Source organism: Podarcis muralis, chromosome 16 (genome assembly GCF_964188315.1).
Source record: "Podarcis muralis chromosome 16, rPodMur119.hap1.1, whole genome shotgun sequence".
Classification (NCBI taxonomy): domain Eukaryota; kingdom Metazoa; phylum Chordata; class Lepidosauria; order Squamata; family Lacertidae; genus Podarcis; species Podarcis muralis.
Window position 1 is genome coordinate 24,627,924 of NC_135670.1, and position 141,931 is coordinate 24,769,854.

Below are 141,931 nucleotides of genomic sequence, written 5' to 3' on the forward strand. Positions count from 1 at the left end.
GACAGCAACACAAGAAAGGGCCTTTTCTGTAGTGGCACCCAGTTTAGTGATGGGCAAGCCCCTTGAACCAGGCCTTTGGCTGATTGACATCCAGTGCCCTTTTAAAATGTGTGTGCAGGGGGCATTATTGAGTTGGTTTTGTTTTGATTGCAGTGGTACCTCTGGTCATGTACTTAATTCATTCTGGAGCTCCGTTCTTAACCTGAAACTGTTCTTAACCTGAAGCACCACTTTAGCTAATGGGGCCTCCCGCTGCTGCCGCGCCGCCAGTGCACGATTTCTGTTCTCATCCTAAAGGAAAGTTCTTAACCCGAGGTACTATTTCTGGGTTAGCGGAGTCTGTAACCTGAAGCGTATGTAACCTGAGGTACCACTGTATGTATTTTGTGGTTTATATATTGGAATTTTATGCTGTAGACTGCCCTTGAGACCTAGCTGCCATGGATAGCTTTCTGTTCCATGTATTTCTCTAAGCCCCTTGTACAGTGGTACCTCGGGTTACATACGCTTCAGGTTACAGACTCCGCTAACCCAGAAATAGTGCTTCAGGTTAAGAACTTTGCTTCAGGATGAGAACAGAAATTGCTTAGCGGTGGCAGCAGGAGTCCCCATTAGCTAAAGTGGCGCTTCAGGTTAAGAACAGTTTCAGGTTAAGTACGGACCTCCGGAACGAATTAAGTACTTAACCTGAGGTACCACTGTAAAGGGTAAACGCGGGTGGCGCTGTGGGTAAAACCTCAGCGCCTAGGACTTGCCGATCTATGGTCGGAGGTTCGAATCCCCGTGGCGGGCTGAGCTCCCATCGTTCGGTCCCAGCTCCTGCCCACCTAGCAGTTCGAAAGCACCCTTAAGTGCAAGTAGATAAATAGGTACCGCTTTATAGCGGGAAGGTAAACGGCGTTTCCGTGTGCTGCGCTGGTGCTGGCTCGCCAGAGCAGCTTCGTCACGCTGGCCACGTGACCCGGAAGTGTCTTCGGACGGCGCCGGCTCACGGCCTCTAGAGCGAGATGAGCGCACAACCCTAGAGTCGGTCACGAGTGGCCCGTATGGGCAGGGGTACCTTTACCTTTTTTTACCACTGTAAAGCCATCTAAGTGGGCGGCCGTCGCTGTCTCCCGTGGCAGTGAGTTCCATAGTGTAAGTACGTGCTGCCTGTAAATATCTGCCCTCATTCTCCCAACATTCACTTTCATGGGAAGCTCGCGAGTTATAGTGTTGTGAGAGCGTGAGAAAAATCTTCATTTTCTCCATGCCACGCATCATTTCTTAACATGCACTTTTATCTCCCTGAATAGCGATTCCCACCATCGTGTCCCTATTTACTCCAGCCTGTTCTCTAGCTTAAAAAGTCCCAGGTGTCGAAATCTTTCCTCTTGCAGGAACCGCTCCGTCCCTTTTATCTTCTCCCTCTCTCTTGCCCTTTGCTGCAAGATCAAAACAATGACCAGATCGTCAAGGTCTCTAATCGGTTTCGTTTTCTCCTTTGCCTGCCCAGGAAAAGGAAAGCGAACTCTTCCCGGAGACGCTTCGCTCCGTTTTGCTTTCCTCAGAAGCGCCCCCTGCCGGTGAAATCGCGAAAGCGAGTCGGCTATAAAAGGCCAGTCGAGCAGCCGCTGCTGCCAGACCGCGTCAGCTGAGCATCCGACGGCAGCTGTTGGTTTCGGTGTCCCGATCGCTGACTTCAGGCGTTGCTACGACCCAGACGGCAAAAGTGCAGGATGGTAAGGAAAAGGTCCGCTAGCGGAGTGTGGGTGCCTGAATGAGTGTAGCCAGGATTTCTGGGGTTGGGGGGGAGGGCAGGAGACCCGTCTGTCATCATCCTCTTTCTGGCTCTGTCTAGCAGATTCAGAATGAAATATCTCAACAGTTGTTTTAAATTACTTTCTTTTGACCCCAAGTGATCAGGAAAATCTGTCAAAATCTTCGTAATAACAACAACAACAACAACAACAATAATAATAATAATAATAATAATTTAGACCCTGTCCATCTGCCTAGGTTTCCCCAGCCACTCTGGGCAGCTCCCAGCAGAATATTAAAAACACAATAAAACATCAAACATTAAAAACTAAACAGGGTTGCCTTCAGATGTCTCCTAACCTAACCTGCCCCCCCAACATCCATAGGTGTGTGTGAGGAAGAGGAGGAAATGGGGCTGCCAACTGACCCCCCCCAAAATGGGCTTATACTGCTCTTGTAGCTTTAAGAGCAGCTTAACTTTTAGATCTTCATCCCAAGAAAGAATTAGTTTTATTTATTTCTATTGCTCTGAGTAGGCCCATGGACAATAATGGAGCCTAATTTTAATTTTATTGGATTTCTATCCCACCTTTTTTCTCTAAAGAGTGGCAGTCATGGTTCTCCCCCCTCCTTATTTAACCCCCACAACAACCCTCTGAGGTATGTAAGGCTGAGAGAAGGCAGTGACTGCTCTCCTCGGCTGAGTGGAGATTTGAACCCTGGTCTCCTAGTCCACTGCTCTAACCATTAAACCACCAATGGTTCTTTGTGTGGAATGGATAGGAATGAGAATGGGTTGCATGAACAATGTGTGTGTGTGTGTGTAAGAGAGAGAGATTTGATTTTTACATTATGCTGCCTCGCAGTGCTCTCTGATTTTATTGATACTGACATCACTTATGAACAAAGATACTGTTTAGGCCAGTGTTTCCCAAACTGGGGTCTCCAGCTGTTTTTGAACTACAATTCCCAACATCCCTGACGACTGGTCCTGCTAGCTAGGAATGATGGGAGTTGTAGTCCAAAAAAGCTGGATACTCTGGTTTGGGAAATAATAATAATAATAATAATAATAATAATAATAATAATAATAATAATATCATCATCATCATCATCATCATCAATTTAATATTTATACCCCGCCCATCTGGCTGGGTTTCCCCAGCCGCTTGGGGCAGCTACTAACAAGATATTAAAAACCTAGTAAAACCTGCGATCCACAGGGCAAGTGCCACTAACAACAACAACAACAACAACAACAACAGTAATTTATTATTATTATTATTATTATTATTATGAGGGTTTCCTCAGCAACTCTGGGCAGCTACTAACAAGATATTGAAAACATAGTAAAACATCAAAGATTAAAAACTTCCCTATACTGGGCTGCCTTCAGATGTCTTCTAAAAGTCAGATAGTTGTTTATTTCCTTGACATCTGATGGGAGGGCGTTCCACAGGGCAGGTGCCACTACCAAGAAGACCCTCTGCCTGGTTCCCTGCAACCTTACCTCTCGCAGTGAGGGAACTGCCAGAAGGCCCTCGGATCTGGGGCTGAATGATGGGGGTTGAGATGCTTTCAGGACCGGTGTTATGTGGTCTCGGCGGCCACTTCAAGTCACCAGTCTAGCTGCCGCATTCTGGATTAGTTGTAGTTTCCGGATCACCTTCAAAGGTAGCCCCACGTAGCGTGCTTTGCGGTTAGAAACACTGGTTTAGGCTAAGCGAAACACCTGAGAGCAGGCTCACATGCTCCTTTGGCAACAGATAACCCTGATCTTCCGGGTCCTTGTCTGACATTAACCACTACACCACACTCTCTGCTTCCTTCCCAGGCCCTGTGGTTGAATGTAAAACTCCTGTCAGGAGAGCAATACTCCCTGGACACGCATGTCAGCAAAACTGTCTGGGATTTCAAAATCCAAGTAGCCCAGAAGACAGGGTTGTCCCCATATCAGCAGAAGCTGGCCTGCCAGTCCAACGGCAACATCAACCTTCAAGACAGCGACCAGCTCTCCAAATTCGGGCTGAAATCCGGGGACACCATACTGTTGGTGGTCAAGAGCGAGGAGTCCATCCCCATCTTCCTGCATAATGCCAGGGGCCAAACCAAAAGCTACCTCGTCATGCCTTCGGATTTGGTGAACCAGTTCAAAGCTCGAATTCGGCAGCAGGAGAACATCCAGGCTGATCAGTTCTGGCTGACGTATGAAGGGAAACCCCTGGAGGATGGCTACAAGCTGTCTCACTACAACATCGCTCCCCACGGCACCGTCTACTTGAACTTCCGCCTCCGAGGGGGCTGCAATTTGAGGGGTGGGCCAGCTTAGCAGACCTTGGGACCCCCCAGGCTGTTTCCTCTCTGCTTTTTCTGACTCGCTTCTAAGTTAGATCACACTCTGTCCCCATCTTCAGCATGCCACCAGCCTTATGGTCTATGTCAGGGGTCAGCAACTTTTTTCAGCCATGGGCTGGTCCATCGTCCCTCTGACCATGTGGTGGGCTGAACTATATTTTTTTTGTGGGGGGGGGGGATATGAACGAATTCCTATGCCCCACAAATAACCCAGAGATGCATTTTAAATAAAAGCACACATTCCACTCATGTAAAAACACGCTGATTCCTGGACCATCCGTGGGCCGGATTGAGAAGGCGATTGGGCCGCATCCGGCCCCCGGGCCTTGGGTACCTACCCCTGCTCTATGTATTTGCAGCAGTACTGAGCATTTTTGGAAACTTGTTGAGTCACCTGTTGCACAGGGAGCTTCCGCCAGTGCAACTGCTGAGTTGAATTCCTCCATTGCTCAACATGAAAAACCAGCTAGCGCAGGTACAGAGAGCCTTGCCAATAGACCTCAGTATTATAGAAATGTTGCAGCAGGTATTCCATCCGGCTGCAGACATCGCACATGGCTGTAGCCATTCTGCTCTGTAGCCATTCTCCTTGCCCTGAATTCTTTACATTCAGGCTGGCTATTGTCAGAAATTATAACTTCCAACAACCAGTTGCCTGGGCTTGCTTGTTTTCCTCTTCCCTCACCATCCCTTTTTCCTTTTGTTGTTTTATGTAAGCTGCTCTGGGAGCCTTTTTTGGGGGGTGGGAAGAGTGGGGCGAAAATGCTTAAAATAAATAGCAAGTGTTGACTGGCTTTTTAATTATTATTTTGCCCCTCCTTGGCTTCGATTCCGTATTGTACTCAAGAGCTTTTTTGTACTTGCTTTTACACTGCTTTCAAAAATAAATACAAGAAAACACAAAAATGACTTGTCTGATTGCTGCTCTTCCTGCTGACAAAGATTTTTGTGTGGTTTGCACAGCTGTCAAATGCGGCAACGTCATTGGTCCCAGTGAGTCATTTTAGGGCATTGGGGTGATCACATTGTGAAATTATGGGTGTGGTAGCTGACATGGGATGGGTATATACATTTAAAGAGCATTCCCCCATCTCCATAGACCCATGAGAACCGTAGTTTGTCAAGAGTGCTGGGAATTGTAGTTCTGTGAGGGGAAAACTACAGTTCCCAAGATTCATGGGGGGGGGGAGTTGGAGATGTGCATTGTCAATATGGTGCTTGATGCCCGGGTCTGATGGTAGCCTGAAACAACTGGAGGCCACCAGGTTGGCAAAGACTGTTAGTTGTGCTTCTGCTACGGAGACCCGGGTTCGAATCCTCATTCAGCCACAGAGCTTACTGGGCTTGAGCGCCACATTAGGCAAAATGTTCTTGCACTGAAGGGGGTTGGACTAGATGGCCCTCGTGGTCTCTTCCAACTCTACAATTCTATGATTCTAAGATGGAGAAGGGAGCGGGACAGATCTCTCAACGATTTTGCCACCTTGGTGACTCAGGATTAGCAAGAGTCGAGAGCACTGTGGTTATCAGCCCAGCTGCTGTTTTCTGAGAACCAGACAGGAAGAGGACTTCCCTTTGTGTCTGCCACCTTGTCAAGGAAGCAGCCAGCTTGTCATCAACCTTCTGAGAAAAATACAAAACAAAACAAAGCCACAGAGACTTGCAAACTACCCAGCTGAAAATGAACTTATAATGTCTGGTTTCAATAGATTTTTCAAATGCTTAACTCAGTCTTTTAGATAAGTTCATGAAGATACCAACAAAAGGTAAGTTTGGTGTTATTCACAATACCGAGAGGTGCTAGTGGAGTTGTAGATGGATGTTAATAAAGTTGTAGACAGTGAAGTTGTAGGCAACAGGGTGCCGACGTTTTGCACCTGTTTCGCCCTGGCAGTCAAGTAATCAAGAGGCTGCTGTTCGCCCCCTGTTGGACATGCCTGGTATAAATCTTCAATCCAATCGTAGAAGGGAGCCACATTTTTATTTTTCCAATTCATCAGTATCGGTCTTTTTGCTGTGGTAAGGGCACAGAGAGTCCACTTGTGTTGTCCTTCCATAAGTTCCAATAAGTAAGGTCCCCTGCTGCCCACTTGCCTCTCTGCACCCCACTGGGTATGTAATTCAAGAGGACATTTTGCTCTGTAAACGTAAGGTTGTTCCGTACAGTTCTGTTGATAGTTTCAGTTAAAAGGTAAAGATAAAGGTACCCCTGACCGTAAGGTCCAGTCTCAGACAACTCTGGGGTTGTGCGCTCATCTCACTCTATAGACCGAGGGAGCCGGCGTTTGTCCACAGACAGCTTCCGGGTCATGTGGCCAGCTTGACTAAGCCGCTTCTGGCGAACCACAGCAGTGCACAGAAACGCCATTTACCATCCCACCGGAGTGGTACCTACTTATCTACTTGCACTTTGACATGCTTTTGAACTGCTAGGTTGGCAGAAGCAGGGACCGAGCAGCGGGAGCTCATCCCATCACGGGGATTCAAACCGCTGACCTTCTGATTGGCAAGCCCTAGGCTCTGGGGAGTTACCTTCTGCCAAAATTCTTTCAGTATGGGACAATGAAAAAACATATGTTTTAGAGAAGCGTTATCCCTGTTGCATCTCCAAGAGCTAGATACCTTGATAGCCCTTTTTTTAAACAAACATAGTGGGGTCCAGTATGTTCTAAATATTATTTTTTGTTGACACTCCTCTACTCGAGAGATGGATGAGCGAAGCTCAGGTGCTGGCTCAGAGGTGCACTGTTGCTCTCTGGCCACAGAGGGCGCCACGGCCACAGGGATGAGCGTCTATTGTCTTGTTCCAAGGGAGCCTCCAGGCAGATGTGATTTGGTCCTTGCAAAAGGAGCAAGCAGGGAGGAGAAGGTCTCCCTGGTGTGGACCAGAATGTGGAAGCTGAGGATGGGGTGGTTCTTGCTGGGACACCGTGAGCAGAGCCTAATGGAGTGAAACACTATACGGTTGCAGCAGGGAGAGCTAGATCCACATCATCACCATCATCACCACACCTCCTCAGAAGACCTCAGGGGGTTTGTGTGCTGCTGTTTGCCTGGAGTCTGCCCCCATCCCCCCCCCCCACGCTTCCAACCCTGGGGGGAAATACATGATGGGGTGCCTGGATTATTTCTGGGAGTTCTGGAACTACGAGACTCCCAAAGTGATTGTGGTGAAGAACAGGAACCTTGGGGTCATCTATAGACTTGTTCAGCTCCTCATCCTGGTCTATTTCATCTGGTAAGTCTGGGCTGTCTGTGGGAAGTGGTGCAATCCGGTGATTATTTTTTTTTTGAGACCCAGAACTGAGCATTTGGATAGAGCTCAGTTGGTGCCGACAGTGCTCCCCCCCCAAAAAAAAATATGTTTAGGAGTACTCCTCTCATTTTGACTCCAGAAAATCACAATTTTATGGTTCAAATTGGGGAAAATAAATACAATAAATGGAAAAAAGTGCAAAGATTCACAAAATGATTGGGGTATGCGTACCTATGCGCCCCCCCCCCCGAAAAAAAGCACTGAGTGCCATAACACCAAGGTTGCAGGTTTGATCCCAGCCGCATATTTTTGTATTGCAGACAATTTGGCTAGAAGATTCTCAGGGTCCTTTTCAACTCTACAGTTCTAGGATCAGAACTGAATGGGGTGGCCAGTGATGGGAAAATATATTTTCTGTTAACTTTATTGTAAATGTGGGAAGTGAGCCCTGCTGCATTTTGGGGGGGGGGGAGGGGCGGTGACTTTTGCTTGTCTTGCTTAGTGGGCTCCTATATGTGCTTTTCAACTTGTTCATTGATTATCCAGAATTAGGGGTGAGCGTTTGCTGATGATACTAAATCATTCAAGGCTGTTAGAAGAAAGAGAGATTGCTGAGAGCACCAAAAGGACCAAACTGAGCAAATGGGCAGTAAAATGGCAAATACAATTCAGTGTCATCAAATGTAAAGTCAGGGCAAAAAAATATATATCTTAATTTCATATAGACACTCATGGGATCTGAAGTGGCAGCGACGGACCGGGGACGAGAGTTTGGGATTGTACCAGACATCTTGGGGAATATGTCAACCTAGTGTGTGGTTTTGCTGTGAAAAGGGGAAAGTCCATGCTACAGATAATTCGGAAAGGAATCGAAAATAAAACTGTCAGTATCATAGTGCTATTTTTCTAGAAATAGAGGTGCCGGAACTCACCATGAATGCCTCTCTTGTTCTCTTATACAGTGGTACCTTGGGTTACAGACGCTTCAGGTTACAGACTCCGCTAATCCAGAAATAGTACCTCGGGTTAAGAACTTTGCTTCAGGATAAGAACAGAAATTGCGCAGTGGCAGCGCAGCGGCAGCGGGAGGCCCCATTAGCTAAAGTGGTGCTTCAGGTTAAGAACAGTTCCAGGTTAAGAACAGACATCCAGAACAAATTAAGTTCTTAACCGGAGGTACCACTGTAATGGCAACGGCGCCCTCCTGAGAAGTGTTGGAATGGGATAAAAAAGCCCCTTTGATACAAATTGATGGTGCGTGACCACATTTAGAGTACAGTTCTGGTCACCACACCTCGGGAAGGATATTGTAGAATTGGAAAAGTAGAATCAAAGAGATCAAGGGGATGATGGACGAGGAGAGGTTGTAGCGTTTGGGACTTTTTAGTTTAGAGAGCAGGTGAGTAAGTGGCCACATGGTAGAAGTTTTTAAAAATTATGCATGGCATAATCTTCTTCTTCATCATCATCATCATCATCATCATCATATTATTATTATTATTATTATTATTATTATTATTATTATTATTATTAGAACCCCGCCCATCTGGCGGGGTTTCCCCAGCCACTCTGGATGGCTCCCAACCGAATATTAAAAACATCAAACACTAAAAACTTCCCTAAACTTGGCTGCCTTCAGATGTCTTCTAAAAGTCAGACAGTTGTTTATTTCCTTGACATCTGATGGAGAGGTTGGATAGAGAGAATCTTTCCTCCCTCTCTCTTAACACCAAAACTAGTGGACACATCTCCTTTGTTGGAAGATTCTGGAGAGATAAAATGAAGTGCTTCACACAATGCATAGTTCAACTTTGGAACTCACTGCCACAGGAGGCAGTGATGGCTACCAACTGGAATGGCTTGGAAAGAGGGAGAAGAGGGCTATCAATGGCTGTTAGCCATGAGGGCTACGCTCTGTCTCCACAGCTGGAGGCAGCAGTACTTCTGAATCGCAGTTGCTGGAAACCACAGGTGGGGAAAATGTTGCTCTTATGGTCAGGTCCTGCTTGTGGGGTCTCCCCCAGGCATCTCGGTGGTCACTGTGAGAGCAGGAGGCTGGACTAGGTGGGCCAGTGACCTGACCCACCAGGCTGTCCTTATGTTGTTAATACAAGGTTTTAGTCTCTAAGGTGTTATAGGAAAAAACTGCTCCTTTTCCCTTATGGGGTATCCAGGAGCCCGTATAGAGTCCTTAAGTGGGTTCCCTATCGGTAGGAGAAAATAACAGAGGCCAACCAGAGAATATTGAGAAGCAAAGCGGCTAGTAAGCCTGATCTTTATTAAACTGTTGAAACAGGGTCCCTACTCACCACACACAGGAGGGAGAGAGAACCTCGAACAATGGTGTGCAAGCCCTTATACAGTGGTACCTCGGATTACATACACTTCAGGTTACAGACGCTTCAGGTTACAGACTCCGCTAACCCAGAAATAGTACCTCGGGTTAAGAACTTTGCTTCAGGATGAGAACAGAAATCGGGGGCGGCAGCGCGGCGGCAGCGGGAGGCGCCATTAGCTAAAGTTGTCTTCAGGTTAAGAACAGTTTCAGGTTAAGAACAGACCTCCAGAACAAATTAAGTACGTAACCAGAGGTACCACTGTATAGACTTTTGAAATTGCCCAAGACCACCCCAAAAAACATCATACATACATCATAGAAGGAGCCGGTCTACAGCAGAAATACATCACAAGAGGCAGTCTACAGCAGAAATCCTGTCCAGGATACCTGACAATGGTCACTGATTGCTTTACCTGGGCAGCCTGGCCATTCTTGTGTGATGGTAAATACTTTAGTTCCTGAATCCAGGTCACAGGCTCACCGTATTCATACACAAATGCGCCCTTAAGACAGGTAAGCAAAAGACAGTGGAGAGGCTTTCCCATTTCCTTCCTCCTTGCAGAGAAATATTGGAGGTCAATTTGGGAGAGTCAAAATGGCTTCAGGATTGCTCTCCTGTACTATTTCAGACACGTGGTTTATATAATGTATGTGTTTGCCTTGTACATTTATGAACGTTTATTTTATATTTGGGACCTTAGAATTCTTATAACAAAGGTGCTACAAGACTCTGCTGGTTTCTCAACAGGTACGTGTTTATCATCCAGAAGGGCTACCAGGAGAGCGAGTCGGGCCCAGAAAGCTCCGTCATCACTAAAGTGAAGGGTGTCAGCCGCTCTCAGCACAAGGTCTGGGATGTGGAGGAATATGTGAAGCCTCCAGAGGTGAGCACGCGAGAGCGCCCTCTGCAGACAGGGCGAGGAACACACACCTGAACTCAGCGGCGGAAGAAGCACAGGGATGTCGCTTCCGGATTACGGGAGGCAAAAGGAGACAAATGGGTGTCCTGCTGTCAGGGGTGCCAACTTGAATAGAATATTTGGGGGGGGGGCTGCATAATCAATCACATGACATGACACAGGCGTACCATTTGCATGGCAATGCCCAGTAACTTGGGGTGGCCCAGCACCCTCACCTATTATATTGGGGTATGTGTGTGAAGGGACTCCAAGGAGTTGGCTCCTAGGCCTCCAGGTGGTTCTGGACTACAACTCCCATGATTCCTGATGTGGCCACAGGCCCTGCTGGCTGGGACTGATGCATGCTGGGAAACCCAGCCTCTGCAGGGCACCACAATCGTTCTTCCCGATGATAAGGTCTCCAACAATGTCATGTCATAAAAACCTGTGTGGGACTGTGGCGATCACACAGGGTCCCCGGACGTTTCACCGTCTATTTATCCCTGTGCCACCACTTTATTTCTTGCTGCCACCACCCAGGCCCTACCTCGGACAATACTGAGTCCAGCCAGGGTTAAATTGGAACATAAACTTCTGTTTATTTATTGCAGTTTAACAAGTGTGTGGTTTCATAAACGGTATCGGTCCATTACAATTATGGGGTGCCTATCCAGACCTATAACTTCCGCTACCTGCTCTCACTCACTAAACCGCCTCTCAGATATTTACTTGTCTTCCCAGCTCCTAATTGTTCCTGACTCAGCTTATTTCACTACACTAACTCAACCTACCCACAGACTATCTCAATTCACTCCCACTCCAACCAACCACCCAATTCCCAACAAACTCTCCCTTCGCCCCTCCCAGAGCTGGTTTTATAGTCCCTCTGACTCCACCCCCTGGGTTCTGATTGGGTAACCTGTTTAACTATTTCACCTCCAGCACTCTCATATGTTAACGTCACAGGGACATCGTGTAGAGCCTTTGGGGTAAAAAGAGGGCAAATGCTCTGCCTCCAGAACCATTCTTTTTTTGGGGGGAGGGGAACTCCATAACCCTTTTTTTGGGGGGGGGGGAGACTCAATTATGTTTATTGGATAACTCAAACAGGGAGAGTGCTGTGTACTCAGGTCCTGCTTGCAGGCTTTCCACTGAGGCAGAGCCGGCCAAACCATGAGGCAAGTTGAGGTGATTGCCTCAGGTGGCAGAATCCACAGGGGCAACAAATCCTAACTGTATCTTTATTCCCCCTTTGTAGATCATCACTCACCTCTTCTTACCTGGTGGGAAAGGGACACCCATTTTGTGGTTTGCCTCAGGTTCCAAAATGTCTTGAGCTGGCCCAACACTGAAGTATCTGTTTGGTCACTGTGAGAACTGCATGATGGGCTAGAGGGACCCCTTCCCCCTTTTAGCCTGATCCAGCAGCCAGGTTTTCTTCTCATGTTCTTAAAGTGCCCAGGATTCTCACGAGGCTGATTGGTTGGATGCTTTGCCCACAAACACCTTTGGTGAAGCATCATGCATACATCACAGAGACATCATAGATATGTCACAAACAGGGAAGGGTCATCTGGCAGAAACTGGTTCATCAGGTTTGCCTCTAACCCTCCCTTGCTCTCCACCTTACACCCATCCAGTGATACAATGGAAATATTTACAAGTTCCTGGTTTTCCAGGCCAGGTAATCGCACTTCTTTGTCCAGACTGGGAGCTAATCCATTCCTGGACGGTTTGCTATTTTCCATGGGATGACTACCTGTCTGGCACCCATTTGCCAGGATGCCAGTAATTCTCTCTTGTGCTGGGGCTGCGGCGTACATGATCCCAGGTTTCAGGGGTTAGGGCTGTCTTTACTCATTTCCCAAGTTTCCCCTTGGTAGCCATTCCTTTCCCTGAGTCAAATGAAATTAGAATGGTGTGGTGTCGTGCGTTATGTGGTGCTTTGAGGAGACATTGTGTGTGTGAACAAAGAGGGCGGGTTGCACACTGTGTGCTGGAGGGGCAACCCCCCCCCCATCATTATAAAAATTTGTGTAACACCTCTAACTCTCCGTCTCGTCTGCAGGGAGGCAGTGTTTTCAGCATCATCACCCACGTCCAAGTCACCCCCTCACAGACTCAGGACACCTGCCCCGAGGTAGGAATTGGCCGTGCCAAATATTTCACATCCCTGATTGGCTATCCACTTCCCGATTCCTTTATCTCAAATGTTTGCCCGTTCATCAAAAGAGGCACTACGAACCATCCTGTCGAGGCAGATGTTTTGCCCCACGAACTGTGGATCTTGCTGTGCTTCTAACTGTGGGAATGTTCAGGGAGGCAGGAGAGGATATATTGTTTATTAATATCCTTCCTAACTTGTGCTAGCAAATTCCTTTACTTAGCAGAGTTTTACATTCCCCTTTTAAAAGCACAGTGGATAACTGGTTGCAGGCTTGTGTAAGCCTCTCGCTGTTAGGTTCCTGGTAAGTTCCCTTATATCCCTCTTAAAAGAATAAACACACCACAATCTTGTGTAAAAGTATATAAAAGTTGTTTACTCACATCAGTTCACAGTTGGATCCTTGAAGGCAGACTTAGTTACAAAGCATATACATGTGGATCTATCCCATATGGGGATAATCCCAGTGCTAGCTGGAAGCCAGCAGAGCATCTCTAGCTAAAAAGCTGCTCCAACGATGGAGGAAGTCAAAGAGAGAGTGTGTGCAGTGTGCCCTGCCCTTTCGTTACCTGGACAGGTAAGGTCACGCCCACCTCTAGTCACATGCAAAGGAAGTATGTCCCAGCCAGGAGGAAACAGGAAGTTTTCGACTGGGTGGACCAAACATTCCCCTGCATGTCCACTCTAGGAAAACAAGAAATGTTGTACTTGACTGCTACTTATGTATCATATCCCACACTAACTACTCTCTCTTGTCCGCCTTTTGCAGAATGTGAGGGCTCTGTGCCGCTCCGACAGGGACTGCCATGCAGGAGAGATGGATATGCTGGGGAATGGTGAGCAATGGGGTTGTCTCATGACAGGAACCGGCGTGACTCAGGATCTAAGTGAGCGAGTTGTGAAATCCCTGGCTTGGCTCTCTCCTGGGTTTTTAGCCATTTATTTCTTTTCTTGCATCTGTACTCTGCTTTTCACCTGTTCTGGAACCTTGGGTTATTCTCAGGTGTGCATGCAATTCCCAGGTGGCCACCCATCTAGGCACTGAGCAGTTTTAGACATTCAGCAAGGTGGTGCCTCTCCAGACCATGCCTTGGAGCCCACAGCTACAAACCTCCCAATCTTCTGCCTTCCAGATGTTCTTGAACTACAACTCCTACCAACTCCAGCCAGCACCATCATTTGTGACTAGAACTCCTATTAGCCCCAGTCAGCACAGCCATTTGGGACTACAACTCCCATCGGCTCCGGTCTCTGCAGCTGCATGACACTACGGCTGATGGGAGCACAGCTGCCCTGGCTGGGCTGCTGGGAGTTGTAGTTCAAAACATCCAGCATTTACCAGGTTGGGGAAGGCTTTCTAGTGCAGACGCCATTCCCCCAGATGCCATCCCTCCTGGCAATATTGAGGTGACAACACCCCATCAGGCTCAAAAAATGGGGTTGTGGGGTGGCCAGCTTTCACCTGTGCCCCTGTTCTTTCATTCCTTATAGGAGAGAAGACAGGGCGCTGTATCTCCTATAACTACAGCATGAAAACCTGTGAGATCAGAGCTTGGTGCCCAGTGGAGGACGCAGCATCTGTCAGGTAAGGAGGGACATGGAGATAAACAGAGATGATGATGATGATAATAATAATAATAATAATAATAATAATAATAATAATAATAATAATAATTTATTATATATACTCCGCCCATCTGGCTGGGTTTCCCCAGCCACTCTGGGCAGCTCCTGACAGAATTAAAAGCGCAATAAAACATCAAACATTTAAAACTTCCCTAAACGGGGCTGCCTTCAGCAGGGCGGAGGAAGGGCTGTGTGATAGGTGCGGGTCACCCCGGGTGTCACCCCTGAGGGGGGTGACAAAATGCCAGGCGGCTCTCACCTCAGGGCCTGCAGTGCACCCGAGCCACGCCTCTCTTCTGGGAGAGACGCAGTGGCTTAGGTGCGCACAGGCTCTGCGCTGCCCAAATGGTCTGCCTGCTGCCTCCCCCCAGCTGTAGGGCGGTTGAGTGGGAGGAGGCAGGCAGACTCCAGAGGCCCTACAATGTGGGTGGCTCGGCCTGCCCTGGGTGCGCCGCCCCAGGTGCCTGAGCAGCTTCCTCCGCTGCTGGCCTTCAGATGTTTTCTGAAAGTCAAATAGTTGTTTATTTCCTTGACATCTGATGGGAGGGTGGGCACCACTACCAGGAAGGTCCTCTGCCTGGTTCCCTGTAACTTCACTTCTTGCAGTGAGGGAACCGCCCGAAGGCCCTCAGAGGTGGACCTCAGTGGCTGAAAAATGGGGGTGGAGACGCTCCTTCAGTTATACAGGGCCGAGGCTATTTAGGGCTGTAAAGGTCAGCACCAACACTTTGAATTGTGCTCGGAAATGTACTGGGAGCTAATGTAGGTATTTCAGAAACAGTGGTACAGTGGTACCTTGGGTTACAGACGCTTCAGGTTACAGACGCTTCAGGTTACAGACTCCTCTAACCCAGAAATAGTACCTCGTGTTAAGAACTTTGCTTCAGGATGAGAACAGAAATCGCGCTGCGGCAGCGGGAGGCCCCATTAGCTAAAGTGGTACCTCAGGTTAAGAACAGTTTCAGGTTAAGAACAGACCTCCAGAACGAATTAAGTTCTTAACCCGAGGTACCACTGTATATGTGTATGCTTGTGTATGTGTTTGTGTGTGTGATCTTTTCTACCCTGACTTTAACAGCAGACATCTTTGCTTCCTAGTGAGAACTTGTCAAAGATGGCCCCAGAGTTCACCATCCTCATCAAGAACAACATCCATTTCCCTCGCTTCCGGTTTACCAAGTAAGAGCACCAGCGCATCCAGGTAGGGTTGGTCACCTGACCCAAGTCCTAGGCCCTTGAAGGGAAGTTCCCAAACTGGGTCCTGAAATCTTGACCTGCCCAGTGACTGCGATGCATGCAGGATGATGTCTGAGGGCGGATTTGCCCTTGTGTGTCAACTTGGCTTTTTCTGATGCAATTTTGCTGTGCCAGAAAAAGGCCAGCAGCACACAGGAGGAGAGTTTTTGCTCCTGATCCTTGTTCCGTCTTCTCTCCAGAGGGAACGTCAAGGACAACGACGACAGCTACCTGAAGAGCTGCACCTTCAACGAAACCACAGGCCTCTACTGCCCCATCTTCAAGCTGGGCTTCATTGTGGAGCAGGCGGGAGAGAACTTCACCCAGCTGGCTGAAAAGGTAAAGGTCGTGTAGGGATGTAGGAAGCTGCTTTGTACAAAGTCAGGTCCATCATGTTGCTTTTGTCAGGTTTTGGCTCAGATCAGGAGCGCCTGAGTGGAAACGTTCTTAACAGGGCTTGCGTCGGGCAGCAGATTTAAACATTGCTAAAGGCAAGCCCCATTGCAAGGGTTGAAAACCATCAGCAAACATCGTCCCTGAATGTTGGTCATGCTGGATGAGGCTGATGGAACTCCAATGACCTCTGGAGGGCAGCAGGTTTGAAAGGATGACTTAGAACAGGGGTCAGCAAACTTTTTTTAGCAGGGGGCCGGTCCACTGACCCTCAGACCTTGTGGGGGGCCAGACTATATTTTGGAAAAGAAAAAAATATGAATGAATTCCTATGCCCCACAAATAACCCAGAGATGCATTTTTAAATAAAAGCACACATTCTACTCATGTAAAAACACGCTGATTCCTGGACCATCCATGGGCCGGATTGAGAAGGCGATTGGGCCGGATCCGCCCCCCAGGCCTTAGTTTGCCTACCCATGACTTAGAACTTCTGTCTGGGTGCAGGGGAGAGAAATTCAATTCAATTCTATTCAATTCAATTCAAATTTAAGAAGCACCTAACTAATTCACACTTCCCCAAGCAATACTCAAACCGAAACACCCGTCCTTTGAAATTTGCATACCTGCAGATTTCCCCCAAATAATGGGTGCAAAAAATTGCAAATGGTAGCTTAAATAATGCACAGAATGCAAAATGTATATATATTAGGAGGGGGGGATCACATTAAAACGCTGGTGGATTTTCAGAAATCACAAACTCGTTTGGAAACACGGAGAACTGAACTGAAGTTTGGAAAAATTCTCAGAGAGAAACAGAAATTGACGGATTTGCCCGTCGTCGTATCTTCCGGCAACTTGGCAAGTTTGCCCCCTTCGGAAGCTCCAGCCTGATGCTTCCTTCTCCACAACCCCCGCCAACTTGTGGGATGCCCACAACCTCCCTCAGGTTGCCAATTCCGGGTAGCTGGCCGCCCTCTAATTGCCTTTCTCTTCATATCAATCAGCCCCAATCGACTCTCATCGCTCTCCTGGGATGGAGGGTATATTATCGGTTGCTTCAGTGAAGCTCATCTCTCAGCCATCCCGGCTGCTCCTAACCCCGTGGGTTTAGCTCTTCGGCTAGATGGACTCCACACTCTTACTTACCCCAGCAAGGATTTCATTGACCAGGGGAGTAATGAAGTGGGGCAGAGAGTCAGTGTGGCCTAGTGGTTAGAGTGCTGGCCTATCGCCTGGGAGAGCAGGGTTCAAATCCCCACTTGGCTGTGAAGCTCTCTAGGCGCGACCTTGGGCCAGTCGTAGGCACATGAGAAGCTGCCTTATAGCGAGCCAGACCTTTGGTACATCTAGCTCCATATTGTCTACACTGACTGGCAGCAGCTCTCCAGGATTTCAGGCAGGGGTCTCTCTCTCGCAACCCTACTGGAGATACTGGGGACTGAACCTGGGACCTCCCTCATGCAAGACAGATGAGCTATGGCCCTTTCCCAGTTGCTTGCTCTTAGCCTTGCAGGGTTGCTGTGGGGATTAAATGGGGAGGAAGAGAACCCCATATGCCACTTTGAGCTCCCTGGGGTAAAAAAGGTGGGATATAAATGTAATAAACAAATGCTACCAGGGTGTGAGGGGCAGTAGATTCCGTATCAACAGGATTGAAAATGAAACTGCCAATACCCTAAGGCCACCATGCAAATCTATGGAGCAGCTGTGCTTGGAATATGGTGTGCCATTCTAGTCACCTCTCCTCAACAAGGATACTGTAGAGTTGGAGAAGTTTCTTTCTTTTTCTTTTTTGACAATATAATAAAGAAAGAAAGAAAGAAAGAAAGAAAGAAAGAAAGAAAGAAAGAAAGAAAGAAAGAAAGAAAGTGCACCCCCCCAACAAGACCATTCCATTGTAACCATCCAACCTCCCAAAATTTCAACACCTCTTGCGGTAAAAGGTAAAGGTAAAGGGACCCCTGACCATTAGGTCCAGTTGTGGCTGACTCTGGGGTTGCAGCGCTCATCTCGCTTTACTGGCCAAGGGAGTCGGCGTACAGCTTCTGGGTCATGTGGCCAGCATGACTAAGCCGCTTTTGGCAAACCAGAGCAGCGCACGGAAACGCCGTTTACCTTCCCGCCAGAGCGGTATCTATTTATCTACTTGCACTTTGATGTGCTTTCGAACTGCTAGGTGGGCAGGAGCAGGGACCGAGCAACGGGAGCTCACTCCGTCGCAGGTATTTGAACCGCCGACCTTCTGATTGGCAAGCCCTAGGCTCTGTGGTTTAACCCACAGCGCCACCCATTTGGCCCTTTTCCGTTTTAACAGTACAAATTCTACAAACACCCTCCGTATCTCCTCAAAATCATTTCTCCGGCGTATTCCCCATCTTACCTTAATGGCACATGTTAATTTTTCATTAATAGCTATATCCTACACCTCTTTATACCACCTTTCCATTTTAGAGGAAGAAGGGCCTTCTTGGTGGTGATGCCCGCCCTGTGGAATGCCCTCCCATCAGATGTCAAGGAAATAAACAACTATCTGACTTTTAGAAGACCTCTGAAGGCAACCCTCTTTAGGGAAGTTTTTAATGTGTGATGTTTTATTCTGTTTTTAATCTGTTGGGAGCTGCCCAGAGTGTCTGGGGAAACCCAGCCAGATGGGTGGGGTATTAACAACAACAACATATTATATTCTGCTTGCCCCTTCTGCTTTCTAGCTATAATAATTCGTGCAGCTGTCAATAAATTTGTGAGCAAGTCCTTCGTAACCTGTGAACCTTCCACCCCATCATAAATTGATGATAATGCTACCTCTGGACTTTTGGTCAGCATTAACCCAGTGATTTCTGTTAAACACCCTTTGCCAAAAAATTGTACATATTTATTTATTTTTTAAAAAAGATATTTATTAAAGTTTCAACATTTTACAAAAATAAGGGAAAAAAAGAAAAAAAGAAAAAAGAAAATACAAAGTAAAAACAGTTAAAAACAAATCAGTTTTTCTAAATCTGATTTGTTTCACTGACCTCCTCACACCTCCCTTTTTTGTATTCCAGTTCAATTAGTTAGTTCAGCAAATCCTTTCCCTTTTTGATTTTATCTTAATCTTTTATCTTAATATATTATAGCTTTATATTATCACCTGTTAACAAACCATTTAATATATTCCTTTATAACATTGCTGCTAAAAACCGCTTAACTTCAATCCAACATCATTCTAACATTCCTTAATTTTGCAGTGTTTCTGTAAATAGTCTTTAAATTTCTTCCAATCTTCTTCCACCGACTCTTCTCCCTGGTCTCGGATTCTGCCAAAATTGTACATATTTACACTCCCACCACATGTGAACATAATTCCCTGTTTCCTGGCATCCCCTCCAACATAACACCAAATATTCCTTGTTTATTTGATTTAATCTGAGTTGGAGAAGTTTCAACCAAAACGATCAACAACTTGGAGCAACCCCTAACACCAGAACTTGTGGACATCCGATGAAGCTCAATGTTGGAAAATCAGGACAGATAAAAGAAAGAACTTCGTCGTGCAGCGCTGTGTTAAACTGTGGAACTCACTGCCACAGGAGGCAGCAATGGTCACCAACTTGGATGGCTTTAAAAGAGGATTGGACAAATTCATGGAGGATAAAAGGCTCTCAACAGCTCCCAGCTGCCCTAGCTGTGCACTACCTCCATTGACAGAAGCATCATGCCTTTAAATATCAGCTGCTGTGAACCGCAAAGTGGGAGGATGCTGTTCGATTTGGGTCCTGCTCCTGGGCTGCCCAAATGTGCTTCTGTTTGGCCCATGGGAGGAGAGCAGGAAGATGGAAAAAGGCAGGTTGTTGGCCTGAGCCAAGAGTACTATCATCAAATTGCATTTCATGATCCCTTTCTGCAAACTCGCACCTCCACTTTCTTTTCTTTTTTAAAAATTGCTTTATTGATTGGAAAGAAAGAAAAAACAGTCAACAAAGAAAAAAAAAAACCAAAGGATGATACAAATTACCAAAAAATACATTAATTTATTACAACACAACTTCTATTATGACTTCCAGTCACTCCATCGAGAGTCCCAGGTTTCTGTTGAGTAGCCCAATTTTCATTATCCCTTCAAACTTCTCCCAAATTTTTATTTTAATAAGGATTTCTATGTTTATACAGGGGTCATTCTAAGCCTGCCATAGAAGTCACCTTCTTACAATGCTTTTAAAGATATTTCCTGTAAATATCCTACTCTGTAGTGAACTTTTGATCTGTATTATCTCTAATCCTTTCCTTGTCAGTCCACTTTGGTCGGGGTGGAATCTCCTTTCCATTTTTTGGCTATGAAGATTCTTGCTGCCACTGTTGCGTACAAGAAGATCTTCCTCACATTTTTTTGAATATCTATACCTATTATACCCAGTAGAAAGGCTTCGGGGGGGGGGGTTTGCAAAAGAGATTTTAAACATCTTTTTAAGTTCATTGTACAGTGGTACCTCTGGTTGCCAACGGGATCTGTTCCGGAGGCCCGTTCGCAACATGAAAAGAGCGCAACCTGCAGTGGCATGTCTGTGCACACGTGGGTTGTGATTCGTTGCTTCTGCGCATGCTCGTGATGTCATTTTGCGCTTCTGCGCGAGCGACGAAACCTGGAAGTAACGCTTTCCGGTACTTCCGGGTCGCCACGGGACATAATCTGAAAGAATGTAACATGAAGCGGACGTAACATGAGGTATGACTGTATATCCCCAAATTCCCTTATTTTCTTACAATTCCACCACATGTGAATCTTTGTACCCTCTCTGCATCTCCAACAAATGTACCTCCCCTTTCAAGTGGCAGTGGCGATGATGTGGGCACCTCGGAGACACTGGCCAGGGTGGGCTTGTGGGTGTTTGGAAAGAGGCCCTCTCCCTTCGCTGACCCCGGTTTCCCTCGGCAGGGCGGCGTGATCGGGATGATCATTAACTGGAATTGCAACCTGGACCTGCCGGATACGATGTGCAACCCCCGCTATTCCTTCCGCAGGCTGGACCCCAAGTGGGCCCAGGCCTCCTCTGGATACAATTACAGGTAACAACACATCCTTGCTCTGGAAGGAAAGGCTCCAGCTGTTTTGCTACCTTTGGCAAAGGAGGGATCCTTTCCTTGTGTTATAAGAAAAAGCTGCTCCTTTTCCCTTCTGGTGTATCCAAGAGCCCGTATAGAGTCCTTAAGTGGGTTCCCTATTGGTAGGAGAAAATAACAGAGGCCAACTATATTGAGAAGCAAAGTGGCTAGTAAGCCAGAGCTTTATTTAAGGAACTATTGCAACAGGGTCCCCACTCACCACACGCAGGAGGGAGGAGGAACCCTGAACAGAGGTGTGCAAGCCCTTATATAGACTTCTGAAATCGCCCACCCTGTAGCCCAAGACTACCCCCCCAATACATCATACATACATCACAGAAGCAGGCGGTCTACAGCAGACATACATCACAAGAGGTGGTCTACAGCAGAAATCCTGTCTGCCAGCCAGCATACCTGACAATGGTCACTGATTGCTTTACCAGGACAGCCTAGCCATTCTTGTGCGATGGTTAATACTTTAGTTCCTGAATCCAGGTCACAGGCTCACCCTATTCATACACCCTTAAGGCAGGATTTGTAAGCAAAACGACAATGGGAAGGCTTTCCCAATTTTCTTCCCTTACTGCAGAGGAATATTTGAGGTCACTGGGAGAGTCAACATGGCTTCAGGATTGCTCTGCTGTACTATTTCAGACACGTGGTTTATATACTTATGTACAGTGGTGCCCCGCAAGACGAATGCCTCGCAAGACGAATTTCCCTAGACGAAACTCGCTAGACGAAAGGGTTTTCCATTTTTTGAGTCGTTCCGCAAGACGAATTTCCCTATGGGCTTGCTTCGCAAGACGAAACGTCTTGCGAGTTCTTGTGAGTTTGTTTCCTTTTTCTTAAAGCCGCTAAGCCGTTAATAGCCGCTAATCCGCTAATAGCCGTGCTTCGCAAGATGAAAAAACCGCAAGACGAAGAGACTCGCGGAACGGATTAATTTCGTCTTGCGAGGCACCACTGTATGTGTTCGCCTTGTACATTTATGAGCGTTTATTTTATATATGGGACCTTAGAATTCTTATAATATTTGTATTGTTGGTGTTGGTGGGATGTATTGGTGCCTTTCAGTGGTGTGCGGTGAAACTTTTCGTAGGGCCAGAGCTGCCAGCTTGCAATGGCGATTGGGGAGGGCAGAAGTTTCCTGGGCTTTGGGAAGGATGTGCCAGGCCTCTGACAGGATTATGGAGCCCTGCTGCCTCCTTTCCAAAGCTGGACAGGCTTTGGGAAGATGGCAGGAGAGCTCTTGGACCCTGTCGGAGCATCATGCCTCTTCCCTAAGCCAGGCAGAAGCTTCCTGGGCTCCGGAAAGGAGGCACCAGGCTTTAATACTCTAATTTGCCTGGAACATTTGGGGGACTAGTCTAATCCCCCTGGTCCACTGACCACACACCACTGGTGCATTTGTGTGTTTGTGGTGTTATGGTAAAATCTGGGTGCGAGGCTGCTCTGCCACCCAGCTTGTCGGACTAAGTCCGCGGGTCCCTGTGGTGGAAAATGAGCTCAGCCGGAGACAGGAGCAAACTGCAGAAGATCCAAGTTTATTGCGCAACAGGTTCAAGGCGAGATTGAACAGCGAGAAAGGGGTGACATGAACTTTTGAAACTTCCCTCCATGTCCCAGAATACAGTGCAAAATAAATCCCAGTTACATCATGAATACATTAAGAAGAGGTTGGGTTACACAGATTACATCATGAATACATTAAGAAGAGGTTGGGTTACACAGGATTAACATATGGAGGAGGGAGGAGGGAATATGCAGAGCTGGAGATATGCGCAGATAAGCACATCCTGAGTACGGTGATGGGAAGACAATGGTCCATGTATGCATAGCCTGCCACCTGGCATTGCCCGGAGGAAAGGCTTGGCAGAGTGATTTGACAGGATTAGGGTCTTGACACCTTGCTTGAGGGATTATGGAGGACAGGGGAGGTATCATGGAGTCCTAGAGAAATTGAGCAAATTGGCACGTTGATTTTCTATGAATTTTATAGATTTTAGTCCCTTTTGACATTGACAATTGGAAATAAATGGATATATTTGTAAGGGGTATGAGTTACTCGTGCGTAAACTGCCGCCTCTCTAGGCTAAATTGCCTTGTTAAACCGTTCTGACTGCACAGCCCATCTCCGTGTGGCTGTCTCAGTCGCTAGCAGAATCCGTCAGTGGGCGTTTCTTAAACCTCTTCCAGCATAGAAGCTGTTTGACTCCCAGTCTCCTCCTCCTCTCACTGCACGGGAGTCTTCTGCGCAGGGAGGGCGTGGGTAGTGGAGGACCTGTGCTCTCCTCACTGATGTCCAGTGAAGAGTCCTGGAACTCTCTCTCCGCTTCCCCCATCTGCCCCCCTTTATCCCTGGTGTTGCGCTGATTTCCTTCCCCCTCTACGGAGCTGCTTCTCCCCCTGGTGCTGGGTCCTTCGCCAGCATCATCTGGGAGCCTCCCCTTCGCCTCTCACTCTGATGTCAGTTCCCTGACAATATTGTAGTGAAGAAGAAGGTGAAGAAGACATGCCCCCCCTTCCGTATCAGTGGTGTGGTGTGCATGGGACAAATGCATCTCCTGGCTCGCTTGTACGGTGCCAGAGCCAACTCAAGACATTTAGCTGCCCGAGGGTGATCAGAGCAGCCTCTCGTTCCACACTGATCCTTGTAGAGATAACTCCGCAGGGCAACCTCTTAGCTGTGAAGCTGGAATCTAGTACCCAGTTTCTTCCCGTGTCCAATCAGATGCCTCCAGGATGCCCACAAGCGGTGCATGAAAGTCATAGCCCTCCCGCAATGCTGTTGCTTCCATGTGGCCACCATGCTAAACCAGGGGTCAGCAAACTTTTCCAGCAGAGGGCCGGTCCACTTTCCCTCAGACCTTGGGGGGGGGGGGCAGACTATATTTTGAGGGGAAAAAATATGAATGAGAGCCAGTGTGGTGTAGTAGTTAAGAGCAGTGGACACGTAATCTGGTGAACTAGGTTCGCTTCCCCGCTCCTCCACATGCAGCTCCTGGGTGACCTTGGGCTAGTCACACTTCTCTGAAGTCTCTCAGCCCCACTCACCTCACAGAGTGTTTGTTGTGGGGGAGGAAGGGAAAGGAGAATGTTAGCCGCTTTGAGACTCCTTAAAGGGAGTGAAAGGCGGGATATCAAATCCAAACTCCTCCTCCTCTTCTTCTATGCCCCACAAACAACCCAGAGATGCATTTTAAATAAAAGGACACATTCTACTCATGTAAAAACATGCTGGTTCCTGGACCGTCCGCAGGCCTGATTGAGAAGGCGATTGGGCTGGATCTGGCCCCTGGGCCTTAGTTTGCCTACCCATGCGCTAAACAGATGGACCTCCTTATTCCTCCTCCAAATTTTCTGATCCCCTTTCAAAGGCCCCTGCCCAATAGCAGCCATTCCCACATCTCACAGCAGCCAGAGCTATGATGTTACATGAGCCCCTCTTCCTTTGACTGCTTGCTTGAGCTGAGCTGCGTGCAAGGGAGGGTTTTTCTTTTGCAAAGGGTGTTGCAGGTTCCACATCATCCAAGGCCTGGAGCCCCTCTTCCCAGCCCCCATCTGCTGACATTAAGACACATAGCTCCAGGAAGTGGGGGACCTTTGTCAGCTTGAGGGTCACATTCATTTTCGGGTGGGTGGGTGGAACATGCCGAGGCCAGGGCCAAAAGTGGGTGGAGTAGGCTTGTTTCTCCAGCTCCCTATCAGTCCTCCATCCACAGTAGCAAGAGGCATGATCAGAGTTCAAAGGCGCATTCTAGTGAGGGGTGTGGCCAGGGGAGGGAAGAGAACACATGCATTCTGTGACATCACAGGTGTTCAGCCAATGAGTGAGTGGAGCAGCACTCACCATTATAATAGGGACCTTTTAAGCTCCAACATTTTCTACCAGGCGGTGTATTTTTAGGAGGGGGAAATAAGTATTTTCTCGACAGCCTTGCTTGCTGCCAATGCAGCCATGCAGGAGGGCCAGGTTTCTCTGTGCCAAAGTTCTGGGCATTTTATGGCAGCAGCCAGCCTTGCTCACGCCCCTTGCTTTTGACCCCCAGGTTTGCCAAGTACTACAAGCACAGGGGCAAGAGCACCCGCACCTTGATCAAGGCTTACGGCATCCGCATCGATGTGATTGTGCACGGGCAGGTAAGGGACAGAGATGCTTGCTATGGAAGGGACGTGGGATGCAGGTGCCACGTTACAAAAGTATTATTCTAAGCAGGGCTTAGTGGGGTTGGGGCTGGAGGAACCGTTTTTAGGCTAAGGGTGGCAAGCTTCAGGAATCACATGCCAGTAGAGGTCGGGGTGAAAGGCGAAGTCGGCAGGTACAAGAGAGGTGCAACAGGTACATCTCTCTCTTACATCTCCTCCAGGAGTGGCTGTGGTCTAAACCACTGAGCCTCTTGGGCTTGCCGATCAGAAGGTCGGCGGTTCGAATCCCCGCGACAGAGTGAGCTCCCGTTGCTCTGTCCCACCTCCTGCCAGCCTAGCAGTTCAAAAGCACGCCAGTGCAAGTAGATAAATAGGTACCACTGCAGCGGGAAGGTAAACAGTGTTTCCATACACTGGTTTCCATCACTGTGCCCTGTTGTACCAGAATTGGTTTATTCCTGCTGGCCACAAGACCCGAAAAGCTGTCTGTGGACAAACGGCGGCTCCTTTGGCCTGAGAGAGAGATGAGCGCCACAACCCCATAGTCGCCTTTGACTGGACTTAACCTTTACCTTTACCGTAGACTAAATTCTGCGGGAGGTTTGTGGGCACCTGTCCCCCACCTGCCATCCAGGTAAGCAAGCAGCATGGCCCTGGTTCAAGGACATGTTCCAGACATGTCAAAAGCACTTGAGGTTACTATTATTGTTATCATTTTTTAATTTACTTTGACTAGCCAAAGCCACTACAAAAGACAAAATGCACAAAACAGAGTAGAAGCAGAATAAAATGCGTCACACAGTCAAAATAGTCATCAAAACCAGACATACTGTCACATCAGTTAAATTCTTCAAGGTCACTGCAAGCAGGGCTAATAGCGATTCTGTCGCTTTCTCCACTTAGGCAGGGAAGTTCAGCCTTATCCCCACAATCATTAATCTGGCCACGGCGCTGACGTCAGTGGGAGTGGTGAGTATTGTGGACCATGGCCTCCTCTCTCTTGCTTCATTCAATTAAAATAAAAAAAGACTTTTCCTTCTCTGCTGTTGATTGATCACTCTCCTCCTCCGACAGGGCTCCTTCCTCTGCGACTGGATCTTGCTGACCTTCATGAACAAGAACGAAGTCTACAGTGCCCGGAAGTTTGACCAGGTAGTGGGGAGGGTGCCCCTGAATGGATGCAGATGGGGCTCGAGCCATCTGTGATCCTAGACCCAAAATGCCTGTGCTCCGTGACAAATTCCCTGGGGAGCTCTGCCAACCCTGGGCCAGCCGAGAGGGGCAGGAGTTCTCAAAGAGCACCCCTCCCACCTTGGCAGAACTGGGGCTCTTTCTCACAGCAGCTTGTTGGCCAAGCAACATTCAACGATGGGCTATCAAAAGGCACCCGCATGTTGCTCAGTGCACAGAGGAAAGAGCCCTGGAGGCTGGTCCATTAGAAGGCAAATGGGGCACTGCCCCACCAACCTCAGTCCGGCCTCAGCCAGCCCCCTGACCTGCCTGCCTTCTTTGTTACAACCAGTCTGGTGTGTCTGCCTGTCAATGGTTCCACCTCCTGTATTGGGTTGGACGAGATGGCACTTCAGGTCCCTTCCAACTCTGCAAATCTGATTCCCCCCCCCCCCCTATTTATATTGCACCTCTCCCTGCTCCAAAGAGCCCGAAGGCCTTTTTCATCGTATGTGCTAAGAGTCCTCCATGCACCTAAAATGGAACAGTCCGTTCCATCATCTTGCTTTCCTGCGAGTGTAGGTCAGGCTGAACTATTGAGGGGATGGGGTGAGCAAAGCAGATGCTTTACCCACCTCCCTGCCGACCAGTCTTCAGTCTCTAGGTGGCCTCTGGCTAGGTAGGTACTCTGATCAGTCTTGCAACTTTTATCAGAAAAAACTGTTCCTTTTCCCTTATGGGGTATCCAAGAGCCTGTATAGAGTCCTCAAGCGGGTTCCTTATCGGTAGGAGAAAATAACAGAGGCCAACCAGAGAATATTGAGAAGCAAAGTGGCTAGTAAGCCTGATCTTTATTCAAGGAACTGTTGCAACAGGCTCCCCACTCACCACACGCAGGAGGGAGGGGAGAACCCTGAACAACGGTGTGCAATCCCTTATATAGACTTTTGAAATTGGCCACCCTGTCGCCCAAGACCATCCCTCTAAAACAGCATACATCCATCACAGAAGTAGGCAGTCTACAGCAGAAATCCTGTCTGCCAAGATACCTGAGAATGGTCACTGATTGCATTACCTGGGCAGTCTGGCCATTCTTTTGTGATAGTTAATACTTTAGTTCCTGAGTTCCAGATCACAGGCTCACCCTATTCATACACAAATACGCTCTTAAGGCAGGATTTGTAAGCAAAAAAACGACAATGGGAAGACTTCCCCAATTTTCCTCCCTTACTGCAGAGGAATATTTGAGGTCACTCGGAGAGTCAACATGGCTTCAGGATTGTTCTCCAGTACTATTTCAGACACGTGGTTTATATACTTATGTTTGTGTTCACCTTGTACATTTATGAACATTTGATTTATATTTGAGACCTTAGGATTCTTATAACAGTACTAATGGCTTGTCCCTTCTCCCACATCTGGCCAGATGCCCAAGCTCCAAGAGGGAACTCCGACGACGGACTGCAGCATCACCGATTCCTGCACTCAAGCCTCCTCGCCCGCAGACTCCAAAGCGCCCATCCATCTCTGAGGGTTCAGGAGCTCCTTTCCTGTCCCATCTTTTCTCAGGATGGTCTTCTCTGCATCTGATAAAAGGCAGCTCCATTCTCCTGTGGCCCATGGCACAATAAATCGAGTCGGTCCTGAAGGTGTCGGGAGAGGAGTCTCATTTTGACCACAAGACCGGTGGAATTCGTCCTTCTCAGGGTACTAAAACAGCCATACGAAATTCCTGAGAGAATGGGAGGAGCAGGGAGGAACTGAGCCATTGCAGACCCTCAACCTACCAGATCTGGCTTTATCCCGGCAAAGGAAGGACAGCGTTGCTGGATCAGACCAAAGGCCTATCTAATCCAGCATTGTGTTCTCAACAGTGGTCAACCCAAAGCCTCTTTTGGGAAGCCCACAAGCAATGCCTGAGTGCAGCAGGGCTCTCCCCACCTGTTGTTCTCAGAAATTGGTATACAAAGGCCCACTGCCTCCATCGGCCAACATAGCATGATCTTCCCTGCCTGGAACTCTAAAGAGCGGCTGTCAGTCAGTGTAAGAGACCCCTGATCATTAAGTCCAGTCGTGGCCGACTCCGGGGTAGCGGCGCTCATCTCGCTCTATAGGCCGAGGGAGCCGGCGTACAGCTTCTGGGTCATGTGGCCAGCATGACTAAGCCGCTTCTGGCGAACCAGAACAGCACACAGAAACGCCCTTTACCTTTCCGCCGGAGCAGTACCTATTTATCTACATGCACTTTGACGTGCTTTAGAACTGCTAGGTTGGCATGAACAGGGACCGAGCAACAGGAGCTCACCCCGTCACGGGGATTCAAACCGCCAACCTTCTGATCGGCAAGTCCTAGGCTCTGTGGTTTAACCTGCAGCGCCACCTGCATCCCACCAGTCAGTGTAGACAACATTAAATTAGACAGACCACTAGTCTGACGCAGCCTGTTCTTGTATGACTGAATCCCACCTGATAACAGCCGAATTCTGGAAAAACCCCTTGTTTTAAAACTGGGCTCAAAACCAGCTAAGCGGAGTCTTCCTTCTCTCATTTTTGCAGCGCCCCCTCCTCCACAAACGTCCCAGCTTCTGCCATCAAAACTTACTTCCTCTGTTCCATTTGGGAATTGGGAATGTATACGTCATAGCGAGCCCACCAGCCGCTTTGCTCTATGGCAGGCGTTTGACCTAGCTAAGTGCTCACAGAGAAGCGCTAAGTCAATTAGAAAACCATTCAGAGGTAATTGAGCCAGCTCGGGGGAAGATATTTCTCCCCCTAATCAGATTGCCCACCTCTTCTGTTCCCAGAGCAAATCCCAACACATTATAGGCTCCCCTCAACCCCATTAAGGAGAGAACAGCAGCCGACAATAATTCTCCGGTTCCCTCCGCTCCCCCTTGGCAAATATAAAAAATTCAGTATCTTTGCTGGGGGGAGAGTGTGATGTTATTCCAGAGGCAGCAAGTGGGCATTGCAAGACCCCTGGAAAAGCAGCAGCAGGCAGGCTCTCCGGGAACAAATTTCAGAAGAAATACCCTTGCTGAAAGCCAGAGGGGGAGAGTCCTTTTGGGCTTGGGGTCCTGCTTACGAGTTTCCTTTTTTAAACTATTTTTATTTAAAGTTTTCAACATATGAGACAATAAAAACCAAGCAACTATAAAAAAGAAAAGGAATATAACCCCCCCTCAACTGTATCATATCCTTTATCCATAGTTGTACCTGGGATCTCAAATGCCTTGGCTTCCGAACAAATCGGTTCCCAAACGATCAAAACCCAGGAGTGAGTGTTCTAGTTTTTGAATGATTTTCGAAAGCTGAACATCCATTCCGGCTTCCGATTGGCTGCAGGACACTCCTGCAGCCAATCAGAAGCCGTGCCTTGGTTTTCGAACGGTTCCAGGAGTTGAACTGACTCCTGGAACGCATTCTGTTCGAGAACCAAGATACAACTGACTACAGAAAAGTAGACCTTCTCAGAGCTCACCTGGGAGTTTCTTTCTATCCCGTCGCTCAAACACAGAGCCCACCTGTCTGAGCTTTCTTTGCATGTCCTCGTCAATCCAAAACAGAGGACTTCTAAAAATTAAAGATAAAAAAGAAACAATGCAGAAAAAGAGAGAAATAAAAGATCCAGGAGAGAGGGAGAGAAAGGAAAGAGAGGGAGAAAGATACTTCCACCTCTCTATCTTCCAATTATATATATTACAATTACTCAAATTATTTAGCCCATACACTCCAGGGTAGCTCATTGTTGCGCATAATACCCAGTTTTTCTCCTAAATGGCATTTTCTCAAATTTTTCATCCTAGGCCTCCAGAAAATCACTTTTGTCACTCAGCCAGCCCAATATAATTTTTCTTGCCATAATGGGCACCTGGTTGGCCATTGTGAGAATGGGATGCTGGACCAGATTGGCCACCGGCCTGATCCAGCAAAGCAATCCTTATGTCCTGAAGATGACGCAAACATACTTGCCGGACTCTTCCCCCTGAGGAAGAAGTCCCTTGGCATCCTCTTCACAGGTACCCAAAAGGAGACTGCGGGTGAAGATTTCTCCCTCCGCACCGAGTAAACTTTAACCATCGCAGCATTTTTGGCATCCTTCCATCTCCTTCCCAAGGACAGGGGGAAAGAGAAAAAGAGAGAGTCAGGCAGATAAAAAAGACTGGCACTAATTGAATCAGTTGGCTTTTGCAGTCTAATTAGTTTCCAGAATTCTTTGGAGAATTCTCAGGTTGCTCAGACTTTTTGAAGGGAATGTTTACTGATTCAGCTGTTTTTTTAATATACAGTATATGAAAAAGGTCAGAGGTGGGGCCCCTCCAGAGCCACTCCCCCAGGTGTGCTCCTGGGTTTCCTGTAATGGTCACGCCCCCTGCTGCATATCACAGGTATGGGGAAAGGGAGGCTTCATTGAGAGATCAAAGCCACAGGGCATGGCAGCAGTGGAGAATCGAGTATTATTATTTTATCTGATGAAATTAAATGAAGCTTTGGCCCTCCAGATGCCGAACTACATTTCCCATCAGCTCTGGCCAGCATGGTTGAAGGCCAGGGATGACAGCCTTCAGTTGCATTTTTAGTTTAGAGCAGTTTAAACCATTTTTCAGGCCACGCCCCACCTAAGCATCTCTCAAATCCAGATACCCCCCGCCCACCTGTGACATATAATTCTTATATTTCAAAAAGTGAACTCCTATCCATGTAGAGGAAGCCTAAAAGGCCATTAACTGTTAATAACTCATTTTTGAATTGCCCCCCCCCCAAAATCAAATTGCCCCCCCTGTGGGGCACATTGGGAACCACGGGTTTAAAGAAAAGGCAAGAGGTGACATGGTAGCAGTTTATAAAATGATGCACAGCAGGGAACAACTCTTCTTCCTCTTCTTCCTGAGAGCCAGTGTGGTGTAGTGGTTAAGAGCGGTAGTCTTGTAATCTGGGGAACCGGGTTTGCGTCTCCGCTCCTCCACATGCAGCTGCTGGGTGACCTTGGGCTAGTCACACTTCTCTGAAGTCTCTCAGCCCCACTCACCCCACAGAGTGTTTGTTGTGGGGGAGGAAGGGAAAGGAGAATGCTAGCTGCTTTGAGACTCCTTAAAGGGAGTGAAAGGCGGGATATCAAATCCAAACTCTTCTTCTTCTTCTCCTCACGATGCTAGAGCTTGAGGACATCCATGTTTTTCCAGGACAGATACAAGTACTTCTTCATTCCCGCAACTATGGAACTCACTTCCACAGGAGGCAGTGATGGCAACGAACCTAAATGGCTTTCATAAATGATTAGACAAATTCATGGGGAAGAGGGCCATGGACTGCTTCTAGTCATGACGGTTATGCTCTGCCTCCGTGGAGGCAGAGGTGCATTTGTAGATGGTGCTGGAAACTGCAGGAGGGGAGAATTGCTCTTTTGCTCAAATCCTGCTTGTGGGTTTCCTACAGGCATCTGGTCGGCCAATGTGAGAACAGGATGCTGGACTAGATGAGCCACTGGCCTGATCCTGCAGGCAGGCTCTCACGTGCAAACGAGAGGTGTGTGGGTGGCTCCATACTTGATTAGAACTACAGTGGTACCTCGTGTTACAGACGCTTCAGGTTACAGACTCCACTAACCCAGAAATAGTACTTCGGGTTAAGAACTTTGCTTCAGGATGAGAACAGAAATTGTGCTCTGGTGGTGCGGCAACAGCAGTAGGAGGCCCCATTAGCTAGAGTGGTGCTTCAGGTTAAGAGCAGTTTCAGGTTAAGAATAGACCTCCAGAACAAATTAAGTTCTTAACCCGAGGTACCACTGTACAGGGCTGGGAGATGCTTAAATGTCTTGCCCACACTACTTCCCCAGGTCAGAACTGCCCCCCAGGATGTGGACTAGATGGGCCTTTGGAAAGATCCAGTAGCCAGGCTCTCCTTAGGTGCTTCCATGGTCTGCCTAGAATCCTGTGTTATCTCCGTTAAAGGACTCCTTGATGCTCTTTTGTCTGCTTGCAACTAAATGCCAAAGCTTCGCTTATACTCACTGCAGAACAACGACAGGGACAGCTGCTGCCTTCCCAAACACAGCAGGAGAGTAGCGAGAGCAGGATTGAGAGTGTGTGTCCGTAGGACTAGGCATCTAGCATATTAGCAATTAACAACGTGGAAAAAGGGTTTATTTACAGCATTAAAAACACACACACAAACACAGAATAAAATTGGGGCAAAAAAAAGAGAGCTCTGTGATTGAAGGCTTTTTCTGTATCTTGCACTCCCAAATCCCAGCAAAAGGAGATCAAAGAAGCAGCAAGTTAGCTAGCCTACTTGTGGAGGCCTCTTCACTTGCTCCTCGTCTTGGTTTCAGAAGACGGTACCCTCCTCCCCATTCGCTCGCCAGAAGGTGTTGCCTGCTTCCCCGCAGCATGCAACAAACGTCAAGTCTCTGAATATTTTTGTCCCAGGGTGAAGCTGAACCTGCAGCCTGGCCCGGAGAATAGTCTAGGTCCCAGGACCCCATGGCAAGTGTGGGGGGGCTCTGACGCTGGGGTGCCGGTGTGCAACAGCCTGTCCACAGCGATAGCACCCTCATCTTACAAGAGAAGCTGAGGGTTCATCTGAAGCAGCCATTTAATATTCTCCAGCAGGTAGCCCATGTTGTAGTGCCGGGCGATGCTTTGAAAGACCTTCAGCTGTTCCAAGAAGGCCTGAGAAAGTAAGAGAAGAAGAGGCAATGAGGGGAAGTTTCTATAGGATGGATCTGCTTGAGGCAAGGTAAAACGTAAAGGACCCCTGGACGGTTAAGTCCAGTCAAAGGCAACTATGGGGTTGCGGTGCTCATCGTGCTTTCAGGCTGAGGGAGCTGGCGTTTGTCCACAGACAGCTTTCCGGGTCATGTGGCCAGCATGACTAAACCACTTCTGGCACAATGGGACACCGTGATGGAAACCAGAGCGCATGGAAATGCCGTTTACCTTCCCGCCACAGTGGTACCTATTTATCTACTTGCACTGCTCTGCTTTCGAACTGCTATGTTGGCAGGAGCTGGGACAGAGCAACGGGAGCTCACCCCGTCATGGGGATTCGAACAGCCAACCTTCTGATTGGCAAGCCCAAGAGGCTCAGTGGTTTAGATCACAGCGTCATGGTAGAGGAAGGGACATAGCTTAGTGGGTGGGCACCTGCATTGCATGCAGAAGGTCGCTGGTTCAATCCCCAGCATCTCTATGCAGGGCCAGGAATATCCCCTCTTTCTGAAACCCTGGAGGGCTTCTATCAGTCAGTGCAGACAATCTTGAGCTAGATGGACCAATAAATCGACGCTGTACATGACAGCTTCCTATGTTTCTGGAAGGAGAACAGCCACATCCAAGGGAAGGGGACTGTGATGGTTTAAGGAACAGGGTGGAGAAGGGGAGGTTGGCAGGGTCTACCAACACGTACCTTGGTGGGCAGCAGAAGGTCGAAATCTCCAGCGCAGCTGCAGTACACAGGCATGTGGGTGTCTTTGATGCCTTTGCACTTGAGGCACACCTGAAACACAAGGGGTGCTTGGGATAAGGCCCTGTCTGCCTCCCTGGTTCACACGCTGGCACTGCTGCCCCTTGCAGTGCTTGAGCCCTCCCTGCTGGGGAGCAGCCTCAACCTCTCCTCCAGCGCAGAACCACAAAGGACCAGGAGGCCCCACCTGCACACCTGCCAGAAAGAGAAACAGCCCCCCACCCCGCCCCGGCTTGGTGGGTCCAGATCATGGAATCACAGAGTTGGAAGGGTCCCACAGGGCCTTCTAGTTTAACTCCCTGCAATGCGCAGGACGTTGCAAAGGGCAGGATGAGATAAGGGGTGCACAGGAAGCTCTTGCAAAATTGCAGGTGTGAAACTGCATGACTGAACGCTTCCCCCGTATACTAGGGAGTTGTGCGTATGTGCCTTGCCTGTCTAGGTCAGCCTCTCCCATCTTCGTGTCCTCTAGATCACAGAATCGCAAGATTGAAGGTACCACCCCCCCACCCCCCCCGGATCATCTACCCCCTGCAATGCAGGAATCATGGCTAAAGAATTCCTGACAGATGTCCACCAATGGAATTTGTAGTCCAAAGCATTTGGAGAGCACCAGGTTGGGGAAGACTGGCGTGCATAGGTGTGCGCGCGTACACACACTTTTCTTTAAGATGTGCTAGTTCTCAATATGGAAATTGCACAGAGAAAACTTCTCCAGAACCCACCAAGCTTCAGCAGACCAGTCTCATTAAATGCCTGGCCCCTGGTCTAGCTTGTGTTTCAGCGCTATCTGGGGTCAGGAATCAAGGGGGCATGGGAAGGTTGCAGGAGCTCCCACTGTGGTTGAGGAGCCAAGTGGGGTTCTGCACAGGCAAGCTGGGAATTGCCTCTCGTCTCTCCTTACCAGATCTTGAAGGGTGAAGGCCATCAGCTTCTTCTGCAGGGCTTCCACCAGGGCCATCTCGATGGCATCCGAGTCGTATTGGGCCTGGCAGTTGGAGCAGGCCCAGGTAGGAAGCACAGAGCCATCCTGGGAGGGAAGGAGAAGAGAGAAAGCGATGACTGTGAGAGGGCTTAAAGTTGGACAAGCTGAGCAGGAATCCTAACCCTAACCCAACAGATTAAAAACAGAATAAAACATCAAACATTAAAAACTTCCCTAAACAGGGCTGCCTTTAGAAGTCTTCTAAAAGTCATATAGTTGTTTATTTCCTTGACATTTGATGGGAGGGCATTCCACAGGGCGGGCGCCACCACCGGAGCTGGACCTCAGGCTGAATGATGGAGGTGGAGACGCTCCTTCAGGTATACTGGGCCAAGGCTGTTTAGGGCTTTAAAGGTCAACACCTTGAATTGTGCTTGGAAACATACTGGGAGCCAATGTAGGTCTTTCAGGACCAGTGTTATATGGTATCGGCGGCCACTCCCAGTCACCAGTTTAGCTGCTGCATTCTGGATTAGTTGTAGTTTCCGGGTTACCTTCAAAGGTAGCCCCACGTAGAGCGCATTGCAGTAGTTCAAGCAGGAGATAACTAGAGCATGCAACACTCAGGTGAGACAGTCTGCGGGCAGGTAGGATCTTTAGCCTGTGTACCAGATGGACCTGGTAGACAGCTGCCCTGGACACAGAAATGACCTGCGCCCCCATGGACAGCTGTGAGTCTAAAATGACTCCCAGGCTGTGCACCTGGTCCTTCAAGGCACAGTTATGCCATTCAGGACCAGGGAGTCCTCCACACCCGCCCCCTGTCCCCCCAAAACAGTACTTCTGTCTTGTCAGGATTCAACCTCAGAGAGCCACTGCCACCCAGAGTAGACAGTATGGGGCTGCAAGGATAAACATCCTGAACAAAAGCAGAGAGGGGAGGCTGCATATTCTTCCATCGCCTGTTCTCTAAACTAAAAAGCACTGCTTTGGAGTCAATTGGCGATCACAACTTAGCTGGTACCTGAGAGAGGGCCGGGTCCTTGCAGAGGTCCAGGTCTCGGCAGAAGTTGCAGTTCCTGCAGATCATCTCTGGGATGACGTAAGAGCGACAGGGGTCCCGGAACTGGGCCTCTTCTGAGAACTCCCCCACTTCAATCAGGCGGAGCAGGTCCCGTTTCAGCTTGCTCACCTGGTTGGCGATGTTCGTGTCCAGAGACAATACCTTTGGGGGTGGGAGGGCAGAAGAGAAACAGCAGATGAGCCAACCGGGCTCTTACAGAGTGAGGTGGGAGGGGGCAGGAGAGAGAACAAGGCCCCATTGTGAGATCACAGTTCATCCGCCGCTGACATGGTCACAGCTGTCTCTCCCCTCTGCCTACAGTGATGCTCACCTTGCAGACGTACTTCACAAACTCCAGCGCCGGATTGTTGAGCATCAGATGGGAGCCGGGCAGAGCGGGGAACATCTCGGAGGGCTCCGTGGTCCGTCGGGAACCGGTCACCTTCTTCTGCACCTTCTGGGTGATGGTGAAGAAGCTCTGGGTGAGCTCGTTGGTGACGTACTCCTGGGAGAAGGTGATCATGCCTGAAGGGGCGGGAGAGAGGAAGAAGATGTATCTGAAAACGGGATGCTCAGCCAGCAAAGAAAATACCATATTTTTCCATGTATAGGACGACCCTTATTTTTTTTAACCCGAAATTAAGTTGCTTAGCTTTTATTGGGGGGGGGGTCACTTCCGCCAATTGCTCACCTGCCTGCCCACTGCTGCCGATCGGACACCTTGCCACAGCTGCCAATTGGCTACTCGCTTGCTGCCACCAACAACCCACCTGCCCTTCGCCTGACCAGTTGCCGCAGCCAATCGCCAGCAGGCCTTGCTGCAGCCACCAATCACCCGCCCAATCTCCTGCTTGCTGCTGCCATTAATTCTTTTTTTTTTTGTAAATATTTTTATTAATATTCAATTAAAAACATTCCAGTTAATAATAAATCAAATTGAATCTTGCCACATTAAAACATAAACAACAAAACCAATTATACATCTGAATTAAACAATTTCGGGGTGGGGGTGGGGGGCTGCTGCCATTAATCTGCATTTACTATCCGTGTATAAGACGACACCCAAATTTTGCCTATTTTTTTTTTAAAGCAAAAAGCATTGTCTTATACACAGAAAAATATGGTAAATAACAAAATCCCTATTTCACAGGTGGGGAAACCAAGACCTGGCCATAGTGATCTGCCTACCCCTTCAGGAAATTGTCCCTTTGTTTTAAATTGTGGATGTGGTTTTTTTTAAAAAATGTCAAAGTTACCTGCATGCACGAAACAGGAAGAAGCGGCGTGCCTAGCAGTCATAATTAAAAATACTTATAGAAAGTTGTTCAAAAGCCCTACCTATAAGGGTTTGGTCGGGCAGCAGAGGGAAATGGGAATTGGCCTAAGGTTACCTCCATCTCAATTAATTCACGGTGGAGGCAAGATTTGAGCCAGAGACCCCCAGGACTGGGCTATCTCACCCAAGGGTGCAGTTCCAGGGAGGGACATGGCTGGGTACTCACCAGGCATGACACCTGCCTCTCCCACAGGCTCCTGGGAGACCTGGCTGCTTGCTCGCCTCTTGATGGGGGTGCTCCCAGGAGCGCTCCGACGCATCTCTTCCTTCATGCTGTGGTAGACAGCAACGATGTATGCTGGGGAAATGGCAATGGAGTCATGAGAGGACAAGTAGAGACACGTTTGCCTCAAACTCTGCTTGCAGGGACCTCTCTGGCTCCTCCCAGCCCCACCTGCTTCACCCCCGTTTGTGAAAAAAATGGCGGCCACCTGAAGGGTCAAGCATATCCCCCCCCCCCCGCAAGCAACTGCTTTCCCCTAAGCAGGGCCTTCTTGGGAGCCACGGCATGAGCCTCCAGTTGTTTTTGGACTACAATTCCCATCATCCCTGACCGCTGGTCCTGCAAGCTAAGGATGATGGGTGTTGTAGTCCAAAAAACCCAAAAACAAACCACAGCTGGAGACCCAAGTTTGGGAAACCCTGTCATAGAGTGTCGGAAGAGGACCTGGAAAAACACAACCCAGGTCACTGGGTGATCCAGTTACTGCCTCTCAGCATCACCACGACCTCGCAGGGTTGTTGTGGGGGTTAAACGAGGGGGAGATCCATGTATCTTGAGTTCCTTGGATGGAAAGGTGGGAAATTATGCAGTAAACAAGCAAGAATGCAAGTCATAGGGGAAACAGGCAGTAAATGGGATCTGAGCAGACTCTGGGATGGTTGCAGAACTTGAGGGAGGAGAGGGGCTCTCAGCGCTAGAAGCAAAACCCTTTGTCCTCCCCCCCCAGGTAGGATTCAGCTTCAATCACTGGGGCAAACCTAGGAGCGCCTCCTCACCAGACACAATCATGAGGAAGTAATTCTGGCAGGAGGCTGCTTGGGGCAGATACTGCATGATGTTCCAATTGTTCTCCAGCAGTTCTTCCACACCATTGTCCTCTTCAGCCCCTTCTTCCTTCTCTTCTTCTTCTTCTTCCTCCTCCTCGCCTTCACTGCCTTCGACGGAGACTGCCTGTTTATCACTGATCCCCTGCAAGGAGGGGATGGAAGACAAGATGCCGACAGTCTGGCAAATGCCCTCTTCCCACTCGGTTTCTGGACCTGGGGCAGGGAACCTTTTCTCAGGCCAAGGGCCGCATTCGTTTCTGGGAAAGCTGCCGGGGGCCACATGGCAGTGGTGGGCAGGGCCAGAGGCAAAAGTGGGCGGAGCAATAGACTTCAAATAAATAAATAAATCTTTGTATAGTAGGCTAGTTGCTACAAACACAACTCCCTATCCTCCATTCAGAGAAGGAAGGGCAATGTTAGAGTTCAAGGACATATTCCAACCAGGGGGGGAAATTGGAGAGCGGTGTGTGGCTGGGGAAGAGCCCCAAGGGCCAAACAGAGAGGCTTGGAAGGCCATATTGGGCCCTTGGGCCAGGGGTTCCCCACCCCACCCCTGACCTCCTGCAGCCAGGAGATCCCAGGGGATCAAACACAGTGGGAACTCGGTTTTCGAGTGTCTCGGAAGCCGAACGTTTTCTGAACGCCAAAAACCCGGAAGTAATTGCTTCCGTTTTCGAATGTGCCTTGGAAGTTGAACGATTTTCACCACTGAAACTGAAATTCTCCCTTTGTGCTTCGGTTGTCAAACGTTTCGGAAGTCAGAACGGATTACGTCTGACAACCGAGGTACCACTGTACTCCCAAAATGCGCCTTCTTTGCTGGTTTTCTTACCTCCCCGTAGTGGATCTGGGACGGCACTTTGCCTTTGATCCCGCCGTAATTAGCTGGGTCCATCCACAGCAAGAACTCCCAGCAGCGCGAGAAAGAAATGGTCAAAGAGTGGAAGATTTCTCTCGAATGGATGCTGGAAGAGGAAGGAGGGTGAGCCATGCAGAATCTCTCAGGGAGGCAGAGAGAGAGAGAGCTCCCTCCGCAGCCCCAGATGGAGGCGTCAGGAGAACAGCCACAATGTGATTATGAGAAAAGCTCAGCCGCCAACTCCCTTGACCAGAAGCAAGTCCATTGTGTAGCACCCATGACCCTGAAGGGACAACAAGGCTACAAGGAGCATGGGCTGGCAAGTTCAGGGTGCCTTTATCATCCTCCCCATATTGAAAGAGAACTGGCATGGTGCAGTGGTTAGAGAGTTGGACTAGGAGCTGGGAGACCCAGGTTCAAATCCCCATGAAGCTCCTCAGCCTATCCTACCTCAAAGGGTTGTTGTGAAGGCTAAAGGAGGAGGAACAGAACTATTACCATTTTTTATGTGCTGTTAGCTGCCCAGAGTGGCTGGGGAAAGCCAGCCAGATGGGCAGCGTATAAAGAATGAAATGATGATGATGATGTATACCTCCTTGAGCTTCTTTGAGGAGAGGCAGGGTAAAATTACAACGAAATAGAAATAAAATGAAAAAGGTCAGCCTCCTTTCATGGTGGCTAACAAGTGGAAACCAATAAAGAACATAAGAAGGAACTTAATGGAGCGAAGGAGACTAAGGGGAGATTTAGATTAGGCACAAAGCCAAAAGGCACGTTTGAACACAGGGTCCTTCACCAGAAATTTGAACGTCAAAGGGGGTGGGGGGCAGGTGGACACTTGAAGGGGTTCTAGAAGCACCTGTTGGTTATGTACTCTACGTAGGCCAGGGCATCTTCGATGCGCCGCTTCTTGGTGCATAGGATGATGCGGTTGAAATTGGCGTAAACCACCGAGGAGCCGAGGCGCTTGAACTCTGCCACCAACCTGGGAGAAAAGAGAGAGTGGAAGGTGAAAAGGAAAGAGGAAAGGGGTAGCTGATGTTGCAGTTGTGGATGGATCTATGCTATGTACAAGTGGTGACCTGGGACAAAAATGTGGCATGCGCGTCTCTGACCCCCAAAAAGGAATGTGGATCTGATGCAGGGTTCCAGCCCTCCATAGGAAAGCGGCTCCTGTGGGCTTGCTCAGTGGAAAATTTAAGAGGCAAAAAGTCACCAGCCCCAAATCTGGTGGGTTTTTTTTTGGGGGGGGGGTGGAGGCTATATACTAGGGGTCCTGAGTCTGGAGAAAGGAAAAGATATCCCTCCCTCCTGAAACCGTCTGATACAGGGAAGGGAGTTTTAAACCTCATTATGCACCACCTCCCACAAATCTAATCCTCCTACTCCTGCTCTCTCTATAATTTTTGTTGTTATTGTTGGGGCGGGGGGGAAGGTTGTAAAAAAAAAAAAAAAAATCCCACCAGGTTGAGGTCCACCCAAACATGCTGATATTAACCTGCATATTTAACTTAAAAAGATGTACTGATGGTTATTATATATTTCATGAGAGTTGATGGTGGTTTTCATTTATTATTATTTCTTTTTCCATTCTTAAAAAAAAACGTATTTATGGTCCTTCTATTTTCCCTCCCCTCCCCTTTGTTAAATTTGCGCATAATGGTATGATACATAACATATGTTTTTAAAGAAAAAAAATTTGCACATCAGAAAGTTTGTAATGATAAAAAGGGATTGCTGAGCACGGCAGAGAGGCACCACCTAGTGGGCTAGTCCAGGATTACAGAAGCGAATAAGTTTTTGGATGTTTTTCACACCACCGGAAATCAACCAGCATTGCTTGGGAATTCATAGAAACATTTTTTGGGGGAACATTTCAGTCTGCCATCTTGATTCAGAATGGCACCTGAAGCAATACATCCACACATCAAAACTCTCTCTTCAATCCCAGGAAGAGATTGCACCAAATTGGGTGGTGAATATCTTCAGAGGTGTCTAAATCACTGCAATTCAGAATGGTTTGGGTCCACCACCTTGATTCAAAATGGCACCTGATGGGTGTCCAACCACAGCCAAAAAACAATCTCCTCCAAATTTGTGCCAAATTTGGCAATGGTATCTCAAGAGGAGGGAGAGGGGTGGCGCTGTGGGTTAAACCACAGAGCCTAGGGCTTGCCGATCAGAAGGTCGGCGGTTCGAATCCCCGCGACGGGGTGAGCTGCAGTTGCTCGGTCCCTGCTCCTGCCAACCTAGCAGTTTGAAAGCATGAAGTGCAAGTAGATAAATAGGTACAGCTCCGGCGGGAAGGTAAACGGCGTTTCCGTGTGCTGCTCTGGTTCGCCAGAAGCGGCTTAGTCATGCTGGCCACATGACCCAGAAGCTGTACGCCGGCTCCCTTGGCCAATAAAGCGAGATAAGCGCTGCAACCCCAGAGTCGGTCACGACTGGACCTAATGGTCAGGGGTCCCTTTACCTTTTTATCTCAAGAGGCATCTGAATGCGAAGAGGAGAGAGGAACAAACCACTCCCCAAAAGGTACAATAGGCAAGTTGGCTGTCTATATTTTTTATACACACACACACACACACACACACACACACACACACACACACAAAAAAGAGAGATATGGACTCACTGGAGGAAGAGCTTCTTCATCATGCTGTGCAACATGCGGTGCAAGGCAGGATCGTAGAGCAGCGAAGTCGGGGAGCGCAGCCAGCGGTAGAAATGAATCACCTGGTTGTCGGCGTAGACGTTGTGGTACTGCGTGATCTCCTTCACCCAGCCGACCACCACGCTCTTCAAGACCCTGCGAGTGAGCAGAAAGGTGGAAGCTGGCCACTAGATCTACAGAGCTGCAACTAGAAATCCCACAAACCCAAGCAATTACTCTTCTGACGCCATTGCTGCTTTTCACCGCACTGTCTGCCTGTTCTTCTATTTTCCTCCGATGAGAAGTATCCAAAACCAAAAAGGTGGTTGATTATTTCCTCCCCCCTCCCAAACCCTTTTTCCTTTTGTGCTGCATCTTATCAAATTGGAAGTCTGAGGGTCCCTTAAAAAACCCAAACACCTTTCCTTTTAAGCTACAGTGGTACCTCGGTTCTCGAACTTAATCTGTTCTGGGAGTCCGTTCGACTCCCAAAACCAAGGTGTGGCTTCCAATTGGCTGCAGGAGCTCCCTGCAGTCAAGTGGAAGCCGTGCTGGATGTTCGGCTTCCGAAAAACGTTCGCAAGCCGAAACACTTACTCCCAGGTTTGTGGCGTTTAGGAGCCAAAACGTACGAGTACCAAGACATTTGAGAACCAAGGCACAACTGTATTTGTAAGCAGTTCTGGGAGGCTTTTACGGCTGAAGAACAGGATTTTTTTTTTCATTTTTAAAAAAACCTATAATCTCCCAAGCCTATAGCAGTCTGGAGGGCCAGGGGGGTGGGATCCCTCACATATTCCACCACCGGGGGTGGCCGGCTTGTGGGGGAGAGTTGCAGGATTCCCTGCAAAGCCAAGCCACGGGCCAGACCTGAACGTGTTGGAGCAGAGGGCTGTTTCGTCGTAGCTGGCCAGGGTGCTGGCTGCCTGGTTCCCCGTGACCATGTCCTCCAGCGACGCCGGCTGGATCACGTCAAAGCTGATGCACATACTGGAGGCCCCCTCCATGTCGTTGACGTGATGCGACTGCAGGACGGTGTTCACTGCCAGGCTTTGAATGTCGAGCTCCACGCAGACTGCAGTGAAAAGAGTGAGAAAGGGTCCTGGGTTCAAGGGCAGGAAAGCCCAGCGCTGCATCACAAACCCTGGCCAAAAGGAACATCACCATCCCAAGGGGAAAGGCTTGCTATGAATGAAGACCTCTGACTACTAGAAACTAGAAGGGAAGCTAAATAAATAAATAAATAAATAAATAAATAAATAAATAAAAATAATAATAATTTATTATTTATACCCTGCCCATCTAGCTGGGTTTCCCCAGCCACTCTGGGCGGCTTCCAACAGGAGATTAAAAATACATTAAAACATCAGTCATTAAAAAAACCTCCCTAAACAGGGCTGCCTTCAGATGTCTTCTAAATGTCATTTACAGTCGTACCTCGGGTTAAGTACTTAATTCGTTCCGGAGGTCCGTTCTTAACCTAAAACTGTTCTTAACCTGAAGCACCACTTTAGCTGATGGGGCCTCCGGCTGCCACTGTGTTGCCGGAGCACGATTTCTGTCCTCATCCTGAAGCATAGTTCTTAACCCGAGGTACTATTTCTGGGTTAGCGGAGTCCGTAACCTGAAGCATATGTAACCTGAGGTACCACTGTAGTTGCTTATTCTTTTGACATCTGATGGGAGGGCGTTCCACAGGTCGGGTGCCACTACTGAGAAGGCCCTCTGCCTGGTTCCCTGTAACCTCTCACTTCTCGCAGTGAGGGAACCGCCAGAAGGCCCTTGGCACTGGACCTCAGTGTCCGGGTTGGATGATGGGGGTGGAGACGCTCCTTCAGGTATACAGGATGGCATATTGTCATTTGGGAGATGGCGATTACTGAGAAACTTCAAGCGACCAGAGTCCAAGAAAAAGAAAACAGAGACTTTCATGGTGAACTGTTTGCCATGTATTCAACATATGAACAATGACTCTGCAGGACAAATTGGACGTCCGCATTCCATGATACGTTCTTATGGTAACGCCTTCCTTAATGCTGGTATTAGCAACCCTCAGAGACTCGTCAGGTCATCTTCTAATATTCTGTTTGAATATTTGAACACCCATGGAGCAGAGAACTGCAGTCCCGTCTTTCCCTCACCTGTGGAATAGCAGCCCGGGTTATTGATCTCGACGGAGACCCTCTCGTCGAACTCCATGACCAGGCGGCTGTCGTCTGCCTCCTTGCCCCCCAGGTCCGGGCGGGAGGTGGGAGAGAGCCACAGGAGGTGGTTGTGGCGGTGGAGGTGGCGGGAGAAGAAGAGGTCTGTGCCAAAGGTGGAGATGTCGTCAGGGAGGTTCCCGATGGGGATGTGGTAGTACCTGGGCAGAAGAGAGGGGTGGAACGGGGAGAAGACGACCTTCAGAACATCAGCCAGAAGCAGGATTGGAACTGCAGAAACAGACTAACTGCCTTAACCTGGACTTTTGTCAGGAACTCGGCATACTGATTCAGCTGCCACCACCACGGCCTGCACATCTCACCCTTCTAACTTAACCAGTGCTTTCCCCCTTGAAAAACAGGTGCCAGGTTTCACCATGAAGTTGTTACAGGAATTGCCACACTTTTTTAACAACAACAAAAAAGGAGGTGCTGATACTGTGTGTCCTGGAGTACACCCTGAAAAAAAAGCACTAAACTTACTGAATTTATCGCTCTATAGGACACACCTTTTCCCCTCCAAAAATGAAGGGGAAATGTGTGTGCGTCCTATGGAGCGAATGCAGGGGGGAGGCAGGCAGGAAAAGCCCGCAAAAGGCTCTTGCGGGAGGTGGGGGCATTGCGGGAAGGGGCGCTCCTGTGGGCTTTTGCGGGAAGGGTGGGCAGAGAGGGGGAGAATTTTTTTTTCTTGTTCTCCCCCTCTAAAACAAGGTGCATCCTATGGTCGGGTGCGTCCTTTAGAGCGAAAAATACGGTAACTATGAAAGTTAGAGATCAAGAAAAGGTAGATTTAATGCAGGAGTGGGAACCTTTTGTTGAATATTTAAAGAACTACTGTACACATGCTAGAATGTACTTAGGATTTGTTTTTGTTTAAAAGTTTTTATTTATACTTCTCAAATTTATACTTTTCATTAATTTTACAATCATGTCAACATTTCTGACTCCCTTCCCCCTCTTTCTGCGTTTCCTTAAATTTATTTTTTAATATCTTCTGCATATCCAAATTCATTTAATTTGCCCATTTAATTATCTTCTTTAAATATAAACTCTTATGAAACTGCAGGTTATTACAACAATCCTGCCGATGTTTTTATCTGTTTGCAATTCATCTGTAAATATTCAATAAACCGTTTCCATTCCTCTGTAAAAAGTTTGTCATCTTGATTTCTTATAAAATGCATGTAGGATTTGAATGAAGAACAGTAGTTAACTATAATGTGGGAAAGGCAAGGCACAGAATAGCTACAATATGCAGCAAATTTAGAAATTACGGGGGCAACCATAGAGGGGAAGTTGAACGAGAAATGGATGTGTATTTGGAAGTTTGACCATCTTGTAAACTTTTGGAATTTAGAAATAAAATATAAAATAAAAACAAGACCCTTGCCGTTTCCCAGAACCCGTGTGCCTGTGCCGCTGCCTGTCCCACCTGCTCATCTCAAAGGCCTGAGAAAGGCAGGTGTCCAAGCTGAGGTAGCGCCGGATCATGTGCCGCGCAGCATGGCGCTGCCAGTCCAGGATGCTGTAGTTGACGTCGTCGGCCACCTGGACGGGAACCAGCGGGAACTCCTCCAAGACGGGCATCCCTCCGACCAGCCTCTTCAGGTCCCAATTGGACTGCACGGCAATGAGGGTGGGGCCCCGGCGCTCGTCCTGAGAGAGGGAGGGAGACAGCAGGTGAAGGAAAAGGACGGTGGTGTAAGGTAGGACGGTGCCCTCAAGGGATGCGGGCAGGGGATTTCCCAAGAGCTGGCACCAGGGTGGATAAAAATCAAGAAAATCGGATTTTTAAAATTTAAATCGGATTTTAAAAATAAAATACTTTTGGAAGAAAAATCTTTCCAAAGATAGTTTTCTATTTACGTTACATTATAGTCTAAAGGCTATTCATCAGGAAAGAAGGATTTGTGCTTGCTAAAACTCAATCTAAGCTTCTTTTTTTAACCACATCAGCTAACAAACATGGATATATATGGTATCATGTTATTATTTTAGTTAACTAAATGGTTTAAATTGTTATTAAGGAAATTGTTATTGGGAGATTTTTTTTTCCTCAATAAAGTACAGCAGAAAAGTTGTCCAAATATAAACAGTTAACTTATTAAACCTCATAATAATTTCATAATTTTTGGTCTATGTATTTCGAATAGTATAACCAAAAGCTACTCTGAAAATTTATTGTTCCAAAAATGAAACCTTCATCTGGTTGTAAATATTAAGATTATAACCAGCAAGAATGAGTCTATCTGTAAAAAAACAATTTAAATCAAGTCTTACTTACTAGTGATTTAAATCATGATTTAAATCGATTTGATTTAAATCGAATCCACCCTGGCTGGCAGCAAGCAGGGCTAGCTTTAGGGTGCCCACACTGAGTGCCACACTGCAGGGGGCACCACAAAAGTGCTGGAAAATGGATTGCAAGAGGCGGGCACTGAATTTTAGCGCCGCTGGAATTGGGAGAGCTCCAAGTCTGCCACTGCTGGGGGGCTCAGGGTTGGCTAAGGAACGGAGGGGAGAGCTGGATTTTGCTGCTGTTACCTTGTAGCCCAGCAGGAGGCGCTGGATGGCCCTGCAGACGGTCTTGAGGTCTGTCTCCGCTCGCACCTCGAAGGCGTGCTTGTTGGGCGGAAGGAGCTCCTCGCCCACCTTCGCCACCATGGCGCTGTGCTCCGCCGAGTACATGTTGTTGAGGTTGGGCATCTGGTTGCTCCGCACCTGCAGCAGAGGGGAGAGAAGGATGCTGGAGACACAGCTGCAGGTAAAGATCTGGCTCTGTGAAACCATCTGGATGAAAGGACCCTCAGGCAGGGAAGCCGAGGAATCTGCAGCTGCCAACCGGGCTTCTAAAACCGCAGAACCCAATACCCGTAGAAACCCGATTTCCCCCTTTTTAAAAATAAGTATTTTTTACTCATTTTTGCCTTCAACAATTATCATCACAATTAAATAATATACATATAAGATTCTCTGAATCCCCGGACTTCCCTCCATCGTTATTCTTTTCCAACTGGATCTTATAATGTCGGCTTTATTTTCTTAATACAGTCAAACCTCGAATGTAATCCATTCCGGAAGCCCATTCGGTTTCTGAAATGTTTGACAACTGAGGTGCAGCTTCTGAATGGCTGCAGGAGCTTCCCTGCATTCAAGCGGAAGAAGCGTTGGACGTTCGGCTTCTGAAAAGCGTTCGAAAATCAGAGCATTTACTTTTGGGTTTGCGGCATTTGGGAGCCAAAATGTTCCAAAAAGGAGGTGTTCAGGAGCCAAGGTTTGTCTGTACTCCATTCTCACCATAGTTCTCACTGTGTTTTCTAAAATCCTGCCAATGTTTTTAATTGTTTACAGTGTTCTTTTAAATAAAATTTAAAAAAGATTGGGGAAAATTTATAAGTTATTATCAGAACCCTGATTTCCACCCAGCTAAAACAGTCCATTCTGAGCTGAGCTGAGCTGAGCACAGATCATTATGTGAATGTGGGTTTTTTTCATGAACTGAATGGAAGACTATGAGACCTGGGGGTGGCGAGAAAGTGTGTGAATCCAGCGGTTTGTTTTTGGTTGTTAGCTTGTTAATGTCGTTCGTATCGTTTTTTGGATTACGAGTGCTGTAATGCTTTGAGAATTTTACAATGTGACTTTTCTTGCGGTTGTGCTGTTTAATCGTGCTTTATAGAAGGGAGTCGTTTTACTGAGGATTTGTTATTTTTTTATATACAGTGGTACCTCAGTTCTTGAACGTAATCAGTTCCGGAAAATCGTTCAAGTTCTGAAACGTTCGAAAACCGAGGCGCAAAGGGCTGTCTGCAAATTCAATTGAGAAAATGGAAAAACACGCAGTGCAAGCCGTTCGACTTCTGAGGTGCATTCGAAAACGGGAGCATCTACTTCCGGGTTTTCGGCGTCCGGATGCTGAAACGTTCATCAACGTTTGAAAACCGAGGTATCACTGTATACAACTTATGTTGCAATTGTGATGTTCTGCTATGTTGATATTTACTGTACGCGAGTCGCTTTGTGACTCACGTGAGTGAAAAAGTGGCGTAGAAATATAATACAGTGGTACCTCAAGTTACATACGCTTCAGGTTACAGACTCTGCTAACCCAGAAATAGTACTTCAGGTTAAGAACTTTGCTTCAGGCTGAGAACAGAAATCGTGCTCCGGCAGCGCGGCAGCAGCAGGAGGCCCCATTAGCTAAAATGGTGCTTCAGGTTAAGAACAGTTTCAGGTTAAGAACAGACTTCCGGAACGAATTAAGCACTTAACCCGAGGTACCACTGAAAGGACAATGTTTCAACGAGTGTCAGCAAGCCCCACCCCCCTGGCCTCCGACCTTACCGTGTCAAGAACAAAAACAGACGCCTTCCGCTGAGATGGGATGAAGAGGCCAAACAGTGCCTTGTTGCCTTGGGAGTTGTGGTACAGGTAGATGTGCCGGATGCTACCTAAACAGACACGGAACAGAGCCTCGCGTTAGAGAGCAGGAACTGCCTTCCCAGTTCTTGCCAGCCACCTGAGTATCGGGGGCGAGTCTTCTTACCTGGCTCCAGGTAGCTGAACTGGGCCAGGGACCGCATCTCGAGGTGCTCCAGGTTGAAGGTTTCAGCCTCCCGGCCGGTGAGGTGCCTCACCAAGTTCCTGTTGACCATGCACACGCAGCCCAGGCGGATCAGGGCCCGCAGAAGTAATGGGATCTGGGCAGGGAGGAGAAGAGGAACCAGAGGTTACACCAGGGGTGAGAAGGACTGGCAAATCTTCTGGCAAGGTAGGATCTACTGATAGATTTCCGGGTATGATCTGAAGTCGACCAGCAAGGGTATCTGGCCCAGAGCTTTTTTTCTGGAGGCACTCAAGGGTATACAGTACCCTTTTATTCTTCTTCATTTTCTAGAAGCGCTGTCTGGCTCCCTTTGGTTTTTAAAAACCCACAGTGCGAGAACTGAAGTTACAGGAAACCAGGGTGGATAAAAATCAATGCTGTTTTTTAAAAAGAAGATCCAAAAAAATCATTTTTTAAAAATTAAAATTGGATTTATTTAAATTTAAATTGGATTTAACCATAGTGAACTACTCAGAGCAATATGCTCCATGCTGCTGCCTCAGGGGTTTCCGAAGGAAAGCCAAGGAGGATGCTGAATGCAGCAGATTTCACCTGTGGCCTCTGCCCAGGTAGAGGATTTTGAAACGAGAAGCCTGAAAAGACCCATTTACGGAAGGCAAGTGAAGGGAAAGAATAAATGACACAGATGGTAGTATTTTCAATTCAACTTCAAGTCTCAAAAGAAAGAAAAAGGGGTTCTAGCCAATTCTACTCTGAGTATACCCTCCGAAATTACTATATTACCTGCCCTTCACCCTAAGGTCTCAGGGCAGGTCACATTAAAACACAAAAAATCATTTAAAACAATTATAATCACAGGAATAAGGCGGGTCTTATATATATACACCTCAAGGGTCAATTGTGTCCATTGAGTCTACTTGGAGTTGGACTAGCATGGGGTGAAACCGTACGTCTCATCCCCAGACCTAGGTCTCCCCTTTCCCCGCATCGGACCAGCCAAAGGGAGATAGTTACCTGGGTCTCGTACACCCCCTCTATATCTGGGGCAGAGAGGCTGGCGTTGATTTCGTTGATGTGCTCCTGGTACATTTCCTCGGGCACAGAGTACTCATAGAGGTTGTAAACCAAGTTGGAGCGAGGAAGGATCCTGTTTACCTGCAGAGATGATAACAAGGACTCAGGTGAGACCCCCCCTCAAGTCTATCTGCACCTGTTTTTACCATGTGGGGCACAGATGCGTGGGAACAACCACACTCTCCTTTCCTTGTCATAGTAGTTCTGGGTCAACTGGCAACTCTGCCCCAGAATTCTAGACATCTCTCACTGGCTTCAAAGGAAAAGCCTTTCGCTTTTGGACTAACCTGGCTCTGAGTTGCCCCAAAAGTCATTTGCAGTCAATCTACAGCATACAAAGGCATTATAACTCTCGAATACTTCGTTGTTTATTTAATAGGTCTATATATTGCCTTTCCTCCAGTGAGCACAAGGTGATGTTCATGATTCTTCCCCTCACCGTTTCATCCGCAAAACAGCCCTGTGAGGTAGGCTAGCCTGAGAGGCAGTGACTGGCTCACAGTCACCCACTGAGCTTCAGGGAGTGGCTTCGGATAACCCAGTCAGATGGGCAGGGTACAAAAATAAAATAAAATAAAATAAAATAAAATAAAAAATAAAATAAAATAAAATAAAATAAAAAAATTTTTTTTTGGCTGAGTGAGGACTTAAACCCTGGTCTCCCAAGCAAGTAGCCTGACACTCTAACCACGACACCATACAGGCCCTCATTTTGTCCGACATACAAATCTTCATACTGAGCATTTTGAGTAAAACCTGGTTTTAAGAAGCATTTCGCTTGTTCTAAAAGGGAGGGAAAAAATATTTCACAGGAGTTCTTCTTGCCTTCTGGTATTCCACATTTCTCTCTCTGAAAAAACGAAGTTTTCAGTGTAAAAGGAAAAAGTTATAGGATGAATATTGATCCAGAGCAGATTCCAATGTATAGTTAGCAGAGTAAAAACTTAAACAGGATTCCCAAAAAATAGACCAGAGGCTCCATCAAAGCTTTACTGCTACTGAAGGCAAATGAGCATAATGGTCAGAAATCCAATGCACTCAGGATTGGCACTGTCATAAGAAATCCAGTTGCAGCAGACTTAACTTAAACTTACAATAACTTATAATAAGTCACCACACCAGAAGGAAATAGATAGAAAGAGAAAGTGAAACCCAGGCTCCTTCTGGCCTTACTTTTATAGTCAGCATGACTTTGACAAAAAGGATAAGAGAACTATGTAGTTTAAACCAGCTGTACTCAGCTTCTCTGAAGGTAAAGTGGTGCCTCGCAAGACGAAATTAATTCATTCTGTGCGTTTCTTCGTCTTGCGGTTTTTTCGTCTTGCGAAGCACGGATGCACCCTGGTACTGTATTATGAACATTATTACAGTACTCCTTTTATAATGGGATAGCGGGCAAAGCACAAAGCGGGTCGCTCCCCAGCAGGAGGAGTTTCCCCAGCCTGGAGGATCTGTTGCCGGGAAGAGGCAAAGACACTCCCTCCCACCTCCCCACAAAAACAGCCCCCCTTCCTCTGTTGCCAAGCCTTGCCGCGTCTTCGCTCCGCCAAACCGCGTCCCACATCAAAGCCCCAGCCCGCTCCTCTCCCTCTCTCTCCACGAGGTGCCAAAGGAAGTTCGAGCCCAGGAACCGAGGGCGGACGCACGAAGCGCCCGGCGTGGACTCTCCCTTGCTCCCCCCGTTACCTTGCGCCACGCTGCCGGGCTCCCCACAGTCTCGGCAGCTGCTCCCGGCTTCTTCCCACCCCCGCAAAGGCGCCTTCGCGGCGGCCCAAGCGCAGTGGACGCCTCCTCCTCCTTGGTCCCCCTCCTCCTGCCTTCGCGCAGTTAGGCGGCGCAGAGACCCAGCCAGATCTGCTGGATCCCAGCCCACCTGCCTCCTCTGTGCCCTCTCCAGAAGAGGATCCCTCTGCGTCATTCTGCTAGATCCCGCTTCTGTTGCGCCCAAGTCCGTTATTTGTTCTTTGGCTCCTTCTGCAGTCTTTCTTTTGTGCGCTTTTACGCACACGCTCTGTCTCCGGAGTCTCTCTCTCTTGTATCAGGTTACTCTACTCGGAACTCAGGACTAATTGTCGTGCTCGCGATCGCGCTTGGAAGAGATTTGCTCGTGCTCTTTTCTTGCCCTGCGTTCATTTGTGGAGCGAGACGCTCTCCTTCCCCAAGGCTGAAACTGGAAAAGGTAGGTCGCTCCCTCGCTCGCTCCCTGCCAGCCCAGTTCCCGCTTCAAACTTGGTACAGTATGAATGGTTTTAAGAAAAAGGAAACAAACTCGCAAGACGTTTCGTCTTGGGAAGCAAGCCCATAGGGAAAATAGTCTTGTGAAGCAGCTCAAAAACCGCAAAACCTTTCGTCTAGTGAGTTTTTCGTCTTACGAGGCATTCGTCTTGCGAGGTACCACTGTATAACCCAAACACCATGAACCTTCTGCTTGCCTCTTTCACACAGAGCAGCTTCCAGAAGCCTCTTGAATTAAGTAGAATAGGAAAGATCTCTACACATCAGATCAATACTTTCTGCACTAAGAAATGCAAACTGACATGAATACCCTACTTTTCTTGGACCAAATCACTTGCAGCAAACAGGAGGTTACCGCAATACATTTACTGCTCTCCCAAAGGACTCACTCCACGCACCTTCCGATACGCAGTGCTCTCTTCAGGTTTAGGGACGCGCTGGTTGACGTAGAAAACACGAGGGACATTCAGCTTGAGGCAGTGCAGGTCGCTTCCAATGACGGCCCACAGCTTGAAGAGGCCTGGCTGGCTGGTCTCAGCAATCTGGGGGAAGAGAGATCACGTCAAGGTGGGCTTGCAAAGGCAGAGGGAGGCAAGGAAGCCACCTGGACTACGCGGAGGCCAGAAGCACAGGGGGAAGCCCTTGATCTCATCTGGTGTGGGGGAAAGGTTTGGAAGCTGAGAAGAGGTGAGAAAAAGGTACAGAGGCTGTGGCATTTGCTGGCCTTTCAGAAGCTCGTTAGGGCAAATGGGGCACGACCCCATCAACTTCCACCTCCCTGCCTTCTTTCTTGCAAGCAGTCCAGGGAGTGGCGGCGCCTGTTGGCTTTCTCCTCCTCCTTAGCCCTTGGAGGACCGGGAAGGGGGGGGTCCAAAAGGGTTGGGGACCCCAACACATTACTAGATTTTGAACAGTAGGAGATCATATAACTGGTACCAACCCAAACACCCAAGAAAAAGCAAGAACGAAGAACCAAGAGTAGTCCCTGCCTTCCACTGGAGGGAACCATCATGGGAATCGGGGAGCGAGACAATATTAGGATATAGTTCCGTTCCACCTTAAAAGGGACAGGCAGGACTATTGTGTGTCACATGCCTGCTTACATTTCCAGCACAGTCTGCTGGAAACTTCCGTTTTGTATATAGCTTTTGTGTTACTGCTGTTTTGCTGGAGACGAAAGGAAGCAGGCATGTTTTCCTTTGTTCCTGAACTATGCTGAATAAAACGCTTGTAAATATGCTTACACACATCTCTGTCCGCCTCTTCTACTGTGAGAAGACTTACGCACTCTGCTGATAGAGCGTGCATGGGTTTCTAAACATATCTGAGGCTCGTGTCGCTAATTGATCCTGTTCCAAGGGAGACCGGCTGCCGGCCGGAACAAGCTGGGGGCCTGCCAAATGCCCCCGTCTCTCCGGCAATATCCCAACAGTAATTGGGCTAGCACAAGGATTAGCACCAGAGGTGCCAACTTGAGTAGGTGGTTTTTTTTTGGGTGGGGGGTGATGTGCGCATGTGCGTGCAATGCCAGGAGGTGGAGCCGAACATGGTAGCAGCGCGGCTTCAATGGCTGGTTCCTCCTCTCTGGCGGTCAGCTTCCTCCTGCCACTGCTACCACCGTGAAGAGCTGCCAGCCACCGAAATCGCACTGTGCTCGGCTTCACGAATGGCCTCTTCTGCCCTGATTCTTCTCAATGCTGTGGGGGGCTCCCCAAAATATTTTATGGGGGAGAGCCCTTTCGATAACCCAGATGGAAATTCCCAGGTGTCAAAAAAGGTTATTTATGTATGCTACTACTGCAGCCCGTGTTTCGTTAGCCCCCAAACGAGGTCCCAACAAAGAAGAATGACAACTTATGCTGATGGAATATGCACAGCTTGCGGAACTAACATATCAAATAAGAGAACAAGAAGAACATAAATTTAGAGAAGACTGAAAAATGTTTATTGAATATATGGGGAAAATTGCGTACACTTGAAAACAGCAGCATTATGATAAATTCAACAGTGTAAATGGATGGATGTAATAATGGAATGGCATTTCCGTGTGCTGCGCTGGCTCGCCAGATGCAGCTTGTCACGCTGGCCACGTGACCCGGAAGTGTCTCCGGACAGCGCTGGCCCCCGGCCTCTTGAGTGAGATGGGCGCACAACCCTAGAGTCTGTCAAGACTGGCCCGTACGGGCAGGGGTACCTTTACCTTTAATAATGGAATACTGAATGGTTTAGTTTATGCAAAATATGCAGGGATTTATGATATTCAAAATGAACCATGGAAAGAGAAGTAGGGAAGTTATTGATTATATTAAGGATGCTTAAACCACTAACACAACGGGGTCCCCTTCTCTTGCATGTGTCCCACATCGTCTCTTAATTTGCTCGAAAGGGTTGGGGAAACCTCCAAAATATATTTTGGGGTGTGTGTGTGTGTGTGTGTGGAAAGCAGGTTCAATTGCTCAATGAGAAATCCTTGTGCCGATGGAACATTCACCATAGCACTATGTTCAACACAACCTAGCATCTTTATTATTTATTTCATTGCATTTACATCCCACCTGTCTTCTCCGAGGACTCAAAGGCGGCATACATGGTTCCTATGCCTCCTGATTCAACCACAACAACCCTGTGAAGTAGGTCAGGCTGAGATAGCAACTGGCCCCAAATCGCCTAGTGAGCTTCATGGCCAAGTGGGGAATTTGAACCCTAGTCCCTCCCAGATCCTAGTCTGACACTCTAACCGCTATGCTGCACTGGCTTTCTATTATCTACTTATACCTCCATGCATCTGACTTTATAGCATGCTCCGCCGATGGCAGTCTTAAACCCCCTCCCCTGGCAAAGAGCTCCCCCTGCCCCAAGATGCTCCTTACCTGCACGATCTGCCAGGGCATGTCCAGGATGCTGCGGGCCGTTTTGCTCAGGTAGCTGCCGAGCCCCATGGAGGGCCTTGCCCTGATCAGCCCCCCGCCCAGGACCGACTCGCCATCTGCCAGCCGCCGCCTCTTGCGGCGCTCCTGGCGCTGGCGAGCCTGAACCTCCCACTTCTTCTTGTGGTAGGACAGCCAGACCAGGCGCTCCTCCTGCGGGAAAGAGTAGGAAATGGGCAATGACCATCGGGCAAACCAAATCCTAACTTTCTTCAGCTTGGGTGGAAAGTCAAATTCTTCAAATCGGAAATGGTGGGAACGAACGGCAGGAATCCTGAAAACGTTGTGCAATCTGTAATTTCTGACGCAGTCAGCATTATGCCACCAAGACGTCATTACACATATCTATACCACGCACACTTGTGAAACACAGACCGCTTATAAACGCCATCTCCAACTCCTTGAAAGATTCCATCAATGGTGTCTCTGAAAATTTTTACGCATCACTTGGGAAGAGAGGCGAACTAATGCCAGGAAGAAGCAAAGATCACCAGTGTTGAAGCAATGATTCTTCAACACCACCTTTGTTGGATTGGTCATGATTATTGTCTTCCAAAGCAACTACTCTATTCCAAACTTAAAAATGGAAAGCGTAATGCTGGTGGTCAACAAAAGAGGTTTAAAGACTCTCTCAAGGCAAATCTTTTAAAAATGGAGTATAAACACCGAAAATTGGGAAACACTGGCCTGAGAGAGCTGCAACTGGAGAACAGCCTTTACCAAAAGTGTCATGGGCTTTGAATTCAGGACGAAAGGGAGAAACGTGCTAAGGGGAAGGCACGTTTGGCAAACCCTCACCATGATCAACTCCTGCCAAGAAATCTATGTCCCCACTGTGGAAGGACATATGGATCCAGAATTGGCCTCCACAGTCACTTACGGACTCACTGTTAAGATCATGTTCACGGAAGACAATTTTACTTGGCTACGAGTGATTGCCAAAGAAGAACACAGATTTATGGTGCGTTCAGGGCTTTTGTTTAGAGAAAAGGCGTGAAAGTTGTGGTGTAACAGAAGCCGATAAAATTCCACATGGAGTGGAGAGAATGGATAAGAGAAAAGCTTTTCTCCCTCTCTCACAACAGGGGTGCATCCAATGAAGCTGAATCAGGAAAGGAAGCCCTTGTGCATAGCTGCAACTATGGAATTTTCATCAAGTAAGATGGCTTAGGGACGCAGGTGGCACTGTGGGTAAAAGCCTCAGCGCCTAGGGCTTGCCCTAGGTCGGCGGTTCGAATTCCCGCGGCGGGGTGCGCTCCCGTTGTTCGGTCCCAGCACCTGCCAACCTAGCAGTTCGAAAGCACCCCTGGGTGCAAGTAGATAAATAGGGACCGCTTACTAGCGGGAAGGTAAACGGCGTTTCCGTGTGCTGCGCTGGCTCGCCAGATGCAGCTTTGTCACGCTGGCCACGTGACCCGGAAGTGTCTGCGGACAGCGCTGGCCCCCGGCCTCTTGAGTGAGATGGGCGCACAACCCCAGAGTCTGGCAAGACTGGCCCGTACGGGCAGGGGTACCTTTACCTTTTTAAGATGGCTTAGACAGGTAAAGCTATCAATGGGTTCTCACCCCGACGGCTGCATTCTACTGCCAATGTTGACGGCAATATGCTTCTGAATACTAGCTACTGGAAACCGCGGTAGGGGAGTGTCAGCTGCGCTCAGGTCCTCCTTGTGGATTCCAGAGGAATCTAGTTAGCCCCTGGTTGACCAGGATGCTCTACCAGATGAGCCACTGGCCTGATCCAGCTGGCTTTTTTAAAGGTTCATATAAGGGTAGGATGTTGCTGCTCCCCCATCGTTCAGCCTCAGCCCCAGCCCCAGAGCAATCCTTTGTTCCTCTATTTAAATGAAGTTCTCTCCTTCTGCTACCTTACCTTGGTGGTTCCAGTGGGAGGTGGTGGGCCCAAGATCTCCCTCCAGGACTGCGTTAGTTCCGAATTCTGGGACTGCTGCTGGCTCTCCTCTGCTGTAGGGATGCGTTTACGTTTATTCGAGACGGGGACCCCCGGCTGCAGAGACTTGGTGACCCCAAAATCTTCCATGTCAGCCACCTGTGTGGAGGGCGTGCCCTCCTGGATTACGTTGGCAGAGACCTGCGAGGAAACACCGGAAGGTGGGGAGTACAATGATGGAATCCTCCTTGACTAAGCAACCCAATTACCCACAAAAACTGCCCGTGGCCTCCACCTTCTTCTCAGCTCTGGGATAAAAGTATGTTTTACCTGCCGATGCCCATCTCAGAAAGCACAGGTTTATTTTTATTACAAAAATGAAAAACGGCCTCAAGGGACTGCCATCTTAAACAAAGAACAGATGAGATGTGAAAATAAAACTGACCATTTTGAAACATATATACAGTGGTACCTTGATTCTCAAATGCCTTGGTACTCAAACAACTTGGAACCCAAACACTGCAAACCCAGAAGTGTTCCGGTTTGCGAACTTTTTTCGGAAGCCAAACATGCTCCATTTTGAGTGCCACGCTTTCAATTTGAGTGCCACACTTCCATTTTGAGTGTTACACTGAGGTTTGTCTGTTTTTGCTATTAATTTTGTTTTTGTTTTTTTGCAGCTTTTTGTTTTTGTGGAACCCAGTTCAGCTACTGATTGTGTGACTGCAGTACATTGTTTATTGCTTTCGTTTTATGGATCAATGGTCTCGTTAGATAGTAAAATTCAAGTTAAATTGCTGTTTTAGGGGTTGTTTTTAAAAGTCTGGAACGGATTAATCCATTTTGCATTGCTTTCTAGGGGAAAGTGTGCCTTGGTTTTGGAACGCTTTGGTTTTGGAACAGACTTCTGGAACAGATTAAGTTTGAGAACCAAGGTACTACTGTACAAAGCAATTAGAAGCCAGGACTATAATTTATGCACATTTATTTGGGAAATAAGTCCTAGTGAACAAAGTAGGAATTACTTCCAAGCAAACATGATGAGGCAGACTTTAACTACAACTAATTTTGTGGGTGTGTGCGTGTGTAAATGCATTTTAATTAAAAAACTGGATTCATTTTTTAAATCCACCCTGTGTAGGGAGAGCCCTGCCCCTCTTACCTGTCTCTTGCCCTCACTTGTGAACAGCTCACTGATTTTCTTCTGCTTGTACATGTCATTCTTTTCCAAGAGCTTCTTGTGGAGCCAGTCGGGGTGTCGGACGCGAGGAACGGGGTTTTTTACCTGACGGGACACCACATTTGTTATTTATTTGGGAGGTTCCCTGTGACTTTCATTTGGCCTGATCCTGCGAGGATACTACTGTTTTTGACCAGAAGCAGAAGGCAACAAGCTATGCTAGAACACAAGACACTTGCACTGACATTGCTGACATCCAAGTCAGAGACCCGTAGCGCACAAACATTAGCTTCTCAGCTTTCGTTTGTACAACCCTGGTCCCTAAAAACCAAGCACAGAGGAGTAGAAATATTTTAAATAAATAGCTCTGGAGTCCCAGGTGTGCTCTGAGGAATGCACAGAGCTCTCGTGCATTTGGAAAAGGCTGGGGTCAGTTCCATGCAGGAAGGTTCTACCTTTCTGAAATGAATGGGAACACTCAGAGAGCTAGCTCAATTTTGGAGCTTTGAGTCTTTAGCTAGCTATTGGACCAGAGCAACTAAGTGTGAGAGTTCTGCGGCCACCTCCTGTGCCTTGTAACATCCTGGGGGAGCCCACAGCCCTTTAGCCACCAACCCGACAGTTTACCTGCTGCAGGGCTGCTGGGATGGTGATGATTTTCTGAATTGTGCTGCCCAGTCTCTCGATGTAATAGTCCCAATCCAGGATCTACAAGCAGAGAGACAAGAGGATTTGGGTCAAGCCCAAGGCTGGGGACAAGAGGTGTGCCACAGTCACAGCCTTGAGTCACAAACTGCCGCAGGACAGCCCCACACAGCTTACCGTCCGGATGTCAAAATCCTGCAGGGAGGGGCTCTTGAGCCATTTCCGGAGATAGTGCCTGCGGACCGAGAGCTCAGCCTGGAAAATGGCTAGTGGAATGGCCCTGGGGAAAATAAATCAAAACACATCACTTCTATTTCCAGAAGAGGAGCAGCCTTGTCAGTCTGTTGCATCTTAAAGACTATATGGTTTGTATCCGATGTTCGTTCTACTCAGAATAAACCCATTCAGTTGACCAAATGAAAGTTAGTCATGACAATTACAGTCGTACCTTGGAAGTCGAACGGAATCCATTCCGGAAGTCCGTTCGACTTCCAGAATGTTCAGAAACCAAAGCGCGGCTTTTGACTGGCTGCAGGGAGCTCCAGACGTTCAGGTTCCAAAGAACATTCGCAAACCAGAACACTCACTTCCGGGTTTGCGGCGTTCGGGAGCCAAATCGTCCGAGTACCAAGGCATTCGGGATCCAAGGTACAACTGTACTTTAAACCAGTCTACTCTGAGTAGAATGCCCTTTCACCAGCTTTGTCTGGTTTGCCAGCTATGGCTGTTCCTGGGCAGCGATAGCCTGGGCACTGCAGTCCATGGGCATTTAAGGCTGTATGATGGCAATGTGCTTTATGTGGAGCTGTCCTTGGTCCTGTTTTGCAAGTGTGGGAATGGTGCATCCATAATGCTATGCAAAGGGTTAATGCTGTAGCATAGAATCCTGTGATGTCATATTGAGGCATTCCCCCAGCCCCAGTTCTGTTATCAACTATGTGTGTGAGTTTTAACTGTGAGAGCAGCAAGTGTGTTGTGTTATGCTGCCACTTGCCTCAGAGCCAGGCTGTAAACATCAGTCATTCTCAAGATACAAATTCATGTAAATATGTTTCAGTAACGCAAGTATTATCTACCTTTCTTGTACATTCAATCTGACAAGAACAAGTACAGCAAGTCAAAGGCTTTATGTTATTTTTAAACTTTAGAACTGTTACTTAGTTTTCCCTGGGAGGAAAAGAGAACTATTTAAAATAGTAATAATAATAATAATAATAATTTATTATTTATACCTCGCCCATCTAGCTGGGTTTCCCCAGCCACTCTGGGCGGCCCCAACAGAATATTAAAAACACGACAAAACATCAAACATTAAAAACTTCCCTAAACAGGGTTGTCTTCAGATGTCTTCTAAAAGTCAGATAGTTCTCTATCTCCTTGACATCTGATGAGAGGGCGTTCCACAGGGCAGGTACCACTACTGAGAAGGCCTTCTGCCTGGTTCCCTGTAACCTCACTTCTTGCAGGGAGAGAACTGCCAGAAGGCCCTCAGAGCTGGACCTCAGTGTCCGGGGCTGAACGATAGGGGTGGAGGGTCAAATGACTTGGGGCAACTTCCACACAACTCTGTAAAGTATAATTACCAGCTGGTGCAGAATCTGGCCAACGGTATGCAACATTTTGTTGGAACGAAAGTGGGGTTATTATCATTTCTGCTTTTTACTATGTTATGCATTTTGTGTTTTCATAAACTGCCCTGTGCTTCTCGGAAGGGTGTTATAGAAATTTAATAAATAAAAATCACAACACCTGCACTTGCGGCCCATCTGCCAGCTTCAAGATCCTTGCATTAGGTTACAGAGCCCTGAACAACTTAGGTCCAGGGTACCAGTTGAACTCTTCTACTCCAGTTCAACCGCCAAAATCATCTGCAGGAGATTTGGTCATTCTTTGAGTTGGCGAGGCTCATTTCATAGCAACAAGAAACCGAGCCTTTCATGTCAACAGCATTGTGGGATACTCGTGCCCCTCTGATCGATATATACCTCTCTGTGACCGGGGATCCTTCTGGCTTCTTAGAAATGATAAACCGGCAGCTCAGACCAGCATCCTTCACCATCTGATCCCCCAGGAACTCAGCCAGGCGCTTGGCAGTGCTGATGGAAGTGGATTTTTGCTCCCCATAATCCTCCAGCTTGCGAGACATGGACCGGTTCTCCGAGATAAGCTCAAACAACTCCGAGTCAGGCATATTGGCAGCCTGGAAAAAAGAGAGAAAGGAACGCTTGCATGTGCCAGCCACATTCTCCTCCTGGACCACTTTGGAGGCAGGGCAACTCAGCATCCCATGTTGGCCACACTAAAAGCTTCTGAAGGCCGCAGGAAGCCTGGGAGATGCCCGTGTGTGGACTACAGAAGGGGAGAAGAGGACTTTACAGCAGCAACAGGAACCTTGTCTTCTTTCCAATAGGGGGTTCTGCCCTTAACTGGCCACCAATTCCCCATTATCTTCATCCCCAAATGCCCGGTGTGGATAGATTTGACCATACCGTCCCAGGAAAGCCGGAAGACTCACCTTGGAGCCTCAACCCACCTTGCTGTAGAGCACATCCAGCCAGTAGTCAGCCACTTTGGCAACGAAGGCATAAACCTCTTCCAAAGTGGTGCCTTTCAGGAAAGCCTCGAAGACGGATGACTGGAAGATCTTGACCAGCTGCAGCTCTCCCCGCCGTTTCACCTCAAACCCCTTTAGCTCAGCCAGGGAGCCGTCCTCGTTGAACACGGCGTACCTGGCGTGGAGCAAAATAGTCAGCCTGTGCATGGTTGGCACCTTCCCTCTTCTGTGTCTTCTCTTTCCTGTAACACCCCCCCCCTTTTTACCAGTGGTGTCTTGTGCCCATTGGGACCGATAGGGCAGAAAGCAAGGAGCCTAATAGCAGGTGGCGCCACAGCCAATGAGAAGCAGAGGCAGCTAAGACTATTTTTGTCCCCATCCTCCTCCCTGCTGAGTTCTACAAGGGGCAACCCTGAAAGGAGGAGGAAGCTTGCCACAGCCAGTCTATGCCCTGGGGCTGGTTGTAAGTAAAAAAGGCAGGTGGGGGCTGAGTGAGGTTAATGGATCAGTGCCCACTTCGTCCCAATGCCTCTGCTATCTGTTGCCCTCCAGATATTTTGGATCACACGTGGAGCAGCATCCCCTTTGCCCTACTGGACCAGCCTCCAGGGCTTCTTACAAGTAGAAAGGAGGGGGTTCTGAAAATGCACATCTATTAAAGATCTAGCAGCGATGTTTCAAGTCCTGCCATCTTCCAGGTTTATCTGAGCCGAGGAGGTGCTGCCTCCCCAGACCTCACCTTTTCTTCAGCTTCTTGCCCTCTTCCTTGGAGGCGGGGAGAATCATGGCCAAGTACGGGCCGTCCACTTCAAAGAAGATGCTGTTCTCTGAGCGGGAAACGTAGGAGAGCGAGGCCGGGTCCACCAGCTCCTGGTACTGATCATTCGTAAACCCTTCCTGCAAGTAAGTGACACACACGCTGGGCGTTTCGGCCTTGCAGGCTTATTCTGCACCCCATAACAATTTAACAGGAGGGCTGGAAGGAAGCTATATATGATGCAATCCCTGGAGGGGAAGCTAAATGTCAAACATACCCATGGTTTCCATGCCCTGTTTCCAGACTGTCTTTATGGAAGATACCCCCCCCCCCCGCCCCCAAATCCTGTCGATTCGACTTGCCCCCAACTCCTGCTGAGGATAAAGGCTTGAGGTTCCTCACCTTCACCATGATGTTCAGCATAGCACCAGGATAGGAGATCGTCACCTTGGGCTTCTTGGCATGGGTTGATTTGATGACAAAGTTTTCTGGGAAGCTGTTTGGAAGCACACACCAGATCCCGTCTGTGTCCAGCTCCAGTGGCCTCCTGGGAAAGGGGGAAATGGGAGAGGCGTTTCCTTATGGGAGCCCAGAGGGCACTCTGCAAAAGCAACCACCTTATGAGGAATGGTTGCAGCAATCGGAGCTTTTCAGTTTAAGAGAAAGCAAGGAGAGAAAGCTGAAAGAGAAAAGCTTTTATCTCTCCTGTAACATTAGAACTCATGGTCATCTGCGAAAGCTTATTGTTGGAAGGTTATGGACAGATAGAAGAAAAGAGTTTTCACACCAACTTGGATGGCATTAAAAGAGGTCTGGACAAATTGATGGAGGACTATGGATAACTACTAGTCATGATGGCTATTTGGCTCTGCCTCCATGGTCAGAGACAGCAAATGATTCCTAATACCAGTTGCAGGGAACTGCAGGACGGGAAAAGTGTGTCTCCACCCCCATCGCTCAGACCTCATCACTGAGGTCCAGCTCTAAGGGCCTTCTGGCGGTTCCCTCACTGCGAGAAGCGAGGTTACAGGGAACCAGGCAGAGGGCCTTTTTGGTAGTGGCACCCGCCCTGTGGAACACCCTCCCAACAGATGTCAAGGAACTAAACAACTATCTAGCATTTTGAAGACATCTGAAGGCAGCCCTGTTTAGGGAAGTTTTATAATGTTTGATGTTTTATTGCTTTACAGTATTATTATTATTATTATTCTGTGGGGAGCTGAGTGGTTGGGGAAACCCAGCCAGATGGTTGGGGTATAAATCAATCAATCAATCAATCCATCATCATCATCATCATCATCATCATCATCATCATCATCATATGCTTGGGTCCTGCCTGAGGGTTTCCTACAGGCATCTATCAACCACTGCAAGAACAGGCTCATATGTTCTTATGAAAGCTGATGAAGTTTACAAAAGCAACAGTCTACAGAGACACACAGCGGATCTTCATCCCTCGCTCTCTGAGTTGCTTAAGAGACCTGCTTCTTTTTCTGGGCCAAGACAGTAAGGAGCAGACCATGGGGCGGTGTGCCTTTGAGTCCAGCTCCAGACCTGTCATTCCTTGTGGTTAGAGACAGAAGAGATCCAGAGCGGGACAACTCATCTTTGCGTCTTTTTTTTTTTTTTGCTGTGTTTACACATAACAACCTTCCTCTTAAAGGAGCCCTGGACAACACACCACAGCAAAACACAAAACAAAACCATAGGAAAAGCACCGTCATCCACGAAGAAGGAGCAAACCACCTTCGGGCAACAGGCACACAACATCCAAGCTCAGAATCTCCTCGCCTCCAGCTGCTGCAGCCAGCCACCATTCAACTACTCACCCAATTTGCTCTATCAGCTCCCTGGCCTGTGTGATGATGTTGGCACCAGTGAAGCAGACGATGCCGGCCATTTCCATGGAGTACCACCGAGCTCTGCGTAGGGGAGAGGACTAGTGAGAACAGGAAGAGTCGCTCTGGGTCAGCTGCTTTGCAAACAAGGATTGAGCGACCTAATTATTGTAAACTTGGCTTGAGGACTGCTAAAGATGCGGCCAGGTCTCCTGGTCAAGGAGCTGCAGTATTTATGTGTTAGGGGGCTGCTTCCCCCTGCTCACATTGCTTGCCAATCCCACCACCTCCCTTCACACCTCATCCAAGTGCCCCACATCCTCACTGCTCCTCAGTGTCCCTCCAACCCTGCTTCATTCAAACGTCTGCCGTTGCTTAAAACCCACCTTCTCTCTTTTGGTCCCCTCCCTGGCTTCATGCAAATCCAGGACTGTGATGCAGAACTACAAATCCTGCAGCGGGGGCTGCATGATGACAGCCTTACATTTTTATGTGTATAGGAGGAAATGCTTCATTTAATTGTACTTGGGTTTAGTTCTTTGTCTTAATATTGAACATTTAAAGGCCCAGAAACTGCACCAACTGGGAGCCAAGGAAGGCAGATTTTTAAAGGGCCATTTCAAGTTCCACCAGCAGCCACATTCTTTGGTTCCCCCCTCACCCTTTGCGCATGACGTATCCGTAAAAGGAGTTGAGGATGCACTTGTGTGCCAGCTGCAGGGAGTCGTACAGGATCTCCATGTTCTTGCAGCGCTTTGCTTCCGAGGCGTCACCCGACTCCATGGCGGCAGCCAGCTTCTTCTTCCACACCTGGGAAAGGCAGAGGAAAAAGGGCTGTGACTCAAGCAAGCCGTGGGCTATTGTCTACCTTTGCTCCAGCTGGTCTCCATCCTCTATCTTTTCCTTCCACATCTCTTTCCTTGGATGTCTTGTCTCTCCCCCCCCCCCCCCCCCGGTAAACCCATGTTGACAAAAGCTTCTGTATATTACAGAAGGCACATGGTTTGCATGCCCAGAACTTTTTGGCTCTGCTTAGCTGCAAATAGAAACATTTTATGTGTATCTAGCAATCAACTAATATACAAGAATTTGTCTGTTAAATCTATGAGTATGCTGAAAATTTGATATAAATCAATGCTTTTTTATTAAATTCATTTACAGTATTTATATATCACTCAATATTCAGAATTTCTATTCAAGTATTCTGGCCCCAGGAACCACAGCATCCCCTTTCAGCACCCACCAGCAAGGAGAGATCAGCCTGGCTATAAATGCCTGTCTGCATCTCATTGCTTTATGAACGTAAAGATCACCATGAACACCTTTAGAAATTCACCTTTTTGCTGTGCTATCGCAAATCTGACAAAATAAAAATAAAAAGCACCTTATGCAGCCCCTTGAACTCGTAGCGGCGGTCGCGAAAGGCCCGCACGGTGTCCACATAGAAGGAGTTTTCCCGCTGGCAGATGGTGGTGACACGCTCCTCAACCTTCGTCACGTGGATTTTCTTGTAGGCTTTGCGGCAGTAATCTGGGCAAGAGGTGTGGCAGCAATTTATTCTGGAACGTTCAATACTTCCCAAACTTATTTCATTTCAACATGTTTATATGCCATTTGATCGTTTAAAAAATACACACCTCAGTTTGCAAAAAGAATTTTAAAAATTAAATTTTCAGTAAAAAATATTGCTAAAAATAATGAAAATCAATTAACTGAAAACAGATTAAAACCCATGTCGACATTCTACATGTCTCCATGGGCTGTGCCTAAACAAAAATGTGCCCAGTAGGTAATAAAATAGTGTAGCCAAGGCACCTGCCTGATGTCAATAGACAGGGAGTTCCAAAGTGCTGCTGCTTCCACAATGAAAGACTGATTTCTTACAAATGCAGGAGTATTATGTGGCACCTTTAACAGTGCAAGTTCTGTATATCAAAGCAGTTGAGTGGGCATAATATATGGGGGTAAGGTGACAAATTGGTCCCAAGCTGTTAAGGGCTTTAAATGCTAATACAGTGGAACCTTGGCTCCCAAATGCCTTGGGAGCCAAACATTCCGGTTCCCGAATAATCGAAAACCAGAAGTAATTGTTCCGGTTTTGAATGTTCTTTGGAAGCTCCTGCAGCCAATTGGAAGCTGCGCCTTGGTTCCCAAACTGTTTTGGGAGTCAAACGGCCTCCCGGAATGGATTAAGTTTGGGAACCAAGATTCCACTGTAGTAACACCTTCTCTGCTCACCGCTAGAAAAAGCTCTGGTTTGGGGCTGGCAGCTGACCCCAGACCCCAAGTCCTCTAGCGCTAAAGGGCATAGCAGGGAAAAGGTAGGGGCTGAATCCAAGAAAATAAAAGCTTCGAGACACCCCAAGCCATAACCATGTACAAGCTCTGCTGTGGTGCGGAAAAAGGTTTGCTCTCTTATTAGCTCAGAGGTGGAAGACAAAGTCCCTACCAGAGAGGAATGGCAAACCAAGCTGTTGGACTATGCTGAAATGGCAAAACTGACTGGAAAACTCAGGAGCCGAGAGGACAAAAACTTTAAAAAAGAATGGGAATTTTTTAAATAATTTATTTAGGAGACCACCGCAAGCAGATGGAAACATTAGCAGGGTTTTAATCCCACTTGTAATGCAACAAATACCATGGATAATTTGGATTGATAGAAAATATAGAATATGGAATAATATGCAGTTGTAAATGTTGATAATAGGAACCATGGAGGGGGTGGAGGGAAGTCACGAGATTCAAGCCATCTCTATATATGGATATACATTCAAATAAAAATGAATTCAAAAAAGAAGGAAAAAAATAAGGTTTGCCCTCACCTGCCAAGCGCTTCTTCTCGTATTTCGCTTGCTCCTCCCGGGACAGCTCGTGAAACACCCGGGGCGGTCCATCTGGGAAGAGAGGGGGGAACTTCTCCGACTCCAGCTGTTGCTGGATGCGATGGTACTCACTGCGGCTCGCGGGCACTGCAAGGGGGAAAGAGAAGGGGGGGAACAACCCAGCTGACAATCACTCCAGACTGCGAGAGGGGGTTTTATACACAGCATAGGAACTGTGCCAAGTTGCATACGAGTCAGCAGAAGGGAAAAGACTCACTGAATTCTCCTCTCCACTGCCAGGTCATCTGCCGCTGACAGTTGGCGCCTGGTTTGTTGAAGTCGCAGGCGGCGCACGTGGCCTCGTTCACCATCGCTGAGGGCTGAAGGGAGGGAAGCAAAGCAGAGGGGGAGCGAATAAAGGCACAAGTACATTTAAATAAATAAAAGTAAGTTTTTAGGCCAGGCAAGGCTGGATCCTGCCTCTAGGAAAGCAGCAGGTGGACCCAGGATGCTTTTGTGGGATTGTTAGTCTCAATTATTAAATTTCTACACCATCCTTCAGCCAAAGTTCACAGAGCAGTTTAAATATAAAAACAAACGTACGTACCATAACAACTAACAGAAACTGCTATGCTTCCTTTCTTTTAGCAAATGTTTTGTGCCACTGGGAAAGCGGTAATTCTGTACTGATTTGTTTTGGATGTTGTATGTGATGCCAATAAAAGGTTTACTACTACTACTACTATCCTTGTTGCTAGAGAGGCAGCAACTCTTTGTGAAGGAGATTGAGGAAGAGGTTGCCTGGAGTGCCTACCCCAAACTGGGAGTCCATTACCAGCACAGTTCTTACAGCAGAGATTTAGACTTTAGTACCCAATGCCCAGGAGCACAAACTCCTCACTCACCTGAAGCCGGTTGGTTAGGATGATATTCGGGTACATGGCCCCCACGTCCAGGTGGTATATCAGAGGACATTCAATCCTGTTGGGGACTTCCTTCAGGGAGTTCAGCTTGACTTTGATTTCATCGCAAACCTGTGGTCCAGAGGAAGCAGTGGAAAGCAGGCAAGAGGATAAGGTGGGTTGTTGTTTTTTGCCAGGGAGAGCAATGCTTTACCATGCTCTTCAGAATGCAATAGAGCCCGGCAAAAGAACACCACACGTAAGGTAAGTTAAAGGATCCCTAGATGGTAATGTGCAGTCAAAGGTGACTATGGGGTTGCGGTGCTCATCTGGCTTTCAGGCCGAGGGAGCCGGCGTTTGTCCGCAGACAGCTTTCTGGGTCATGTGGCCAGCAGGACTAAATCGCTTCTGGTGCAACAGAACACCATGATGGAAACCAGAGTGCACGGAAACACTGTTTACCTTCCCACTGCAGTGATACCCATTTATCTACTTGCACTGGCGTGCTTTTGAACTGCTAGGTTGGTAGGAGCTGGGACAGAGCAATGGGAGCTCACCCCGTTGCAGGGATTTAAACCGCCGACCTCCTGATCGGCAGGCCCAAGAGGCTCAGTGGTTTAGACCACAGCGCCACCTGCATCCCTACACCACACATATACCAGGACTGTGCTTTTCGTAGGCCACAAGTGGCCCCAGGACAGTTCAATGTAGTAAATAGCAGCACATTGGTGGCCAAGGCTGAGGGGTTGGGGAAGCAAAGGGCTGAAGCAGGGGAAAAGATGGAAGGAACAGCCAAGATAACCTGGGGACTGGGGGGAGATAAGATGCTTAAAATGAACAGAAACTAGAGTGAAGGAGCTGTGTCAGGACAATAACAACTCCATTGCTACTGCTCCCTCCTCCTATGCAGACACTGCTGTTTGGCCTACAAGGTTACCTCCTGGAAGTTGGTCACTTGGTCAAGGGGTATTCCCTCCTCTTCCTCAATAGCGTGGCGCAGAGTCTTCTCCACACGCTGCAAAAGGAAGTCGAAGGCAGCAGGGTTCTAAGAGACACAACCGGGGTGGGAGGGAAGGACATGAGTGTGACAAATTTTCACCAAGGATTCTCCCCAGGCAAAGACAGTGTAGTTGAAATCACCGGGGGAACATGGCGCCACATGGGGCAGGTGGAAACAAATCTGCAAAGGAAGGTCTTATGCTCTTTGTAATCCACAAGATCGGGTCGTAGGTCTTCCTCCAGCAGCCTTTGTTGGCCACCAGCTACAGGGAAGTGTGCTCCCTCCCTCTGGAAGATCAGCTGCCGGGAAGAATCACCAGCAGAGGAGTTACTCTTGCACTCAGATTCTTTTGGGCTTCCCAATGGTTGGCAACTGTTGAGAACAGGATGCTGGACTAGATGGGCCTGATCCAGCGGGCTCTTCTTGGGTCTCACCTGCAAATGCTGTGGATTGAACCTGGCACCTTCTGCATGCAAAGCAGATGTTCTATCACCAGCCTCATGGGGTCAGACACTTCTCTTTTTGGGGGGACAGTTTGGACTTTGTTGTAGCTACCTGCTTTATGTCTGGCAAGAACGGGGGTTGGGGAGGGGATTTATCCTGGCACCCCCTGCCGTCCCCCATGAGCTTTCAAGAAGTCTCCTTCCAGGGCGGGACTCGTACCATCTTGAAGCGGCAAGGGATGTCACTGCGAAAGACCCCCGACTCCAGGGCCTCCACGTGCCCCCCGACGTAGGTCTCCGAGTCCAGCACGTGCCCATCCTCAGTGAGCTTGTTGAACTCCTGCTCTTGCTTGTTGGGGAAGATGATGTTGGCGTGATAGGCCTGGACCATCAGCAGCGCCTCGCACAGAGTCCCTGAGCCCTTTCGCAGCACCTGCAGGGAGAGAGAGAGAGATGAGGGCTGGTGGCAAAAGGGAACTTAGAGAGGGGGAATTTGGTCTCTCGCAGGGGAGGGGGGAAATCAAGCCAGAGAGCTTTCAGGTACCTGAAAGTAGGGCTGGGCGATAACAGCTTTTAAACATTGCGGTGTATCGCCAGCCAAAGATATCGGTTTGGCGATATACAGTGGTACCTCGGGTTACAGACGCTGCAGGTTACAGACTCCACTAACCCAGAAATAGTACCTCGGGTTAAGAACTTTGCTTCAGGATGAGAACAGAACTTGCGTGGCGGCGGCGCGGGAGGCACCATTAGCTAAAGTGGGACCTCAGCTTAAGGAGTTTCAGGTTAAGAACGGACCTCCAGAACGAATTAAGTTCTTACCACTGTACCACGATGTTGAAAAAACAAGCTGCATCGGCCTCTGCCTGTGAGACACCTGGTGAAACTGCCCCAGCTCTCACCTCAGGAACTGAGGCGGTTTCACACAGGCCCTCACGGGCTCAGACAACGCAGCTTGTTTGCGCAGCTCAGCTGGGGATCGGGAAGGTTCCTGCTCTGCATCTGAGTCAGCTCCGGTGCTCCTGCCACTCATGGGGGAGTGGGCACAGCCTCAGGGCTCCTTTAACTGCTCGCTGCAGGGAGTGCCAACCACGCTCCTCTTAGCTGAGCAGTTTCACAGAGCTCACGGGAGCCAGCGCTGGGCTGGGGGCTCCTTTAACTGTTCGACTGAGGTAAGGGCAGCTGCACACTCCTCAGTTGAGCAGTTCAAAGATGCAGAGGGAGGAACAAGCTGTATTGGTGCCTCGCCGACACAGCTTGTTTTTCCCTCTGCATTATATGAGGGGCAGAGTGCGATGGCAGTTTCACTCAGCGGTGTATTATGGGTGAAACTGCCACCGCTCCTGAGTCCCTTCTGCTAGCAGCGCTGCTGGAAGGAAGGCACTCTAGCAGACGCTGCTAGCAGAGGGACTTGGGAGGGGTGGCGATGTCACCTGCAATACACCACTGAGTGAAGCTGACATCGCCGGCTGTTCCTCATACCTGTCCTGGGCGATATTTTGATATATTGCCCAGGCCGACCTGAAAGACTAAAAAACATCTGTCTGACAGTGGAATCTTGGAACAACCAAGGGGCCACATATAGTGAGATAATCTACATTAGTAGAGACCTTCACTGTACTCCTTTTGGTGATTACTAAAAACATTTTTGAGCAGACAAGCTTTCTCAGACATGTAGAATGTTGGTATATCTCTTAATCTGTTTGTAGCTTATTGCTGATTTTATCTGATAAGCGTTTTAAAGAGTTTTTTTTTTTACTATAATAAACAACAACAACAACAATTTATTATTTATACCCCGCCCATCTGGCTGGGTTTCCCCAGCCACTCTGGGTGGCTCCCAACAGAATTAAAAGCACAATAAAACATCAAACTTTAAACACTTCCCTAAACAGGGCTGCCTTCAGATGTCTTCTAAAAGTCAGATAGTTGTTTATTTCCTTGACATCTGATGGGCAGGCGCCACTACCGAGAAGGCCCTCTTCTGTTTTGCCAATAATTTTATTGTTTTATTCTCTTTGCAAACTGCTTTGGGTTTTTTTTTTAAACAATCAACTGGTGTTTAAATTTTACAAAATAAGGAAGTAACTGAGCCTTGGGCTCCACTCTACTCACTTCATCGGGCTCCATGGGGATGATGGTGCACAAAGCGAAGATGAAAGGGTGGACGTATTTCATGTACATGTAGTAAGTAGCAACAGCGTCGGACACTGAGTAGGTGGCCAGAGTCTGGAGGAAGGAAGGAAGGAAGCGGCATGGAAGCATTTTGCACTTGCCAGCAAGTGTGGCTCCATCTGAGCGCAGGCGCTGCAAGTTCAACATGGCCTCCTCCTCCCCATGCAAGGAAAAGGTCTGCATGTTGCCTACATGCAAATATTCATTTAAGCAGCTTGATTTATATGGGGAGTGCTGACTGAAAGGAGGATCCTTGGATGCATGTAAAAGTTAACAATTAAAAAAACAGCAACAATGGAAAATGGTCAGTGCTGAAAGCCAATTTGATAGCACAATTATTATTATCCTTTTAAGAAGCTGTATCCACTGGTGGTCAAGCTTTTAGGCCAGTGAGTCACAAATCAAGTTCAAATTACGATACAGTGGCTACACTCCGCTGACAGCTTTTCTAGCTCTTGGTGTGATCTTGCCTTTAGCCTAGAAAGCTAGGGAGCAGAATGTCAAGAGAGGCAGGCAAGATACATGGCTATGCCCTAGCCAGGCCTATAGGTCTCAGGGCTCTTGTCCAGATGCCCAACTATCCCTTGCTGGCCTGTGCAATGCATGTTGGCTGCTGGTGGTTTAATCATTTAGAGGCACTTGACATTCTACCACGTAACAAAAACTGATTGCGGAGAGAAGATTGCTTTAAAGGAATAGCTCCCTAAATGTACAGCTCTAGCATTCTGCACCTAGAAAGCCATGATTCTCTGCGTGGAGCACATAAACCTTCTATAAATTGCTCTGGAGTATCACATGCACAAAGGCAGAGGGGGCTGGAATTGTGAGCAAGCCTTGAATATCAGAAACCTCCCTTAGAGCTTCTCCAATTCCTAAGTCTACAGCAGAAATTTCTCTCTCTCTCTCTGGTTGTCAAACTATTAGCATTTTATTTTACAGCGAAAGCCAAATTGTTCTAGATTCTGCAGGGATTCCAGAGTGCACTGCATCAAATGTTACATTTGCAACCACAGCTGCACAATTCCTATACATGTTATCCAATCCTCCTGGATGTTGGAGGGAGGGTGAATTCTGGCCAGGGCCTCTTAGGGGCACAGCAGGCCAAGGGAACTCATTCCCTTTCTCTTTTCCCTCTGCCGTTAATTGTGGGGAATCCGCCATGGCTGATCCCAGTTAAAGAGACACGACAGAATCACACAGGGGTAATTGAAGTACCTGAGGTTCCTCAGTAGCCATCCGGCACATCTCTTCAGGATCCAGCTCCACGGGGTCATAGCCCAGCTTCGCTTTGGCTGCTGCTTTCAAGTTATGGCTTCCCACTGGGAGGTAACTGTCTCTCTTAACCCACCTGCCAACAGAAGCCACAGCACTGGTTGCTGAATCGGGAGAGGCAGCCCAGTTTACAAGGAGCAGGGCAGAACTATTATGAGACAGAGTCAACCTAAGCTTACTTTGGAATACAAGTCAAAGGCTAGGGCCACTTCCTATATATCCAGGGAACCTTCTGTCCTGATCCAACTGAAATGTCTGCTGAAGAACCTTTGCGTGTTTTTTGTTTGCTGTAGGTTCTTCTTGGGCGTGTTGATAGTTCGTTACACCTTACCATGACCCTGTCTGATGTGAAAAGTTCCCTGCGTAGAGGAATTGGTTGTTAAACCACTCTGGGAACTGAAGCTCTGAGGGGAATAGGATCTCTTAACCTTAACAAACTACCGTTCCCAGGTGTGTGTGTGTGTGTGTGTGTGTGTGTGTGTGTGTGTGAAGCCATGGCTGCTTAAAGCTGTCTGTTAACACAACATGATGTCTAGTTGGGATTGTGTCAAATGAAACGGTACAGGCTTCTTTTCAAAGAGTATTTATTTTTTAAAAAAGTACAACTGAAGCGTTTCTCCCTGACGCACCCCAGCCAAAGGAAAACAAAAGGAGAAGACAACTCACGAAATAGAAAGGATTGTGTCTAATCTGATCCGTACTGTTCAGGACAGATCAGCGCTAGACAAAGGGTACAAGTGTAGCAATGAAGCATCCTTTCCTTTTTTGCGCATGTCAATCAGAAATGAGGGACGGTCATGCGATATTAACTGCCGGACAGCGGAAAAAAGGCATGTACAGTGTTGCCATCCTTCCTGACTCTGTCAGGAACTACATGTCCACGTTTCTGAGTGACAAATGGATGACCCCAAAAGGAGAAGAGTGGCACTCTTAGCAAATTGCTTTTCCCAGGATTCTTTGGGGGAGGTTCTTTGAAGTGGCACAACATCACTTTAAATGTAGAGTGCGGATGGGGCAACAGTCAAAAGCATGGTGCAGTGAGGTGCCAAATACAAATTGTTTTCTCTGGATGTGCCATGAAGGCTGGGCCCTTTCCCACCTCCATCAGACTAAGCCCCAAGAAAGAGATTGGCGAGAGGGGCTGATCATCATGTACCTGAGACAATCCATGTGGATGCACGAAGGAGCTTTGTATTCCCCCTGGCTGTCCTTTTGGAATCCGATCTCCTGCTGCATATTCAGCCCGTGAGCTGCTGCTCTGGTTTCCACAAAGGGCCTGGAGACAGTTAAAGCAAAATAAGCCAGGGAGCTTCTACAGATCTCACTATTTAGGCATTGCAACAAAAAATTCCTGCAGCTGGTTGTTGCAGGGGGAGGGCAGGTTAGCAGGCAAGTTTGCTCCCCAGAAGGTAAAGCATGGTTTTCCCATTAAAATGAAAATAAACCCAATATCATTTTTAAACATTTAAAAAGCTGGACACCCACAAGGTTCAAGAACCGAGTTCGCTCAATTCTCACCAGTCAAAGAAGTCTCCGTTGTATGTCACCATGATGGTTGGCTTGGTCTCCTGAACATGTTCAAACCACCTCTGGATGAGGTGGGCCTGATTTTAAAACAAGAGGAGGGAAAACAAATATAAAAGGTCATTTATTGTCAATGGTTCAGATGCCTGTTGTTATTGTTAATTAGATGTGCATACTTCCCTTCATCCGTAGCTCATAGGGCAGTTCACAACATAAATTACAATATAAAAATCACAAAATACCTAGTAAAAATATGAACAACAAACCAATAATCCCCTCTCCTGCTAGGTTCTTCTTATGACCAGCTTTTCTGCCAGGGAACCAAAGGTACTATGTGTGTCCACCAAACACCACCTCTCACATTCTGCAACCATTGGGAAAGGTGCATTTATCTGCATGGTGGTTTGTTCAGGTTTCCAAATTATGTAGTCTGGTAATTGGAGAGGGTAAAATAATGGGATGGGGAGACCAGGGAGCAGTACATATAGAACCCCCCTTTTTATATTTATTTACAGCATTTGTGTACCCTGCTCTTCTGCCAAAAGAAGAAAAGGGCTTCCTGAGTGGTTTACACACAAAACAAGATAGTCCTTGCCTTCAGGCTTACAAGCAAAACGAAGGCTATGCAGAACACACTTATGTCGCTAAAGGTAACAAACGGGACCTGCAACGTGTGGCCAAAACCCTCTGACTCCAATGGAATCCCGCGATTTCACTGTATTGTGATTTTAAGGGGAAACTGGCCTTCAAAATTAAGCCTACCTACCTCATCTGGTTCATTAAAGACACAGAAAGGCCCCTCATACTCCGGTTTGGGAGTAAACTCAAAATCTTCAATATCCTCTGAAACGATCTCTCTGTTTGTGATCAGGTAACCCTGGGAAGAAAGAAGCGAAAGGGAAATTTTGCTTAACTGAAGCAATAAAGAGTAAACCGACGTTACCTTATCAGTTCTCACTAAGATGGTAAAGGTAAAGGGACCCTTGACCATTAGGTCCAGTCATGGCCGACTCTGAGGTTGTGGCGCTCATCTCGCTTTATTGGCCGAGGGAGCAGGCGTACAGCTTCCGGGTCATGTGGCCAGCATGACTAAGCCACTTCTGGCGAACCAGAGCAGTGCATGGAAACACTGTTTACCTTCCCGCTGCAGTGGTACCTATTTATCTACTTGCACTTTGACGTGCTTTCAAGCTGCTAGGTTGGCAGGAGCAGGGACCGAGCAACGGGAGCTCACCCCGTCGTGGGGATGCGAACCGCCGACTTCTGATCAGCAAGTCCTAGGCTCTGTGCTTTAACCCACAGCGCCACCCGCGCCCCCACTAAGATGTCACCGAGTAGGAAGTCCTGACTATGAAAACAAAACCCGGGGTAGACTCTTTCTCCACCCCACCACAAACACCTTCCCAAACCACCTCCTGTTCTATGCTTCAATTGGGAGCCAGAAGTTCAGGGTCACCTGCTGTTCCATACTCTTCCATTTCTATGGCTTAAGGGGGGCATTTATTCTGGCTTGTTCTGCAATGTCACCAGCCATGGAGGCAGCTGCCCTGATTTACCTGGCCATCAATCATGTAGGAGATCATCATGATCTGGTCCGTTTCTGCATCAGGAAACTTTAAAGGGAGTTTGGTGGTCTCGATGTCAAAGGCCAGGACGACAGGATCCTAGGAAGAATTGGAATTTCCAAGTCACTACCAGATGCTGGGCTCCACTCAGGGCAATACAGCAATAACATCTCTTCATCAACAAGAGGGATGCGGGAACCTCTGGCCCTCCAGATCTTGTTGGACTCCAGCTTCCATCATCCTTAGCTAGCGTGGCCAAGAGGGATAATGGGAGTTGTAGTCCAATAAGCAGCTGGAAGGCCACAGGTTCTCCACCCTTGATCTGCAAAATCCACTTCCTGCAAGTGCACCAGGCCCACGCTAGAGGTGCTAGAGACATTTGGGCCCACAGGCTTTGGGATGCTGTAGATCCTGGACCGCTTATCAACGCCATCTCCAACTCCTCGAAAGATTCCATCAACGGTGTCTCTGAAAATTTTTACATATCACTTGGGAAGACAGCCAAACTAATGCCAGTGTACTGGAAGAAGCAAAGATCCCCAGTGTCAAAGCAATGATTCTTCAACATCAACCTTGTTGGTCATGTTGTGCGGATGCCTGATTATCGTCTTCCAAAGCAACTACTCTATTCCAAACTTAAAAATGGAAAGCGTAATGCTGGTGGTCAACAAAAGAGGTTTAAAGACTCAAGGCAAATCTAAAAAAATGTAGTATAAACACCGAAAATTGGGAAACACTGGCCTGCGAGTGCTACAGTTGGAGAACAGCCTTTATCAAAGGTGTCATAGACTTTGAAGACGCTCAAACTCAGGACGAAAGGGAGAAACGAACTAAGAGGAAGGCATGCTTGGCAAACCCTCACTGTGATCAACTCCTGCCCAGAAACCTATGTCCCTCCCCACTGTGGAAGGATGTGTGGATCCAGAATAGGCCTCCACAGTCACTTACAGACTCACTGTTAAAACCATGTTTATGGAAGACAATCTTACTCAGCTACAAGTGATTGCCAAAGAAGAAGAGCCCGGGACTGGCAGCTTTTTTCAGCTTGAGGGCCACATGCCTTTGTGGGTAACTTTCTGAGGGCCAAATGCTAACAGCGGGTTGGGCCAGAGGTATGGCCCATGGAGAGTCCCGAGGGGCAAAACAGATAAACTAGGGAGGGCCTCATTCCAGCCCTAGGCCTCAGGTTCCTCACCCATGCTGTAGACTCACACAGCACCCAGGAATCCTGAAGACATTTGGCTATTGGTGACAGATGCAGCATAAAAAACCAAAACAAAGCTGGCAAGTGAAGGAAACACACACACACAGGTGCTGAGACAGGAGCTCTGCCCCACAGGAATACTCACTGGCCGTTCAACCAGGTCGTCTCGGCGGGTGATTTCGGGTGGGAAGCTGCTGCCTCGGTAGCGGACATTGTACCAGTGAGCCTGTCATGGGAGGAGAGGGACCGGGAGAGTCACGCAGAGGTAGGGTCCACGGCCAGTAGCAAAGGCTCAACCCCTAGCCGCCACAATTAAAAATCTGGAAATGCATTTTTAGAACTTTTGGCACAATGCTTTTGTATCTAGCTGTTTGGGAATCAAGGTAGGAAAGAAGGCGGGTCTCCCCCAGTTGCTGCTCACCACGTGGATCTTCAGATCAATCGACAGGCGGATGTGGTAGGGGACGTCGTACTCCCGCATGTCCACTATGTTGTCCATCTGGTCAGCGGTCTTCTTGGAGGGAGCCTCCTCCTTGCTGGACAAGCTGTTCCCAGCAAGGGCACTGCAAAGGAGAAGGAGCTGGTTTAGATTATTAGGTCTATCTGCACACAGGACTGACAGGGAAGAGAAGTATTGTTCTGCAACTGTAAATGGCTTAGAAGCCATTTTGGCATATCAGCGGTATAATTATGATGATGATTACTACTATTGATTGTTGCAGCATTGCAGGAGCTGATTCTCTGGGGCTTCTTTCCCCATCACTCAGAAATGTGCATGAACCACATTTAAGGCCCATGATCTGGTTCTTCCAGTCTCCCGCTTGGATGCAGAAATCTTCTTTATGGAGCCTCCAGATGTTTGGCTCTGTAAGCTCTGTGGCTTGCTTGATAGGAGAGCCAAAGGATGAGAGATCATCAGCGGAAAGCAGCCCTATTGGCTTGGCAGCAACGAGTCTGGGCAGAGCCTGGAAGAAATGTTTGAGGCTTGCTGGGGACACTCCCAGCTCATGGACTAGTAACTAGGGCAGCAGATCACCTGTCTGGGTTGCACCAGGATAATCCCTTGCAAGTCCAAACACACACACCTGAGGAAGAAGCAATAGAGCAGAGGTAGGGAACTGCATCTGTCCACAGCCCAGAGATGGAAGAAAGAAACAATTCCGACTAGAGAAGAATGGCAAACCAAGTTGATGGACTATGCCGAAATGGCAAAATTAACTGGGAAGCTCAGAAATCAAGAAGACAAGAAATTTAATAAGGAATGGGAAAAGTTTATAATTTACATACGAGACCACTGTAAGCAGGTTAAAACATTAGCAGGACTTTAACCACACTTGTAAAGTAACAGAAAGTATGGGTAATTTAGGACAATAAAAATTTGGATAATTTTTTTCAGAGAGAGCCAGTGTGGTGTAGTGGCTAAGAGAGGTAGACTCATAATCTGGTGAACTGGGTTCGCTTCCCTGCTCCTCCACGTGCAGCCGCTGGGTAACCTTGGGCCAGTCACACTTCTCTGAAGTCTCTCAGCCTCACTCACCTCACAAAGTATTTGTTGTGGGGGAGGAAGGGAAAGGAGATGGTTAGTCGCTTTGAGACTCCTTAGGGTAGTGATAAAGCGGGATATCAAATCCAAACTCTTCTAAATATTGATATGCTGTTGTAAATATTATCATTAGGACCCATGGAAAGGATGGGGGGAAGTGGGGGGAGATACAGAGTAATCTTGATATTTCAACTTTGAATTGTTTGTATTTTGTTTATTTTATTTAAAATCAAATAATTATTTTTTTACAGGGAACTGCATCTGTTCGCGGTGGGCCACATCCTTGTCTCCCCCACCTGTCTACCACAAGTCATCACAATGATGTCAGGCAACCTGCATTTACCCATGCATTGAAGTCAAACCATGCCAGCAAAGGCACAGCACTTTAGAAGCCCCAGTGATCAGCTGATCAGCAGTGCCTGCAAAGCCCCTTTTGGACCAGGCATGTCTTTATCTGCTCCATTACTGATGTCATATAGGATCTCAGATGTATGGCACGTGGCTGCGGTTTGGCGGGCCAAATGGGGAGACCTGGCGGGCACAAAACGGCTCAAATGGGTCTTTTTGACTCAGTCCAAATGGAAATGACCGTGGGCCTAAGGAAGCTCCTCTACCTGGTCAGCATAGCGGTGTAAGTGTCCATCGCTTGGTCCCGTTCCCTGTTTTTCTTCACAGCAGGTGTGATCTCCTTGCGCACCTTTACCAGGTCATCCACCGTGTTGAAAGACAGCTTGAGGTAGGCCCGCTTCAGGCCAACCAGGTGATTTGGCTAAAAGGAAAAGAGAGCATTAAAAGAAGGCAAGCTTTAAAGAAGAATTCATTTAAGAGATGCGTGTGGACTAGTGGGGGGAGGAAGTAAAGATGAAGCAAAATAATACCAACTGGAGACTAGAGGGGTAATTACCATTAATTAATTGCCTTACATACACACACAAAATCTCAAGGTGATGTACAAATAAAAAGAAAAAAAGGGGGAAACGAAAAAGTATTTGCCTGGTGCTTAACGATGTCGGCAAAATATTGGAGTCACACTTAGGAAGGGGCAGCCTGTAGACCACAGCTTTTTTGAACCCCTTCACCCCTCCTCTCCCCCCCCCCTAATTTTTTATTGAGTTTTTAATAATTTTATACATATAAAACATAACTGTTTCAAACATTAAAATACAAGGTTCTTTTGAACCTTCGGACCTCCTTCCCTCCCTCCATGGGTTCCATGTATCCATTTGTTATATAACCACAATTATCATAAATAATTCCACATTACAAGTGTCATTACATCCCTGTTTACAGGGGTAAATTACATATTTCAATAAATTACGTATTTACTCCAGTCTTTAGAAAATGCTTGGATCTTCCTGGTTTCAGATCTTCCCCATCAGTTTCACCATCTCCATATACTCCAACAGTTCACCCCTCCTTTCCTAAATGCTTGGGCAACTAAAACATTTACAGCCATATCAGCAAAGGCATTTCTCACCAGGTCCAAGTCCTCTTTGGGTACAGTGTCCAGTTTTGCTATTTTGCCCTGGAACTTCTTGGAAAGGAAGGACGACACTTCTCGGTCACAACCCTGAAGAGACAACCAGGCATCAGCGACGCTGAGAGGCCACAGGCCCAAACCCCACCCAATCACAATTATTTCCACGCGCTCTATCCTCACGGAACAGTTGCCACATGGTATAGTCTAAATAATTGTTATAAACTGGATTTTTTTACCCTACTTTCACCATAAGGTCCCAGAGTGCAATATAGAAATACAGCATCAGAATCAGTTAAAACAATTCACAACCAGAAGACTGGAGGGGATCCTATATCTGTCTATCAGGTGTCAAAGGTCAGCCTTATTACACTGTGGAGGAATTTAGGCCAATGGAAGGGGTCCACTCAAATCAAGTGGGAAGCTTTGCCTTGCTGGGCCTCCCTGTTGATCTGAGAATGCAACTAAAACGTGTCCAACAATCTTCTGCAATTAGACACCCATTGCTGATTATTTTGACTTATTTCATTTATACCCTAGCAGTTCTCCTGAAAGAGCAAACACATCCATATTCTTTCTTTATTTTTTTTAACGGTTTAAAAACATGCTTTCAGCCAGTTATCTTAGGGCTGCCAGGAACACTGCATTTCAGCCATCAAATGGTGGGGTGGGGGTGGAGGACATGAATGTTTTTAATCTCCTCCTGGAAGACAATAACAAGGGAGACAAACACACTTCAGCAGGAAGGGCATTCCTCAAATGGGGAACTACCACCGAGAAGGCCCTGTCATGTGTTAATGCTAACTAGGCAGCCCCTGTTGATGGTGCCAGCAACAAGGCCTCACCTGCCCAACAAGATTGTTGATATTGGGATATTTTTAGGTATTTGGGTCCCAATCCATTTAGGGCCTTATATGCTAGTATCAACATCTTGAATTGGGCTCAGAGGCTCACCAGCAGCTAAGCTTCTCATTGAGAGCCCTTCATTTCCAAGGAACCCCTTTAATGTTAAATCACAAACCAAGCATAGCGGCCATGAAATCAGAGCTTTTTAGCCTGCCTCGTCCCTCCTCCTTCCTTGTATGGCATGCTTACAGCTAAAGCATTTCAAATGGTGGAAGGGTTCATTCAAGGACTGCAATTTCAGGTACAAGTCTCTGGGATGTCTATACTAACCTTTTGGGTTGCAATGTAGAAGTATGGCCTATAGGGCAGTGCCACCTAGGAAACAAACAAAAAACAGTGAGCCCCACGCAATCATACATTACGAAGGCAGGGAGGAAAATGTACTGAAAAGTTTTCCACTGCTTAACTTTTCTGTGGAAGATTTTCAGTTTTGTAAGTTCAGTAGCAACAATGAATTGTAAGTACAACATCAGGCTCAGTTGACAGCTTAGCTTCATTTACGAATAGAAGTTAAATAAATAGGCCAAATTAGATTACCCTCTCGGTTCTGGGCTCACGAGGACATAGTTTGAAAACCACTGCTCTGCTGACTCCCACATCGAAAGGAAGGCAAGAAGCTTGATTTGGCGTATGTTAAAATGTCCCACCACCTCCCCACCCTGCTCCCTCCTCAAATTTCCAGTAGGCTCTTAATTGGTCTGCCATTAATTGGTCTCACACTGCTCTGTTGGACTCACCTTAAACCTGCTTCCGTCCTCCTGAATGAAATAGTAATCCACAGCGCTGACCAAACGTTTATCCTCATCTAACACCTCCGTCTAAATCAGACAAGGGCAGCAAGATCAATCAAACACACAGACAATGCCATTTCCTCAACATAGGACTCTTCATTTTACGTCTATATTGTTGTCCGACTCCTTAGTTGTACTAATCTACAATTACCAATAATAGTAATGTTTCACCTTGGAGCAGGATTCTCAGTATCCTGGAATCACACAGTTTCTTGAAAAATAAGTTTTCATTTTAATTTCATGTTGTTGTCCCTTTATATCGTTTCAGGTCTCAATTTGAGCGAAGAGTTACATCAGCCATGAGCTTATCCACACTTACCTTTTGCTCCGCTCTTTGTCTAAGTGTTTTCGTTTGCCCTGAACTTTCCCTGCGAAAACCCACTCTTTAAAGTTCAATCAGAGCCAACATCAATTCATGTTTTCCGTGAATTTAACATTTGCTCTGATCGAGCTTTAAAGAGTGAGTTTTCATGGGGAAAAGTCTGGAGGGGAAAAAAAGGGTGCTCAGACATGAAGCTTTAAATTGCGGGCCACGCCTGGAAAGAATGGAGGAAAAGTAACCACGGATAAGCTGTATAAAACTTTAATATACAAAGTGTGAAGTACTAAGCTGCCTGTGTGGTGAAATGAAGGCTCCAGGCAGTTTATGTTGACATTGAGAAATTCTTAACATTAAGGGCAATCTGGGGTTTGTTGTATCATATAGTGTATTACTGTGATGTCACCCTGACAGGACAAGTGAGTGGGGCTAAGCATAGTCATGCAATGAACCTTATTAGTAGATTTTTCAACTGGGGCAGTAAAACCAAAGGTCATTTTCTGTCCCTATCTTAGCCAACTGCAGACAACATTCGTTCTCCATACTGAACCTTCCAATGACGCAGTCTTTGGAATGGCCTGCTCTTAACTCAATTTCTCACAACTCCCTCTATGGCAACCACAGAAATCAACTAATTTAAGCATGCTATTGTTATTTCATTTCTTACAAGGAACTCAAGATGGCATCTATAGCTCTCCCTGCCCCCTTTTATCACCAGAAAAGCCCTGTGAGGAAGGTTAAGCCAAGAGGGGATTTGAACCCTGGTCTCTCAGGTCCTAGCCCAATACTCTAGCTGCTGCTGCTCTTTAGCAAAACAATCATGTCTGAGCTTTACAAGTGAGATGCTAAAAGAAAATGTGCCGGTACCCACAGGGTGCATGTTGATCAACCATCCTGTCCTTTCGCCTGGTTCTTTCATCCTCTCAAACCCGAATTGTGCATCAATCTTGTCAGTCCACTGGGTGCGCTCCAAACGCTTGAGGGCAGAAAACGAGGCGCTATCATCCCTGTGGCAAGAGAAGGGAAGAAACATCAGGACCACACAGAACAGAAGCTGGAGCAAACACTGAGAACAGTGAAAAGAAAAAAAACTTTTGCTACACAGCTTACCAAAGTGGTTGTAGCCAGGGACATAAGTGGGTTTCCCATGACTCAACTTTCAAATAAAAAAAGGAAAAACAGGCTTCTAGTCCTAAAGGCTGCAAAAATATGTTTGAATACCCCAGAAGCTAGAAGCAAATAGATTTATTAGTGGTTGGAGATAAAAATACTTTATTCTCCAACTGAAGTAAATAACTGTATTTTATAATGTAAAATTGGCGTGGAAATTACTCACACTTACTTAGTTTACCTTATTACTGATTTTCACAAGCTGTTCTGAGCTTTTTCAGATAAAGCAAGACACAAAATGCTTCAAATAAATGCATTTAATGTGACATAAAAACTGATCACCCATGGCAACAAAAAACAGGCTGTAGGACCAAGAGCCGAAAAATTTCAAGGGTGAGGGAAATTCAATGTGTACATGTTCTCTGTACACACCTTTGTGTGTGTTTATTTTACAGGCTGGTGTTTATTTCAGCTCTAGGTCCTATAGGAAAATCCCTTTGCAGGCATCTGAGACGCCTTCATTTGTTGACAAAAATGGCAGGTGCTCTTTGACATTATTTTATTTAGTTAATAGACTTTTAAAACCACTTTTTAGGCAAAAATGCCTCCCAAGGCAGTTTGCAGCCATATACAGCACAAACCCATTAAAAATACAGTAAATAATGAAACGTTTAAAATATCCATTTCTAACCAAGTTATACAGTAACGCCCACCTTTCATATTTTAATCATTCCCAAAGCCCATAAAAATCTTGTTTAAGGTAAAAACATTCCTGTTCTCCCAGGCCTTTGGCTAATTAAATAATATATGGCCCTTTAAACTGTATGTGGGGGTTTACTGGTTTGTTTTGTTACTACGTAATGCATCTTTGTGTTTTTATATTGTAAACCATTCGGGGATCCTCAGATGAAGGGCAGTATAGAAATATAATAATAATAATATAAAGAAATTAATTAAATTAGTGTGCAATGGGGCTTGTCTGATCCCACTTGGGATCGATGGGAGTGAGGCACTATGGAAAAGGTTCTGGCCTATAGCTCCTTCTAGTAGTTAAGGAGATCCAATCTGGGATACACTTTCAGGTTCATATACCCAGATTATTATTATTATGAGGTTACAGGGAACCAGGCAGAGGGCCTTCTCGGTAGTGGCGCCCACCCTGTGAAACGCCCTCCCATCAGATGTCAACTATCTGAAATAAACAACTATCAGAAATAAACAACTATCAGAAATAAACAACTATCAGAAATAAACAACTATCTGACTTTTAGAAGACATCTGAAGGCAGCCCTGTTTAGGGAAGTTTTTAAAGTTTGATGCTTTATTGTGTTTTTAATATTCTGTTGGGAGCTGCCCAGAGTGACTGGGAAACCCGGTCAGATATGTGGGGTGTAAATAAAATAAAATAAAATAAAATTGTATTTATACCCCGCCCATCTGGCTAGGTTTCCCCTGCCACTCTGGGGAATTTAATTGTTATTATTAATTGAATTTATATACCGCCCTGTACCCGGAGGTCTCAGGGCAGTTATTTTCCATGTTCTTACACAAATGCAAATCCCTTCCCCAAGAAATACACTATGAGTATATCCGGGTTCCTGTGACCGTGAATGCACTCTTCACATGTTCAGAGGATCCACAAATGCCAATCACTTCCCCAACGGATTCAGGAGAATTGCACTCTGCACAGGTTCAGAGGCAACCCTGCCCTTGCGGCGAACGCACTCTGCACATGCTCAGGTGCTCCCCACCCGCCAATAAAACCCCCAATCCCTGCCAAATGACACTCTGTACATGTTCAGAGGGGCCCCCTCCGACCCCGTTTCCTCACCGCGGCGGCGCCTCTCCCTCGCCGCCTTCTGCGGGGGGCTCCGTTCCCCACCGGCGACGCCGCCCGCCGCCTCTCCAATACGCCATCCCGGCCAGACTGAGTTTCGCGCGCTCGCAGAAACCGCGCGAGATTCCCCGTTCCCGCGAGCGATCAAACAAGCGCGCGACCCGCTGTCATCTAGCCTTCGGGAGCCGCCGCCAATCACGGTTCCGCCAGTGGGACCGCCTCTATCCTCCCGCAGCCAGTAGGAGAAGAGGAATCCACCCTGAGGAGAAAAGAAAGTCTCCTCACAAGCAAGGCTAGCTCCGCCCCTACGCGCACCACCCGGCTCCTTATCCCTCTTTTCATTGGCTAATTTTTTTCGCCTCAGCTAACCGTCCCGCCCACATTCGCGTCCGGCTCCGCCCCCCTCCCAGGCGCAAAAGTTTAGGACTCTTGTGTGTGACTGTTTCGCCTGCTTTCTACGCCACGCCCACTTATTGTGTCGTAAGGCCCGCCCTCTCTCCTCTGATTGGCTTATTTCGGGGGTAGATACCGCCGCGTGGGCGTGGCTAGTCCAGCTTCTCGGTGGCAGCCGCTGAAGCGCATGCGCAGTGGACCTTCCGGAGCGCTTTTTTCTTTGCTCCTCCGTCCGGCTCGTCTGCGCGATGTCTCCGGCGCTTTCCAAACCCGAATCGGGGCCGCTGCCCCAGAAGCTGCTGGCGCGCTACTTGCTCCTGCTGCGCCTCTACCCGGTGCTCACGAAAGCCGTCTCCAGGTGCGTGGGCTGCGAACCTCAGCATGCTTTTACTCGGGAGTAAGATCCCCACTCAACTCAATGGGATTTACTCCCGAGTAAACGTGTTCTGGAAACAACTGTTGCGGTTCAACTAAGTTATACTTGGAGGAGACCCGTTGGAATGAACGGGTGATGTCCATTCACTTCAATAGGTCTACTCTGAGTAAGGCTGACATTGGATCCAATCCCCGGAAACCGCATTTCCTGCGGAGAAATACCTATTTAAGTCTGTGGGGCTTACTCCCGAGTAAGCATTCAGTCAGGTGGCTGCCCAGGAACAGCCTCCTGTTACCTTAAAACTTAATTTCTTAGGAAGCAAGTCCCATTGAACTTAGTTGGGGCTTGCTTCCTAAGAAGCCGGGTAGTCCTGTTTTAGAATCTTGCAGTCTTAAGTCCTGCGCAGCAGGACCCCATGGAATTCAGCAGGACTTACTTAAGAGTAGCCACGTGAATAACTAATCGTGGGGTCCTAGGCATGCAGGTTCTGTTGAACTCACTGGAAATCCATTCTAAGCAAGCAGGTTTTCACTGGAAACCCATTTTAAGCAAACTAGTTTTGTCTGTCCATTTTTTAAGAATCTTCTTTTGCTTTTTGAAATACATGTTACTGGTTTGTTAAAATGCATGACAGCGCTGGTGGAGGGTGATAGGAGTTGTAGCATTTCAACAGCACCAGTTTGGAGGAAGGTGGCTTAATTCTTCTGTTTGCAGAGATGGGCCAGGGCACTGTATCATTTTCTTGCAAGCAATTTCCTGACTTTGCCCTTCCTAGAACTGAGCGCTGGTTGTCACTCTCCCATGTCAAACTATTTTATCTTCTTACACTTATATGCTGCCCTTTGCCCCCGGAGCTTGTTTTGTGTTATCAACTATTGCTGTTGCCAACGGTCAGTGTGTTTATTTCATGCATCACCTCCTTGCAACACCCTTGCAAAGAAGGTTAGGTTGAGAGCAATTGGCCTGAGGTCGCCCAGCGGTGGGCGGGGATTTGAAGCTGGTCCTCACCCCTAGACCTAGGCCGCATTCATGCTGTATATTTAAAGCTCAACTGTACCACTTTAATGTTGTTGTTTAGTCGTTTAGTCGCGTCCGACTCTTTGTGACCCCATGGACCAGAGCACGCCAGGCACTCCTGTCTTCCACTGCCTCCCGCAGTTTGGTCAAACTCATGCTGGTAGCTTCGAGAACACTATCCAACCATCTCGTCCTCTGTCGTCCCCTTCTCCTTGTGCCCTCCATCTTTCCCAACATCAGGGTCTTTTCCAGGGAGTCTTCTCTTCTCATGAGGTGGCCAAAGTCTTGGAGCCTCGGCTTCACGATCTGTCCTTCCAGTGAGCACTCAGGGCTGATTTCCTTAAGAATGGATGGGTTTGATCTTCTTGCAGTCCATGGGACTCTCAAGAGTCTCCTCCAGCACCAGAATTCAAAAGCATCAATTCTTCGGCGACCAGCCTTCTTTATGGTCCAGCTTTCACTTCCATACATCACTACTGGGAAAACCATACGGACCTTTGTTGGCAAGGTGATGTCTCTACTTTTTAAGATGCTGTCTAGGTTTGTCATTGCTTTTCTCCCAAGAAGCAGGTGCCTTTTAATTTCGTGGCTGCTGTCACCATCTGCAGTGATAGTCCTGGCGATTAAAGAATCGTAGGAACTGTAGTTCTGCATGCTGAGATGTAACCTCTGCTGTATTTTTTTTTTGGTTGGGCATGTAAAGTCTGCAAGCCGGCTTTAATTTGCATTGAAAGGTTCCATCCCAGGACCAACAGGTTTATTTGGAAATAATCTCTGGTAGTTCAACTGTTTGAAAGATCTCAACCTTCAGATTAGAACCTTCTGTGAAACTCCAACAGCGTCTTGCAGGACTGGTTTCGCAACCTGATCCAGCAGGCTGAATGAAGCAAGATTTGCCCAACTCCACATTGCATTGTTGTGGAAGCCAGATCCTAAGCCTGAGAAACTGGTCTTAACTGGGCTGAAAAGGGCTTATGCACCCAAGTATGCTTATATAGGATAACAGCCTTAGCCTGCACAGCATTCCCAGCCGGGCGCAAGAGTTGTTTCGTGAAGGCAGCCCTGTTTAGGGAAGTTTTTAATGTCTGATGTTTTATTGTGCTTTTAGTTCTGTTGGGAGCCACCCAGAGTGGCTGGGGAAACCCAGCCAGATGGGCGGGGTGTAAATAATAAATTAATAGTATTATTAATAATAATAATAATAATTATTAAGCGTTGGGTCATGTCCAGCTTCATTCATGTAGCTGTTAATTCCATTTCCCCAGAGTTTGCCTAACTGCTAATTCCCACATTTTGCTTGAGCTTTCACATGGCATAAAAGCCACTTCTGGAAAACTAATGTGATATATAGCATGTTTAACACTCATTTCCGTGTTCCTTGATTCCAGAAAAAAAACAATCCATCGGTAGTCCTCGTAACCTGGGACTATTATTATTAACCTGGCACTATCATCATCATCCCACCTTTACCCCCCCAGACCAGGACCCAAGGCATCTTACACAAATTAAAGCTAGACAGATAAAATACAAATAGCTAAAATCATATAAAAGGAAATCTTTAAAAAGTAATTAAACTGGAATAGAGTTTAAACACTATATAAAACAAATCTATTGAAATACAGGTAATAAAAACAGCATGGCACTCTTAAAAGCCCTTTCATTAGGTACTTCCGGGTTGGCGCCAGAGCCGAATGGCGGACTCCCTCCGAGCTCCGGAGGGAGTCTGCTCGGCAGGGGCTGGGTCTTGCCGCACCGGCGATGCGGGGGCCCTCAGAAACCATGGGCGCAGATGCCCATGGACTTGGTGACTCGGCGGGCACCGTTTGCGCCCCTCCCGACCCGCGAAGGAGCCTTTTTAAAGGCTCCGGAGCGGGGGACGGGGGGTGGCGTAGTGCTATGAGTCCTCCGCTTCCCCTGCCGAGCGAAGCCGCATGCCATTCGGCGGAGAGCGCTGACTTCTTCTTTGGAAATTTGGACTCGAAATAAAAACCCGTGAGTAATTTGGAAATCGGAACTAAAAGGGAAAATGTCTTTTTTCAGAATTTGGAACGAGCGGGGGGGGGGGGGGGCGCAAAAAGGAAGTCCGCCTCCCCCCTATTGTAGACAATTTAACGCAAGGATTTGACAACTAAGGTCGAGAGAAGAGCTTGCTTTTTTATTGATAAAAGTTATTAATTCCACAATGGGAAATTACAAGTAACTGTGCTGGAGGAGAAGAGTGGATGAGCTAAAATGTAACCCCCCTGGGAACCGGGAGAGATCCGTGAGAGAGCCTGGTGAAGAGACATAGAGATTTTGACAGCTGTCAAGGTAAAGGTAAAGGAAAAGGTACCCCTGCCCGTACGGGCCAGTCTTGCCAGACTCTAGGGTTGTGCGCTCATCTCACTCTATAGGCCGGGAGCCAGCACTGTCCGCAGACACTTCCGGGTCACGTGGCCAGCGTGACAAAGCTGCATCTGGCGAGCCAGAGCCGCACACGGAAACGCCATTTACCTTCCCGCTAGTAAGCGGTCCCTATTTATCTACTTGCACCCGGGGGTGCTTTCGAACTGCTAGGTTAGCAGGCGCTGGGACCGAGCAACGGGAGCGCACCCCGCCGCGGGGATTCAAACCGCCGACCTTTCGATCGGCAAGTCCTAGGCACTGAGGCTTTAACCCACAGCGCCACCCGCGTCCCGACAGCTGTCAAAGTAGCTGTCAAAGTTGGAGAACAAAAAGGGAACTTTGTTACGAGGACTTTGCCGGTCAGGTTTGTTACAATTTGGATATAAAATAGCTGAAAATAAGGAATACAAGTTAGCTTGACTTTTGGGTTTGATTTGGAAGGAAACAAAGTTACCATAATCCCCCTAGAGGGGCTTTTGGACATTACAAGAATGACTGTAAGTGGAAAAATACTCATGGAAAGGGACTGAACTATTTTATCTCCTGGGAAAGCTGCAAAAATGAAACATTATTTTGTCTACAGAGGTTTCAACACTAAAGGAGACAATAGACTTATCTATTGAAGAATGGAAGGGACTTGACGTAAGTTTTGTTCCTGAACAAATAACACCTCTGTAGAGGAACCAGAAGTTTTATGAACTAATATATTTTTGTAGCGCAACAGGAAAAGAAAGAAAACAAGGGACCCATGATGATTTGGAAGAGAATGAAGGAGGAGCCATACTACTGCAAAAGAACAAGGAAGGCCAAAAGCCTGCTAGGGAGGACATATAAGAAAACAAGAATTGGACTAAGCTGGAAGTTAGAACATTTGGGACATTCAGACTTAAAAGGATTAAGAAACAGAATTTGAGTTATACTCTTAAATATAGAGGTCTGGATGGAAGAAAAATGGACTTTCTTAAGATAGTCTTTAACTTTAAACACCCAATCTTAAAAAAAGTTCTATCAAAAAACCGGCAAAGTGGAGCTAAGAGGGATTCGGACATGGACGTGAGGCCTCAGGCTGATAGAAGTTAGACTGGTGGACATTGGGGATCGACACCGGGAAAGGGGGGAGGGAGATTTGGAATCCAAAGGGTGTAAAATTATATTTTGAATTTACTTTCTTTTCACTTCTTAATTTTTGTGTGTATTAAAAAGGGGAATTCGTGGAAGGGAATTGGGGTCGTCCTTAGGGGGGGAAAATTTAAATGCTGACAGAAGGTATTTTAAGGGAAAGGGATTATATAAGATGAATTAAATTGAATATTGGGTTAAAGATAATAAGTTTTAAATTTGGGGAAAAAAACTTGTGGAATTAACTTAATGGAAATGGAATACAATGGGGGGAGGGGTGGGGAAGTCCTAGAAAGATGTTAATGAAAATAAGGTTTTAAATATCCTTTTTTCTTTTTCCCCCTTTTTTATATTTTGGATTTTTTGGAAATTTTAATAAATATGACTTAAAAAAAAATAAAAATAAAAGCCCTTTCATTAGAAAGAAAAAGGAAAAAAGACAGTTCACAAAGGCCTGTGGGCGTAAAACAGCCTTTGCCTGCTGGCAGAAGGAGTACAAGGACAGAGCCAGGCTATCTTCTCCTGGGAGGGAGTTTCACAGTCTGGGAGCAGCCACTGAGAAGGCCCTTCCCCATGTGCCCACCAAGAGCACCTGTGTGTGTGGCAGGATTAAGAGAAGGGCCTCCTCTGGAGTTGTTGGAAATCAGGAAAAATCCTATAACCGAAGCATAAAGGGCAGAGGATTAGCATCAATGCCTAGTGACGGTCTTTGTTACATCACACCATGCCCACTGATGTGAGTGTGATTCTGTGTGACTTATCAGTCAAAAAGCTGCAGTTCCAGATAAAGGCACAAGATATAGGACACAATATACAAATGGAAGATTGGGAAAAGTTAGGGAAAAGTAATTTAAAATTTACGGATTGTATATTGCTGAAAGAAAATGTATATGAAAATAATGTATAGATGGTGAAAATGGCAAAAATGTGTAGAACAAGTTCCAACAAGTGCTGGAAATGTAAAGAAAAGGAAGGTACCTTTTTTCATATGTGGTGGAATTGTAAAATAATTAAAAATTATTGGGATATGATTTATAATGAAATTTAAAAAATGTTTTACATAACCTTTGCTAAAAAGACCAGAAACGTTTTTATTAGGTTTTGTAGGTCAAGATTTACCAAAAGACAAGAAGAATCTATTTATGTATGTGACAACAGCGGCTAGAATTTTATTAGCTCAAAGATGGAAAAGCGATGAAATACCAACGAAAGAACAGTAGCAAGAAAAGTTGATGGAATACGATGAAATGGCGAAGCTGAGGGACTCAAAGATAAGGACAACCAGGACTTCAGAAGGATTGAGAACATTTTATGATGTATTACGGAAACAGTGCTTTGAAATGAACTCACTTGCAGGATTCGAGTAATACACTTACAATGGACAAATATAAATAGAAAATAGAAAAATGAGGTTAAAATGTTAAGAACAGACTAACAAGGTACAACTTTCATTTTAGTACATAAGGCATATAAAATTATATGCAGAAGAAATACTATAAACCAGAAAGAGAAGTTGGGGGTGGGGGGGAGGTTAACTGAAAATGTAAAATCTAATTTGAATTTTTGATTATGCTAAAACTTGTTGTAAAATCTTAATAAAAATACCGTATTTTTTGCTCTATAAGACTCACTTTTCCCCTCCTAAAAAGTAAGGGGAAATGTGTGTGCGTCTTATGGAGCGAGTGCAGGCTGCGCAGCTATCCCAGAAGCCAGAACAGCAAGAGGGATTGGTGCTTTCGCTGCGCAGCAATCCCTCTTCCTGTTCTGGCTTCTGAGATTCAGAATATTTTTTTTCTTGTTTTCCTCCTCCAAAAACTAGGTGTCTTACAGAGCGAAAAATACGGTAATTTTAAAAAAACTGCAGTTCCATGATGCAACAAGCACCACAGTGCAAAATGAAAGTTTGAAAATGGGATAAAAGCTCTTGCCTTATAATCAGAAAAGCAAATGCAATGCTCCCCAAAGCTGAATGCACCCTCTGGCTGAAGAGATGACTTTCTTTGACAGAGTATTGAGCAAAAAGTGCTTGAGCTCTCAAGGGCTCATTTGGGTCCCCTTGCCACCCATCTCTTGAGAGCTCTTGCAGACCTCAAGATGAAGGGGTTGGGAGTATTTCCAAATCCCAGTAACCCACGCTTCTGTTGATCCTTTTGTGTTTTGCACAGGTGCTCACCTGGAGATAGGGGTTGGGTAGAAATTGGATTCCTTTCTCATTTCAAAGAATCATAGAATTGTAGAGTTGGCAGGGACCCTGAGAATAATCCAGTCCAACTCTCTGCAGTGCAGGAATATGCAGGGATCGAACCTGCAACCTTGGCATTATCAGCACCACACTCTAGCCCAGGCATAGGCAAACTCGGCCCTCCAGATGTTTTGGGACTACAACTCCCATGATCCCTCATGGGACAGGGATGATGGGAATTGTAGTCCCAAAAATATTTGGAGGACTGAGTTTGCCTATGCCTGCTCTAGCCAACTGAGCTATCCAGGTTGAAAGCAAACTTCCCCGAAATCACACTCTCTAGAACAATGCATGAACCAAAACTCAGCCATCTGTTGAAATTCGCGCTTCTCTGAATTTTGCAACCTGGTTCTCCCACCAAGTAATGTGCTCAGAGATTCATTGACTAGGGTAAAGTGTGGGAAGAAACATATACGTCAGAGGAACTAAGATACAAAAATGTGTTCTGTTGGATTGCACCAGGTTGGGCAAAGCTAAATGAGATGGACCTTTGGTCTGGTCCAGCGAGGCTGCTGTTAAATCCTGGACGAGTTGTAGAAGTGTGTTAATAATCTCTCCAAGTAACCTACAATTGCATGAACTGACTCACCCTGAGATTCCAATCAGGACAGGGGCTCAAGGAGGAACTTAGAGGTGCCAGTTTGCCAAATTCCTCTTCTTAGGCCCGGTGATTTTAACTAGATTTTAACGCTAGAACGCATGGACATCCTGCGAAGCTGAACGTTGAAAGATTCGGGACAGAGAAAAGAAATGACTTCTTTGCTCAGCGCATAGTTAACCTGTGGAACTCACTGCCACAGGAGGCAGGGATGGCTAGAGCAATTCATGAATGAAAGGACTATTGATTGCCATGAGCCACAATGGCCTCTCCATCATTGGAAGACAGTAAATGCTTCTGAATACCAGTTGCTGGAAACCACAGGAGGAGAATGTACTGTTGTGCTCTGGTCCGACTTGCAGGTTTCCCTTTGGGGCAGGATCCTGATCTAGCAGGGTCTTCTCAGGAGTGGCTTTGTTGCTTGACCCAGGCTGGCCTCTGAGACGCTCTCTCCTTTCCTCCCTGTAGTGCAGTCCTCTCGGCCCTTGGGAGTTTCCTGGCTCAGATCATTGAGAAGAACCAGAAGAAAAGAGGTCTGGATTTGGCTGGTCCTTTGAGGTTCTTCATCTATGGGTAAGTGTGGGGGCCAGAATGTGGTGCCCCATTCTTCCGAGGGCAGATCTGGACAGGTTTGCAAAGCGTGCAAAAGCGTGTTTGGAAATATAGGGAGGTTGGCAGGGCCACAGCCAGATTTCACTCACCACATAGTTAAACTGTGGAACTCGCTGCCACTGGAGGTGGCGAGGGCCACCAATTCGGATGGCTTTAAAAGAGAATAAGGCTATCAATAGTTACTATGCAAGGCAGTAACACTTCTGAATGCAATTTCCTGGAAACTGCAGATGGGTCTAGTGCCCTTGTGCTTGGGTTGTTCTTGGGTCCTGTTTGCAGGCTTCTCACTGTGAGAAAAGGATGTTGGACTACATAGACCATGGGCCGCATCCAGCAGCCAGGCTCCTCTGACATTCTTGACCAGCACAATTGGAATTTGCCTTTTGGGGGGCGGGAAATAAGGATGCCCCTTTCCCCATATACAGTGGTACCTTGGGTTACATACACTTCAGGTTACAGACGCTTCAGGTTACAGACTCCGCTAACCCAGAAATAGTACCTCGGGTTAAGAACTTTACTTTAGGATAAGAACAGAAATCGTGCTCCGGCGGCATAGCGGCAGCGGGAGGTTCCATTAGCTAAAGTGGTACCTCAGTTTAAGAATAGTTTCAGGTTAAGAACGGACCTCCAGAATGAATTCAGTTCTTAACCCAAGGTACCACTTTATGTTTTTGTGATTGAATTACCATTTTCAGCCTGCATGAACAAAGCTGCTGCCCCTTTCCCCATATACATTGCAACCACTGACCTGCAGCCAAATATTTATCTGGCAATGGCTGCCCTTTAGAGCCCCCTGCCCATTGTTGACACCCTCCAAATGTCCCTCGCTGCTCTCTTTTTGGTGAGCGCTGAAAACAATTTTTGCTTAGGCCAGCTGAGCCAGGCATGTCGAATTGACACATGTTTTATTCCTTGTTAGCTGCTATTGATTTTAATCACCCGTTGAATGCTTTTGAATTTCCCTTTTTAAAAAAATCGTTTTTAACATCGGCTCAGAGGTTTTCTGACGACCAGGGTTGTGATGTAGTAAAATAATCTTGCGAAATAGTGAACAATCCCTTCTCCTCTTAGAAGCCAGGAGGTTGCATGATATCACAGCAGGTCAGCGAATGGGGGAAGCTTATAGGTTTTGTTGCTGGGGTTTAAACTGCCTGGAGCCGAGTTTTTACAGTTAAGCTGATATTTTTTGAAGAGGCAGAATGATGTCTGTATGAACAATATACAATCTCCCTTCCTGCCCCCTATCCCCCTTCCTGCTTTTCCAGGTTTTTCTTCACTGGGCCACTGAGCCACTATTTCTACCTCTACTTGGAGCGATGGTTCCCATCGGATGTGCCAGTTTCCATCGCCAAGAGACTCCTGCTGGACCGGCTTGTGGTTGCCCCAGCCTTCCTAGTGCTTTACTACTTCGTCATGAACCTGCTGGAGGTATATCCCTGGGTCTGCCCTGTGATGGAAAGGCTTGTGCCCATCAGTTGATGCTCGAATCAGGGTGGTGGTGACGGTGGCTGTATGTGGAGCAAACTTTTCTCCTCTTGCTCAGGAGGGTAGTGAATGTCAGGAGTTCAGCCTACACTCGAGTAGGACCTTGGCAGAGACACATGCCCGACTGGCATGTTCCCTCCCTCCTGGTCGATCTTTCAGGAGCTTCATAAGCTTTCTTCAGCCCGAACATCACAGCGACCGATGCCAACCGACACCGGCACACTTAGGGATCCACAGAGTTTGCGCATCATGCGTAACAGACCTCAGCAACTCAGCGTTTTGGCTAATCTACTTTATTTACATATAAACACGCACGGAGCACTGCAACATGGCTCCCTCTCTAGCATCAGACAGCAAAAAGAAAAAGAACAAAGGACAATAGTCCCACTTCACGGAACACAGTAACACAAATATTTTGTCTCCATCACTTCCCGCTCTGTGGAGTCAAAACATACCACGTCATGTGAAAGACAAACAATCCTATGACTGCAATCACAGAGCAGGAATGCTAACAGTGAAGTGTAGGTGGGTTCCCACAAGGCAAGGCACAGTGATAACAGCAAAAACCATTCTTGAAATAACAGAACTGGGCAACAGGGGCAAAACAACTGCTTATATACGTTTCTGAAGGCCTGGGCCACTCCCACTCCCAACATGATTGGCTGTCTAAACTTCCAAGCTGCGAATTGTGACTCAGAGTTTTCAGGGCCAATGGCAGAGGCCCAAATCCTGAAATGTTCTGTGATTGGATATCATGTTTTGAATCAGAACACAGGGCCTCAGAATCCTTAGTCCAGACTCAAGCTCAGGCAAACACAGACCACTGAATACATAACAGGTAGGACCCGAACAAAGGGCTTCAAGATACAAGAAAGATGATTCCAACTAAATGCCAGGAAGAACTTTCGGACTGTAAGAGACGTCTGACAGTGGAGTTTGTGGATTCTCATTCACTGGAGGTTTTTAAGCAGGGTCTGGGTAGCCACCTGTTGTGGGTGCTTTAGAGATTCCTGCATTGCAGGGGGTTGGACTAGATGACCGTTGGGGTCCCTTCCAACTGTACGATTCTATGATCCTAAAATGTGAATCCCTGAACAACGTAGGTCCAGGATACCTCAAGGACCGGCTGAGCCCTTACTGTAAATCCCAACTAGATTGCCCAGATAATCTGCAGGAGCACCACTGGTCATTCCTCAAGTTGCTAAGGCTCATTTGACAACAAGAAGAAACAACCAACCAACAGCCAGCAATAACCTTTAGTATCGTTGGTCCAGGCTTGTGGAATATCCTGCCGGTAGAGATTCAGCAGGCATCTTATTTTAAACACCTGCTGCAAACTTTTCTGTTCTGTCAGGCTTACTATGCGAGCAATTAAGAACGCATCCTTCAGGCAATGATGTCCGTTTTATACAGTTTTAGCTTAGTTTATTATTGCTCTGTTTTTCTTTTAATGATATAGCAGTATACACTTCTTTTTTTAAAAAAAGAAATAAATAAAATGTAAACGACTTGGTTTTTGCTGATAAAGTGGTGCTATAAACCTTGCTGAATAACTTATGTGAATCCCGGGCCAGTTGTTTCTCTCTCTTGGCCTGAGCTGCCTCACAGGGCTGTTGTGAGGCTAGAATGCCAATAATAATAATAATTAATTAATTATCCCACTCATCTTGCTGGGTTTCCCCAGCCACTCTGGTCAGCTCCCTACAGAATATTAAAAACACGAGAAAACATCAAACATTAAAAACTTCCCTAAACAGGGCTGCCTTCAGATGTCCTCTAAAAGTCAGATAGTTGTTTATTTCCTTGACATCTGATGGGAGGGCGTTCCACAGGGCAGGCGCCACCACCAAGAAGGCCCTCTGCCTGGTTCCCTGTAACCTCACTTCTCGCAGGGAGGGAACCGGCAGAAGGCCGTCAGCTGGACCTCACTGTCCGGGTAGAACGATGGGGGTGGAGACGCTCCTTCAGGTAAACTGGGCCGAGGCCATTTAGGGCTTTAAAGGTCAGCACCAACCCTGGGACCTGGGTTGGCTGGGACTTGAACCACTGCAGAAAAGGTGCAGGACATCCCCCTGGTCCACCCCCCTCCCTCGAGGCCTCCTCTGGCTCAGTTTATCCGTGTCTTTCAGGGGAAGGATACCTCTGCTTTCGTCAAAAGGATGAAATCCAGCTACTGGACATCCCTCAAGATGAACTGGAAGGTGTGGACGCCGGTCCAGTTTATCAATCTGAACTACGTGCCTATGCAGGTGAGAGGACTCGCTTTTCGGTCGGGGGGGGGGGGCGGTTCCCACTCCATGGGGTGCTGAGCCGGGGGGGGGGGAGACCCACACGATTCCCTCCACGCGCTCCAGGCATTCAGTCCTCGCATGCATGTCTCCCAAGCGGTTCAGGGTACATCCATGAAAGTATCAGTCCTCTTAGGGCTGGGATAACCGGGAGCTTCCAGATGCTGGACTCCAAATCCCATCAGCTCTAGCCAGCATGAAGGGCAGCTGTGAATGATGGGAGTTGGAGGCCACCGACACCTGGAAGGCCACAGGTTTCCCCCATCTCTGAACTTATAGTGCATCTGGTGTTATGAAAGGTAGCCATGGCCGTAGCTCAATGAGAAGGCAACTTCCTTGTGCCAGTTTCAATCCTTAGCCTTGTGAGAGCCGCTGCCAGTCAGTGCAGACAGTGCTGTGGGAAATGGGCCAATGGCCAGTGGCCAGTGGCCTGACTCGGTAAGTCAGCTTCCCGTGTTTTAAAGGGAATGGCTGTAGCTCCGTTGTAGAGCCAGGGCCAGCCCAGCCATGAGGCAAGGTGAGGAGACTGCCTCAGGCAGCAAAATCCACTAGTGCAGCAAATCCCAATGTAGATCTTTATCTCTCCCCTTGTTCCTGATGTAGAATCACAGAGCCATAGAATTTTTAGACTTGGGAGGATCATCCAGTCCAGTATTTCCCAAATTTTGTTGTTGGACTACAACTCCTCTCATCCCTAGCTAACAGGACCACTGGATAATAATACTAATACTAATACTACTAATAATAATTTATTATTTATACCCCGCCCATCTGGCTGAGTTTCCCCAGTCACCCTGGGCGGCTCCCAATCGAGTGTTAAAAACAATACAGCATTCAATATTAAAAACCTCCCTGAACAGGGCTGCCTTCAGATGTCTTTTAAAGATAGGATAGCTGCTTATTTCCTGAAGGGAAGGTGTTCCACAGGGTGGGCGCCACTACCAAGAAGGCCCTCTGTCTGGTTCCCTGTAACCTCACTTCTCGCAATGAGGGAACTGCCAGAAGGCCCTCGGCGTTGGATCTCAGTGCTGAACGATGGGGGTGGAGACGCTCCTTCAGGTATACTGGACCAAGGCTGTTTAGGGCTTTAAAGGTCAGCACCAACACTTTGAATTGTGCCGCATTCTGGATTAATTGCAGTTTCCGTGTCACCTTCAAAGGTAGCCCTACGTAGAGCGCATTGCAGTAGTCCAAGCGGGAGATAACTAGAGCATGCACCACTCTGGCGAGACAGTCTGTGGGCAGATAGGGTCAGCCTGGATGATGGGAGTTGTAGTCCAACAACAGCCGGAGACCCAAGTTTGGGAAATGCTAATCCTAGTCCAACCCCCTGCAGTGCAGGAATAGGCATCTGTTTCCCCACAGGGATCAAACCTGCAACCTTGGCGTTATCAGCACCACGCTCTAACCCATGTAGATCTTCACCCACCCTTTCTTCCCTGCCAGGGAAGGGCTCCATTTTGTGGTTTGCCAGAATGCCTTGGGCTGGCCCTGGGTAGAGCCTCTGTTTTGCATGCAGAAGATCCCGGGTTCAGTCCCCGACAGCACCTCCAGGGAGGTGAACGTGGTAGGTCAGAACTTAAATTCTAACCAAATTCCTCCTCAACACAGTTCCAGGTGCTGTTTGGGAACCTGGTGGCCCTCTTCTGGTTTGCCTACCTGGCCTCTGTGAAGAAGTGACCCTGCAGGAGCTGACTGTCGAAGAAGAAGCTGCCCTTCATGCTTGATAAAGTTGCCTGCCAGGGCAGGCAGCGGAGGACGAGGGACTGTGCTTAGAGAACTGATTTGCTGCCTGCCGTTGCACAGTTACTGTCCGACACTCTTCTGCTCCTTGAGGAAAGCAGGGATGGGAATGGGATGCGCTGTGCCATCTTCCAGCTGGGTCCTTCTGGGCCCTGTCACTTTAACAATCACATCTGGTACACTACGTTTATTAATTTTGTTTCTCATTTCTTAACGTTTAGTTTTTCTGGGGGGGACAGACAGCAGGCAATAACTCTTTTTTTTTAATGGTGCTTTAATGGGAATGGTTTAAAAAATGTGTACTGGAATTGGGAAAACCAGCACAAGCCATTTTATGTGTGTGTTTTTAAAAGAAATAAAATTGAGAAGATTAATCTCTTAAACGATAAAAAGGGGGAAATGACTGGTTTTGTTAAAGAAGAGGTGAGATACCTGGCTAGGGGGTGGGGGGAAGGATGTATGAAAGGGATTGCAACCCTATTGTGAGCTGAAGGTGAGCCGGAAAAGTGAGGCAGCTGCAGTAAAGGCAAATGCAATTTTTAGGCTCCATTAACAGCAACCTCAGATATGCAGATGACACAACTTTGATGGCAGAAAGTGAGAAGGAATTAAAGAACCTCTTAATTAGGGTGAAGTAAGAAAGCGCAAAATATGGTCTGAAGCTCAACATTAAAAAAAACTAAGAACATGGCCACTGGTCCCATCACCTCCTGGCAAATAGAAGGGGAGGAAATGGAATGAGGGATTTTACTTTCTTGGGCTCCATGATCACTGCAGATGGTGACAGCAGTCATGAAATTAAAAGACGCCTGCTTCTTGGGAGAAAAGCAATGACAAACCTAGACAGCATCTTAAAAAGCAGAGATATCACCTTGCCAACAAAGGTCCGTACAGTTAAAGCTATGGTTTTCCCAGTATGGAGGTGAGAGCTGGACCATAAAGAAGGCTGATCGCTGAAGACTTGATGCTTTTGAATTATGGTGCTGGAGGAGACTCTTGAGAGTCCCATGGACTGCAAGAAGATCAAACCTCTCCATTCTGAAGGAAATCAGCCCTGAGTGCTCACTGGAAGGACAGATCCTGAAGCTGAGGCTCCAATACTTTGGCCGCCTCATGAGAAGAGAAGACTCCCTGGAAAAGACCCTGATGTTGGGAAAGATGGAGGGCACAAGGAGAAGGGAACGGCAGAGGACGAGATGGTTGGACAGTGTTCTTGAAGCTACCAACATTAATTTGACCAAACTGCGGGAGGCAGGGGAAGACAGAAGTGCCTGGCATGCTCTGGTCCATGGGGTCATGAAGAGTCGGACACGACTAAATGACTAAACAACAACAACAACTGAGCCACAGTTTTCCAAGTGCTATTTCCAAGTGCTATTCCAGCAGTTACATACTGGAAGCTTAGGATTGTGCATTTAGATTGGATGAAAGGGCTCTTGTAGAATAAATCCACTTTTTTGCAAAAGGCAACTTAGACTGTTTGCAGTTAGGAAAGTAATGGGGAAAATGCATTGAAAAGGATAGGGTGAATAAATGATTAACAGGAAGAAGTGTAGATGCCCAGAACCAAATTGGGATGGATGCTCATTGTCATATGACTATCCCACAAACAGATCGTAATTAATGCTCAATAAAGGCTGGACGTAGTCCAAGTCCAGAGGAACCTACCAAGCTTGGGTCTGGGCAGTGGGTAAGCACCCAGCTCATCTACATTTAATCTGTTTATTTCATAAGATTTATATACTGCTTGATTGTAGACAAAAAGCCTTCAACGTGGTTTATAGAAAGAAGAATTGTCCAGTCCAAAAACACCCAGTCAAAAACCCCCAGCCAAAAAACAATTTAAAACTTTCAAAAACTAATGAAAATACAGTCGTACCTTGGAAGTCGAACGGAATCCATTCCGGAAGTCCGTTCAACTTCCAAAACATTTGGAAACCAAAGTGCGGCTTCTGATTGGCTGCAGGAAGCTCCTGCAGCCAATCGGAAGCCATGCCAGATGTTCAGCTTCTGAAAATTGTTTGAAAACCGGAACACTCACTTCCGGGTTTCGATTGTTTGGGAGCCGATTTGTTTAGGAGCCAAGGCATTTGAGATCCAAGGCACGACTGTGAATGATAAGCAAAAGGAAAAAGAAAGATTAAAACACACATCAGGATTCTGCATGTCTGCATCATAAGCTAAGTATTTTTAAAAAGGTAAAGGTACCCCTGCCCGTATGGGCCAGTCTTGACAGACTCTAGGGTTGTGCGCCCATCTCACTCAAGAGGCCGGGGGCCAGCGCTGTCCGGAGACACTTCCGGGTCACATAGCCAGCGTGACATCGCTGCTCTGGCGAGCTAGAGCTGCACACGGAAACGCCGTTTACCTTCCCGCTAGTAAGCGGTCCCTATTTATCTACTTGCACCCGGAGGTGTTTTCGAACTGCTAGGTTGGCAGCCGCTGGGACCGAGCAACGGGAGCGCACCCTGCCGCGGGGATTCGAACCGCCGACCTTTTGATCGGCAAGCCCTAGGCACTGAGGCTTTTACCCGCAGCGCCACCCGCGTCCCAAGAAGAAGAAGAGGAGGAGGAGGAGGAGTAGTTTGGATTTGATATCCTGCCTTTCACTCCCTTTAAGGAGTCTCAAAGCAGCTAACATTCTCCTTTCCCTTCCTCCCCCACAACAAACACTCTGTGAGGTGAGTGGGGCTGAGAGACTTCAGAGAAGTGTGACTGGCCCAAGGTCACCCAGCAGCTGCATGTGGAGGAGCGGAGACAAGAACCCGGTTCACTAGATTACGAATCTACCGCTCTTAACCACTACACTACACTGGCTTTTTAGCAGGTGCCAAAAAGAGCACAGGGAAGACCAGTGTGATTGTTATGGCTAGAGACCTGGGAGGCCATGCTCAAATCTCCACTCTGCCAAGAAGCTCTCTGGTTGAACTTGGGCCAGTCGCCATCTCTCAGCCTAGCCTACCTCTCAGGGCTTGTGGTGAGGCTAAAATGGGAAGGAGGAGCACCATGCTCCTTGGAGGAAAAGGTGTTGAACTAAATAAAGGTGCCTGCCTGCCTGATGTCAATAGGCAGGGAGTTCCAAAGTTCACGTGCTGCCACACTAAAAGATTATTTTCTTACAAATGTGGAAGCGCTATTACATGACAGCTGTAACTATGCCAGTTCCGCTTATTTGCTGAATATATGCAAAATAGTACAGTGGTACCTCGGGTTACATACGCTTCAGGTTACAGACTCCGCTAACCCAGAGATATTACCTCGGGTTTAAGAACTTTGCTTCAGGATGAGAACAGAAATCGTGCTCCGGGGGCAGCGGGAGGCCCCATTAGCTAAAGTGGTGCTTCAGGTTAAGAACAGTTAAGAACAGACCTCTGGAACGAATTAAGTACTTAACCTGAGGTACCACTGTAGTAATATTCCGCCTCTTAATGTTGCTTATTGAGCTGTTTTTTTAAAAAAAATAAGCTATGTTAGGGTTTATAGAGAAAAATACAAAGCTTAATATCAAATATATTTCCCCCTTTTTTATCCAAACTAAGACTTTGTTCTAAATACAATCAAAGCATAAAGAAGAAAAAGGGAGAGTGAAATGAAGAAGAGTAGAAAAGAGGTTCAAAGAGAAAGATGGAATAAAATCCAGAAAGTAAAGAGTTTCCCATTTTTCATCTGTCCACTGTATATAAACAATATTCACTCCATCCTTGAGACTGTTTCTTGTGGGCTTTCCCAGCTCCCCTAAATCTGCTTGCCATTTAACCCCATAAAGCCCACATTCCATTTTGAAATGAGAGCCAGTGGCTGGACCCAGTTGGTATTAAACACCCAATTGGTATTCTGCTGATCTGCACGCTTCTGTTCTTTTTTTTCGCCAGTGAAAGAAGCTTCACATTAAACTGCAACAGGATGGTGGTGGGGTCAGGGCTTGGAGGGACGGCAAGAATCTGGTTCCCCTATTAGCATGAAGGCAGATGCAACACCTGGGAAAGTGTGTGGGGTGTGCATTTCAGATGTTAGGAGAGAAACAGGAACACTTTACTCCAGCCACTTTCTCCATGGCATGCAACATTTTATAAAATTAAGTCAAAATATCCAGAAGCTGTGCCTCTTGTAAATTGGCCTTGTCACTTTCTCTGTTCCGTTGATTTGTACGTTGGTATGTAATACAGCAAAACATTACAATAGCGAAACAAAAAAATAATGCAAAACGCTCGAGTAATGCTGAGAGCATCTAAAAACATTTATAACACTGTCACAATATCTTCACAGCTAATAATCACAAGGTTGCCAGTAGGGCTGGGAGATATATCAATATATCGTCCAAAATCACTTTGAAGTCTGTGTTGCGTTACCACTTTCATAATTTTTGGCTTATCTATGTAGCTCGAATCATGGGTGCGTGCTATGCAAAAATCACAATGTAGGGAAAACCGTGAAGCCTGCCAATGCTTCTCTCGATTCCTGCAGTCCCTGTTAACTCTGCTGGCCCAGCTTTCCCCTGCCTCCTGCAGGGGGGGGGGCAGTGAATCACGAGAGCAGGTGCCAGCAAAAATCACGATGTGGGGAAAACCGTGAAGCCAGCTAATGCCTCTACGTAGCTCCATCCTTATTTCAGACATTGTGATATATCGTTATATCACAATGTTTAGCTGGCGATATGATGTTGAAAACTGGATATCGCCCGGCCCTGGTTGCCAGGAATGGTACCTTTATATCAGTGCAGGTAAGAAAAATCTACTATACTGTCTGGCTTGCCTGGTGCTCTTGCATGGAATGTGTCCTTTTAAAATGCATCTGTGGGTTATTTGGGGGGTCTGCCTGGTGTGCATAGGAATCCGTTCATTCCCTCCCCCCAATATAGTCCGGCCCCCCACAAGGTCAGGGACAGTGGACCGGCCCCCTGCCTAAGGTAAAAAGGTAAAGGCACCCCTGACCATTAGGTCCAGTCATGGCTGACTCTGGGGTTGCGGCGCTCATCTCGCTTGTTGGCCGAGGGAGCCGGCGTACAGCTTCCGGGTCATGTGGCCAGCATGACTAAGCCGCTTCTGGCGAACCAGAGCAGCGCACACCGTTTACCTTCCTGCCGGAGTGGTACCTATTTATCTACTTGCACTTTGACGTGCTTTCGAACTGCTAGGTGGGCAGGAGCAGGGACCGAGCAACGGGAGCTCACCCCGTCACGGGGATTCGATCCGCCGACCTTCTGATCAGCAAGTCCTAGGCTCTGGTTTAACCCACAGCGCCACCCGCGTCCCTGCCTAAGAGGTAGGCACAGGCAAATTGGTGGCCATTCTGTGCCTCTCTTCTCTGTGATGAGGCTGCCTTATTCTGTTATGGGTCTGCAGAGCTCACGCTCTCGCTGCTTGATCGGATCCAGATCGACACAAAGAAGGGGAGCAATATTTTGCCCATGGCCTTTTGAGGAAAAATAGAGCTGGCTGTTGCTCAGCTCTACCGCCAGGTGTCAACCTTGCTCCACTTAAAGGCCAGCAAAGAGTTTCAAAGCGTTCGGGGAAAACTCTGCTTCTCCAGAAAGCAACCATGGTGGCACATCCTATTTATTTAGGAACTTAAAAGGATTTCCTGCAGCAGGGCATGGTGTGAGGAATGGAGGGTGCAACTGAGGGACTGCGTGGGCCAGGAACCATGAAAGGGTTAATAAAATTTAGCATTGATATAACCGTTTCCAAGCACGCAATAGGTGTCGTTGTAAGGTAGGCCAGTATTATCCTCATTTTTGCAGATGGAGGGCTGATAAGAGAAGTCTTCATAGTTAGAGGACACATTCAGATAGAGACCTCCTGATACTCTTTTAGACCCTTTTAAGTAAGCCGTGGTTAACAATTTCATTGGCCTGCATCCCAACTGAGTTACTTTCAGAGAAGACCCACTGAAACGCCCATGGGTTTCAAGGAGTCAACTCTATGAGTCTGACTTAGAGACAACCCACAATACTGATACGGCTGTTGAGAGCTAGATGTCGAGCCACAGCGAAAAAAGGAATGAATAATGAAATGAATGGTTTGGACTGGAATACCCTCTTTGCGTCATTGACAGAAAGGACTGTTTACTTTCCAAGTCATCGATTTTTCTGCCTGTGGCTCATGCATGTAACACAAGCTTATCAGCCGTAGCAGCTGAATGGAACTAGCATGTGAGAAACAGGATAACTCTGGACACCAAACACTTTGGAGATTGGGTCCTAGGGGAAGGCTATAGCTAGAGCATCAGCTTTCCATGCAGAAAGCCTGAGGTTCAACTCCCAGCATCTGCAGGTAGGGCTGGGTCCTGGGAGGGAGCACTGCCTGAAACCTTGGAGAGCTGCTGCCGGTTGGTGCAGACAATACTGACCTGAAACAACAACAAACCTCTGGTTACATGAAACATATTCAATAAACACACAAGACGCAACCGGCTGTACGTTTGTATAAATAAGGTATACTATCCATTGTATCCAAGGGACACAGGTGGCGCTGTGGGTTAAACCACAGAGCCTCTTGGGCTTGCCGATCAGAAGGTCGTCAGTTTGAATCCCCACGACGGGGTGAGCTCCCGTTGCTCTGTCCCTGCTCCTGCCAACCTAGCAGTTTGAAAGCACGTCAAGTGCAAGTAGATAAATAGGTACCACTCCGGCGGGAAGGTAAACAGCATTTCCGTGCACTGCTCTGGTTCACCAGAAGCAGCTTAGTCATGCTGGCCACATGACCTGGAAGCTGTATGCCGGCTCCCTCAGCCAATAAAGTGAGATGAGCGCCACAACCCCAGAGTTGGCCACGACTGGACCTAATGGTCAGGGGTCCGTTTACCTTTATCCATTGTATTAAATTGTAGATTTCAACAGAAGTAGCTCATAAAGTTTAACGAAAAAAGCAGAAGACCCTATTCCACCTGTCTGTTCAGACTACTATGCTATAAGATCCACTGTTCTGTGATATCATATACAGTGGTACCTCGCAAGACGAATGCCTCGCAAGACAAAAAACTCGCTAGACGAAAGGTTTTTCCGTTTTCGATTTGCCTCGCAAGACGAATTTCCCCTATGGGCTTGCTTCGCAAGACGAAAACGTCTCGCGACTTTGTTTTCTTTGTCTAAAAACAAAGACATGTTTTGTTTATAAAGTTAATTTATTTTCCCTTCAATTTTTGAACTGCTCTTTACAGTATGTGTGACTTTAAAGAGCAGTTAATAAACTGTTGTTGTACCAAATTTGGCTTTGTTTGGACTTTTTTTGACCATAGGAACGCATTAATTGATTTTCAATGCATTCCTATGGGATTTCGTGCTTCGCAAGACGAAAAATTCGCTAGACGACAAAAATTGCGGAACGAATTAATTTCGTCTTGCGGGGCACCACTGTATGAGTTTGTACTACTGATGAAGCCCAGGACAGCAAAACAATATTCCGGAAATCCTTGTCTTAGACTCTGAAAGGATTCTGTGGAACTGTATCAACCTTTCGTGTGGATTATTGGGCTCTATGAACAGACAGGTGGAATAGACACTTACACATATATGGACCTTATGCATGAACTGATTAGAGAATGAACTGATCCACTGGGTCTTCTGCTTTTTTTGTTGAACTTTATGAGCTACTTCTGTTGAAATCTACAACTTAATACAATGGATAAAGGTAAAGGTACCCCTGCCCGTACGGGCCAGTCTTGACAGACTCTAGGGTTGTGCGCCCATCTCACTCAAGAGGCCGGGGGCCAGCGCTGTCCGGAGACACTTCCGGGTCACGTGGCCAGCGTGACATCGCTGCTCTGGCGAGCCAGAGCCGCACACGGAAACGCCGTTTACCTTCCCGCTAGTTGTTGTTGTTGTTTAGTCGTTTAGTCGTGTCCGACTCTTCGTGACCCCATGGACCAGAGCACGCCAGGCACCTCTGTCCTCCACTACTTCCCGCAGTTTGGTCAAACTCATGCTGGTAACCTCGAAAACACTATCCAACCATCTCGTCGTCTGTCGCCCCCTTCTCCTTGTGCCCTCCATCTTTCCCAGCATCAGTGTCTTCTCCAGGGAGTCTTCTCTTCTCATGAGGTGGCCAAAGTACTGGAGCCTCAGCTTCACGATCTGTCCTTCCAGTGAGCACTCAGGGCTGATTTCCTTAAGAATGGATGCGTTTGATCTTCTTGCAGTCCATGGGACTCTCAAGAGTCTTCTCCAGCACCATAATTCAAAAGCATCAATTCTTCGGCGATCAGCCTTCTTGATGGTCCAGCTCTCACTTCCATACATCACTACTGGGAAAACCATGGCTTTAACTATACGGACCTTTGTTGGCAAGGTGACGTCTCTACTTCTCAAGATGCTGTCTAGGCCTGTCATTGCCCTTCTCCCAAGAAGGAGGCGTCTTTTAATTTCGTGGCTGCTGTCACCATCTGCAGTGATCATGGAGCCCAAGAAAGTAAAATCTCTCACTGCCTCCATTTCTTCCCCTTCTATTTGCCAGGAGGTGATGGGACCAGTGGCCATGATCTTCGTTTTTTTGATGTTGAGCTTCAGACCATATTTTGCGCTCTCCTCTTTCACCCTCATTAAAAGGTTCTTTAATTCCTCCTCACTTTCTGCCATCAAGGTTGTGTCATCTGCATATCTGAGGTTGTTGATATTTCTTCCGGCAATCTTAATTCCAGTTTGGGATTCACCCAGCCCAGCCTTTCGCATGATGTATTCTGCATATAAATTAAATAAGCAGGGAGACAAAATACAGCCTTGTCGTACTCCTTTCCCAATTTTGAACCAATCAGTTGTTCCATATCCAGTTCTAACTGTAGCTTCTTGTCCCACATAGAGATTTCTCAGGAGACAGATGAGGTGATCAGGCACTCCCATTTCTTTAAGAACTTGCCATAGTTTGCTGTGGTCGACACAGTCAAAGGCTTTTGCATAGTCAATGAAGCAGAAGTAGATGTCTTTCTGGAACTCTCTAGCTTTCTCCATAATCCAGCGCATGTTTGCAATTTTCCCGCTAGTAAGCGGTCCCTATTTATCTACTTGCACCCGGGGGTGCTTTCGAACTGCTAGGTTGGCAGGCACTGGGACCGAACAACGGGAGCGCACCCTGCCGCGGGGATTTGAACCGCCGACCTTTCGATCGGCAAGCCCTAGGCGCTGAGGCTTTTACCCACAGCGCCACCCGCGTCCCCAATACAATGGATAGTATACCTTATTTATTCAAATGTACAGCCGGTTACGTCTTGTGTGTTTATTAAATTATAGACAATACTGACCTGCACAGGCCAATGGTCTGACTTGGTAGAAGCCATGTTTGAAATTAGCCAGGCGCCAGGTGCATTTTGCACCCGGCTATCAACCTCTTGCAACCGAGTGAAGATGTCTGTGCGCCAGGATGGCACCTGACATCAAAATCTGGAGGTGCCTGCCTGGGGATCCTTGGATCTTGACCGTTTTCACACACTAGTACCACATCCTGTAGAATTCTATGTTTTACCTGCACAACCAGAATGACTGTCTGGAACCAAAATGCTTTTTCTGTGCAGCCTGATCAGGAGCAGTCAGCGTTAAGACAAAGAGGTTAGAATGGACCAAGATATATGTGGACTGTCCCTGGATCAAGCGACTTTTCTTCCTTAGGTTTTTAAATTAGCTTAAGGTTGTCATCTGAACTAGCCAGATGTTTAACTGACAATCAATCGCAGTCCATCATTTGAAAAATAAGACTTTAGAGCTTTCTTACACCCAATTGGCAAATACAGTCAAACCTCGGATCCTAAACGCCTCTGTTTCGGAACGCTTTGGCTCCCAAACGCCGAAAACCCAGAAGTAAATGCTCTGGGTTGGAAGTCTGACACAGCTTCTGCTGAGTGCAGGAAAATCCTGCAACCAATCGGAAGCTGCTACAGTGGTACCTCGGGTTAAGTACTTAATTCGTTCTGGAGGTCCGTACTTAACCTGAAACTGTTCTTAACCTGAAGCACCACTTTAGCTAATGGGGCCTCCCGCTGCTGCAGCATTGCCGGAGCACGATTTCTGTTCTCATCCTGAAGCAAAGTTCTTAACCCGAGGTACTATTTCTGGGTTAGCGTATGTAACCCGAGGTACCACTGTATTCGGTTGTCAAACCTTTTGGAAGCTGAACGTGCTTCCAGAATGGATTACGTTCGACAACTGAGGTTTGCCTGTAGACATTTGGTGTGTAGCTTATTTATCTTGAGTTTCTAACACTGGGTAGAAGGCAGCTTTCTATCTTCCTAAATAGGAGGTGTGAGAGAGGCAGAGAAGGGGACTCCCTCCATCGTAGGGAGGAAGCAGAAGGCAGAACCACAGTCAGAAACTGAAAAGTTGGAGCTTGATATTGCTTTGGATAAATTTGCAGCTGGGACAGATCTTGAACTGGGAGCCTGGGTGTTGCTGATCACATGCTCCACCCCTCCCCAGCCGCTGCAGTTTTAAAGCAAGATATTTTGGGCTGCACAGATGCTGATTCCAACGATCAAATCTTTAAAGCTTATCAAAAACCTACTCTCTGTCCCCCCCACCCGCTTTCCCCTCCCTAGTTTGGAGCCCTGAACATTCTTAACCACCAAGATCTTCTTATGTATAATAAACACAAAAAGGTCTCTCTTCCCAGATTTCCTGCTAAACCCAGAGATGATTATAAGCTAAATCCCTTGCATATGGTGCCGTACTTTGCTAAAAAGTTGCAGCGCCGCCTTAGGCAGATTAACCCCTTCCCTGCACCTTTGTCAGGCCAGACTTGTCACAATAACATCTCCAAGGAGACCAAGGCCTCTCATGGGATGAGGCTCCAGGTCAGAACCAGGCGGCTGTTCTACCTGCGTGGAAAGCTGTGCGTATGTCAAGCAGATGAAGCGAATGTCCTATTGGCCATAGAATTCAGCTTTGAGAGAATCTATGGTTTCCTGGATTTAAACTACTGAGCAAGTTTCTAGTCCCCATTCCTGGGAAAATACACTTGAAAGGGTAGTGGGCCAGGTCTGCTGAAATTTCTGGTGTATCTTAAATTTGTATTTAGCAAGATAGATAGACAGACAGACAGACAGATAGATAGATAGATAGATAGATAGATAGAGAGATAGAGAGATAGATAGATATACAAATATACATACCGTATTAGCCTGAATACGGTAAGCCACACCTGAATATTAGCAGCACCTTTAAAATTGAAGGGGGGTGGGTGGGAGAAAAAAAGACAATACTTGAATAGAAGCCACTCCCTTCCATTTATGCAGGCACTAACACCCATAAATGGCAAATGTAGACAAAAATCCTACGGGTACTAGAGAGGACCCGCAAGTGGGTTAAACACCTGTTCATAGCACCGTAAATGCAAATAAAAAAAACAATACTGCACTGTAAAATACGGGGAAAGCGATGAATGACATTAGAATTAATTGCACAACAGTCTCAAGCTTGCAAATCGGCAATAAAACATTTTTTTGTTCCATTTCACCGTATGTCTGTTTCAGCAGCGATATCGTAAAAGCCCATTTTTGTAAGGTTGCGAATTTAAGCCACACTTTAACTTTTAGTGCGGCTTATATTCAGGCCATATGGGGGTTGTGTGTGTGTGTGTGTGTGTGTGTGTGTGTGTGTGTAGCGCCTGTAAGTGGTTTTATGTAAGATGTTCATTTAAACATAGCATTAAAAACAACAGACATAATCAAATCACCAAAATAATAGATAAGCTCAACAGATTATTAAAATAAATAAATAGCAAAATTACATGTCTGGGAAGGCTTGTGTTAAAAAACAGAAGTTTTTACAAGGCCTCACAAACAGTACACTGAAGGCGCTTGCCTTCAATGGGCAGGGAGTTCCACAGGGAAGGTACTATCACACTTAAAGAGTGATTTTTTCCCTAGTTGTTGCTGTATAAGCTTTTCTGAAGGAATCGAGGCAGCTTCAGCACCCTGGTTACTCCATGCTCTTCCCAACAACCACCAGAACAAATTCTGGGAAAGTGTTTCTTTTGGGGGGTGGTGATGGTCTTTTGAATCACAGAATGAATTAGACAAAATATACCAATTATACAATTTGCTCAGACCTGCAGAATTGATGGATTGTGCCAATTGCGTGCGGCTCAGAAAGGCGAAACGTGAGGCTGTCAGAGGTGAGTTCAGAATGGAGGAAAGGAGACTGTGCTGGGCCCGGGGGTAACCTGTGAAATGCGGTCCAGGACTGGTTCAGAATCCGGAGGTTCTGCTGGGAGTCAGTCCGAAAGGGCTAAGGCAGGACACGAGGCAGGAAACCAGCCAAGGACAGGTACAGGCTCTCAGGCAGGATCTAGCATACAGCAATGTGGCTCCTGCAACCTGAGGCAGGGTCCGACAGCCTTTTATCTTTGTTGGGGTAACGGCCGATCCTGATCCCCCAGTGACTCACCTCCCTGTCTCACCTGAAGGCAAGCACTCCTCCTGCGAGTACTCAGGTCTCTCCTTCTCTCAAATCTCAGTCTCTGAAGCTCGGGAGACGTTGGTGGGTTACTAGACCCAGAGGCCACCTCAGCCTCTCCTGAACCAACCGGTAGTGGAGCAGCTATAAGTGATGGCCCAGCTGAAGACAACCAGGTAATCCCCACATCTGGAGCCAGGGCAGGCTCAGGCCCCTGAATCGGCACAGCTGGTGTTTGTTGCAGGGGAACCTGTGCAGACTGGGACTCTTCAGGATCAGGCCCCAGACTTGCTTCAGATGATGCCTGAGGCAAAGGATCCAGTGCAGACTGAGTCTCCTCTGGTTCCGAGCCCGAGTTCCAGGCCATCACAGAGACCCAGGAATCCTGGAGACAAAGCCATCGCTGGTATTAGCCACAATGGTTATCTTCTATCCCCAGCATCAGGGGCAGTATACCTTTGAATCCCAGGTGCTGGGACTCGCAAGTAGGGGAGATTTGCTCAGGTCCTGTTTGTGTGCTCCCTATAAAGTTAAAGGGACCCCTGACCATTAGGTCCAGTCGTGGCCGACTCTGGGGTTGCGGCGCTCATCTCGCTTTACTGGCCAAGGGAGATGGCATACAGCTTCTGGGTCATGTGGCCAGCATGACTAAACCACTTCTGGTGAACCAGAGCAGCACACAGAAACGCCGTTTACCTTCCCGCCAGAGCGGTACCTATTTATCTACTTGCACTTTGACGTGCTTTCAAACTGCTAGGTTGGCAGGAGCAGGGACCGAGCAACGGGAGCTCACCCCATCGCAGGGATTCGAACCGCCGACCCTCTGATCGGCAAGTCCTAGGCTCTGTGGTTTAACCCACAGCGCCACCCGCATCCCGTGCTCCCTATAGGGGCATCTAATTGTCCCCCTGTGAGACTAGAGGGGCCACAGGCCTGAACCAGTAGCTATGCTCTCCTTTGGGAGGACATCTTGAATGGGGAGGAAAGAGGAGACAAGAACCCTTAACTTAGGAGAAATGTATACGACTGGATTTATTTCAGCTGCGCTACGCACAATCAGCTTCGTTTCAAAACACGCGTACAGCAAGCAGCTCGCTGTCCTCAGGGAAACAGAGCTTGTGGTGGTTAATTATTATTCCTTGTGAATGTTATTATTTCATTTATGGATCGCTTTCCTGGGAAGCCCCTCAAAGTGATTTCGCAGTACAATAAAATCGTATGTAAAACAATTGCATATATAATGGCAGTGAGAACAATGGCCTGTATATATATAAAAATCAGTTAGAAGAAGCCATTGCAGTTTCTGCAGTTACATATATCAGGAAAGCACTTCAAATCCAATACAGATCTCAGCTGGCATAAAAATCTCCACTTAGGAGGTTTGGAGAAAGAGGGAGGTTTCCAACAGATGCTTAAAAGACAATGTTGTTTGATTAACCCCCTCACTCACACACACAAAAATCATTTCATTTAGCATTTCCATGAAATATAATCAGGGCCAACGAGACCTTCCTACTCATCGTGGCATGACCCACATGCCGCACAACACTGGCAACAGCCAGGTATGGACAGACCCTCCAGCGCCATCCCAGAATAGTTTAACAATCAACCCGCTTTTCCCAAGGAACTCTGAGAATTGTAGGTCCGTGGGGGGGAGTAGGGGTTGCCAAGCAACGTTCTGCGCGCTTAACCAACGACAATTCCCAGCATTCCTTGGGGTGAAACCACGAGTTTTGCAGAGGCAGAAGAGTTCTTTAAATGTAAGGCGTCAATGTGGCCATAGGCTGCGTGTGTGGAAGATGTGTGGGGTATACATGGGTGAGACAGCAGGCATGGCGTAGTGGTTGGCGTGTCAGACTGGGACCCTGGAGACCAGGGTTCGAATCCCCACTTGGCCTTGTTTAGGGAACTTTTTAACGTTTGTTTATACTTTTATATTTGTTGGAAACCACCCAGAGTGGCTGGGGCAACCCAGTCAGATGGGTGGGGTACAAATAATAAAATTATTACCATTATTTATTAAGAAGAGGCTGTTAACTGAACAGGGGGAGCTTATTTGACTTGGACTCTGCAGGTTTGATTCATCCAGGAGTTGGTCCATCTGCAGTGTGGGGTCCCGTTACCTTTTCACACACAGAGAAAAAAAATGGGGGGGGGGGGTGTATATTGAGCAGGGAAAGTGCTGCAAAGGAAAGACACTTGGATCCTTTCCTACCATTGGCCCCTTGTTCCTGATTTAATCTTCCCACAACTGTCTGAATCACACACCCATCGTGAGTCATGTGGCCTCAGTCAAGGTTTTTTTAAATGATATTTATTAAAGTTTAACAATTACAAAAAGAGGAAAGCAAACAATAAACAAATTACAATGCTTCAAAAATAAAAGAAAATACAATAGAAACAAAACAGTACAACAAAGCAATAAAAAGAAAAACAGAAACATTTAAAAACAAAAACATTTAAAAAACACACACACACGGTATTTTCATATCTTTATCTTTCATTTACTTGTTTCCTCGACTTCCTCACACCTCCCTTTTTTGTATTCTAATTCAATTAACTGTTTCGGCAAGTCCTTTCCCCTTTTCTCAGATTTTGTTCTATGATTTATCTTAACGCAATTTGACCTTAAATTTTACACTTTGACCCATTAACCATCCATTTTTACTTAACACTTTGTAACCTTTCTGCTAAAGCCATGTAAGTTCATTCCAGCATCCTTCTAACATTCATTAATTTTACAATATTTCTGTAAATATACTTTGAATTTTTTTCCAATCTTCTTCCACTGACTCGGCCTCAGTCAAGGTTTGGAGAGAGCATTCTGAAATAGCGCATGAAAAGATCAAGAGCTGACCTGGGTACTCTCGCCTCGTTTTTCCATTTGTAACGCTGGTGTCATGCCTTTGCCTCCTCCCTTTTCCAGCTGTGTCTCTAGCAGCCCATGGAGATCAAATGGCTCTTGGTCCTTGTGGCGTTTGCCTTCCTAGGTGACATCATGCTGGGTCATAAGGAAAGGGTTAAACGAGTGTGAAGTGATTGGCCAGTGGGAACCCAAGGGGAGGAGTTGGAGTTGGAGTTGTTAAGGAGTCAGTTGGGAGTTGGAGAAGGAAGAGGGAGGATAAATCTGTGGGTTGGTCTAGTTTTAATGTGAGAGAGTGAGAGGAACTGTTAGGTGGAGTCAGATATAGTTGGTGTTAAGTTGTGGGTGAACATATCAGACGACACAGCCATTCTTCAAACAGCTCTTGTTTATTCACAGGCCAGGAAAGAACTGAACTAAAGGGCTCAGTCAGCCTGCTTATATAGAGCTCCAGTACCACGTTACTGTAACAACTTTCTAAAACTATCCAATCACTGAACGTCACTTTCAATCCTTCATTTGCATAACTATCTACAGTATCCATCCAATCACTGAACGTCACTTTCGATCCTTCGTTTGCATAACTATCTACAGTATCCCCCTGCTGGCCCAGGGTGAGAACTTCAGTACATAACAGTTGGGATAATCAGTTTGAAGTTGTTAGGAACGTATAGGTCAGTAAAGAAACTAAGATTAAGAAACTGCTAAGAAAAACTAACTGAAACCATAAACTTGTTCATGCTTATAAAATAAACTTGGTTATTTGTTAATGTTAACAACTGTCTGGACTCCGTGTGTACCCGAGAGAAACGGGTTGGTGGCAGCAAGGAGGCAATCACAGTGGTGGCACAGGGATCAATAGACCGTCAAACGTCTGGGGACCCTGTGTGATCGCCATAGTCCTGACCTCTAGAATGTGGGGCCATTAGCCAGCCAACCAGCTGCTTAAGGGGCTACTGTGGCTTCTTCTGAAATGACAGGGGTCAGCTCCTTCTCCAAGGCATTTATGTCGCTGTGTGTTTTTGGCACACTAGATCAGCCCTCTCCCAAGCTGGCACCCTCCAGAGGTTTGAAACTGTGATTCCCCCGTCAGCCCCACTTGGCAAGATCAGCAGGGGCAGCGAGGGGCAGCTGGATGAAAATGTTGACCTGGTGTGTGGCAGCTGTGGAAAAGGCAAACAGGATCATCAAGAAAGGAACCGGAACTTCCTATCATAACTCCAGTGAAGCTGAATGTTGGAAGATGCAGGGCAGAACAAAGGAAGGACATCTTCACAAAGTGCATAGTTAACCTGTGGAACTCACTCCCACAAGGTTTCAAAGAGGATTGGACAAATTCAGGGAGGAGAGGGCTATCAAAAGCTGCTAGCCACCATGATGGCTACACTCTGACTCGATGGTCAGAGGCAGTAATGCATTTAAATACCGGTTGCTGGAAGCTACAGGAGGGGAGAATGCTCTTGCAATCAGGTCCTGCTTGCGGCATCTGTTTGGCCACTGTGAGAACAGGATTCTGGAGAAGGAGCCGTATAGGAGGTGGCAGAATGCTTTTCATGTGCAAACTCTGGACGCCAGAGAACCAGGGACTGCTCCTATCTCCAGATTGCCTCTAGAGGGCAGGCTAATCCACTCTCAAAGATAACAGAATTCAATTCTGGCTTTGAGTTTGCCCCAGACACCTGATTATTACAAGAATCAGAAAGGCTTCTTCCTGGGCCAGGATATTTTGTTCCCTCCACTCTTGGGTTGCCCTCTTGAAACCCGGACAAATTCTTTTGATTCCCCTGATGTCACACGAAGAGAGGAAGCTTCCACCTAGCTAGTCAGAGCATCACCCTATATTGTTCAGCTATGTCTCCTTTGATGGGCAGTCAAGTCTCCAGGGTCTCAAGAGAGAAAGAGAGAGGTGCTTTTCTAGCCCTGTTTGCAAATGGCAACTTACCGTATTGGCCTGAATATAAGCCTTACTTTCCCCCCAAATTCCGACTGTGAAAAGTTAAAGTGCGACTTATATTCGCGACCTTACTGACCGGGAGACTCCGAGACCAGAGAGAAGAGACGGTGGAAGAAGATTGGAAGAAGTTTAAGGAATATTTGAAAAAATATGTTAATATTTAAATCTTAGAATAGCTTTGGAAGTGGACATAGGCGGTAGGGTTAGAAGTAGAAGATAGTGTATTTTATAAGTGATAAAATGTGAATTTTTTTATGGTTAAAGGAAGTGTGGGGGAAAAATGGTTAGAAATTATGATATATATAAACTGCTAAAGATGAAGTAAAATGAAAATCAGATAGGTGGGACTTGGGGAAGCCCACTTAACAATGTTCAGAAAAATAAGGATATGACAAGAGTTTGCATTGTTTGTCTTTTCTGTTTGTGTTTTTTATTTGTCCTATAAAATGAATAAAAAAATTTGGAAAAAAAAATAAATTCGCGACCTTACGGTATGCAGCCAGGAGCACGGGGCAAACAGTTCTAGGAGTGCGGCAAAGTGTGTTGTCCCCCGTCCTCTCCCTCCAAGGCTGGGAAAGGAGAGAGCAAGGAAGGGGAAAGGTGCTGGCAACGCAGTACGGCTCCCCCCCCCCCCCCGCCTAGTATGCAGCCAGGAGCAGTGATGAATGGAGAGGCTTATATTCAGGTATTTTCTCTCTCTCCCCCCCCCCCCAATTTTAAAGGTGCAGCTTATATTTGGGTGTGGCTTGTATTCAATACGGTATTTATTTTGCTCTGGAGACCAGAAGAAGGTTGCCGCTGGAAACTACACTGGCCCAGATCTGCATAGCTTCACCTTGAAGTGGTTGGAAGATGCTCTTTGGGACTGTGTCCTTGAAGCCTGGTGTAAAAAGGTAAAGGTAAAGGGACCCCTGACCATTAGGTCCAGTCGTGACCGACTCTGGGGTTGCGGCACTCATCTCGCTTTATTGGCCGAGGGAGCTGGCGTACAGCTTCTGGGTCATGTGGCCAGCATGACTAAGCCGCTTCTGGCAAACCAGAGCAGCACACGGAAACGCCGTTTACCTTCCTGCCAGAGCGGTACATAGTTATCTACTTGCACTTGATGTGCTTTCGAACTGCTAGGTTGGCAGGAGCAGGGACCGAGCAACGGGAGCTCACCCGTCGTGGGGATTCAAACCGCCGACCTGCTGATCAGCAAGTCCTAGGCTCTGTGGTTTAACCCACAGCATCACCCGCGTCCCTAATTTGTGCCTAGCAGGAGCGGTACCTATTTATCTACTTGCACTTTGACATGCTTTCGAACTGCTAGGTTGGCAGGATGTACAGGCTTCTGCCAACTGCTAGGTTGGCAGAAGCCTGGTGTACCTGGCGGCAAGTCCTGCTGGTGTACACAGTCCGAAGGGCGAATGCTAGCAAGTACAACAGGTCAAGAAAAAGTGGTCCAGGCTCAATATAGTAAGCCAAGTCCAATGTTCCACAGCCAATCTTGAGGGTCTGGGCTTTTGCAGGCCTCCCGGCAGCGGCAGCAGGCTCACCAGCCCTCCTAGCCAGCAGAGTCAGACCTTCCCTGGCCTCCCCATGGTGGCAGTGGGCCCTGTGGTCTCCTTCCTGTTACGGAAATTACAGCCCCCCCCCCATCTTTAAAGTTGTTAAATGTTACAAATATGATGCCTGAATGTATCCTTTCGATTTGACAGCTCAGGGAAGATACCTAGCTTTATGAATCATATAAAATCAACCCCTTTGCCAAGTTCCTCCATTTCAACGCCATTTTGCCCTTGGAAAAAGGACTCTTTCCCCTGCCACCTCCCCAAGCTTGAAGACATGTATACACACCTCCTACCCCAGGAAATGCCCAAAGGTGACAATTGCTGGGGTCATTGTTCTCCAAGGGAAGCCAAATCTCATCACCGGACTTGCCTCAGGCTCCAGACATGCAAAGGAAGTTCTATTGTACTTTTGGGTGGTGGGTACTTAAAACATGTTTGCCTGTGCTAATCTTATACTTGGGTGTTGCCCTGACGTATCTGTCTGTGCTAATCTTGTGTAAAACTCCCCTTTTGTGACATGTTAGTGATGTAGCGATGATGTATTGATGATGTGGTGGTGGGATATGGTGGGAAAGTTTTAAAAGTCGATGTCGTCCCATGCTCTGGGTTCACTCGCTGCTGTTGTTGCACCTGTTGTGCAACAATAAAGGATCTAAATCATGGGTAGGCAAACTAAGGCCCGGGGGCCGGATCCGGCCCAATCGCCTTCTAAATCTGGCTCGTGGACGGTCCGGGACTCAGCATGTTTTTACATGAGTAGAATGTGTCCTTTTCTTTAAAATGCATCTCTGGGTTATTTGTGGGGCATAGGAATTCGTTCACCCCCCCCTGCAAAATATAGTCCAGCCCCCCACAAGGTCTGAGGGACAGTGGACCGGCCCCCTGCTGAAAAAGTTTGCTGACCCCTGATCTAAGTCTACTGACTGCTGTTGTGCTCCAAAATTGCTTGGCTGAAATTTCCTTCTTTTACTGACCGCACGGACCCGTGGGGGACTTGTACCCTGACGAGATGGGCTGTTGAGTAGTCTCTCAACCCAGAATTTTCCCTAACAGATGGCGCCTAATGTGGGGCTAGCGGTTCTGTCACCCATGTGATGTCACATGCACCTGACGAGTCGTCGCCCCCCCCCCCCCCCAGTGTCGGGTAGAACTTGGCTCCTCTGGTATGGTGGAATGCTGGGAATGGCTAGGAACATCCATAGGAAATGCTTTCCCAAGGAACACAGACAAAATGGCAGGCTTCTTCCCCAGAGGAAGCCATCAATCTCTTCTCCACACCAGCAGTTCCCTGCGAGGTCAGCTTGCAAGCTTTTTATTTTTAGATGTCCATTAAGGTTTTTTTATTAAAGATTTTCTTGATTTACAGAAGTATGTGCAATGTCTCTCTCCCCATGTAATATTTTTTACAAATCGGTTTCATTTATTGAGACATTAGGAAGAAAAGGGGGAGAGAGGTGGAGGCAGGGAGAGATGGGTGGGGGTGGGGTCGGGTGGCGATGTTTCTATTTTACTTACTATATGTAGGGTTTGGTGTCAGCATTGCTTGTGCAGGTTCTCTGCTGTTCACTTGTGTTCCTTTGGTGGTGAGAGAGGTTGGGGTTGGCCTAGGGTGTGGCTGTTCATCTTGTGGTTGGCTGTGGTGGTCTTTGTTTTCGTGTGTGAGTGGGGTTGGTGGGTGTTTTGGATCAGGTTAGCCATATTGATCTGTATGCTGTTGGTGGATTTTTGTCTTGTTGGGCTGTATATGTGATAAAGGGGAGCCATACCGGGGTGAAGGGGTCTTCTTCTGTTTGTCCTCGTGTCAGTTTCAGTTTATTGGTTAATTTTTCTAGTAAGGCTGTTTCCCATACTATTTGGTACCATTGGTCTATGCTTACTCCTGACAGGTCTCTCCAGTGTCTGGTTTTGATGTTTCTGGCTGCTGAGAGTAGGTGGGTTATGAGTTCTTTGTGGTGTAAGTGGGCATTATTGTCTTGAAAGATGTTTAGTAGGGCCAATTCTGGGGTGATTTCTAATACTTGCTTGGTTATTTTACTTATTTCTCATATGGCTATTGTCCAGATGCAAGCTTTTTGTTAACATTCCTCTACCTTATTCCTGAATGTAACCACCTGTTGTTTCAACAGCCCTGATCCTAATAGAAGAGAGCTGCAAAAAATTAAAATTTCAGCATTATAGGCAAAGAAGAGGGGTTTTTTTGCCTGGTCAGCAATAAAACATCTCTCTCTCTCTCTCTCTCTCTCTCTCTCTCTCTCTCTCTCTCTCTCTCTCTCTTTTTCTCTCCCTCTCTCTGATTTCATTGTCCTATTAGCCATTGGCACATCCAGCTGATTGCAGCTCTCAGTGACTCAGAAAAAAGAGAGACAAGAATAAAGAAGGCAGCCCTGGTGATGCCGGTCCCCTGATATTCTTTCATGTGAAGATCTTATAGTCTGTTTCATGTCGTAGGGCATGATTCCTACAATGCTCCGAGGCGCCATCATTAAAATGGTGTGTGGGGGTGGGACTCCGATTCAGACACAAAGGGTTTTGCCTGACAAAAGGCAATTCCATCTCTTTTCTCCACCTGATATTTCAGACCGCTGTCAGAGAACGATTGACATTTGGAGGGGGAAGAGAAAGCAACCTGCCTTCCTCAGCTGGCATGGTGTTGGCGTGGGTCAGGGGACAGTCTGCTTTCTGCAGAGCCACCACAGCTGATACAGGGAGGGTCATGGCTGAGGGGCAAAGCATATGCTTGGCATGCAGAAGACCCCATCATCAATCCCTGCCACCTCCTCATAGGACTGGGGAAAAACCCTGCCTGAAAACCTAGAGAGCCACTGCCAGTTAGTGCAGACAGCACTGAACTAGATGGACCAGTTTGTCTGTAATAGGTACCTTAAAAAGGGCTGTAGCAATGTGGGAGAGGATCTGCTTGGCATGCAGAAGGTCCCAGCTTCAATCCTTGGCAGCACCTCCAGATAGGACAGGGGAAAACCCCTGCCTGAAACCATAGATAGCCGCTGCCGGTCAGTGTAGACAATACTGAGCTAGATGGACCAATTGTTCTGGCTCTTTATAAGGCAGTTTCCTGCATTCCTGGGTATGGGATTAAAATATGGGAGAGCAGGGACCCAAATGTGGTGGTCCTTCAAGCCTGGATAGCTCAGCTGGTTAGAGCATGGTGCTGTTAACGCCAAGGCTGCAGGTTCGATCCCCGTATGGGACAGCTGCATATTCCTGCATTGCAGGGGGTTGGATTAGATGATCCTCAGGGTCCCTTCCAACTCTATGATTCTACGATTTACACTTCTCCAAAAGCAGGGGAAAGGAAAGCACCGAAGGCCAGAAATAAGAATGAGGAGGGATGGGAATCTCAAGGTCTCACCGGAATCGAGCTTTACTGGCTCAACAGATTTCTATAGATTATTCTACAGCAGCACTAAAAAAAGGGATGAATATTTTATACGCTGCACGAATGAACCACCGACTTATGCCAAATATATAAATGTCCAATTATATGTTGTTCCAAATCAAAATGATTTCTTCCAGCCCTTGTGTTTCAGCCACCCCTGGTTCTAACCAGAAGTGAGTCCTGCGCTGGTCAGGAATTCCAGAGAGCAGCCAAGGTGGAATTAAACAGACTGACCGTGTCTCACCTGCCTACCAGATCGACGAGGCTTTGGGATCTCGGCTGAGTCATCCCAAGTATGTTTCAGATGCTTTGATAGATTGATTTCCTGACCTTTTGTGGTTCCCTCCTCTAACCTTTTGATGTAGCACGAGCAGGAACATCACCGCGGCAGACTTTTATGGATCCTGAATATCCAATTGTTCCCCTTCCTATTTTTCTGGGTCGGCTGTAAGATTTTGCTGGCAATCTTCAACTCTGCAATGAAGGTGGGTTAATTCCAGTTGCTGGAGGCCACTGGAGGGGAGAGATGCTGTTGTTCTCAGGTCTCTAGCAAGCTATTGTCTGCACTTCAGTTCTCCAAGGTTTCAGGCAGGTGTGTCTCTCTTTCTCAGCCATACCTGGAGATGCTAGGAACGGGATCTGGGACCTTCTTCACGCAAGGCAGATGCTCTGCCACTGACCTATGACCCTTCCCTTGTCTCTCTAGCGCCACCTGCTGTTGGGCCCCCTGCCTTCTGCCTCACCAGTGCCATTGGGCACCAACCACCACTGGCCAGAGGAAGAAACCCATAACGCCATCCGATTTTTCAGGCCCACCCTGTTCTTGTCTCTTCCTCCTCGCCTAGTCAATTTCCTCACCCAGATTTCTTTTTTTCAGCACCCTTTTTCTCCCCCTCCCTGAAACCAATCAATCTGCAGAGCCTCTTCATTTCTCTGCGATCTTTATCTCTTGTCAAGTGGAAAGAGGGAGAATGGTTTGAGATTTGCACATCAAAAGGAAGCCACGTGTGCTATTGGGGGAAATTAATAAGCATTAAGGGCCCTTTCACAAAGTGTCCAGGCCCAGCGTCAAAAGAGATCCAATTAGAAATGTTCTTGACTAGGAATTGCCCCTCTTCGCTTTGGGGCCTGAATTGAATGGGCTTTCTTGCAAGAAAGCTCTCCTCCTCCTCCTCCTTGTCCTTTCTATGCAGAACAGCAGAGAGAAAGAGACCATCAAAATGCAGAGCGCAGAAGCACAGAAAACTTCCACCTCCCAAGTGGTGCAAAAGTATCTGGTGAGAAGAACAAAAAAACAGCTGGAGATTGTCAGCATGGGAATGTGGCTGGCAAATTAGGAAAACCATGGGCATAATTACCATAGAAGCAGGAAAGGCACGTAAAGAAATACAGTGGTACCTCGGGTTAAGTGCTTAATTCGTTCCGGAGGTCTGTTCTTAACCTGAAAATGTTCTTAACCTGAAGCACCACTTTAGCTAATGGGGCCTCCTGCTGCCGCCGCGCCGCCGGAGCACGATTTCTGTTCTCATCCTGAAGCAAAGTTCTTAACCCGAGGTACTATTTCTGGGTTAGCGGAGTCTGTAACCTGAAGCATATGTAACCTGAGGTACCACTGTAATTACAAATAAAAGCCAATGGCTACTAGCCACGATGGCTAGGCTCTGCCTTGCTGGCCAGAGGCAGTAATACTTCTGAATACCAGTTTCTGGAAACTGCAGGAAAGGAGAGTTACTCTTATATTCAGGTCTTGCTTGCAGGCTTTGCATTGGGGCATCTTTTTACGTTCATATCGTCTTAACCTGCATCAGGAAAATATGTCAATTTATCCCCCACACCCCAAAAGAAAACAGGGCTTTGTTTTTTTAAAAAAGGAAAATGTGTTTGTGTCTGTTTGACAACCCTGTGGAGGAAATCTAGTGCTTATATATATTTTTTCACCCCTTCCCTCTCCCATTAGTGGATTATTCTCTCACGCTCTCTCTCCTTCCCCCCGTTCCTTGCAGCAAGGAAGCGGAGCTGGTTATTAAAGTTGTATTTCGTGGGCTCTCTCTGCTCTGAGCATCTGGGGAAAACCTCTGACAACAGGCAGCTCTGCCAGCCATCACAGGGTGAAAAGGGATGGAAGATAAAGTAATTAGAAGCCAGAAGAGTCTTGCAGCAGCTGGGGTGTCGACTGAGTTCCACGCCCATTGTGCTGCAGGATCTTAAACCTGTCATGTTGGAGGGGAGGCAGGTGTCCTGTTTGCAGAGGACAGTCCTCTGCTTAGAGGCCTTCCTTGGTGTACCTGCAGAGTCCCATCCCCCAGCTGAAATCAGACTTGAAAGAGGCATTCTGTTGGGTCCTGATATATATCGTGCTCTAGGAGGCTTAGTTAGAGGGACGCAGGTGGCACTGTGGGTTAAACCCATAGCTGTCAAGTGTCCCTTATTTGAAGGGACAGTCCCTTTTTCCAGCGCCATGTCCCGCTGCTGTCCCTTATTGATGGATGTCCCTTAAATGTCCCTTAAATGATGTCCCTTAAATTTCAAAGGAAGCAGCTCCTCTCCCTCCTTCCCTCCCTGCTGGCCAGGGAGGAGGGAGGCTCCAACTGTGTTGCTTGGCTGTGTTGCTCACCCAATAAGAAGTCTAAGCACGACTGGGGGGTGGAGCTTGCATGCCTTGTGTGTGGCTAGTTAATGCAAGCTGAGGGGTTTTTTGAATGCTGGATGCCATTTTATTGCACGTGCTGCTGCAAACTTTGCAGTGCAAAGCCAGGCTGGGAGCCATCTTAGGTTGAGGCTGCATAGGCCTTGTGGTGCATGTGATTCAGATTCTATGCAGTTGAACCTCTGGTTACAAAGCTGGTTGGACAGTGTTCTCGAAGCTACCAGCATGAATTTGACCAGTCTGCAGGAGGACAGGAAGACTGGAGTGCCTGGAACAGGTGAGGCTGCAGGTCCCTTATTTTGGCTGCTGGTCCCTTATTTTCAAATCTGTAAGTTGACAGCTATGGTTAAACCACAAAGCCTAGGACTTGCCGATCAGAAGGTCGGTGGTTCAAATTCCCGAAATGGGGTGAGCTCCCATTGTCCGGTCCCTGCTCCTGCCAACCTAGCAGTTCGAAAGCACGTCAGAGTGCAAGTAGATAAATAGGTACCACTCCAGCAGGATGGTAAACGGCGTTTCCGTGTGCTGCTCTGGTTCGCCACATGACCCGGAAGCTGTACACCGGCTCCCTTGACCAATAAAGCGAGATGAACGCCGCAACCCCAGAGCTGGCCATGACTGGACCTAATGGTCAGGGGGCCCTTTACCTTTACCTTTAGGAGGCTTAGTTTAGTCAGAATCGAGTACGGTGGTACCTCGGGTTACATACGCTTCAGGTTATAGACTCCGCTAACCCAGAAATAGTGCTTCAGGTTAAGAACTTTGCTTCAGGATGAGAACAGAAATCATGCTCTGGCAGTGTGGCAGCAGCAGGAGGCCCCATTAGCTAAGGTGGTGCTTCAGGTTAAGAACAGTTTCAGGTTAAGTACGGACCTCCGGAACGAATTAAGTACTTAACCCAAGGTAACATGAAATTCATTACTTCTAGCAAATGAGCCACCATAGCCTCCTCTAAACTGAACTTGGTTCTCTGAGCAGGGAAGAGATTCCTCATAACTCTAGTATGCAAAAGGCAGGAACATTAATAGTGCACTCCTATGTCTGTTTTCTCAGGCCCAGTATGTTCAATGGAGCTTACTTGAGGGTAAGTGTAATGCTATATTTCTATGCATTGTTTATTCAGAAGCTAACCTGGGTAGGTTCAATTTAACCAGGGCTTCAATTTAACCAGTTGTTTTTGGACTGCAGTTCCCATCATCCCGGACCACTGGTCCTGCTGGCTAGGGATGATGGGAGTTGTGGTTTAGGGGCAGCTGGAGACCTGTTTGGGAAACCCTGAATTGGTCTTACCCCAGGTTAGGTCTATACTGTATAGAAGGGGTGTTCAACTTCCAAGAGACTGCGATCTACTCCCACTATAAATAAACTGGCAGTGATCCCAGTGGATTGACCAGAGTTGTTGAACTTCTGTTGGGAAGGGTGAGCAAGAGTTGTTGAGGGTTTTTTTTGGGGGGGGGGATGTCGATGAATCACGATCGACCATATACCTACTGTGAGCCAGTGTGGTGTTAGTGGTTAAGAGCGGGAGTCTCGTTATCTGGGGAACCGGGTTCGCGTCTCCGCTCCTCCACATGACCTTGGGCCAGTCACACTTCTTTGAAGTCTCTCAGCCCCACTCACCTCACAGAGTGTTTGTTGTGGGGGAGGAAGGGAAAGGAGAATGTTAGCCGCTTTGAGACTCCTTAAAGGGAGTGAAAGGCGGGATATCAAATCCAAACTCCTCTTCTTCTTCTTCTACTGTATGCACCATTGACAACGTTCATAGAACTTTTGTAAACTTCTGGTGAAGTCCTCTTTTCATACTCATCACAGCAACTTAGACATGTGAAAGGTTGGAAAATCTGTACCCTTTCAGTGCAGATTTCAGTTTTGAAAAAGAAACAAAATCCAGTGGGGCCAGATCGGGAGAATATGGAGGGTGGGACAACTCAGTAACCTCAGTAATGATTTCACGCGGAATATGCAATTCTTCCGCCATTATTCGGGCGGACAAACGCCGATCCTGCATCAATAACTCACGAACTCGGTCGACATTTGCCGCTGTTCTGCTCGTTGACTGCCAGACGGAGGGTCATCTTCGATGGATTGCCACCCTTCATGGAAACGCTTAAAGTACTCATACACTGTCTTTCCTTGGGCCAGTCACACTTCTCTGAAGTCTCTCAGCCCCACTCACCTCACAGAGTGTTTGTTGTGGGGAAGGAAGGGAAAGGAGAATGTTAGCCGCTTTGAGACTCCTTCGGGTAGTGATAAAGCAGGATATCAAATCCAAACTCTTCTTCTTCTCTTTTTCTTTCGAGTTATAGCTTCATCTCCATACACAATTGTGAGCATTTTGTGGTTTCCAATGCCGATTGTATGTTCAAATATTTCTCGCTGTCCGATTTCTGTGACCATTCACCCTACTTTCCGGTCACACCTTGTATAAATCATTCCTCATAAGGCTTGGTTTTCAGGCCCCTTAATCATCTTGGTCACCTTCCTCTGCATCCGTTCCAGCTTGGCAAGATCTTCCTTAAACTGTGTGGTTCAAGGGAGAAGGCCAGGTGCAGGCTGCGTACAGTCTGCTTTCACCGGCTGCCCTTCCATGAGCCACAAAGGGGTCATAACTCAGGGGCAAGAGCACATGCTTTGCATGCAGAAGGTCCAAGATTTCATCCCAGGCATCTGCCGTTAAAAGGTTTGCACAACTGGGAGAGACCCAGGAGGGTTGGCGCCAAGGAGATTGATCACGCTTGGCTCCGAGAGCCAGTTGTCCTGGGACTGCAGAGCTCGTCGGTGCAGCACATGATCTGCAACAGAAGATGGGGTAGCGAGTGATGTCAAAGACCTCTGCCAGAAGTCCAGGAGAGTGTGATGGCTTGGGAATCTGATTCAGAGGCTGAACCGGAGGAATCCCAGCCTGCACAGGAGTCCCCGCCTCCAGGGCCGGCTGAGCCGGGGCTGGGGCTTGAACCTGAAGGGCCCTCACCTGTGCTGGATCCTCAGGAGCAGGCACCAGCTGAATCCGCTCTGGCTCCGGAGGTGATCGAGGACCCATTGCCTGCAGGTGCGCCTCTCTCAGCCCTGTCAGGGGAGGCTGAGGTTGCCTCTGGGTCCGGTAACCCTTCAGCCTCTCCTGAGCTGCAGAGGCTCAGGGCAGAGAGGCGGAGGGAACTAGGTTCCCGCAGGAGGAGTGCTCGCCTCCAGGCCAGGAGAGGCGAGTCACCTGTGGACCGGGACCGCCTGATGCCTCAGAGGAGATAAAGGCCAGCCAGCCCAGTCCCAGGTTGCGGGACCAACATTGTTGGTAACCTGTTCCTGCTGGCACCCTGACCTGCTCTCCTGCCAGTGTTCCTGACCACGCCTGACTCCTCGCTTTGGGCCTCACTTCGCCCCTGACGGACAGCCTCCATACCCTCGACCTAGGACTGGACTTAGACCATGCCGCACGGTAACTCCCCCCCCCCCCGGGACAAGCACAGAGAGACACGTCTAGGCAGCAGAGCCGTCTTTCCCATAGGGCTTAGTGGTGCGTTGCGCCAGGGCGCCGGCCTCTTAGGGGCGCCCCAGCGAGTGAGGGAGCTGCGTGGCTTTGCCGGTGGCTTCCCCTTTCCCTGCATGCCGGCCAGGTGCGCCCCGTCAACCATATGGCTGGTGGACATGCAGTTTGCCTCCCAAGCCTCCGTGGGAGGAGAGCGATCCCCGCAGTGGAATGGGGGAGAGTTGCATGTCCCACCCCATGGCTGGAAGTGTGCAGCTTTGCCCCCGCTATCCATAGTAATTTGGGGGCGCTGGGCGGATATTTGCACCCCGGCGCCGCATCTTTTCGCAGGGCCTGCAAGACAGAGCTGTTCCGCCTGGCCTTTGGTTTGGACTCAGCCTGACCCTTATGTTTCCCTCCCCTTATGGTTTTGATCTATGGGCTACTTTTAAAATGAGGCTGCATTTTAAGCTGTATTTTAAATTGTCCCCCCCCCCCAATTATGTTTTTATTGTAATTTTACTGGTGTTAGCTGCCCTGAGCCTGGCTCTGGCCAGGGAGGGCAGGGTATAAATAAAAATAATTATTATTATTATTATTATTATTATTATTATTATTATTATTATTATTATTTGCTAAAGACGGCCCTGCTAGGCCGAATAGGCAATAGTGGAGGAAGTGCCAGGTCACCCCTCGACCACAATGATCAAGGGAATGGAGCAACTCCCCTGCCAAGGAAAGTTTTGGCATATGGGGCTTTTTTTCCTTAGAGAAAATGCGAGTAAGAGGTGACATAGTGGAAGTTTGTAAAATTACACATGGCCTGGAGAAAGCGGATAGAGGAAAGCTGCTCTCCCTTTCGCGTAACACCAGGCAACCAATGAAGCCGAATGTTGGATGATTCAGGACAGATAAAAGAAATGACTTTTTCCATGCAGTGCAAAGTTACCATATTTTCCCGTGTATAACACGCCCCCATGTATAAGACGCCCCCTTTTTGGGGGGACTCCAATATAGGAAAATGGGGGGAAATTGCTCAGAGTTGTAACAGCAAATCAACACCAGCCCTTGCCACAGCCACAAGTAACACGCAAAATAGTTGCTGACGATATTTGGATCGCGGCAGCAACCAGTCACATGTCCCCCCCCCCCCGATGCACTAACTGTGTATAAGATGAACCCCCCCCCCTTTTGTCATACTTTTCTTATACACGGTAAAGTAAATTACAGAACTCATTGCCACAGGAGGCAATGATGTCCACCAACTTGGATGGCTTTAATAATAATAATAATAATAATAATAATAATAATAATAATAATAATAATAATAATACTACTTTATTTTTTATACCCTGCCCATCTGGCTGGGTTTCCCCAGCCACTCTGGGTGGTTTCCAACAGAATATTAAGCACACAATAAAACATCAAACATTAGAAGCTTCCCTAAACAGGGCTGCCTTCAGATGTCTTCTAAAAACCAGATAGTTGTTTATTTCCTTGACATCTGACGGGAGGGCGTTCCACAGGGCGGGCGCCACCACTTAGAAGGCTCTTTGCCTGGTTCCCTGTAATCTCACTTCTTGCAGGAAGGGAACCCCCCAGAAGGTCCTCAGCACTGGACCTCAGTGTCCAGGCATAATGATGGGGGTGGAGACGCTCCTTCAGGTATACTGGGCCGAGGCCGTTTAGGGCTTTACAGGTCAGCACCAGCACACAGGGAAAATTCGTGGAGGATAAAGATATCACAATGGTTATGCTCTGCCTCCACGGTTGGAGGCAATAATGCTTCTGAACACCAGTTTCTGGAAATGCCAGCAGGGAGCGTTTTCTTGTGCTTGCAGGTTTCCCATTGGGGCATCCTGGTTGGCCCCTGTGAGACCAGGATGCTGGACTAGATGGGCTACTGGCCTGATCCAGGAATGGCTCCTCTTATAAGGACCAGCATTCTGATTCAAATACCAGCTTGGTCCCTATTAGTAAATTTGGGTGGTGTAAAAGTTTTGGAAATAAATACAGTGGTACCTCAGGTAAAGAACTTACGGTAATTCATTCCGAAGGTCTGTTCTTAACCTGAAACTGTTCTTAACCTGAGGTTCCATTTTAGCTAATGGGGCCTCCTGCTGCCGCCGTGCCTCCAGAGCACGATTTCTGTTCTCATCCTGAACCCGAAGTACTATTTCTGGGTTAGCGGAGTCTGTAATCTGAAGCGTATGTAACCCGAGGTACCACTGTACATAGAATAAATTGTTCTACGCTTGCCGTAGGAGGGCAGATGAGTGCCAGGAGCTCTCCAGCTCTCTTGGACGATTCCCAGGTGGACTCCTGTAGATAATGCTTCCTTCGGTGTAGCGATAGCTCCCTCCATTCATTAATATTTGTTGAAGTGTGTGCAGATCCACCCACAGAGGCATCAAAGCCGCTCAATTATTATTTTATTATCAGCAGCCTGTGAAGCACATTGGGAGGCTTTTGAGATGAAAGGCACCCTATAAACGCAGGCTATTTCCCATAATGGAGAGGAATGCGCCGGGAATGAATGAGTGATGGCTTTAACATGCTATTGACAGCCAGCCTTTTAAAATGGAATATTCCCACAGGGGGGCAGTGGCGGGGAACCATTTTGCTCTGCAATTGAGATGCTATAGTGTTTCTTAAATTTTACAGAGCGTACCTGGTGGGGAGAAACTCACACCCGGAGAGGAACAAAGCCATTTGCTCCACGTCTGGCAAGAGGTGCGTATAAATTCAAATCCAGCTAAGCCATTTGCTGCCGCGGTGGAGAAGCTGGGAGAGACATGGGAGGGCTCCACTGGAAAGATATTGCCCGGTTGATATTCTAATCACATAACCCTGCTCATAAATGTCAAGTCCCCCAGTCAAGGGAAGCTCCTCAGCTCCAAGCCAAAAGTGTGCCTAAGTTTTGAAGTGTCTGGGAGCTGGTCTCAGGAACTATACAGAAGAACAGAAGTACATGAGAAGACCAGTGGCCCATCTAGTCCAGTGTCCTGTTTTCACAGTGGCCAACCAGAGAGCCAGTGTAGTGTAGTGGTTAAGAGCGCTAGTCTCGTAATCTGGTGAACCGGGTTCGCATCTCCGCTCCTCCACATGCAGCTGCTGGGTGACCTTGGGCTAGTCACACTTCTCTGAAGTCTCTCAGCCCCACTCACCTCACAGAGTGTTTGTTGTGGGGGAGGAAGGGAAAGGAGATTGTGAGCCGCTTTGAGACTCCTGAAGGGGAGTGATAAAGCGGGATATCAAATCCAAACTCTTCTTCTTCTTGTAGGAAACATACAAAAGTCATGAGCACAGGAGTCCTTTTCCTTCCTGCGGTTTCTAGCAACTGGCATTTCTTCTGCCCCCCCCAAGCGCATGCTGGGCGCCCCGCTCCCAGGACGCTCGCCAGCCTCACCCCACCTGCTCACCCACCCCCCGGTGCCGAAGCATGAAGCTTGGCCACTGCCTCAGATGACAAGCTCAGGGGGCGGGTCAGTTCATATGGGGAGAGGCGATCCTTAAAGTACAGTGGTACCTCAGGTTAAGTACTTAATTCATTCCGGAGGTCCGTACTTAACCTGAACCTGTTCTTAACCTGAAGCACCACTTTAGCTAATGGGGCCCTCCGCTGCTGCTGCTATGCTGCCGGAGCACGATTTCTATTCTCATCCTGAAGCAAAGTTCTTAACCTGAAGCACTATTTCTGGGTTAGCGGAGTGTGTAACCTGAAGTGTATGTAACCTGAAGCGTATGTAACCTGAGGTACCACTGTATTGAGATCCTGAGCTGTGTAAGGCTTTATAGGTCAACACCAGCACTTTCAATTCAATAACTACAACTACAACTTCAACCTCCAGGAAAGAAAATGGACTTCTCTGCTTTCTGGCTTAACTGTTGACCATCTCCAATGAGAGTTTGTGTGTCTTTGCTGTCGCACATTGATCAGACGACTTGGTGTGAAATCCCCTCCAAAAGTACAAACCTTGAAGCGTCAAGGGCTTTCAACACTCTCCCTGGGCAGATACCTCTGGGGGCTAATAACAGGTGCTGCCAGCCAAGGTACGGGGGGGGGGGGGAGGAATGCTTTGTGGCTTTCTTCTAAGCATGAAGTTTTCTCTAATGACCCACTCCAAGGAAACATCTCTCTGTCTCTCCAGAAGCCAGCATTTGGAGGAATTTTGAAAGAAAATTGGTTGGTTGCCCAATTAGGTTTGATTGGATCCTTATCGTGTAATCGGAGCTCTCTCCACCTGCCGTTGAGTGAACAAGAGCGTCTCTCCTTCGATGGGGGGCAAATTCTTTCAACTTTGCGGCACTCCAGGGTTGCTTGGTGCTTTGAGATAAAGATTTCCTTCGCTTGCCGAGGAAAAGGATGACGCACCTCCATTCATGAATATAATGGAAGCGAATTCAGTCAGTTTTCGGGCTGGGAGGCGAAAGGGACACAGTCCTCAAATCCCCACCCCCACCCCGGCCCCGTTCCTCTCAAGTGCTCTGGAAATCTGCTGAGATGAGGCAACATTCGTTGATTTATTTGTGCTTTCTTTATCCACACCCTGCAATCTTCTAAAGCGGGGGCGCACAGAGTTGCTTTAATCATTGCAGGTCTTCATTCCACCCAGTATATGTTTACACAGGATAAATGCTGGCTCGAAGCATGGCAGGAAAGACCTCGGAACATGAGCAGAGCCAGTCTGAAGGATCAGGCCAAAGGCCGTCCTAGTCCTTCATCCCATTCTCATGACATCCAGGCCAGGAGAGCAGGGCAGCTCCTGATACACTGACCCGACTCCTCCTAGAGGTCCTGGTTTGCTGCTGCAGTCAGCTCTCTGGAGGGATAATCATAAGGATATAAGAAGTGTCCGGGACCTGGTCTCAGGAGCTATACATAGGAACAGAAATACATGAGAAGACCCTGGTGGATGAGGCCAGTGGTCCATCTAGTCCAGCGTCCTGTTCTCACAGTGGCCAACCAGATGCCTATAGGAAATCCACAAAGAAGTCCTGAGCCCAAGAGCCCTCTCCTCTCCTGTGGTTTCCAGCAACTGGCATTTCTGCCTCCAACCATGGAGGCAGAGCGTAGTCATCATGGCTAGTAGCCATGGATGGTCTTCTCCATGAATTGGTCCAGCCCTCTTTTACAGCCATTTAGCAGCCCACCTGTTGTCTTTGTCCATGGAGTTTTCTTGGAAGGGATACTGGAGTGGTTTACTGGTTCCTCCTCCTCTTGAGAGTCCCATGGACTGCAAGAAGACCAAACCTATCCATTCTTAAGGAAATCAGCCCTGAGTGCTCACTGGAAGGACAGATCCTGAAGCTGAGGCTCCAATACTTTGGCCACCTCATGAGAAGAGAAGACTCCCTGGAAAAGACCTTGATGTTGGGAAAATGGAGGGCACAAGGAGAAGGGGACAACAGAGGACGAGATGGTTGGCTAGTGTTCTCGAAGCTACCAGCATGAGTTTGACTAAACTGCGGGAGGCAGTGGAAGACAGGAGTGCCTGGCGTGCTTTGGTCCATGGGGTCACGAAGAGTCGGACACGACTAAACGACTAAACAACAACAGCAGCAGCAGCAGCAGCAGCAGCCCACCAGGTGCCCCAATGAGAAGCCCAGAAGCAGGACCCGAGTGTTGCAGCAACACTCTCTCCTTCTGCCATTTTCAGCAACTGGTGTTCAGAAGCATTACTGACTGTGGAGGCAAGAGTACAGCTATTGTGGCTAGTGGCCATGGCCAGCCCTTTCTTCCATCCATTTTTCCTGACTCTCTTTTAAAGCCATCCATTTCGGTGGCCATCACTGCCTCCTGTGGCAGTGAGTTCCATAGAGTAACCATGTGCTGTGTGAAGAAGGACTTTAAAAAACAAATCTGTTCTAACTCTTCCAACGTCGAACTGTGGCAAGAAAAATTGATGGACTATGCGGAATTGGCAAAACTGACACACAAACTACGTGACAAGGATAACTGTGACTTTAAAGATGAATGGGAACCTTTTACGAAGTGCTTGAAGCAACAACAAAATGAACTGGACTCCTTTGCAGGTTTTGAATAAACATCCACAAATTCTTTATTGGTAATATACAGATAGATAAACTGAGGACCTTTACAATTTTATAACATGCAGACAAAATTATGTACTGAAAATCCAGAGAGAGGAGCTGAGGGAAGTCTGGGGTGGGAGGGAGGGTTTTCTCTTTCAGGGGGGAAATGGGGGGGGGGGATAATGTGGATGATGTATTTTTATTAAACTTGTTATGTTGGAATCCCTAATAAAAACATTTATAAAAAAAGAATGTCTATGAGTTCTAGGGTTATGGGAGAAGGAGGAAAAACTTGTTCCTATCCCCTGTTTCCAGGCAATTCCCTAGCACTGAATCATAGAGTTGGAAGGTACCCTAACCTAGTGCATCTAGTGCACTCCAGGGACATGGTCTGAGGTGGCATGCCTTGGGATACTAGATGCTGGGAACTGCAAGCGCTTCTGTTGCACTCAAGTCCTGCTTGCAGACAACTGGGTAGCTCAGCTGCTTAGAGCATGGTGCTGATAATGCCAAGGTTGCAGGTTTGATCCCATCCCCATATGGGACAGCTGCGTATTCCTGCATTGCAGGGGGTTGGACTAGATGATCCTCAAGACCCCTTCCAACTCTACAATTCTTTGATTCTTTGGCTTCCCACAGGGGCATCTGGTTGACCACTGTGAGAACAGAGTGCTGGACTAGATTGGTCTCCTTTGGCCTGAGCCAGCTGAAGAGCTTTTCATCTCTCCTCTTTCAGATTGTGCCTGTAGGCAAAGGGAAGGCAGGGGGTGGTGGTTGGGAGAAGAGGAACTGACCTTTCCTAGGAAGGGAGCGCTCGGCCTCGCAGATTATCTCAAAGATGTGGGGAGAGAGAGAATGAGAACGTTCCAGGGATGTTTCAGACAACGTGTTTCTATATCAGTACACTGGATTGTAAACCACCCTAACAATTGCCGCAGGCGATCTGGCGCTCACGACTGAAATTTTAATTGCTGCTGCTCAGCAAAGTTGCAATATTCTAAGCAAAGAAGGTTCTTTTTTTCCTGCAGGGTAAAACCATCAACAGAAAAGAATGTTAGTTGGGGCCTGTTCTCTCCTGCTAAATATTTGTTCTGAAACATCGAAGGAGTAAAGAGCCAGGTGCTTCAGGCTTGAGTGGGTGCAAAGTCCACCCCATGGAGAAAATGCTCATTTGCATGGTACACCAGTCTAACTTTGCTTGTCACTACTAAAACTCAGGGCCGTCCAATGAAGCTGAATGTTGGGTGATTTGGGCAAGAATGTTGAATGTTGGGCAAGAGGAGATTCTGTTGGAGGCCGCAAATGCCTCTGAATACCAGTTGGTGGGGGTTCTCAAGTTGGGAGAGTGCTGTTGCACCCAGCTTCTGCTTGCAGGTTCTCCACTGGTGCCTCTAGTAGGCGTGGGATGTAATCCTTGGGGCAGTCCTGGTTTCCAGGAACTGGTATTCAGAGGCATTTATGCCTCCGATCTTGGAGGCAGAGCATAGGCATCATGGCCAGTGGCTAGTGATAGTCTTCTTCTCCATTAATTTGTTCAACCCTCATTTAAAACCTTCTAAACTGGGATGCGGGTGACGTTGTGGGTTAAACCACAGAGCCTAGGGCTTGCCGATCAGAAGGTCGGCGGTTTGAAACCCCATGACGGGGTGAGCTCCCGTTACTCGGTCCCAGCTCCTGCCAACCTAGCAGTTCGAAAGCATGAAGTGCAAGTAGATAAATAGGTACCACTCCGGCGGGAAGGTAAACAGTGTTTCTGTGTGCTGCTCTGGTTCGCAAGAAGTAGCTTAGTCATGCTGGCCACATGACCCGGAAGCTGTACGCCGGGCTCCCTCGGCCAATAAAGCGAGATGAGCGCCCCAACCTTTACCTAAGCTGGACATCACTGCCTCCTGTGGGAGGGAGTTCCACAGTTCAACTATGTTCTGCATGAACAACTCTTTTCTTTTCTCTGTCCTGAATCTTCCAAGAGCCAGTGTCATTGGATGTCCTCTTATTTTGCCCCAAATCCTAGCTGGGAAACAAAAAGTCACCTGCTTTCTTTGCAGTTCAGTCTCTCCAGCATTCATAGGCTCGTTTACCAGAATGTGATTCTTATTAGACAAAATTAAATGTAACCACGTTTGCCAGTTTCTTCATTGGAAATAATCTGCTGATGATTCACGACTCTTCGTATTGGAGATCCAGCCAGATGCTGAAATGTGGGCCTTTTTAATCTGCTGATTTCATTTTAATTTGCATACCAAAACATTAGCAGGTTTTTAGAAAGATATTAACCTTTCTGTTCTACGATGTGTGCATATATCACGTGGCGGCTGGCATGAAGTTGGGATGTGCTGAAATGAGAAGAGGGCGGGGGGCTCATAAGCATGTTGGACTCTTTGCCAAAAGGCACACACACCATGATTGTATTTCCTTTTCTCCTATGTACCAGTTAGTTGTGAGGACACTTCAGGTCTGAGGGTTACATACTCGCTGTCCTGCTTGAAATGAGAGCTTTGCTCAATTAGCCTGACAGATAAAGGGCACTGTAGCCTATTATGGGGACTGTTGGAGGCAGTATGCCTTTGAATGAAAGTTCCCAGGAGTCACAAATGGGGAGAAGGGTGCCATTGTATTCTGGTCCTGCTTGCAACTTCTCGATCCCTTCAGAGCCAGCCAACATTTCAGGTGAAATACGAGCAAGCTTGGGCCAAACAGCGTGTGCGATAAGCAACCACACCTGAGTTTTTGAGAAGTTAAATGCTGTGTGTGTGTGTCCCGTAAAGACCACCAACATGTTCTGGATTGTTGTTGGATCATATAGGACAAGGCAGCTCAGGAGTTTCAGTACCATGGATAGCTCCACATTCCAGCACAATGGACAGCGCTGGGTTTCAGCACTATGGATAGCTCAGATTGAGGGACTTGCTCCACGGAAGGTAGAGAGCAGATTCTGCCCTTTTACGCCTCTGCCCCTCAGACTCCTCCTCCTAGGTTCTGCCCTCTGGTGGATACCTTTAGAGTCTTTAAGGGCCAACACCCTGGCTGGAAGATGGGCATTCCTGAAGGAGTGTCTCCACCCCCATAGTTCTGCCCGGACACAGAGGTCCAACCCAGAGGGCCTCCTGACGGTTCCCTCTCTGCGAGATGTGAGGTTACAGGGAACCAGACAGAGGGCCTTCTTGGTGGTGGCGCCTGCCCTGTGGAACGCCCTCCCATCAGATGTCAAGGAAATAAACAACTATCTGACTTTTAGAAGACATCATAAGGTAGCCCTGTTTAGGGAAGCTTTTAATGTTTGATGATTTATTTTGTTTTTAATCTGTTGGGAGCCACCCAGAGTGGCTGGGGAAACCCAGCCGGATGGGCAGGGTATGTATGTATGTATGTATGTATGTATGTATGTATGTATGTATGTATAAATAAATAAATAAAATTTAGTATTATTATTATTATTATCATCATTCCTCTACTCCTTAGCCTAGGGACGTGGGTGGCTCTGTGGGTTAAACCACAGAGCCTAGGACTTGCCAATCAGAAGGTCGGCGGTTCGTATCCCCACGACGGGGTGAGCTCCTGTTGCTCGGTCCCTGCTCCTGCCCACCTAGCAGTTTGAAAGTACGTCAAAGTGCAAGTAGATAAATAGGCACCGCTCCGGCGGGAAGGTAAATGGCATTTCCATGCGCTGCTCTGATTCACCAGAAGCGGCTCAGTCATGCTGGCCACATGACCTGGAAGCTGTACGCCAGCTCCCTCAGCCAGTAAAGCGAGATGAGCGCCGCAACCCCAGAGTCGGCCACGACTGGACCTAATGGTCAGGGGTCCCTTTACCTTTTTACTCCTTAGCCTACCACCTGTTCCCTGCATAGGTGATCTGGTTATTTGGTGGCATTTGGTTCTTCGTGGGTGTCCATTCTCTAATTCTGCACACACTGGAAGTTCATCTGTAGGCTCATGTTCCTCTGCCTCAGTGGGCTCCTGAGTTCCCTTAGCAGACTCAACCCCCTACACCTGGTCAGGCTCCTTAGTTGAAGACTCTGCAGCCTCTGATTAAGAGCCTTGATTTCTGATGGTCCCTGAGGTCATGACAATCACTGTATGTGGGGAGGGAGAGGAGCACCATAAGAAAATGAGGGACAGCTATCTGCAGTTGCTGCTGCTTGCGCCAGCCTTCATGCCCTCCCCTCTCACCAGCCTCCCTGTGAAGACTGCCTGCTCTGGGAGGGCAGTGGTGTGCAATATGGGCTCCCCATTATTAAACGGTTGTTGTTTGTTGTTCTCCTGCCTTTCACCCTAAAGTTCCAGAGCAGGTTACAACCATAAAGCACAATACAATGGTGCCTTGGTTCCCAGACACCTTGGTTCCCCAATGCCGAAAACCCAAAAGTAAGTGATCTGGTTTTTGGATGTTTTTTGGAAGTTCAATGTAGTTGTTGGCTATTGTTTCCGGGGCACCTGCACCAATCAGAAGCCGCACCTTGGTTTTTGAACATTTTGGAAGTCAAATGGTCTTCGGGAATGTATTAAGTTTGGCGCTTTTGTTTTTGCTATTTGTTTTGTATTTTTTAAAAAATAATATTTATTCAAGATTTTTACAATACATAGAAAAAACCCCTAGCCCAAAAAAGAAAAAAAGAAAAAAAGAAATACAAATCTCCAAATACAGTTTTCATTTGCTTGGTTCTTGAACCTCCTCACACCTCCCTTTTTGTATTCCAGTTTAGATCATCATTTCAGCAAATTCTTCTCACAGTTCAATTTTTAATTTAAATAATTAATCATTACACTCTTTCTTATTTATTAAACAACATACCTTTTCCTTCTTTTAAATTAAGTTAAGCAATTATTCAATTTACCTTACTCCATTTAACCCTATCTTATTATTAAAAAAAATAAGTTTCAAAAACACAACATATCCATACATTTTCCCTAAAAGCATTTCTACTAAAGTCAATTTGGTTCCTTTCCCACAAATCCCGCAAATTTCAATAATATTACATTAATTCCAAAATTAACATAAACAATTTCTAATTTTCATCCAATGTCCCTTGCTCCTGGTTTCGGGTCATATCAGTCCTTTCTGTCCATTGCTTAGTCCATCAATCCGGAGTTCTGATATCCGAGGCTCTTAATTCTCTTCTATGCCCCTTCTGCAGATTTTTCTGTTCTTGTTTGTACTTACACAGTTCCTTGACTGTTGTTAGCTTCTGAGGGAGTGGATCTCTGGGGGGTTCCATCCAATAAGAATTTCCATTTTTCTTCATCTGCTTTTCTCCTTGCCCCCAGCTCCACTCCCGAGCCTCATCTTTAAAGTCCCAAAAGTATTTATCCAAATAGTTGAACACCTGATTCAGAGTCCCACTAGAGTAGAGACCTTCCTTGACTTCTGATGCTTCCCAGCACTCTCCAGATTTCCTCAGTAACTTTTGTTCCAGCGAAGCTTTAGGTCTTGCCGTTTGTGTTGTATAGGAAGTAACTGCTGCTTCTTCCTTCTCCATCTGCCCTTGAACTTTCTTTATGAAGCCGGATTCCTGAATTGGTCGTTGTGTATCTTCTTCACCCTTATTCTCTGTTGAATCATATTCCCTGATCACAGTTCTCATAACATCCAATTTTCCATTCATCCGGCACATTTTTTCAGACAACTGCTCAAGGAGAGCATTAATCCTGTCAAGGGCAGACATCGGGACTTCCTGCCAACGCATTCTTTCCAAAACAAAAGTCTGACAACTTTTCCCACAGACCAGAGTCTCACAGATAAATGCTGGGATCATAAACTAACAGGCTCACTCTAGGGGAAACAGTTTCCATTTGTATCCATTTTTTTTTAAGAAAGTTACTTTCGATTTCCAATTTCCTTCAATTTCAAATATTTTGTTTCTTTAAAGCAAAAAACAGAAGGTGGCGTTGAAGTTAGATTGTTTCTCTTTTATTTTTTCTATCTGTCAAAATACTCCACTTTCAATCGATGGACGTCACAAACAAATTCTGTCCCGATACCCCGTCCCCAGGTCTGGGACGGTAGAGACTTATATTCCTTCTCTCGCTTCCTGCAGGATTAAACAGTCCAATTCCCCCCCCCCCTTTCCTGCTTCCAAGGGGGGTTATGTTGATTAAGGGTACAGGAAAATTCCAACTTTAAAAAGACTTTTTAAGCTATTATTTTGCAAGGTCTTTGCTTTAGTCCATATACAAAATGGGAGGCGGACTTCCTTTTTAAACCTTCCCGCTTCGTGCCTAATTCATAAATTTGTAAGTTCTTAATCCAATTCTCCGTTTACTCATGGGTACTTGATTTAGAGTCCAAATGTCTTCAGGAAAAAGTCAGCGCTCTCCGGCGATGGCTGCGCGGCTTCCCTCCATGGAAATAGCTATCGGTTCGATGCACCGCGCTGCTCACCCCACTTCACTTCGGAGCCCCAAAAAAGGGTTTCCTCGTGAGTAGGTGAGGCGCTCTTGGTGCCTGCCGAACCCCACGGTCCCAGGCTTCCTTCGCCTGGGATTTCTAACGGGCCCCCGCCTTCGCCGCGGTGGGAGACCCCAGTTTCCACGGAGCCCGTTCCTCCTGTCGGAGGAACTCCACCATTTGCCGATGGCGCTAACCCGGAAGTCCTGTATTTTTGTTTTTGAGGCTTTTTCAGTTAATTTGTTTTTTTGACTGTGTGGAACCCAGCTCAGCTACTGATTGATTGTGCAACTGCGGAAATGGATAAAAGCCCCCATCCAAACAATGACTATCATCAAGAATTTTTTTTAAAAAATCATCTACAATACTGTCTTCTTTTTTTATATACTCCAGTACATTGATTATTGCTTTCATTTTGTGAATGAGTGGTCTCGTTAGATAGTAAAATTCATGTTACATTGCTGTTTGAGGGGTTGTTTTTAAAAGTCTGGAACAGATTAATCCGTTTTGCATTACTTTCTATGGGAAAGCGCGCCTTGGTTTTGGAATGCTTTGGTTTTGGAACGGACATCTGGAACAGATTACGTTTGAGAACCAAGGTACCACTGTACTGAAAACTGTTCAAAACAACTCAAAATCACAGAAATAAGGTGGGCCCCAAAAATGCACACCCCCAGCATCAAAAGCCAGGGTAAAGAGGTCTTGAGCATTTGTTGAAGCCATATAATGAAGGTGCTGGAAGCATCTCTGCGGGGAGGAAGTGCCACAGCTTTGGGGTAATCACAGAGAACAGCCTCCCCCAGCTTCCAAGGGCACCAGAATTACCAAGAGGATCCCCTCTGCCAATCACAACACTCGATGGGGTCTCTAGGAAAGGAGGTGGCCTTTCAGGTACAGTCATACCCTGGTTTTCAAACAGCTCAGTTCTCAAACGTTTTGGCTCCTGAACGCCGCAAACCCAGAAATGACTGTTCCAGTCTGCAAACTATTTTTGGAAGCTGAATATCTGACGGGGCTTTGCACTTTGGTTTCCGAACGTTTTGGAAGACGAACAGACTTCTGGAATGGATGCCATTCGACTTCCAAGGTACGACTGTATTTGGGGCCTGAGATGTTTTGGGCTTTAAGCACTGATGTGACCATCTCAACTTGGGCCTGGAAACAAACAAGGAAACAGAGTAGCTGTTTTGAAACAGGGTTTATATGGGATCTAAACAGAACCCCAGCCAGTCCCCAGGCTGCTGCATTTTGTACCAACTGAAGTTTCTGAGTCATCTTCAAGGGCAGCTCCACGTAGAGTGTATTACAACAATCCAATCTGGAATTGTAGCAATCTTACCCCTCTCTTTTGCACTGCGGAGTTGCCAGTGCTCCTTTTGAGCCCTTTCTGTTCTGTTTTGAACCTTCTGATTCCTTAAGAATATGTTTTGGCAATCTTCCTGGTTTCTAAGGCGTGCAAATCCACAGCTCCTGCGCTGAGAAGGCCTCTCTCTCCAATCCCATAGCTGCTTCCTAATGGTCTGGCTGGGTCCTGTGTTTTCATGTAATACAGATTTGAGCTTGACTCCAAGGGCTGGGGGCGGGGTGGGCCAGGAATCGGGGAAGAGGAAATGGCTGAACAAGGTTGGAATTGATTGATGCCTCAGAGAGGCTCCTGTGGGAGAAGGATAAAAAGGGCAGGGGGGGGGGGGAGAGGGAAATTTGTCTGCTAGAGAATGGAAAGAGTGGCTAAAACAACCCCCAAAAGTTTCACTGATTTGTATCCATGTTTTATTGATATCTGTTTTATGCACATTAATGTAGGTTTTTGCTGTTTTTATTATGTATACCACTTAGGGCAGTGGTTCACAAACCTTTTAGGGTCACTACCAACTTGGCTCCATAAACTCACCCCCAGTGGCCCCTACCTTACTGTATACAGTGGTGCCCCGCAAGACGAATGCCTCGCAAGACGAAAAACTCGCTAGACGAAAGGGTTTTCCGTTTTTTGAGTCGTTCCGCAAGACGAATTTCCCTATGGGCTTGCTTCGCAAGACGAAACGTCTTGCGAGTTCTTGCGAGTTTGTTTCCTTTTTCTTAAAGCTGCTAAGCCGCTATGCCGTTAATAGCCGCTAAGCCGCTAAGCCGTTAAGCTGTTAATAGCTGCTAAGCCACTAAGCCGCTAATAGCCGTGCTTCACAAGACGAAAAAACCGCAAGACGAAGAGACTCGCGGAACGGATTAATTTCGTCTTGCGAGGCACCACTGTAAAAAGCATTACAGTGGTACCTTGGATGCTGAACGGCTTGGCTCCCAAACAAATCGGCTCCCAAACATTGCAAACCCGGAACTAAGTGTTCCGGTTTGCGAACATTTTTTGGAAGCCGAATTTATGATGTGGCTTCCGTGGCTTCTGATAGAGTGCTGGAAGCTCCTGCAGCCAATCGGAAGCCACGCCTTGGTTTTCGAACGGTTCCGGGAGTCGAACGGAGTAATGGAT

At 47.3% G+C, this 141,931-nt stretch overlaps 4 protein-coding genes and 1 long non-coding RNA gene across 5 annotated transcripts; 3 read left to right on the forward strand and 2 right to left on the reverse strand.

The window, feature by feature from the left end:
• Window positions 1-1,593: 1,593 nt before the first annotated feature.
• ISG15 (ISG15 ubiquitin like modifier) lies at window positions 1,594-4,995 on the forward strand. Its single transcript, XM_028710640.2, has 2 exons — window positions 1,594-1,721; window positions 3,575-4,995. The coding sequence occupies exons 1-2, from the start codon at window positions 1,719-1,721 to the stop codon at window positions 4,067-4,069; spliced, it is 498 nt and encodes a 165-aa protein (XP_028566473.2). The 5' UTR covers window positions 1,594-1,718; the 3' UTR covers window positions 4,070-4,995.
• Window positions 4,996-6,988: 1,993 nt separating this feature from the next.
• P2RX2 (purinergic receptor P2X 2) lies at window positions 6,989-28,059 on the forward strand. Its single transcript, XM_028710662.2, has 12 exons — window positions 6,989-7,333; window positions 10,438-10,573; window positions 12,657-12,728; window positions 13,522-13,588; window positions 14,244-14,337; window positions 15,477-15,557; window positions 15,815-15,953; window positions 20,926-21,056; window positions 25,145-25,235; window positions 26,145-26,210; window positions 26,316-26,393; window positions 27,838-28,059. Exons 1-12 carry the CDS (start codon window positions 7,203-7,205, stop codon window positions 27,940-27,942), a joined length of 1,191 nt encoding a protein of 396 aa, XP_028566495.2. The 5' UTR covers window positions 6,989-7,202; the 3' UTR covers window positions 27,943-28,059.
• On the reverse strand, window positions 27,231-31,474 carry LOC144325796 (uncharacterized). Its single transcript, XR_013390973.1, has 2 exons — window positions 30,380-31,474; window positions 27,231-29,984 (listed from the first exon to the last, which is right to left on the reverse strand). It is a non-coding gene; the product is annotated as an uncharacterized LOC144325796 (long non-coding RNA).
• Window positions 31,475-32,532: 1,058 nt separating this feature from the next.
• POLE (DNA polymerase epsilon, catalytic subunit) lies at window positions 32,533-84,657 on the reverse strand. Its single transcript, XM_028709151.2, has 49 exons — window positions 84,515-84,657; window positions 82,445-82,580; window positions 81,201-81,281; window positions 80,734-80,778; window positions 79,558-79,650; window positions 78,695-78,849; window positions 76,959-77,100; window positions 76,683-76,763; window positions 75,325-75,432; window positions 74,535-74,645; window positions 73,763-73,848; window positions 73,401-73,520; window positions 72,188-72,320; window positions 70,913-71,026; window positions 69,018-69,230; window positions 68,292-68,399; window positions 67,358-67,486; window positions 66,730-66,832; window positions 66,453-66,599; window positions 65,015-65,160; window positions 64,292-64,440; window positions 63,622-63,714; window positions 62,195-62,339; window positions 61,775-61,932; window positions 61,015-61,210; window positions 60,467-60,681; window positions 58,659-58,761; window positions 58,464-58,544; window positions 57,819-57,941; window positions 56,639-56,857; window positions 54,709-54,918; window positions 52,237-52,380; window positions 49,544-49,684; window positions 48,509-48,662; window positions 48,307-48,413; window positions 46,507-46,683; window positions 45,395-45,618; window positions 43,903-44,123; window positions 42,632-42,836; window positions 41,744-41,917; window positions 39,968-40,093; window positions 39,082-39,214; window positions 38,199-38,391; window positions 37,366-37,497; window positions 36,195-36,388; window positions 35,825-36,025; window positions 34,780-34,905; window positions 33,819-33,908; window positions 32,533-33,082 (listed from the first exon to the last, which is right to left on the reverse strand). The coding sequence occupies exons 1-49, from the start codon at window positions 84,598-84,600 to the stop codon at window positions 32,969-32,971; spliced, it is 6,885 nt and encodes a 2,294-aa protein (XP_028564984.2). The 5' UTR covers window positions 84,601-84,657; the 3' UTR covers window positions 32,533-32,968.
• Window positions 84,658-85,094: 437 nt separating this feature from the next.
• On the forward strand, window positions 85,095-99,170 carry PXMP2 (peroxisomal membrane protein 2). Its single transcript, XM_028709153.2, has 5 exons — window positions 85,095-85,271; window positions 93,119-93,223; window positions 94,528-94,690; window positions 96,877-96,996; window positions 98,647-99,170. Exons 1-5 carry the CDS (start codon window positions 85,162-85,164, stop codon window positions 98,713-98,715), a joined length of 567 nt encoding a protein of 188 aa, XP_028564986.1. The 5' UTR covers window positions 85,095-85,161; the 3' UTR covers window positions 98,716-99,170.
• The last annotated feature ends 42,761 nt before the right edge of the window (window positions 99,171-141,931 follow it).

Excerpts from the sequence above, each read along its gene's own strand:
- P2RX2 (XM_028710662.2), top strand. The coding sequence starts at position 7,203 with ATGATGGGGTGCCTGGATTATTTCTGGGAGTTCTGGAACTACGAGACT. Across the intron at positions 21,057-25,144 it reads TCCTCTGGATACAATTACAG|GTTTGCCAAGTACTACAAGC; the intron begins GTAACAACACAT and ends TTTGACCCCCAG. Across the intron at positions 26,394-27,837 it reads GTGCCCGGAAGTTTGACCAG|ATGCCCAAGCTCCAAGAGGG; the intron begins GTAGTGGGGAGG and ends ACATCTGGCCAG.
- POLE (XM_028709151.2), bottom strand. The coding sequence starts at position 84,600 with ATGGCGTATTGGAGAGGCGGCGGGCGGCGTCGCCGGTGGGGAACGGAG. Across the intron at positions 44,124-45,394 it reads CAGGCCTTTGAGATGAGCAG|GTACTACCACATCCCCATCG; the intron begins GTGGGACAGGCA and ends TCTTCTGCCCAG. Across the intron at positions 41,918-42,631 it reads CTCTGCTCCAACACGTTCAG|GGTCTTGAAGAGCGTGGTGG; the intron begins GTCTGGCCCGTG and ends GCTCACTCGCAG.
- PXMP2 (XM_028709153.2), top strand. The coding sequence starts at position 85,162 with ATGTCTCCGGCGCTTTCCAAACCCGAATCGGGGCCGCTGCCCCAGAAG. Across the intron at positions 94,691-96,876 it reads TCGTCATGAACCTGCTGGAG|GGGAAGGATACCTCTGCTTT; the intron begins GTATATCCCTGG and ends CGTGTCTTTCAG. Across the intron at positions 96,997-98,646 it reads TGAACTACGTGCCTATGCAG|TTCCAGGTGCTGTTTGGGAA; the intron begins GTGAGAGGACTC and ends TCCTCAACACAG.